Raw genomic sequence first — 142,637 nt, forward strand, 5'->3', positions numbered from 1 at the left:
GGGGGAGTCAATAACTGATGCCGAGCCTCGCCCCGTCACGGTCCGAGAGGACGAACGGCGGCTTGGCCGGACCATTGCACCCGACGCGGCAACAAGCGCGGTCACACTCCCGAGGACTCGCCCCCTCGGTTTCAAGAGGCGGCTGGACACGGCCCCTCGCCGGGGAGAGAGCGACCTTGGGGGACGATGGGGCCGACAACCGAAGCGCCCGCCGGACAATCCGGCAAAGAGCGGCCTCGCCCCGCCAAGCGCCGAGCGTGCACCTTAGAGAACGCCTGACGGCGCAGAGAAACTCCCGAGGGGAGGATCTTTGCCAAAGGCTCAATCTCGGAGGGACGCACTCCCCGCCACGACTCTCGGCCGACCTCAGGCCAACGTCGGGGACCAAGCGTCCAACGAGCGCCAACAGGTGACTCCCGCGGTCCCGGCGGTCAGCCCAACTAACGGGCTTGACATGGTCACGATGATTCAAAGCCTCCAAAACCAAATCATCGAGATGAGGGAATCAGGGAGGCAAAGGCCGTACAGAGGGATTGAGGAGTCATACTCTCCCTTCGCCGCTCAAATCCTCGCGCAGCCTTGCGTGGGGAACTTCAAACTGCCGTCCATCCCTCCCTATGATGGGCGAACGGACCCGAACTTCCACATCCAGCACTACGAGACGTGGATGACAATGCAAGGACAGTCGGATGCCACGCTCTGTCAAGCCTTCAGCCTGACCCTCACGGGGTCGGGATTTGAGTGGTTCCGATGTTTGAGACCGGGGAGCATCTCGTCCTTTCGGGCTTTGCGAGAGGCTTTCCTTGCGCGATTCGCCAGCCACTCTTGTGGCGCAAAAGAAATCAAAGACCCACCTCCTCTCCATCTGGCAAGGGAGAGACGAGACGTTGAGACAATACCTCGCTCGCTTCACCGAGGAATCTCACAAGGTCGAAGGGTTCGACGACAAGGATGCCATCACGGCAATCACCGAGGGAGTTCGCACAAGCGACTTCCTCAAGTCTATTGTTGGAAAAGTCCCGCGAGATATGGCGGAGCTAATGTCGAGAGCCCGCACGTATATGGGAATCGAGGACTATCTCGATGGCCGAGATGGCCGGAAGTCAGGGGGACAGGGTAGTCGCCGCCGTGACGACCAGGATGGAGTTCGTCCCGACCCTCGAAAGAAGAGGAACAAGGGAGGCCAGGCCCCTAACGGTCGCTCCCTCCCCGGGCTGAGACCACCACATGTCGATAGCTTCCGAAAGTTCTCGACATTTACCCCCCTGAATACTCTGCAAGAGCGGATCCTGGCTCTGCACCGTGACAAGCTAGGAAGTCCAACTCCTCTCATGAAAGATCCCGTGAAGAGGGATCGAAGCAAGTTCTGTGAATACCACCAAGATCACGGGCATCTGACGTCCGAATCTTACCAACTCAAGCGTTAGATCGAGGCCCTCATTCTAGATGAAAAGTTGAAAGAATATGTCCTAAGAACGATCGGGACGGCCGCGGCGCACGGAGAACGCCCGCGGCAAGAAAGGAAGGGTCCGGCGACGGTGACCGTCACGGACCGAGCGGCAATTGAAGAACCGGAGAGCTCACAACTGCATGTCGTGGGTTTGATCATGGGCGGCCCGGAGGTCTACGTATCAAACGTTGGTGAACCGAATGTTCGCCAAGCAAATTGGCAAAACTATGGAGGTCTACGTGGACGATATGCTCGTCAAAAGCCTCAAAGCCCGCGACCACGTTCGAGACCTGAGGGAGATGTTTACGATCCTGCGACGTTACAAGATGAAGCTCAACCCCAACAAGTGTGTTTTTGGGGTTGAGTCTGGGAAATTCCTGGGCTACATGGTTAGCCGCCGCGGGATCGACGCTAACCCTGAGAAGATTAGGGCGATCTTAGAGATGAGGTCGCCGCAAAAAGTGAAAGAAGTTCAAAGTTTGACGGGAAGGATCGCCGCCTTGACGCGATTCATTTCCAAGGCCACCGATAGGTGCCAACCGTTTTTCAAGGCACTGAAGAAGACCGATGGGTTTGTATGGACGGAGGAGTGCGAGGAAGCGTTCCGCGAAATGAAAGCATATTTCACCTACCCCCCGTTCCTCGCAAAACCAAAAGATAGTGAGACCTTGTATGTCTACCTCGCGGTTTCCGATAGGGCCGTGAGCGCAGTTCTCATATGCGAAGAAGACAAGGTGCAATGGCCGGTCTATTACATTAGCCAGGCTCTCCTCGACGCCGAGACCCGATACCCGGAAATCGAGAGATTGTCCCTCGCCCTCGTCACAAGCGCGAGAAAGCTCCGACCCTACTCCCAAGCGCACCCCATCGTGGTACGCACGGGACACCCCATCGAAAAGGCCTTGCAGAAAGGGACCTCCTCTCGAATGGCCATATGGTCCCAGGAGCTGGGCGAGTACGGGGTCGAGTTCCAACCGAGAACCGCCATCAAGGGCCAGGCCCTCGCCGACTTCATAGCCGAATTCACAAATGCACCCTCAACTGACGAGGGAGACAAAGGTAATGAGAACAAGGAAGACGAGGAGAACGACCGATAGAGAAAAACTGAGATACGCCCTGCGGTTCGAGTTCAAGGCTTCCAACAACGAGGCAGAGTACGAGGCACTGATCGTTGGCTTCGAGCTAGCGAACAAGCTAGGCGTCCAAAACCTACGCATCCACTGCGACTCGCAGCTGATTGTGAACCAGGTTAAGGGCGACTACGCCGCAAAAGAGCCAAACATGGTCGCGTACTTGTCCAAGACCCAAAGAATCTGGAGGCCCTGTCATGGTTCGAGATCGTCCAAGTTCCCCGAGAGGCGAACATCGACGCTGACGCCCTGGCACGCCTCGCGTCCGGGATAGACGAGGAGGGAGAAGGCAGCGTCCCGATTGAAGTATTGACTCGACCCTACGTCTCAAGAGGCGACGTGGGGTTAGTTGACGGGACTCCGCCCCCCTCATGGATGACACCGCTCGTGGAATTCCTTAAGCGAGGAGTCATCCCCGAAGACAAAGAAGAGGCCAAAAAGCTGAGAAGCTTGGCGCCGAAATACACAATGAGGGAAGATATCTTGTTCAAAAGAGGCTACTCCATGCCTCTCCTCCGTTGCTTAACCGAAGTCGAGGCGAGGAAAGCACTCCGCGAAGTGCACGAAGGGGTATGCGGAAACCATGCCGCCGGACAATCTTTGGCATTAAAGCTTCTGAGGCTCGGATATTTTTGGCCAACCCTGAAAAAGGACTCCCACGAGTGGGCCAAAAAATGCGACAAATGCCAAAGGTTCGCCCACATCCCGCGCCAAGCGCCGGCCCTGTTATGCCCGATCGTCGTGTCGCGACCCTTCGCGAAATGGGGAATCGACCTCATCGGCGAGCTACCCATGGCCCCGAGGCAATACAAGCATGCGATCGTGGCGATCGACTATTTCATGAAGTGGGTAGAGGCCGAACCACTGGCGAAGATCACCGAGGCGAACACGACGAGCTTCATCTGGAAGAATATTATCTGCCGCTTCGGGATCCCCGCGTCGATTGTGACCGACAACGGAAAGTAATTCGACAACACATGCCTCTGAGACATGTGCGAGCATTTGGGCATTAGCAAGACTTTCTCTTTTCCCCGCCATCCACAAGCCAACGGTCAAGTCGAGGGAGTCAACAAAACGATCAAAGAGAAATTGAAGAAGAAGCGGGAAGAAAGAAAGGGGGCTTAGGCCGATGAGCTTCCCATGGTCTTGTGGGCGTACCGAACCACCGTTCGAAACACGACGGGCGAAACCCCTTTCGCTCTCGCGTTCGGCGTCGAGGCCGTGGTACTTGTCGAGACCAAGCTGCCGGCCCTGCGCATCGAGGAGTATGAAGAAGCCACCAACGACAACGCAATCAGGCTCGAGCTGGACCTCATAGATGAGAAGAGGGCGGACGCACTCTCCCGCCTCTCCGCACAAAAGAGAAAGGTCAAGAAGTACTACAATTCCAAGGTCAAGCTGCGGAAGTTCGCCGTCAGAAGCCTCGTCCTTAGAAGCGTGTTTCAAAACACCAAACTGCAAGGGGCGGGAGTCCTGGGTCCCACCTGGGAGGGTCCATACCGCGTGCGCCAAGCCATCCAGAACGGCACGTACGAGCTCGAGAACCTGGAGGGACTCGTGTTCACGTACCCATGGAACGCGGAGCACCTGCGGCAATACTACCAATAGAGGAGCCGCTTCCCCGATGTTCAATTATTTCCGCTTTGTTTTTAATTTTAGCAACAAACAATGTTAAGTTTCAAGTAAGGCCAGTGGCTTGGGAATGTAATTTTTTAAACGATTTCTACGTGATAATTGAATTACATTTCATCTCAAAGCATTTGTCCTACGATGTTATAATTTCTAGTCTCCTCTACGAGTACCCAAGAAACTCGGGGGGCTAATGAGGATAACAGGAACATTTTTCGCGCGACGCACTCGCGCGACTCAGAGTCGGCGCCCGGCCGTGGCTGACCCAAGGCCGGCGCTCGACCACGGCCGACCCAGGGCCGGCCTTCGTCTCCATGGCCGACCCAGGGCCGGCCTTCGCCTCCATGGCCGACCCAGGGCCGGCCTTCGCCTCCATGGCCGATGTTACCGGTCCATCTCGGCCCGGTAGAGCAGCGACGGCTGCGATAGCGATCCCCCCAGGACTCCCCCGATGCAGGGTCGACCTCCGGCCTCATGAGCTAGGCCTCCAGCTCCTTGGCCGACCTCCGGCCTCATGAGCTCGGCCTCAAGCTCCATGGCCGACCTCCGGCCTCGTGAGCTCGGCCTCCAGCTCCATGGCCGACCTCCGACCTCATGAGCTCAGCCTCAGGCTCCATGGCCGACCTCCGGCCTCATGAGCTCGGCCTCCAGCTCCATGGCCGACCTCCGGCCTCATGAGCTCGGCCTCCAGCTCCATGGCCAACCTCCGAGCTCATCAGCTCGGCCTCAGGCTCCATGGCCGACCTCCGGCCTCATGAGCTCGGCCTCCAGCTCCATGGCCGACCTCCGAGCTCATCAGCTCGGCCTCCAGCTCCATGGCCGACCTCCGAGCTCATCAGCTCGGCCTCTAGCTCCATGGCCGACCTCCGGCCTCGCGAGCTCGACTATCCTCGGCCATTGGCCGGCCCTAGAGCCTGCCTCGGCAAATGGCCGGCTCAAATAGCCTCGGCCATTGGCCGGCCCTAGAGCCAGCCTCGGCCAATGGCCGGCTCAAATAGCCTCGGCCATTGGCCGACCCTAGACCCAGCCTCGGCCAATGGCCGGCTCAAATAGCCTCGGCCATTGGCCGACCCTGGAGCCAGCCTCGGCCATTGGCCGGCCCTAGAGCCAGCCTCGGCCAATGGCCGGCTCAAATAGCCTCGGCCATTGGCCGACCCTAGAGCCAGCCTCGGCCATTGGCCGGCCCTAGAGCCAGCCTCGGCCAATGGCCGGCTCAAAGTTCAGCCTCGGCCAATGGCCGAGCCAAGGCCATCCTCGGCCTAGGGGTTGCCCAAAATGCCCCTTGGTCGCCTATAAGTACCGGGATCCCTCCCCTGGTCCAGGTAATCCATTTCTTGAGTATTGAAACGCTGTCGAACTCGTACCTCGCTCGTTTCTCTCAAGTCTCGGCCCCTAAACACTTAAACCCTCTATAAACCACCTCAATCCTACTAATGTTGAGCGTCGGAGAGATAAACAGAGGCAACCCCTCTGTTTCCCCTTTGTAGTTCACACATTCTTTACTGCTTTGCAGGTACCGAGACGAAGTGAATTTCTACCACGGCTAAGGGACGACTTGAGATATCAAGTCCGACACGCTCGAGTCAAGACGAGACCACTTGGTCCGGCCTTGGGTCTGACCGTCTGTGACTCCTAAATCGTTGTCCGAAATACTGCGACAACAGCCGACCCAAAGCCGGCCTTCGCCTACATGGCCGACCCAGGGCCGGCCCTCGGCTCCATGGCCGACCCAGGGCCGGCCTTCGCCTCCATGGCCGACTCAGGGCCGGCCTTCGCCTCCATGGCCGACCCAGGGCCGGCCTTCGCCTCCATGGCCGACCCAGGGCTGGCCCTCGCCTCCATGGCTGACCCAGGGCCGGCCTTCGCCTCCATGGCCGACCCAGGGCCGGCCCTCGCCTCCATGGCCAACCCAGGGCCGGCCTTCGCCTCCATGGCCGACCTAGGGCCGGCCCTCGGCTCCATGGCCGCCCCCCCTCGGCTCCATGGCCGACCCAGGGCCGGCCTTCGCCTCCATGGCCGACCCAGGGCCGGCCTTCGCCTCCATGGCCGGCCCAGAGCCGGCCCTCGGCCAAGGGAGTGCCCAAAATGCCCCTTGGTCGCCTGTAAATACCAGGGTCCATCCCCTGGTCCAGTTAATCCGAATTTGAGTACTGAAACGTTGTCGAACTCGTACCTCGCTCGTTCCTCTTGAGTCTCGACCTCTAAACACCTAAACCCTCTATATCCACCTCAATCGTACTAATGTGGAGCGTCGGAGAGGTAAACAGAGGCAACCCTTTTGTTTCCCCTTTGTAGTTCACACCTCTCTGCTTGCTTTTCAGGTACTTGGACGAGATAGACACTACCGACAGCTAAGGGATGACTTGGGATACCAAGTCCGACACGCTAGAGCCCGAATTCGACCACTTGGTCCGGCCTTGGGTCGAACCGTTTGGGGCTCCTAAATCGTTGTCCGAAAAACTGCGACAACACTATTTCGACATGATAATTGAATTACATTTCACTTCAAAACCTTTATCCTATTGTATTATAATTTCTAGTCTCCTCTAGGAGTACACAAGAAACTCGGGGGCACTACTACAAATACAGTTTTCCGGTGCGGATGACTTTTGGGTGCGACTATTCGCACCTAAAAGTCGCACCAAAAAGACTTTCAGGTGCGAATAGTCGGACCCAAAAATCAATTAAGCGCTTAAAAATTTTCGCGAATTTTTTTGAATTTGGGTGCGACTAGTCGCACCCAAAAGTTTTAACACACTTTTGGGTGCGACTTAGTCGCACCTAATACTTTCTCCAAAGTATTAGGTGCGACTAAGTCGCACCTAAATGATCTAAAATTTATCCGCGGCCAAACTTCCCCCCTTTTTTTACAAATGTCATTAGGTGCGACTTTGTCGCACCCGAAATCACTGAGACAAGTCATTGGGTGCGACGTTGTCGCACCCAAAGGTGTCTTTGGGTGCGACAAAGTCGCACCTAAATTCAAAACTCTTTATAACCAGCAGCTCGACGGATTTTCATTTAAACACAAAAAAAAAACCTAAAACCTCTGCGATTTCTCTCTATCTCCCCGTCTCTCCTGCTCTCCCACCCCGTCGCCGCCACCACTCCGACCGCCACCACTACGCTCCTCCGACCGCCGCGCCATCGCCGTCGAGCCAAGCCGAGCTTCACTCTAAGACGCCTACTCCGACATCCCTGACGCCGGCGAACCACAGAACCTCCATTGTTGCCGCGTGGTCGAACCGAAGGCAAAGCTTCGCTATCCAATTATAGCTCTCATCTTATTCTAGGTATGTTTTCGCTGCTCACTTTTTGCAGAGAAGTGAATATCTAGGTTTTGTTCTGAACTTTTAGAATTGATGCTCAACTGGTTCTAGAAGCTCTCTATTGTTGTTGCTAATGCTATTGGACTTAAACTTGTGAGTCTGATTAACCTCTAGTATTTCGGTATCTCATTCTCTAGGTATTCAAAATCATTGAAAAATAAATGCAAGTTTAACTTTCAGTATTATGAATGGGTGGTTCAGTATTAGGACGAAATTAGAGAATTAAGGTTTATGTGAACTTGTATTTGGGGGTTTTGATTTTCTGGACGTGTTCGGATGTTCATGGATTGATTCATGCTTGGAATTGTGGTTGTTATTGGTTTTTGAACGAGTTTGGACGTGATTTGGTATTGGCTGTGAGACTTGGCCGTGTATGTTGTTTTTTTGGCTGTGTGTAACTGAGTTTTATGGATTTTGTTTGGCTGAGTTTGAGTTTCAGATTTGTGTCAGATTTCTGCATTGCGTAGTGAAGATAAATGATTCTATTCATGCCATTTTAGTTCTAAAAATATGCATGTTTCTTATCCTATGATTGATTGAGCTTGGTTAATGTTGATTATTACCTGTATTTGTGAATTTGAAGTCGTTTATTTGGAAATTTCTTGATTTTGGCCGAAATTGGAAAAATTAGGGTTTTGGATGTTTGATTTGGGGTTTTTCTTTTTGTTTCAGTTGGTTTGGCGAAACCCAGGCAGCGACGCCCACGAACTCCCCGTCGCAGCATCGTCGTGCCTCTCGCAGCCTCGCCGTGCTCAAGTCCCGCCTACAGGTTAGCCTCTCGAAGCCTTTTTAACTGTGTTTTTAATTAATTTAGATTAATTGTAATTAGTATAATTAGTCTAATTGTTAATTAGTTAGGTAATAAATAGTTTTTTATATGTATATATGTAATAATAATGTAGTTAGTTTGGTAAAATTGTTAATTATGTAATTGAAATTAATTTGATATAATTATAAAAATTGTTAATTATGTAATTGAAATTAATTTGATATAATTAGTAAAATTGGTAAAACTGTTAATTTAATTTAAATTAATTTGATATAATCCCTTATTAAAATTGTTAATCATGTAATTGAAATTAATTTGATATAATTAGTAAAATTTGTAAAATGTTTTATGTAGTTGAAATTAATTTAGTTAGTAATTTTTCATAATTTGATTTGTATTTTGATTAGTAGTTTAGTTTGATTAGTAGTTTAGTTTATAATTAGTTAGTTAGTTTGTATTTGATTTGTAATGAATTAGTTAATTAGTTTGTAATTAATTTATTAAACGAAATTTGTTCTAATTAATTTTAGGTTTTTTAGTTTAATACTTACATGTTTAGGTTGTTTAGTTTTGATTACTTTAGGTTAATTAAAAATGTCAAATTGAAATTGTAATTAGTTTAATAATATGTTTAAGTTGTTTAGTTTTAATTAGCAACAACTCTTAATATATAATCGACTTCATTCGTCTTCGTCACTTAGCAACAACTCTTAATATATAATCGACTTCATTCGTCTTCGTCACTTAGCAATAGGATGTCGACCGCTTCGGGTTCTGGTGGAGATTCGCCACAGAGACCAGATTCTCAAGGTCCGCCACAGGAACCTGATTCCCAAGGTCCTAAGAAATCAAGGGGACCAACAACCGGCTCGACGTCGGCGCGAGCAACACAGGGTGTACCGGGTGCGAAGGTGGTCAAGTGGGACCCAATAAACCAAACATTCTATCAAGAGGTAAGGAAAGAAAATAAAAAGGTTGGACTATTTAACAACCGCCTCGGTGCTTTGGTGAAAGCACATATCCCGCCTACGACTCGTGATTGGAGTGAAGTGACGCCACAGATGTTGGCTGCTATTTTGAGCGCACTTCATTCCGAGTTCAGATTTGTGTACACGGATCTTGACACCGGCGAGGATCTGCCTGCGGATTGCTTTCAGAATACGATTGATCAGGCTATCATTCGGAATGCCAAGATCAGGCGACGCAACCAGAAGTCCAAGCTATCAGAGAAGTTCAGATTGGAGTTTTGTGGGAGCACTGAAAACGCTAAGGCAGAAACACCACCGGGATATAAGAAAGAGGATTGGGAGGCGGTGGTAGACGAGTTCGCGACTGACGATTGGAAGGTACGTAATGTATGATTGTAATAAATCACAATATCTTTATCAGATTGAATAATGACAAAATTAATTATTTGCAGAAAAAATCTACTCGCAACAAGGAGAATTCGAAGAAGAAGAAGACGAGGTCGACTCAAGGATCTCTTTCTTTCTTGGCTCATCGTCATTTGAACGTAAGTTATTCTAATTTTGAAATACTTAAGTTGAAATAAATTCAGTACTTATATTTTCATAACAATTACAGAGTAAGGATGATGGGACTTTGGGCTCCGCGTTAACGACGTGGGAGCAAAAACACCATAATAGAAAAGGTGAATGGACGACAGATTGGGCGAGACGAGCACATGTAAGTCATATGTTATAATTAAGAGTACGTTACTTACATAATAATTAATTTTTAATAATTTTTTTATGTGTAAAGGCGCGGATAGTTACTCTACTGGCGAATCTTCAGCGACAAGCAGAAGAGCAAGGCGTAGTCTTTGACCAGGACGCCGCAGAGGAGCACGCGATGCTAGAAATTCTCGGGAACCGTCAAGATTGGTACGTTGGAATAGGTCCAACGGTCCCGAGAACATCTTGGGCTATTGCTCAGGCTCAGGACGAAAGCTCGTCGTCAGGCTCAGGCTCGTCGCGGCGCCGCGTTCCAGATCCAGTGGTTGGTGAGCTCCAAGCTCAGGTGGCGGCACAACAACTCGCTATGGCGGCACAACAACAGCAGATGGAGGAGATGCAGCGACAAATGTTCGCGTTCACGCAGCAGTTTTCGCCCTTGCCTCAGATGTCGTCCGGCACGATGCCACAGATGCCGCAGATGTCGCCCGGCACGATGCCACAGATGCCGCAGATGTCGCCCGGCATGATGCCACAGATGCCTCAGACGACGCCGCCGCCTCAGATGCATCCTATGCATCAGACAACGCCGCCATCAGTTTCAATGGCAGATGCTCAGACGACGCCGCCAGGTTCAGCAGATTACCAGCGAGAGCGTACGAGCGGCAGTGAGCGTACGAGCGGAAGTGGACGAGGAGGTAGCAGCAGTTCTGGAGGAAGATTTGGCGGAAGAGGGAGTAAAATGTTCAAGGATTGGTTTACAAACCGAGGAAAAGGAAAGGGAAAAGAATGAACATTTATTTTAATTATTTGTCGTACATTATATAATTATTGTAATCTAAAAACAAATGGTTAGTTTTTATTATGATTATAAATATTAATTAATGAATTTTCTAATTAATAAACTATTTAGTTATTTGATTACAATTATAGAATTCGTAATGAATTAATTTCTAATTAATAAATATTAAATAACAAATAAAAAAAAACTTAAAAATAGCTATCGGGTGCGACTAGTCGCACCCATAAATTTGGCGGGTAGGCCAACGGGTGCGACTAGTCGCACCCAAAGACTTGGCGCGAATGAATTTGGGTGCGACTAGTCGCACCCAATGACTTGGCGCGAATGAATTTGGGTGCGACTAGTCGCACCCGTTGGCCTACCCGCCAAATTTATGGGTGCGACTAGTCGCACCCAATGGCTTTCGCGCGGACTTTTTCGCACATTTTTTCTGACTTATGGGTGCGAATATGGGTGCGAATATCCGCACCTAAAAGTCGCACCTAAAAATCATGACCTTCGGGTGCGACTAGTCGCACCCATGACCTTTAGGTGCGAACTTTCGGGTGCGACTTTGTCGCACCTAAAGTCGCACCTAAAGGTATCAATGGGTGCGACTTTCGACCTTTGGGTGCGAAAAAAGTCGCACCCAATGCTGTTTTTTGTACTAGTGGGGGCTAATGAGGATAACAGGCACATTTTTGGCGTGACGCACTCGCGCGACTCCACGTCTTACGCGCCGAGAGGTAGCTGTTGTCGCTGATTTTCGGACAACGATTTAGGAGCCCAAAGTGGTTAGACCCAAGGTCAGACCAAGTGGTCTCACTTCGGCTCGAGCGTGTCGGACTTGGTATCCTAAGTCGTCCCTTAGCTGTGAATGTCCCTTGGGTTCGTAAGAGTACCTGAAAAGGAGTAAAGAACAGGTGAACTAGGAAGGGAAAACAGAGGGGATGCCTCTGTTTACCTCTCTGACGCTCAACATTAGTAGGATTGAGGTGGTGTATAGAGGTTTTAGAGGTGGTGAGAGGCCAAAGATGAGCGAAACGAGTTAAGTACGAGTTCGACAGCGTTTCGGGACTCAAAAATGGATTACCTCGACCGGGGGAGGGACTCCGGCATTTATAGGCGACCGAGGGGCATTTTGGGCATCCCTTTGGTCGAAGGCCGGCTCTGGGTCATCCATGGAGCTCGGAGGCTAGCTCTGGGTCGTCCATGGAGCCGGAGGCCTGCTCTGGGTCGTCCATGGAGCTCGGAGGCCGGCTCTGGGTCGTCCATGGAGCTCGGAGGCCGGCTCTTGGTCGTCCATGGAGCTCGGAGGCCGGCTCTGGGTCGTCCATGGAGCTCGGAGGCCGGCTCTGGGTCATCCATGGAGCTCGGAGGCCGGCTCTGGGTCGTCCATAGAGCTCGGAGGCCGGCTCTGGGTCGTCCATGGAGCTCGGAGGCCGGCTCTGGGTCGTCCATGGAGCCGGAGGCCGGCCCTGGGTCGGCCATGGAGCCGGAGGCCGAGCTCATGAGCTCGGAGGTCGGCCATGGAGCTGGAGGCCGAGCTCATGAGGCCGAAGCTCGGCCTTTGGATGAGGTCGAGCTCATGAGGCCGGAGGTCGGCCACGAGCTGGAGGCCGAGCTCATGAGCTCGGAGGTCGGCCATGGAGCTGGAGGCCGAGCCCATGAGGCCGGAGCTCGGCCTTTGGCCGAGGTCGAGCTCAAGAGGCCGGAGGTCGGCCATGGAGCTAGAGGCCGATCTCATGAGGCCGGAGGTCGGCCATGAGCTTGAGGCCGAGCTCATGAGGCCGGAGGTCGGCCATGGAGCTGGAGGCCGAGCTCATGAGGCCGGAGCTCGGCCATGAGCTGGAGGCCGAGCTCATGAGGCCGGAGCTCGGCCATGAGCTGGAGGCCGAGCTCATGAGGCCGGAGGACGGCCACTCGGCCATGAGCTGGAGGCCGAGCTCATGAGGTCGGAGGTCGGCCATGGAGCTGGAGGCCGATCTCATGAGGCCGGAGGTCGGCCATGAGCTGGAGGCCGAGCTCATGAGGTCGGAGGTCGGCCATGAGCTGGAGGCCGAGCTCATGAGGTCGGAGGTCGGCCATGAGCTGGAGGAGTCCCGGGGTGGTCGCTATCGCGGCCTTCGCTGCTCTACCGGGCCGAGATGGACCGGTAACATTAGCCCCCCGAGTTTCCGGTCGAGCGTACGTCGAGTGGAAACTCAAAATCTACGCTTTCATGTGAATGCGGGATGAACGCTCTCGGGTTTGTGAGCATGTCGTAGAAGGGCTTTCAACGCATCGCGGGGGACGGCCTCTGGTGCGTCACGAGGGACGGTCTTTGTGCGTCACGGGAGACGGCCTTTGTGCGTCACGAGGGACGGCTTTATGCGTGTCCTATGTTTTCGACATACTATCGTAGTCGACTCGCACGGTTTTGTCGGTGCGCGTCTTATTTTCTCGACTTACCAGCGAAGGCGTAATCGATTTGCGCGACTCGGGCCTCGGGGGGCCCTGGTGTCACGTTCGTGTGACCGGGTTTCCCGCGGACGCTGGCTAGACCAGATACGTCCGGTGGATGCAAGCCTTTGAAACCCATTTGTGACTCGCTGCCTTTCGGCTCACGAGCTGGGCGGCGAGCGCGGAGCCACATTTGCGTGGCGTGGTTTCACGTGGACGCTGGCTAGACCAGATACGCCCGGCGGACTCAAGCCTTTGAAACCCATTTGTAACTCGCTGCCTTTCGGCTCACGAGCTGGGCGGCGAGCGCGATGCCACATCTGCGTGGCGGGGTTTCCCGTGGACGCTGGCTAGACCAGATACGTCCGGCGGACGCAAGCCTTTGAAACCCATTTGTAACTTGCTGCCTTTCGGCTCACGAGCTAGGCGGCGAGCGCGATGCCACATTTGCGTGGCGGGGTTTCCCGTGGACGCTGGCTAGACCAGATACGCCCAACCGACGCAAGCCTTTGAAACCCATTTGTAACTCTCTGCCTTTCGGCTCACGAGCTGGGCGACGAGCGCGGTGCCACATTTGCGTGGCGAGGTTTCCCGTGGACGCTGGCTAGACCAGATATGCCCGGCGGACGCAAGCCTTTGAAACCCATTTGTAACTCGCTGCCTTTCGGCTCACGAGCTGGGCGGCGAGCGCAATGCCACATTTGCGTGGCGGGGTTTCTCGTTGACGCTGGCTAGACCAGATACGCCCAGCGGACGCAAGCCTTTGAAACCCATTTGTAACTAGCTGCCTTTCGGCTCACGAGCTGGGCGGCGAGCGCGATGCCACATTTGCGTGGCGGGGTTTCCCGTGGACGCTGGCTAGACCAGATACGTCCGGCGGACGCAGACCTTTGAAACCCATTTGTAACTCGCTGCCTTTCGGCTCACGAGCAAGACGGCGAGCGCGATGTCACATTTGCGTGGCGGGGTTTCCCGTGGACGCTGGCTAGACCAGATACGCCCGGCGGACGTAAGAATTTGAAACCCATTTGTAACTCGCTGCCTTTCGGCTCACGAGCTGGGCGGCGAGCGCGATGCCACATTTGCGTGGTAGGGTTTCCCGTGGACGCTGGCTAGACCAGATACGCCCGGCGGACGCAAGCCTTTGAAACCCATTTGTAACTCGCTGCCTTTCGGCTCACGAGCTGGGCGACGAGCGCGGTGCCACATTTGCGTGGCGGGGTTTCCCGTGGACGCTGGCTAGACCAGATACGCCCGGCGGACGCAAGCCTTTGAAACCCATTTTGTAACTCGCTGCCTTTCGGCTCACGAGCTGGGCGGCGAGCGCGATGCCACATTTGCGTGGCGGGGTTTCCCGTGGACGCTGGCTAGACCAGATACGCCCAGCGGACGCAAGCCTTTGAAACCCATTTGTAACTAGCTGCCTTTCGGCTCACGAGCTGGGCAGCGAGCGCGATGCCACATTTGCGCGGCGGGGTTTCCCGTGGACGCTGGCTAGACCAGATACGTCCGGCGGACGCAGGCCTTTGAAACCCATTTGTAACTCGCTGCCTTTCGGCTCATGAGCTGGACGGCGAGCGCGATGCCACATTTGCGTGGCGGGGTTTCCCGTGGACGCTGGCTAGACCAGATACGCCCGGCGGACGTAAGACTTTGAAACCCATTTGTAACTCGCTGCCTTTCGGCTCACGAGCTGGGCGGCGAGCGCGATGCCACATTTGCGTGGCAGGGTTTCCCGTGGACGCTGGCTAGACCAGATACGCCCGGCGGACGCAAGCCTTTGAAACCCATTTGTAACTCGCAGCCTTTCGGCTCACGAGCTGGGCGACGAGCGCGGTGCCACATTTGTGTGACGGGGTTTCCCGTGGACGCTGGCTAGACCAGATACGCCCGGCGGACGCAAGCCTTTGAAACCCATTTGTAACTCGCTGCCTTTCGTATCACGAGCTGGGCGGAGAGCGCGATGCCACATTTGCGTGGCGGGGTTTCCCGTGGACGCTGGCTAGACCAGATACGCTTGGCGGACGCAAGCCTTTGAAACCCATTTGTAACTCGCGGCCTTTCGGCTCACGAGCTGGGCGGCGAGCGCGAACTCGGGACTCAACTCGAGGACTCATGTAGAGCCTGCATGAGGAGTATCAGTCGACTCGTGGACTCGAACTCGACTCGAGGAATGAACTCATCTCGAGGAGACATGTAGAGTCAGCACGAGGAGTATCAGTCGACTCGTGGACTCGAACTCGACTCGAGGAATGAACTCATCTCGAGGAGACATGTAGAGTCGGCACGAGGAGTATCAGTCGACTCGTGGACTCGGGACTCAACTCGAGGACTCATGTAGAGCCTGCACGAGGAGTTACGTGAAGAGTCGGCACGAGGAGTATCAGTCGACTCGTGGACTCGAACTCGACTCAAGGAATGAACTCATCTCGAGGAGACATGTAGAGTCGATACGAGGAGTATCAGTCGACTCGTGGACTCGGGACTCAACTCGAGGACTCATGTAGAGCCTGCACGAGGAGTTACGTGAAGAGTCGGCACGAGGAGTATCAGTCGACTCGTGGACTCGGGACTCAAATCGAGGACTCATGTAGAGCCTGCACGAGGAGTTACGTGAAGAGTCAGCACGAGGAGTATCAGTCGACTCGTGGACTCGAACTCGACTCGAGGAATGAACTCATCTCGAGGAGACATGTAGAGTCGGCACGAGGAGTATCAGTCGACTCGTGGACTCGGGACTCAACTCGAGGACTCATGTAGAGCATGAACGAGGAGTTACGTGAAGAGTCTCTCTTTGGGATCTCCGGCCTAACCATCGGCCCCTTGAGACTTTGTTATGCTTCTATTTTTATTTGTTTTTTTTTTAGTTGTTTAGTTGACTGGGCATTGATCCCTGTTAGCCCCCCGAGTTTCTTGCGTTTGTGAGACGAAGGCCAAGAAACTCTAGTGTTGGAGGTGTACAGTAGAGTGTGTTGACATGTGTAGAATAATCCTTTATTGCAGTAAGGAGTCGTTACAGTTATGGCACATTGGCCTTCTTTGGAAAAAGAAAATTACACGTTTGAAATAAAATGACAATAAGTTCAAGCGTAAATTCAATGACGAAAGTTGTGTCGGTCGTGGCCGTGAGTGCTAGGCGCGTGTTAGACAGTGCTCATCATCTCATCTTCTTTGTGCTAGAGGATTCTCCCTTTTGACAAGTCGGTTGCTCGGTCGGGGTCACCTTGCTAGTAAATGTGATGAACTCTTTGAGATGTCCACCTCGGACTAGAGAATCAATTCGCTTCCTAAGTTTGTAGCATTCGCATTGCTTGCTTGTGTCCCTCGTCGCGGGGTCCGTCTTTAATGGGGCCGGCGAGCCTAGCTTCTCCCTGTGTAAGCTCAGGATCCGGTCGGGCGTCGCGTTGAGTGGGACGAAGGATTGCTTCGGGGTCGGAGAAGGATGGTCATTAGGGACTCGGCCATTTCTACGCCTCTTCCTTCGTGAGCCGAGACCGGTGGCCGGTGCCTAAGTGTGGCGGCGCGTTTCTTGTTGGATGCGCGGTCGGCAACGTTGGGTGGTTGATGTCCCAAGACGACTTCTCTCTCGATCCCGCATTGGGCGTTTAGTTTTCCTCTCACGTCGCTCCCGTGAGATTCCCTTCGGGAATTGATGCGATCTCTCAAGTCTCCATTGGCCGTCCCTATTACTTTGGGCGAGGATACGCCGTTCGAGTGACGTCCTCGACAAACGTCGCGGCCATTGACGTCGTCATCTCCTCGGGGATTTTGGACGCGGATGATGAGCTTGGAGCGTCCCTTTCGGGACCTAAAGGTCGAGCGTCCCTGAGTATTACTCGACACTTGATGCCTTGACGTGGTCGCCCGAGGGTGTCCCCTCGAGGGCGCGTGCGCGTGTTCGTTAGAGAGTTGACGTAGTGCGGTCGCCCGAGGGTGTCCCCTTGGAAGCGTGCACGTGCGTCCCCTTTCGTGAATAGCCTGGTGGAGATTGGTCTCATTGGTTCTCGACTTCGCCACGTAATCGGGGTCTTTCTCGTCATGGTTGACGTCGTCGATGTCGTTGTAGTCGAGGAGGTCGGCGATGAGCGCGCCGGTGACGCCGAGGCGGTCTAGGAGCTCGGCGAGCCTTCGAGCCGTGTCCTCTCGGACTGCGGCCTCGGGGTCATTCGCCGGGTCTCGGGGCTGGATCTCATTATCATGAGGTTGCCCTTCGAGACGGCGCGCAGAGCTTTGGAGGTTGTGCCCCGAGCTAGTCGCTCGGGCGCCCACGGAGGTGGCGGGGACACGACTCATCTCTCGAGAGTCGTAGAAGTAGCAGGAAAGAGGAATGGAAGGGAGAGCATCGCCAAGGTCGGGCGGTCCCCTCCTTCTAGCGCCAAAATATTGTCGCTGATTTTCGGACAACGATTTAGGAGCCCAAAGTGGTTAGACCCAAGGCCAGACCAAGTGGTCTCACTTCGGCTCGAGCGTGTCGGACTTGGTATCCCAAGTCGTCCCTTAGCTGTGAATGTCCCTTGGGTTCGTAAGAGTACCTGAAAAGGAGTAAAGAACAGGTGAACTAGGAAGGGAAAACAGAGGGGATGCCTCTGTTTACCTCTTCGACGCTCAACATTAGTAGGATTGAGGTAGTATATAGAGGTTTTAGAGGTGGTGAGAGGCCAAAGATGAGCGAAACGAGTGAAGTACGAGTTCGACAGTGTTTCGGGACTCAAAAATGGATTACCTCGACCGGGGGAGGGACTCCGGCATTTATAGGCGACCGAGGTGCATTTTGGGCATCCCTTTGGTCGAAGGCCGGCTCTGGGTCGTCCATGGAGCTCGGAGGCCGGCTCTGGGTCGTCCATGGAGCTCGGAGGCCGGCTCTGGGTCGTCCATGGAGCTCGGAGGTCGGCTCTGGGTCGTCCATGGAGCTCAGAGGCTGGCTCTGGGTCGTCCATGGAGCCGAAGGCCGGCTCTGGGTCCTCCATGGAGCTCGGAGGCCGGCTCTGGGTCGTCCATGGAGCCGGAGGCCGGCTCTGGGTCGTCCATGGAGCTCGGAGGCCGGCTCTGGGTCGTCCATGGAGCTCGGAGGCCGGCTCTGGGTTGTCCATGGAGCTCGGAGGCCGGCTCTGGGTCGTCCATGGAGCCGGAGGCCGTCTCAGGGTCGTCCATGGAGCCGGAGGCCGGCCCTGGGTCGGCCATGGAGCCGGAGGCCGAGCTCATGAGCTCGGAGGTCGGCCATGGAGCTGGAGGCCGAGCTCATGAGGCCGGAGCTCGGCCTTTGGCCGAGGTCGAGCTCAAGAGGCCGGAGGTCGGCCACGAGCTGGAGGCCGAGCTCATGACCGGAGGTCGGCCATGGAGCTGGAGGCCGATCTCATGAGGCCGGAGGTCGGCCATGAGCTTGAGGCCGGAGGTCGGCCATGGAGCTGGAGGCCGAGCTCATGAGGCCGGAGCTCGGCCATGAGCTGGAGGCCGAGCTCATGAGGCCGGAGCTCGGCCATGAGCTGGAGGCCAAGCTCATGAGGCCGGAGCTCGGCCACTCGGCCATGAGCTGGAGGCCGAGCTCATGAGGCCGGAGGTTGGCGATGGAGCTGGAGGCCGATCTCATGAGGCCGGAGGTCGGCCATGAGCTGGAGGCCGAGCTCATGAGGTCGGAGGTCGGCCATGAGCTGGAGGAGTCCCGGGGTGGTCGCTATCGCGGCCGTCGCTGCTCTACCGGGTCGAGATGGACCGGGAACAGTAGCGAAACGTCAACAAATCAGATCCGCTTACCGGACCTCCGACCCTCGCGCGACGCTCTCGCACGATTCGATGCCCCACGTACCGATAGGTAGCTGGGCGTCGGCCGATCACGTCTGCGCACCGGACCGTCGATCCCGGTAGTCAAAACCCAAAACGTGACACGCGTACCGATAGGTACCACGCTCACTGGGAACTACGTTTACAACAAACCCATCCCGGTGCATAATGCGCACGCCGATAGGTAGCGTTCCCACCGGAGGATGGGCGCGGCGGCCGCCCAGCTCGCATACGCCGATAGGCAGCGAGTCATGAATGGATGGCAGAGAGTCGCACCCGCCGGATGAAACTGGTCTAGCCAGCGTCTGCAAGAAACTTCGCCGTCAGATGTGGCAGTAAGCCGTGCAAACCAGTTACGCTTGATATAGTAAGCCGGATTTGTAAGACACGCAGTAAGTCGGTAGCCTCTCCATCAAGCGGGCGGTTCGTCTATTGGGCGGCCTCCGCAGGGACTTGGGGACGCAAGTCGTCGACCTGCGGCTCGTCGTCTAGAGGGGTGAACATGGCGTTGAAGAAGGAAAAGGTGGTCCCCCAAGACGCGTTCTCCTTCGCGGTCGCGTCTCGAACCCGTATGGCCGCTTCGTAACGAGCGACCTCCAACGCCAAGTCCCAATCGTCCTCCAGGTCCGTCTTGGATCGCACAGCATCATCTTTCTCCTAGGTGAGAGTCTGCACCTCCGCCAGCAGAGAATCCCACTCCCTCTCGACCTTAACCCGAGAGATCTCGCTCGCCGATAGTCGAGCGTGGACGATATTCAACTCCTCGTCTCGGCTCGAGAGTACGGCCTGGAGTTTCTTCATCTCCCCTAGGAAGGTGTCGGCCTCTTGCTCCGCCTTCTCCCGAGACGCCTGCTCGACCGCGCGAAGCGACCTCTCGGCCGCCGACTCCTCGCGAGCTCGCTTCAACTCCTCCTCGAGTGCTTGGAACTCCTAAGCGGTCCAAACCCCCGTTAGAGCGGCGGCATGGTCGGCCGCCGCGTTCTCCATGTCCTTCTGCATGATCTGCATTCGCCGCAGCAAGTCCCGGAGAATGCGGTTGCTCCGCTCCTGACGCGCCAGCATCTGCAAAAAAGGAGCGGTGTACTCACGACCAAAACAAGCATAGTGGTCACACGTAAGTCAAGCGAGAGGGTCATACCTTTTGAGCATCGCTAACTCCGTGCTGGAAGTGCTCAAGGTCGCTCGTCGTCAGTAGACCCTTGAAATCCCGCAGGGAGGTTTCAAGGATCCCTCGAGAACACTGGTCCGTCAGCTCCGCCGCCTCCGCGAGGAGCATCGAGTCCATGCTATCCGGCGCCGCCGACGTATGGGCACGCTTGTGGCTGGAGGGCGAGCCGAAGGAGGTCGACGACGACGGTCGCTTGTTTGAGGAGATCGCCTCGTTCCTCACCCACGTTGGTGATCCCCCGCGACGAGCCTCGGCTCGGGAACGAGCCGCGACCGCAACTTCGACGGTAGGTTCCGCCCTCAGTACTCGCGCGCACGGCCGTTGTCGAGCCATGGTATCTGCAACGGATGAAAGACGACAACCAGTTAGAACGCAACCATAAGCATAAACAACGAAAAGCCGCGATAAGAATAAAAGTGCATGTATGATTAGTACCCCCTGCATCGGGGAAAGTAGCGGTAGAACCCCCGGCTTAGGATTCGGGACCCTCAGTGGCCTCCGCGCCGGAGGTAGGACATCGAGGACCCTCGCCCTCGGGTACGAACCACCCGGTCCTCGCCATTAGGTCCGGTGACTCAAACAATGACCCCTGCCGCCTCGAGTCCGGGATTGCCTTGATCACAGCCATGAGTTCGGAATCCTCGGCATCTCCAACAGAGGGAAAGTCGGTCGCAGGCCCAAACGATAGAGGTGTTGGAATCGATCTAGGGTTTGAGAAAATAATTAACGCTTCGTTAAGCGGCGGAATTTTAAAAATTTTCTTTTACAAGTAAAACAGTTTTTACTAACCTAGACAAGTGCAAGTACATGTAATTAAAAACCAATATGAGTTATGAAGTTCACCAACCTTTCTTGAAGCTTGAACCTTGTAGAAGCTTTTGGAAAGTTGCAACGCTCGTCTCCCCTCGCAGCACGTCTCTCTTTCTTTCCTCGGCACCTCGAGCAACCACGAAAGTTTCTATCACTAAATCACTCGAAAAGAAGGAATCAGTGAGTGGGCACTTTTAAACACTACGACTTAAGAACGAGTCTCGAAGTCGCAGAGCTAAACACTAGGTCGAGTGAGGACCTAGGTGCCAAGACAAGAAATAATCGAAAATAAACTAGACAGAGAGAGAGGATTTTCGGCCAAAGTTCTAGAGAGAGAGTCTCTCAAATCTCTTAAACTTGGATGAATGAAATGTGAGGAAATGAGGCTCCTATTTATAGGAGAGGTCTCACCTTCAATAAGGTAGTTTCCTCTTCTATAGAATATCACATATTCATGAGCAATTTCCTCTTTTTTCCCTTTGAGACACTCGGCCAACTCAAGGCTTCTAGAAGCCTTGATTTGTTTCCAATTTTGTTCAAGGCCTTGCCTTGTCTCTCACTTGGCCGATTCCCACTTTCTTCTTGGAGGAAATTTGTTTCCTCTTTTTCTTTTGGCAAGTATCTAAATACATTTATGCACAAAATAAACTCTCCTATTTCTCTATTAGGGTAGGCGCCCAAGTCTCTCTAGAAGGAGCTTCTAGAAGCTTCTTCATTTGTTCATGACAACATGAGAAAGGCCCATTAAGAATTTTCAATAAAATTCTCATGAAATGAAATTAATTCACAAGGCCCAGTTAATCATATTATGGCCGAGTGACATTAAGTCATCAAATGAACTTGTCAAAATTTATTGACATCCATTTCATCTTTATGTCTCAAAAGACAAAAATACCCTTTCGACAATTTTCGTTCTTGTTTTGACTTAGCTTCCAGTTTAACTATTCCTATCGATGTGATTCGTGACAGTGACCTCATGGACCCAAATGAACAAAGCTTGAGCTAAACACTTGGACTCAAAAGTTCACAAACCTTTTCCAAGTTTAGCTTAATGTCAACTGACTCCACTAAAGAGCTGACACTGAAAATCTCTCGGTTCAAATGAATTTATTTTCTACTCAAGAATTCGACCTAATTATGATGAGCGGATCCACTGAATATTATCTATGTTTACCCTTCATGAATGTCATCAGCTAGTCGGGATTTACTAAATTACCATTTTACCCTTCTAGCTGTTATTTCCTCAACTCCTTTGTCGCTTGTGAATAAGTTAGAAACAATGTATTGACGAGGAGCTAACAAGTCACATTGTTTCATCCAAAAGAGTCAGGACTCAATTTGGACACTGGCTAGTTCATTTATTCACACTCCAAGGAACAAAGCATGAGGTGACATACATTGCATTTCAGCAATCTTGTACATGAATTCCATATCTATGAGAACTTCACAAAGTTACTCATGACAGACTCACAACTTAGTACTTCACCAATAGGCCTTGTTCGGAATCACATAGTGAGTCCGAACTTTGACTTTCTCAAATGAGAATACTAAGGTGTGAAATGCCATGTCTCATTTCAGGATTAAGGTAAGCATGACGCAATTCATACATAGTGACTTCGAGACATAAGAAGTTAAATGGTTTGTTCTTATATTGTCTCTAGAAGTGCACTGGTCAATTCAGTACCTTCGGAAGATACCTAGAAGAACTATAGAGTCCCCAACTCTCAATGCCTCATAACCAGACATCATAGATTCTTCTAACAATCATACTGAGGTCAATAGTCCTTTGACCCTAAGATTGCGAATATATCTTTTAAGCAAACTACGAAGAGTTTGTTCATGCAAATCTACATTTGTCTCTTCGTAAGTTGTTTAGTTTGTTTATGGACTAAAAGACTATGGTTTTATCATAAAGCTTCAGACAAGGAAGATTGAATGAACGTTTCAACTTTTTATTAATGAATAAGCAATTACAAGCAAGAGTCTTCGTAAGACTATATGACATCAAATGTACATAAATAGACACTACTACTCTTCTTGTGGGCACCATTGACAACAAGAGGTGCCGCCCAGAAAGCCGACTCGGACACCCACACCCAAGGGTACCGATGCTTCGAGGTAACCTTGGTAACGATGGAGATGCGCTTCCGAGTGAACGCCGAGTAGAAGCCCGGTTTCCCCGGGACTCCGCGAATGACCACGAGGTCTTGAATATCGTCTGCGGTGACCGCCCTTTTCTTTGCTCGATAGAGCATCATATGGCATGCAGCGATTACCCGATAGAAGGACGGAGACATATGTGACGCGTGCACCCCCAACCGAATCAATAGCTCTTGGATCACTGGCTGGAAGGGTAACCGTAGCCCTCCGTGAAGACTCGCCTCGTGAATGGCGGCATGTCCCTTCCGGGGGCGAGTCGGGAGATCATCGGGCAGCGGTCGCAGGATCGACACTGAATCCGGGATGCCATAACGCCTCCTCAAGCTCGTAAAACTAGCAATCGAGAGCGAAATCGGAATGTCAACACCCGAGCAATCGAGGCCGCCACGTATTGCCGACTCTCCGATCGGGAAGGATAGGGCCCGCGTTTCCTCCCGCGCGGTTTAGGAAGGCATCGCCACAGGTGTGGCGTGGTGGCACGACGAGTCGCTCGAGCGCTCGACGATTGAGGCGTCACGGTCGCCTGGTCGAATCGGTCGGCTCCCCTCGGCCCCAGCATGGCCGCCTGGGTGCGCGCCTGACTGCCGGCCGACCGAGCCACCTTCTTCGGGCTGGCCCAGGCCCTGACCGGCCTTGCTCCCTCCTACGCGTGCGTCCAGTCCGAGGACCCAGCCCATCTCCTGGCTGGTTGGCTCCTCCACGCGCGGGCCCGACCCGGGCGATCCCTCGCCTTCAACGCGCGCCTCTGGCCCATCAGCCCGGCCCGGCCCCTGGCCGGCTAGGCCTTCGGCCCATGAGTCCCGCCCAGGCATCCCAGCACTCGCCACGTGTGTGCCCAGCCCGGCGGCCCGGCCCGGCTCCTCGAGCGCACCCAACCCGGCGGACCGGCCCGGCTCCTGGCCGGTAGGGCTCTCCTCGCGCGCGCCCAGCCCGGCGGCCCAGCCAGAATCCTGGCCGGTGGGGCTCCCCCTCGCCGGCACATCTAGCGGCCGCCCAGACGGCCCCGCCCAGTCGAATGGGGGCTTCCTCGGCGTTGGGGTCGACCCAGATCACGCCGCCCCTGGACAGGGCACCTCCCCCAGCGTCGTCATCCTCCGGCGCGCCTCCTTCGGCGCCGATCACGTCAGGCGCGGCCCCCTCCAGCACGTGCGCGCCGCCCAGACCTCCTGTGGGTGGCTGGGCTTCGTCCCCCGGCCCGGGTGGGCCCTCACCGACGCCACCGGTGCCGCCCTGAACCGAGGTGTCTCCCCTGGCGCTCTCTTCGCCCCCGGCTCCCACCTGTCGGCGTTGGCCGTCTCCGGCACGCGCGCCCTCTTCCTCGCCGGCTAGCCACGCTTCGACCAAAGAGAGATCTTCTCCGGTCATCTCTATGGTGATTGGATTCGACGAATTAAATGTGTCAGGAGTTGTTGAAGGGGACGAAAATTAGGACCCAGAATTTCCCAAATCTACGTGTTGGTTCCCGAGCAAATGAAACAAGTCATCCTCAATGGTCCCACGACCCGATAGGCTGTCGGTAGGGTCCATGGGCGCAGATGACGAGGCAAAAAGTAACCGGGTGAAAAGAAAAAATAATAATTAAAGGGGTTCGAGCCAAACCTTTTCACGATGGGCTACTCCGGTGGGCCAACGACGGCGAGAATCTTGAGTTTACCGCACGAGTCTCACTCGGCAGTAAACTCGGGGGGCTAATGTTATCGGCCCGACCCCGATTGTGGCCGAACGAAGGCGAAACGACGTCAAACGCGTCTCGGTAGCTTGCCCCAGCCATTGGCCGGCCCAAACATCTTCGGCCATTGCCCGGCCCGAGGGCCAGCCTCAGCCAGTGGCCGAGCCAAGCTACCCCCGGCCATTGGCCAGCCCTAGGGCCAGCCTCGGCCAATGGACGACCCAAATTGCTTCGGCCGTTGGCCGACCCTAGGGCCAGCCTCGGCCGATGGCCGAGCCAAACTACCCCCGGCCATTAGCCGGCCCTAGGGCCAGCCTCGGCCAATGGCCGGCCCAAATAGCTTCGGCCATTGGCCGGCCCAAGGGCCAGCCTCGACCAATGGCCAAGCCAAGCTATCCCCGGCGATTGGCCGGCCCTAGGGCCAGCCTTAGCCATTTGCCGGCCCAAGGGCCAGCCTCGGCCAATGGCCGAGCCAAGCTATCCCCGGGCATTAGCCGGCCCTAGGGCCAGCCTTGGCCAATGGCCGGCCCAAATAGCTTCGGCCATTGGCCGGCCCAAGGGCCAGCATCGGCCAATGGCCGAGCCAAGCTATCCTCGGCCATTGGCCGGCCCTAGGGCCAGCTATTGTCGCAGTTTTTCGGACAACGATTTAGGAGTCGCAGACGGTTAGACCCAAGGCCGGACCAAGTGGTCTCGTCTTGACTCGAGCGTGTCGGACTTGGTGTCCCAAGTCGTCCCTTAGCTATGAATGTCCCTTGAGTTCGTCAGAGTACCTGAAAAGGAGTAGAGAATACGTGAACTACAAAGGGGAAACAGGGGGGGTGCCCCTGTTTACCTCTCCGACGCTCAACATTAGTGGGATTGAGGTGGAGTATAGAGGTTTTAGGGGTGTTTAGAGGCCAAAGCTTGAGAGAAACGAGCGAGGTACGAGTTCGGCAGCGTTTCAGTGCTCAAGGATGGATTACCTGGACCAAGGGGGGTGCCTTGGTATTTATAGGCGACCAAGGGGCATTTTGGGCATCCCCTTGGCCGAAGGCCGCCTCTGACCTGGCCATGGCCGGCTCTGACTCGGCCGTGGAGGCCATGGCCGGCTCTGACTCGGCCTTGGAGCTGGGAGGCCGGCTCTGGGCAAGGCCGACACTGGAGGAAGGCCGGCTCTAGGCAAGGCCGGCTCTGGAGCAAGGCCGGCGCTGGAGGAAGGCCAGCTCTAGGCAAGGCCGGCTCTGGAGCAAGGCCGGCGCTGGAGGAAGGCCGGCTCTAGGCAAGGCCGTCTCTGGAGCAAGGCCGGCGCTGGAGGAAGGCCGGCTCTAGGCAAGGCCGGCTCTGGAGCAAGGCCGGCTCTGGAGGAAGGCCGGCTCTGGAGGAACGCCGACTCTGGAGCAAGGCTGGCTCTAGAGCAAGGTTGGGTCGGCCATTGGCCGGCTGAAGGGTTGGGCCGGCCAATGGCCGAGTGGGCATGTCGGGTCGGCCATTGGCCGACTGAAGCTTTGCCTCGGCCAATGGCCGAGTGAACTGGGCCGGCCATTGGCCGACTGAAGCTTTGCCTCGGCCAATGGCCGAGTGAACTGGGCCGGCCATTGGCCGACTGAAGCTTTGCCTCGGCCAATGGCCGAGTGAACTGGGCCGGCCATTGGCCAGCTGAAGCTTTGCCTCGGCCAATGGCCGAGTGAGACCCTTGGGCCGGCCATGGGCCGGCTGAGCATATGGCCGGCCATTGGCCGGCTGGAACTTGGGCCGGCCATTGGTTTGGGCCGGCCAAGGGCTGAGGCAAGGCTCCGTCGTCAAAGGCCTCGCGCCGGCCGCACGGGTCGAAGCGATGTCTTTTTCCTCGTCGGTCCGAGACGGGCCGACAATATTAGCCCCCCGAGTTTCCGGTCGAGCGCAGATCGAGTGGAAACTCAAAATCTACGCTTTTATACGGATGCAGGACGAACGCTCTCGGGTTTTCGGGTTGATCGTGTGCGGCTTATTTTCTCGATCTACCCGTGAGGGCATGATCGATTAGCAGGGCTTTATTGTATGTGGCCTATTTTCTCGACTTGCCAACGAAGGCGCGATCGTTTTGCACGTCTTTGTTGTGTTTTGCGCGTCTTGTTTTCTCGATTTGCCAACGAAGGCATGATCGATTTGCGCGTCTTTGTTGTATTGTGCGCGTCTTATGTCCTCGATTTGCCACCGAAGGCGTAATCGATTTGCATGTATGGCGAGGTAGGCGGTGAGCGCGATGCCACATTTGTGTGGCGAGGTTTCCCGTGGACGCTGGCTAGACCAGATACGCCCTGCAGACGCAAGCCTTGAACCCATTTGTAACTCGTTGCCTATCGGCCGACGAGCTGGGCGGCGAGCGCGATGCCACATTTGTGTGGCGAGGTTTTCCGTGGACGCTGGCTAGACCAGATACGCCCTGCGGACGCAAGCCTTGAACCCATTTGTAACTCGTTGCCTATCGGCCGACGAGCTGGGCGGCGAGCGCGATGCCACATTTGTGTGGCGAGGTTTCCCGTGGACGCTGGCTTGACCAGATACGCCCTGGCGGACGCAAGCCTTGAACCCATTTGTAACTCGTTGCCTATCGGCCGACGAGCTGGGCGGCGAGCGCGATGCCACATTTGTGTGGCGAGATTTCCCGTGGACGCTGGCTAGACCAGATACGCCCTACGGACGCAAGCCTTGAACCCATTTGTAACTCGTTGCCTATCGGCCGACGAGCTGGGCGGCGAGCGTGATGCCACATTCGTGTGGCGAGGTTTCCCATGGACGCTGGCTTGACCAGATACGCCCTGGCGGACGCAAGCCTTGAACCCATTTGTAACTCGTTGCCTATCGGCCGACGAGCTGGGCGGCGAGCGCGATGCCACATTTGTGTGGCGAGGTTTCCCGTGGACGCTGGCTTGACCAGATACGCCCTGGCGGACGCAAGCCTTGAACCCATTTGTAACTCGTTGCCTATCGGCCGACGAGCTGGGCGGCGAGCGCGATGCCACATTTGTGTGGCGAGGTTTTCCGTGGACGCTGGCTTGACCAGATACGCCCTGGCGGACGCAAGCCTTGAACCCATTTGTAACTCGTTGCCTATCGGCCGACGAGCTGGGCGGCGAGCGCGAACTCAAGACTCAACTCGAGGGCTCATGTAGAGCCTGCACGAGGAATAGTTAGTTGACTTGTGGACATGGGACTCAACTCGAGGGCTCTTGTTGAGCCTGCACGAGGAGTGGTTAGTTGGCTTGTGGACTCGGGCTCAACTCGAGGACTCTCGCAGAGCCTGCACGAGGAGTTTCGCGAAGAGTCGGCGCGAGGAGCATCGGTCGACTCGCGGACTCGGAGTCTTGACTCGAGGAATGAATCCATCTCGAGGAGACATGTGAAGAGTCGGCACGAGGAGTATTAGTCGACTCGTGGACTTAAACTCGACTCGAGGAATGAACTCGTCTCGAGGAGATATGTGAAGAGTCGGCATGAGGAGTATTAGTCGACTCGTGGACTCAAACTCGACTCGAGGAATGAACTCGTCTCGAGGAGATATGTGAAGAGTCGGCACGAGGAGTATTAGTCGACTCGTGGACTCAAACTCGACTCGAGGAATGAACTCGTCTCGAGGAGATATGTGAAGAGTCGGCACGAGGAGTATTAGTCGACTCGTGGACTCAAACTCAACTCGAGGAATGAACTCGTCTCGAGGAGATCTGTGATGAGTCGGCACGAGGAGTATTAGTCGACTCGTGGACTCAAACCCAACTCGAAGAACAAGCTCGTCTCGAGGAAATATGTGACGGTTGTCTCTCTTTGGGACCTCCGGCCTAACCACAGGCCCCTTGGGACTTTATTATGCTTTTATCTATTTTTTGTTTTTGAGAGAGTTAGCCCAAGACGGTTGGGCGAACTGATGAACCGAATCCAAAGACGTTTGGACGAAACGACGAAGTCACTCCAGCTCGTCTAGACGAAGTGCCGAGCTCGACCAGGCGAGGCAACGAACTCAACCAGACGAGGTGACGAGCTCGACCAGACGAGCTTGGCCAGGCGAAATCAACCAGGCGAATTGACGAGCTCGGCCAGGCGAGGCGAGCTGACGAGCTTGGCCAGGGCGAGGTGAGCTGACGTGCTCGGCCAGGCGAGGCGAGCTGATGAGCTCGGCCAGGGCGAGGTGAGCTGATGAGCTCGGCCAGTCGAGGCGAACAGATGAGCTCGGCCGGACGAGGCGAGCTGACGAGCTCAGCCGAGCGAGGCGAGCTGATGAGCTCGGCCAGGGCGAGGTGAGCTTATGAGCTCGGCCAGGTGGGGTGAGCTGACGAGCTCGGCCAAGGCAAGGCGACGAGCTGGCGAGCTCGGCCAGGCGAGGCGAGCTGATGAGCTCGGCCAGGCGAGGCGAGCTGACGAGCTCGGCCAGGGCGAGGCGAGCTGCTGAGCTCGGCCAGGCGGGGCGAGCTGATGAGCTCGGCCAAGGCAAGGCGACGAGCTGGCGAGCTCGGCCAGGCGAGGCGAGCTGATGAGCTCGGCCAGGCGAGGCGAGCTGATGAGCTCGACCAGGGCGAGGCGAGCTGACGAGCTCGAAATCCCGAAAATTCGTAAGGATCGGCACGAGGAGTATTGGTCGACTCGCGGACTCGAACTCGACTCGAGGACTCACGTAGAGCCTGCACGAGGAGTTTCGTGAAGAGTCGTTGCGAGGAGTATCGATCGACTCGCGGACTCGAAGCTCGACTCGAGGACTCACGTAGAGCCTGCACGAGGAGTTTCGTAAAGAGTCGTCGCGAGGAGTATCGATCGACTCGCGGACTCGAAGCTCGACTCGAGGAATGAATTCATCCCGAGGAGACATGTGACGAGTCGGCACGAGGAGTATTGGTCGACTCGTGGACTCGAACTCGACTCGAGGGCTCACGTAGAGCCTGCACGAGGAGTTGCGTAAGGAGTCGGCATGAGGAGCATTAGTCGACTCGTGGACTCGAAGCTCGACTCGAGGGATGAACTCATCTCGAGGAGTCATGTGAAGAGTTGGCACGAGGAGTATCAGTCGACTCGTGGACTCGAACTCGACTCGAGGACTCACGTAGAGCCTGCACGAGGAGTTTCGTGAAGAGTCGGCGCGAGGAGCATCGGTCGACTCGCGGACTCATAGCTCGACTCGAGTAATGAATTCATCTCGAGGAGTTACGTGAGAAGTCTTTCTTTGGGACCTCCGGCCTAACCATCGGCCCCTCGAGACTTTATTCTTATATATATATATATATATATATATATATATATATATATATATATTTTTAGTTGTTGTTGAGTTGTTTTTATTGATCATTGATCCCTGTTAGCCCCCCGAGTTTCTTGCGTTTGTGAGACGAAGGCCAAGAAACTCTTGCGTTAGAGGTATACAATAGTATGCGCTACATTTTTTCATGTGTGAAATAACTCTTTATTGCAATAAGGGGGTCGTTACAGTTTGTCATGGCACTTGGCCTTCTTTGAAAAAAGGAATTTACATTTTCGAAATGAAAGTGACCACGAAGCCGATCGAGTTCGGGCGTGAATTTAAGGGTTGAAGCAACGATACTCATGGCTTGCTAGCAGACGCGACGAATTCCTTGAAATCCCCACCTCGAATTAGGGAATCAATTCGCTTCTTAAGCTGCTTGCATTCGATCGTCACGTGCCCATGATCTTTGTGGTATTCGCAGAACCGACTTCGATCTCGCTTCGCGGGGTCCTTTGTGAGTGGAGCGGGGCTTCCCAGCTCATCGCGGCGTAAGCGCAGGATCCGGTCGGGCGTTGTGTTGAGCGGGACGAAGGATCGCTTCAGGGTTGGAGAAGGGTGGTCGTTAGGGCTTTGACCCTTCCGGCGCCTTTTCCTTCGAGGCTCGAGACCAACGGCCGGCATCATAAGCGTGGCTGCGCGTTCTTGGTCGAGTGCTCGATCAATGTTGGGTGGTTGCTGCCCCAAGACGATCGCGGTCTCACGTTGAGCGTCGAGTTTCTCTCTCAAGTCGAACTCGGGATCCTCTCTTTGAGAGTTGAGGCGGTCTCTCAAGTCTCCGGAGGCCGTCCCTATCACCCTTGTTAAGGGCGCACCATTCAGGCGACGCCTTTGGCGGGGGCCGAGACCACCGACGTTGTCACCTTCACAAGGGTTTTGGACGCGGACGGTGAGCTTGGAGCGTCCCTTTCGGGACCTCGAGACCGAGCGTCCTCGGGTACTGTGCGAGCTTCGACGCCTTGACGTGGTTGCCCGAGGGTGTCCCCTCAAGGGCGCGTGCGCGTGCTCCTCAGAAAGTCGACGTTTCGACGCGGCCGCCCGAGGGTGTCCCCTTGGAGGCGTGCGCGTGTGTCCACTTTCGTGAATAGCGCGGTCGAGGTTGGTCTCGTGGTTGATGTCATCGACATTGTTGGAGTCGAGGAGGTCGGCGATGAGCGCGCCGGTGACGCCGGGGCGGTCTAGGAGTTCGGCGAGCCTTCGAGCCGTGTCCTCTCGGACTGCGGCCTCGGGGTCATTTGCTGGGTCTCGGGGCTGGCTCTCATTATCATGAGGTTGCCCTTCGAGACGATGCACGGAGCTTTGGAGGTCGCGCCTCGAGCTAGTCGCTCGGGCGCCCACGGAGGTGGCGGGGCTACGACTCATCTCTCGAGAGTCGTAGAAGTGAGAAGAAGACTGGTAGAGGGGATGTGTTGCCAAGGTCGAGAGATCCCCTCCTTCTAGCGCCAAAATGTTGTCGCAGTTTTTCGGACAACGATTTAGGAGTCGTAGACGGTTAGACCCAAGGCCGGACCAAGTGGTCTCGTCTTGACTCGAGCGTGTCGGACTTGGTGTCCCAAGTCGTCCCTTAGCTATGAATGTCCCTTGAGTTCGTCAGAGTACCTGAAAAGGAGTAGAGAATACGTGAACTACAAAGGGGAAACAGGGGGGTGCCCCTGTTTACCTCTCCGACGCTCAACATTAGTGGGATTGAGGTGGAGTATAGAGATTTTAGGGGTGTTTAGAGGCCAAAGCTTGAGAGAAACGAGCGAGGTACGAGTTCGGCAGCGTTTCAGTGCTCAAGGATGGATTACCTGGACCAAGGGGGGTGCCTTGGTATTTATAGGCGACCAAGGGGCATTTTGGGCATCCCCTTGGCCGAAGGCCGCCTCTGACCCGGCCATGGCCGGCTCTGACTCGGCCGTGGAGGCCATGGCCGGCTCTGACTCGGCCGTGGAGGCCATGGCCGACTCTGACTCGGCCATGGCCGGCTCTGACTCGGCCTTGGAGCTGGGAGGCCAGCTCTGGGCAAGGCCGGCACTGGAGGAAGGCCGGCTCTAGGCAAGGCCGGCTCTGGAGCAAGGCCGGCGCTGGAGGAAGGCCGGCTCTAGGCAAGGCCGGCTCTGGAGCAAGGCCGGCGCTGGAGGAAGGCCGGCTCTAGGCAAGGCCGGCTCTGGAGCAAGGCCGGCGCTGGAGAAAGGCCGGATCTCGGCAAGGCCGGCTCTGGAGCAAGGCCGGCTCTGGAGGAAGGCCGGCTCTGGAGGAACGCCGACTCTGGAGCAAGGCCGGCTCTAGAGCAAGGTTGGGTCGGCCATTGGCCGGCTGAAGGGTTGGGCCGGCCAATGGCCGAGTGGGCATGTCGGGTCGGCCATTGGCCGACTGAAGCTTTGCCTCGGCCAATGGCCGAGTGAACTGGGCCGGCCATTGGCCGACTGAAGCTTTGCCTCGGCCAATGGCCGACTGAAGCTTTGCCTCGGCCAATGGCCGAGTGAACTGGGCCGGCCATTGGCCGGCTGAAGCTTTGCCTCGGCCAATGGCCGAGTGAGACCCTTGGGCCGGCCATGGGCCGGCTGAGCATATGGCCGGCCATTGGCCGGCTGGAACTTGGGCCGGCCAAGGGCTGAGGCAAGGCTCCGTCGTCAAAGGCCTCGCGCCGGCCGCACGGGTCGAAGCGATGTCTTTTTCCTCGTCGGTCCGAGACGGGCCGACAACACCAGCCTCGGCCAATGGCCGAGCCAAGGCTATCCTCGGCCAAGGGGTTGCTCAAAACACCCCTTGGTCGCCTATAAATACCGGGGTCCTTCCCTTGGTTCAGGTAATCCGAATTTGAGTACTGAAATGCTGTCGAACTCGTACCTCGCTCGTTTCTCTCAAGTCTCGGCCTCTAAACACCTAAACCCTCTACAATCTACCTCAACCCTACTAATGTTGAGCGTCGGAGAGGTAAACAGAGGCAACCCTCTGTTTCCCCTTTGTAGTTCACGCGCTCTTTGCTGCTTTTCAGGTATCGAGACGAGGTGAGCTTCATCTACAGCTAAGGGACGACTTGGGATACCAAGTCCGACACGCTCGAGCCGAAGTGAGACCACTTGGTCTGGCCTTTGGTCTAACCACTTTGGGCTCTTAAATAGTTGTCCGAAAATGAGCGACAACAGACGTCAAGCTAGGCAACAAGCGGTCTGACAGTTTATGAACTGTCGCATGAAGGCTGGGACTCCCGTTAGTGATCATATGATGCTGATCATTAGCTATCTAAACAAAATGGAGATCCTTGGATCTGAGATTGATAGGGAGACTAAAATAGATATGATCTTGGAAACTCTCCCTGAAACTTTTGATACCTTCAAACTGAATTACTCCATGAACAAGCTAGAGTACACTGTTACCGAGCTCATGATGGAACTTCAAACCGATGAGGCACTCACTAAGAAAAAGAGGGCTCTAGGAGAGGTACATGCTACTGCCTCCACCTCTGGATCTAAGAAGAGACCTCACAAGGCCGAGAAGAAGAACCAACCTAAGGTTCAAGCGAAGAAGAAGGCGCCAAATGCTCCGAAGGTGGAGAAGTCTAATGACAAATGCCACCACTGCAATGAGCCTGGTCACTGGCGTAGGAACTGTCCTGCCTACCTCAAAACCAAAGTAAAAGGTATTATACTTATTATTGAACCTTGTTTAGTAGCTGATAATGTATCATCGTGGATTATTGACTCCGCTGCTACTAACCATATTTGTTGTTCCTTAACTCGTTTTAGGAAAAGTAAAAGCTTAGAGGATGGCGACTTCTGCTTCAAGTGGGGTGATGGGAGCGTGGTGTCTACGAAGGCTGTGGGATCCGTGACGCTATCTTTTGAAGATCGCGCTTTAAATTTGAATAATATTTATTATGTTCCTTCCTTTGGGAAAAACCTAATATCTGTTGCTCAACTTTTAGAGCAAGATTATTATTTAAATTTTATAAAGAATGGAATTCGTATTTCTTTTTCTAATTCTTTTGTCACTGATGCATGTATGAAGAATGGTCTTTTTTACATTTATCCCACTCAACCTTCACTTTTAGACAACGAAATAGATAATGATCTAATTAGGGAGCCAAAGAGGATCAAACTTTCTGAATCCTCCGATCTAACAAAATCAACATATCTATGGCACTTAAGACTTGGTCATATCAGTCTAGATAGGATTAAGAGACTTGTGAGGGACGGTCCACTCCAAGCCTTTGCAATAGGTTCACTACCTACTTGTGAATCCTGCATAGAAGGAAAAATGACTAAGCGACCTTTCTCTAACAAGGGTCGAAGAGCCACTGAGTTGCTGGAACTAGTACATTCTGATGTATGTGGTCCGCTCAGCCAACAGGCACGTGGAGGATACGAATACTTCGTTACCTTCACCGATGATTACTCGCGATATGGTTTTGTCTATTTTCTCAAACACAAATCCGAGACTTTTAACGTATATAACTCAAAAACAAAAACAACAAACAAAAACAAAAGTGTAGCAAAATCTCAAGGGGCCGATGGTCAGGCCGGAGGTCCCAAAGAGAAACACACCCTGTACATATCTCCTCGACTCGAGTTCACTCCTCGAGTCGAGTACCGAGTCCACGAGTCGACTAGCTACTCCTCGTGCTGACTTTGCATTTCTCCTCGAGTTGAGTTCACTCCTCGAGTCGAGTACCGAGTCCACGAGTCGACTAGCTACTCCTCGTGCTGACTCTGCATTTCTCCTCGAGTTAAGTTCACTCCTCGAGTCGAGTACCGAGTCCACGAGTCGACTAGCTACTCCTCGTGCTGACTCTACATTTCTCCTCGAGTTGAGTTCACTCCTCGAGTCGAGTACCGAGTCCACGAGTCGACTAGCTACTCCTCGTGCTGACTCTGCATTTCTCCTCGAGTTGAGTTCACTCCTCGAGTCGAGTACCGAGTCCACGAGTCGACTAGCTACTCCTCGTGCTGACTCTGCATTTCTCCTCGAGTTGAGTTCACTCCTCGAGTCAAGTACCGAGTCCACGAGTCTTTTTGCTACTCCTCGTGCTGACTCTGCATTTCTCCTAGAGTTGAGTTCACTCCTCGAGTGGAGTACCGAGTCCACGAGTCGACTAGCTACTCCTCGTGCTGACTCTGCATTTCTCGTCGAGTTGAGTTCACTCCTCGAGTCGAGTACCGAGTCCACGAGTCGACTAGCTACTCCTCGTGCTGACTCTGCATTTCTCCTCGAGTTGAGTTCACTCCTCGAGTCGAGTACCGAGTCCACGAGTCGACTAGCTACTCCTCGTGCTGACTCTGCATTTCTCCTCGAGGTGAGTTCACTCCTCGAGTCGAGTACCGAGTCCACGAGTCAACTAGCTACTCCTCGTGCTGACTCTGCATTTCTCCTCGAGTTGAGTTCACTCCTCGAGTCGAGTACCGAGTCCACGAGTCGACTAGCTACTCCTCGTGCTGACTCTGCATTTCTCCTCGAGTTGAGTTCACTGTTCGAGTCAAGTACCGAGTCCACAAGTCTTTTTGCTACTCCTCGTGCTGACTCTGCATTTCTCCTAGAGTTGAGTTCACTCCTCGAGTCAAGTACCGAGTCCACGAGTCTTCTAGCCACTCCTCGTGCTGACTCTGCATTTCTCCTCGAGTTGAGTTCACTCCTCGAGTCAAGTACCGAGTCCACGAGTCTTTTTGCTACTCCTCGTGCTGACTCTGCATTTCTCCTAGAGTTGAGTTCACTCCTCGAGTGGAGTACCGAGTCCACGAGTCGACTAGCTACTCCTTGTGCTGACTCTGCATTTCTCCTCGAGTTGAGTTCACTCCTCGAGTCGAGTACCGAGTCCACGAGTCGACTAGCTACTCCTCGTGCTGACTCTGCATTTCTCCTCGAGTTGAGTTCACTCCTCGAGTCGAGTACCGAGTCCACGAGTCGACTAGCTACTCCTCGTGCTGACTCTGTATTTCTCCTCGAGTTGAGTTCACTCCTCGAGTCGAGTACCGAGTCCACGAGTCAACTAGCTACTCCTCGTGCTGACTCTGCATTTCTCCTCGAGTTGAGTTCACTCCTCGAGTCGAGTACCGAGTCCATGAGTCGACTAGCTACTCCTCGTGCTGACTCTGCATTTCTCCTCGAGTTGAGTTCACTGTTCGAGTCAAGTACCGAGTCCACGAGTCTTTTTGCTACTCCTCGTGCTGACTCTGCATTTCTCCTAGAGTTGAGTTCACTACTCGAGTCAAGTACCGAGTCCACGAGTCTTATAGCCACTCCTCGTGCTGACTCTGCATTTCTCCTCGAGTTGAGTTCACTCCTCGAGTCGAGTACCGAGTCCACGAGTCTTCTAGCTACTCCTCGTGCTGACTCTGCATTTCTCCTCGAGTTGAGTTCACTCCTCGAGTCGAGTACCGAGTCCACGAGTCGACTAGCTACTCCTCGTGCTGACTCTGCATTTCTCCTCGAGTTGAGTTCACTCCTCGAGTCGAGTACCGAGTCCACGAGTCGACTAGCTACTCCTCGTGCTGACTCTGCATTTCTCCTCGAGGTGAGTTCACTCCTCGAGTCGAGTACCGAGTCCACGAGTCAACTAGCTACTCCTCGTGCTGACTCTGCATTTCTCCTCGAGTTGAGTTCACTCCTCGAGTCGAGTACTGAGTCCACGAGTCGACTAGCTACTCCTCGTGCTGACTCTGCATTTCTCCTCGAGTTGAGTTCACTGTTCGAGTCAAGTACCGAGTCCACAAGTCTTTTTGCTACTCCTCGTGCTGACTCTGCATTTCTCCTAGAGTTGAGTTCACTCCTCGAGTCAAGTACCGAGTCCACGAGTCTTCTAGCCACTCCTCGTGCTGACTCTGCATTTCTCCTCGAGTTGAGTTCACTCCTCGAGTCAAGTACCGAGTCCATGAGTCGACTAGCTACTCCTCGTGCTGACTCTGCATTTCTCCTCGAGTTGAGTTCACTGTTCGAGTCAAGTACCGAGTCCACGAGTCTTTTTGCTACTCCTCGTGCTGACTCTGCATTTCTCCTAGAGTTGAGTTCACTACTCGAGTCAAGTACCGAGTCCACGAGTCTTATAGCCACTCCTCGTGCTGACTCTGCATTTCTCCTCGAGTTGAGTTCACTCCTCGAGTCGAGTACCGAGTCCACGAGTCGACTAGCTACTCCTCGTGCTGACTCTGCATTTCTCCTCGAGTTGAGTTCACTCCTCGAGTCGAGTACCGAGTCCACGAGTCGACTAGCTACTCCTCGTGCTGACTCTGCATTTCTCCTCGAGGTGAGTTCACTCCTCGAGTCGAGTACCGAGTCCACGAGTCAACTAGCTACTCCTCGTGCTGACTCTGCATTTCTCCTCGAGTTGAGTTCACTCCTCGAGTCGAGTACCGAGTCCACGAGTCGACTAGCTACTCCTCGTGCTGACTCTGCATTTCTCCTCGAGTTGAGTTCACTGTTCGAGTCAAGTACCGAGTCCACAAGTCTTTTTGCTACTCCTCGTGCTGACTCTGCATTTCTCCTAGAGTTGAGTTCACTCCTCGAGTCAAGTACCGAGTCCACGAGTCTTCTAGCCACTCCTCGTGCTGACTCTGCATTTCTCCTCGAGTTGAGTTCACTCCTCGAGTCAAGTACCGAGTCCACGAGTCTTTTTGCTACTCCTCGTGCTGACTCTGCATTTCTCCTAGAGTTGAGTTCACTCCTCGAGTGGAGTACCGAGTCCACGAGTCGACTAGCTACTCCTTGTGCTGACTCTGCATTTCTCCTCGAGTTGAGTTCACTCCTCGAGTCGAGTACCGAGTCCACGAGTCGACTAGCTACTCCTCGTGCTGACTCTGCATTTCTCCTCGAGTTGAGTTCACTCCTCGAGTCGAGTACCGAGTCCACGAGTCGACTAGCTACTCCTCGTGCTGACTCTGTATTTCTCCTCGAGTTAAGTTCACTCCTCGAGTCGAGTACCGAGTCCACGAGTCAACTAGCTACTCCTCGTGCTGACTCTGCATTTCTCCTCGAGTTGAGTTCACTCCTCGAGTCGAGTACCGAGTCCATGAGTCGACTAGCTACTCCTCGTGCTGACTCTGCATTTCTCCTCGAGTTGAGTTCACTGTTCGAGTCAAGTACCGAGTCCACGAGTCTTTTTGCTACTCCTCGTGCTGACTCTGCATTTCTCCTAGAGTTGAGTTCACTCCTCGAGTCAAGTACCGAGTCCACGAGTCTTCTAGCCACTCCTCGTGCTGACTCTGCATTTCTCCTCGAGTTGAGTTCACTCCTCGAGTCAAGTACCGAGTCCACGAGTCTTCTAGCTACTCCTCGTGCTGACTCTGCATTTCTCCTCGAGTTGAGTTCACTCCTCGAGTCGAGTACCGAGTCCACGAGTCTTCTAGCTACTCCTCGTGCTGACTCTGCATTTCTCCTCGAGTTGAGTTCACTCCTCGAGTCAAGTACCGAGTCCACGAGTCGACTGATACTCCTCATGCCGACTCTACATATCTCCTCGAGATGAGTTCGTTCCTCGAGTCGAGTTCGAGTCCACGAGTCGACTGCTACTCCTCGTGCCGACTCTTCACGTAACTCCTCGTGCAGGCTCTACATGAGTCCTCGAGTTGAGTCCCGAGTCCACGAGTCGACTTATACTCCTCGTGCCAACTCTACATATCTCCTCGAGATGAGTTCATTCCTCGAGTCGAGTTCGAGTCCACGAGTCGACTGATACTACTCGTGCCGACTCTTCACGTAACTCCTCGTGCAGGCTCTACATGAGTCCTCGAGTTGAGTCCCGAGTCCACGAGTCGACTGATACTCCTTGTGCCAACTCTACATATCTCCTCGAGATGAGTTCATTCCTCGAGTCGAGTTCAAGTCCACGAGTCGACTGATACTCCTCGTGCCGACTCTTCACGTAACTCCTCGTGCAGGCTCTACATGAGTCCTCGAGTTGAGTCCCGAGTCCACGAGTCGACTGATACTCCTCACGCCAACTCTACATATCTCCTCGAGATGAGTTCATTCCTCGAGTCGAGTTCGAGTCCACGAGTCGACTGATACTCCTCGTGCCGACTCTTCACGTAACTCCTCGTGCAGGCTCTACATGAGTCCTCGAGTTGAGTCCCGAGTCCACGAGTCGACTGATAATCCTCGTGCCAACTCTACATATCTCCTCGAGATGAGTTCATTCCTCGAGTCGAGTTCGAGTCCACGAGTCGACTGATACTCCTCGTGCCGACTCTTCACGTAACTCCTCGTGCAGGCTCTACATGAGTCCTCGAGTTGAGTCCCGAGTCCACGAGTCGACTGATACTCCTTGTGCCAACTCTACATATCTCCTCGAGATGAGTTTATTCCTCGAGTCGAGTTCGAGTCCACGAGTCGATTGATACTCCTCGTGCCGACTCTTCACGTAACTCCTCGTGCAGGCTCTACATGAGTCCTCGAGTTGAGTCCCGAGTCCACGAGTCGACTGATACTCCTCGCGCCAACTCTACATATCTCCTCGAGATAAGTTCATTCCTCGAGTCGAGTTCGAGTCCACGAGTCGACTGATACTCCTCGTGTCGACTCTTCACGTAACTCCTCGTGCGGGCTCTACATGAGTCCTCGAGTTGAGTCCCGAGTTCACAAGTCGACTGATACTCCTCGTGCAGGCTCTACATGAGTCCTCGAGTTGAGTCCCGAGTCCGCGCTCGCCGCCCAGCTCGTGAGCCTAAAGGCAGCGAGTTTCAAATAGGTTTCAAAGGCTTGCGTCCGCCGGACGTATCTGGTCTAGCCAGCGTCCACGGGAAACCTCGCCACGCAAATGTGGCCCCGCGCTCGCCGCCCAGCTCGTGAACCGAAAGGCGGCGAGTTTCAAATGGGTTTCAAAGGCTTGCATCCACCGGACGTATCTGGTCTAGCCAGCGTCCACGGGAAACCACGCCACGCAAATGTGGCTCCGCGCTCGCCGCCCAGCTCGTGAGCCGAAAGGCAGCGAGTTTCAAATGGGTTTCAAAGGCTTGCGTCCGCCGGACGTATCTGGTCTAGCTAGCGTCCACGGGAAACCTCGCCACGCAAATATGGCTCCGCGCTCGCCGCCCAACTCGTGAGCCGAAAGGCATCTAGTTTCAAATGGGTTTCAAAGGCTTGCGTCCGCCGGGCGTATCTGGTCTAGCCAGCGTCCACGGGAAACCTCTCCACGCAAATGTGGCTCCGCGCTCGCCGCCTAGCTCGTGAGCCGAAAGGCAGCGAGTTTCAAATGGGTTTCAAAGGCTTGCGTCCGCCGGGTGTATCTGGTCTAGCCAGCGTCCACGGGAAACCTCGCCACGCAAATGTGGCTCCGCGCTCGCCGCCCAGCTCGTGAGCCGAAAGGCAGCGAGTTTCAAATGGGTTTCAAATGCTTGCGTCCGCCGGACGTATCTTGTCTAGCCAGCGTCCACGGGAAACCTCGCCACGCAAATGTTGTTCCGCGCTCGCCGCCCAGCTCGTGAGCCGAAAGGCAGCGAGTTTCAAATGGGTTTCTAAGGCTTGCGTCTGCCGGACGTATCTGGTCTAGCCAGCGTCCACGGGAAACATGTCCACACAAATGTGGCGCCGCGCTCGCCGCCCAGCTCGTGTGCCGACAGGCAGCGAGTTACGAATGGGTTTCAAAGGCTTGCGTCCGCCGGACGTACCCGGTCTAGCCAGCGTCCGCGGTGTTGTCAATGGTGCCCACAAGAAGAGTAGTAGTGTCTATTTATGTACATTTGATGTCATATAGTCTTACGAAGACTCTTGCTTGTAATTGCTTATTCATTAATAAAAAGTTGAAACGTTCATTCAATCTTCCTTGTCTGAAGCTTTATGATAAAACCCTGGTCTTTTAGTCCATATACAAACCTAACAACTTACGAAGAGACAAATGTAGATTTGCATGAACAAACTCTTCGTAGTTTGCTTAAAACGATATATTCGCAATCTTAGGGTCAAAGGACTATTGACCTCAGTATGATTGTTAGAAGAATCTATGATGTCTGGTTATGAGGCATTGAGAGTTGGGGACTCTATAGTTCTTCTAGGTATCTTCTAGGTATGACCAGTGCACTTCTAGAGACAATATAAGAACAAACCATTTAACCTCTTATGTCTCGAAGTCACTATGTATGAATTGCATCATGCTTACCTTAATCCTGAAATGAGACATGCCATTTCACACCTTAGTATTCTCATTTGAGAAAGTCAGAGTTCGGACTCACTATGTCATTCCGAACAGGGCCTATTGGTGAAATACTAAGTTGTGAGTATGTCATGAGTAACTTTGTGAAGTTCTCATAGATATGGAATTCATGTACAAGATTGCTGAAATGCAATGCATGTCACCTCATGCTTTGTTCCTTGGAGTGTGAATAAATGAACTGGCCAGTGTCCAAATTGAGTCCTGACTCTTTTGGATGAAACAATGTGACTTGTTAGCTCCTCGTCAATACATTGTTTCTAACTTATTCACAAGCGACAAAGGAGTTGAGGAAATAACAGCTAGAAGGGTAAAATGGTAATTTAGTAAATCCCGACTAGCTGATGACATTCATGAAGGGTAGCATAGATAATATTCAGTGGATCCGCTCATCATAATTAGGTCGAATTCTTGAGTAGAAAATAAATTCATTTGAACCGAGAGATTTTCAGTGTCAGCTCTTTAGTGGAGTCAGTTGGCATTAAGCTAAACTTGGAAAAGGTTTGTGAACTTTTGAGTCCAAGTGTTTAGCTCAAGCTTTGTTCATTTGGGTCCATGAGGTCACTGTCACGAATCACATCGATAGGAATAGTTAAACTGGAAGCTAAGTCAAAACAAGAACGAAAATAGTTAAAAGGGTATTTTTGTCTTTTGAGACAAAGGATGAAATGAATGTCAATAAATTTTTTGACAAGTTCATTTGATGACTTAATGTCACTCGGCCATGACTTGATCATTGGGCCTTGTGAATTAATTTCATTTCATAAGAATTTTATTGAAAATTCTTAATGGGCCTTTTTCATGTTGTCATGAACAAATGGAAAAGCTTCTAGAAGGCCTTTCTAAAGCATAATAGGCGCCCACTACCCAAAGAGAAAGAGAGTTCCTTTTGTGCATTAATGTATGAAGATACTTGCCAAAAGAAAAAGAGGAAACAAATTTCCTATTCAAGGCAATGGGAATTTCGACCAAGACAAATAAAGGCTTGGAAAATAAGAGGAAACTACTTCTTTCCAAGGCCAACCCTTCTCCTATAAATAGGACCCTCATTCCCCTCATTTTATTCATTCCACATAAGTTAGAGATTGAGAGCTTCTCTCTCTAGACCTTGTGGTGGCCGAAATCCTCTCTCTCTCTCTTTCTATTTTATTTTCGATTTTTCTTGTTTTGGCACCTAGGTCCTCACTCGACCTAGTGTTTAGCTCTGCGACTTCGAGACTCGTTCTCAAGTCGTAGCGTTTAAAAGTGCCCACTCACTGATTCCTTCTTTTCGAGTGATTTAGTGATAGAAACTTTCGTGGTTGCTCGAGGTGCCGAGGAAAGAAAGAGAGACGTGCTGCGAGGGGAGACGAGCGTTGCAAACTTTCCGAAAGCTTCTCCAAAGTTCAAGCTTCAAGAAAGGTTAGTAAATTCTTAGCTCATATTGGTTTTTAATTACATGTACTTGCACTTGTCTAGGTTAGTAAAAACTGTTTTACTTGTAAAAGAAAATTTTTAAAATTCCGCCGCTCACCGAAGCGTTAATTATTTTCTTAAACCCTAGATCGATTCTAACAAATGGTATCAGAGCTATGGTCAAAGATTAGCATGTACATGTTTTTAAAATTATGAGCTTGAAAATCGTTTTCGAAAGTTTACTAATTTTGTGACAAGTTAGAATTGTAATCTTAGATTTTTTTTAATTTAATGCTCTTGTCTTTAAATTAAAAAGCATGTTGATTTTCTATGAGTTTGGGATGTTTTTAAAACACATTAGAATCAGTTCTAAAAGTTTTTAATTTTTATATTGAAAAACGTGTTTTAAAGGTTTGAGAAATTTCGAGTAAAATTTTGTGACTAGTTTTGATATCTTGCTAGTTTCTTATTTTTACTTGAATCGTTTTATGCATGTTGTTATTTCTTTTATTCTATGTTATTACCTTGCTAATAAAACACATATAAAAGCTTTAAACAACATCTTAAAACGTTCCGTTACACTTGATTCTTTTTCGCACCTAAAAAGGACCAAAGTTTTAATTTATTTCTTTTTCTTTGAGCTGGAGTAAACCCGCATTAAAAGTGGCATAACTCTCTGCTCAGAAATCTAAATTTAATGATTCTTGAATCAAATTAAAGCTCTGTCTGTCCTCTGTCCAATTCCACCGGTTTCGGCTCAAAAGGACATCGGAGCCGCCAGATATGGCGATTTTACTCCGAGGTGCGCGGCTGTCTGAAACTCCAGTTTTTTAGAAATCCGGATTTTCAAACCCCACTACCATGAGTTATAGAACTCTAATGAGAAAACTTTCTTGACCAAAAATGTTTTTCATATGATTATAAACATGATGTGTAAGATTAAAAGTTTTGATTTTTGAAAGATTAATTGAAATTAAATTTTTACAAAACTAGTTTGAATTTTGAGAATCCGTTTTCACTTTCAAACTTGAAAAATACTTTGTCATCCAAATCAAATAAATTTTCAAAATGTTTTCAAAACTATATCTATATCACATATGTTCAAAATCTATATGCTCTTGAAAATTTGAGTGGGAGGTCTCCTTGTAGACAAGCCGAAAAATAAAAAGATGTGTAATCTCAAACTTTCAAGTGTTCGAGTGAGTTGAAGTTCACACTTCCCTCACGCACTTTCCCGAAATAGAAAATAGGAAAAGATCGAGTATGTACCTTGTGCCTTTATGCACTAATACTGCTCTGAACATGTCGATCTAGGATTCTCTTCTAGTTGTCCGCTCTGTCGCTCTCTAACTAGGAAATTTGTTTCCGAAGTTAAAAGAGTCGATGAACCAACTCCAAAAACTAAGTGGGAGGGTTATATTCGTTGTTTGTAACCCGCGATCCCCAACACTAGTGAAAGATGCAATAACGTGGGACTAAGAGCCGCTCTTGCGACCCTCACTTAAATGTGAGTACTCCAAGGCGTTATTGCTTCGATCATTGCTCAATGAGCTACGTCCGAGAGTGATGCAATGATGACAAGGCCTCCCCTTGGGGGATTGTTTTTCAAAGCTGATCTTTTGGACTAAGTGGTTGGTTGCACACTTAGGCTCAATCCCTAGTATCCTCCCTTGAGGCTCTGCGAAAGGATGTGAGTGATCAAACCAATTTAAAAGGTGGCTAGTCAAAATAGATGTATTGACATCTTGGCTTAGCATTAATGATGTGTCATTTACTTATAAATGGAGATTTTTTGCGGCATTCTCTTGAGGGAGTAAATTATCGTTTGGTTTATAACACCTTTGGATTTTACAAAAGTCTTAATAAAACTTAAATCCTAAACCAAAGACTAATCATAAACTTGTTTCAACTTTTATAGGCAATATGTCTCTCAACCCTCTCTCTACAATTCTTTCCTCGAATAAACTCGAAGGCGACAATTACGTCGACTGGAAACGTAACCTCGACATAGTCCTTACTGTCGACAAGCACAAATGGGTTCTCACCACCCCCTGTCCTCAAACGAATGAAGATTCGACGCAAGAGGAGAAAGACGTCCTGGCGGCCTGGCTTCGATCCGATGAGATTGCGAGATGCTATATTTTGGCATCGATGAACAATGTGTTGCAACAACAACATCGTGATTACGAAACTGTCACCGATATGCTCTACAATCTCCATGAGATGTTTGGAGGGCAAGGACGTCAAGCTAGGCAACAAGCGGTCCGACAATTCATGAACTGTCGTATGAAGGCTGGAACTCCCGTTAGAGATCATATGATGCTGATCATTAGCTATCTCAACGAAATGGAGATTCTTGGATCTGAGATTGATGGGGAGACTAAAATAGATATGATCTTGGAAACTCTCCCCGAAACCTTTGATACCTTCAAGTTGAATTATTCCATGAACAAGCTGGAGTACACTGTTACCGAGCTCATGAAGGAACTTCAAACCGCTGAGGCACTCACTAAGAAAAAGAGGGCTCAAAGAGAAGTACATGCTACTGCCTCCACCTCTGGATCTAAGAAGAGACCTCGCAACGCCGAGAAGAAGAACCAACCTAAGGTTCACACGAAGAAGAAGGCGCCAAAGGCTCCGAAGGTGGACAAGTCTAACGACAAGTGCCACCACTGCAACGAGCCTGGTCACTGGCGTAGGAACTGTCCTGCCTACCTCAAAACCAAAGCAAAAGGTATTGTACTTGTTACTGAAGCCTGTTTAGTAGCTGATAATGTATCATCGTGGATTATTGACTCCGCTGCTACTAACCATATTTGCTGCTCCTTGACTGGTTTTAGGAAAAGCAAAAGCTTAGAGGATGGCGACTTCTGCTTCAAGTGGGGTGATGAGAGCGTGGTGTCTGCGAAGGCTGTGGGATCTGTGACGCTATCTTTTGAAGATCGAACTTTAAATTTGAATAATGTTTATTATGTTCCTTCCTTTGGGAAAAACCTAGTATCTGTTGCTCAACTTTTCGAGCAAGATTATTATTTAAAGTTTATTAAGAATGGAATTCGTATTTCGTTTCCTGATAATTCTTTTGTCACTGATGCATGTATGAAGAATGCTCTTTTCTACATCTATCCCACTCAACCTTCTCTTTTAGACACCGAAATAGATAACGATCTAATTAGGGAGCCAAAGAGGATCAAACTTTCTGAATCCTCCGATCTAACAAAATCAACATACCTCTGGCACTTAAGACTTGGTCATATCAGTCTAGATAGGATTAAGAGACTTGTGAGGGATGGTCCACTCCAAGCCTCTGCAATAGGCTCACTACCTACTTGCGAATCCTGCATAGAAGGAAAAATGACTAAGCGACCTTTCTCCGATAAGGGTCGAAGAGCCACTGAGTTGCTGGAACTAATACATTCTGATGTATGTGGTCCGCTCAACCAACACGCACGTGGAGGATACGAATACTTCGTTACCTTCACTGATGATTACTCAAGATATGGGTTTGTCTATTTGCTTAAACACAAATCCGAGACCTTTAACGTATTTAAGGTCTTTAGGGCTTTAGTGGAAAAGCAAACTGGCAAAGTGATCAAAACCCTTCGATCTGATCGAGGTGGTGAGTATATGTCTGGAGAGTTCGATGACTTTCTTAAAGAAGAAGGTATCGCTTCTCAGCTTACCGCACCTGGCACACCTCAACAAAACGGAGTGTCAGAGAGAAGAAACCGAACTCTTATGGAGATGGTTAGATCGATGATGAGTTACTCATCACTCCCGCTTTCCTTTTGGGGATATGCCCTCGAAACAGCCGCCTACATTCTGAACCAAGTTCCGTCTAAAACGGTTCCTGGTACTCCTTATGAGAGATGGACTGGCCGTAAAGTGAATCTTGGCCGCATCCGAATTTGGGGTTGCCCTGCACACGTGCTGAGGCAAAAGACTAGCAAGTTGGCTAGTAGGTCAGAATTGTGCCTGTTTGTAGGATATCCGAAGGAAACCAAAGGTTTTACTTTCTATAGTCCCGAGGACGATAAGACTTTCGTTAGCACGAATGCTCGTTTCCTCGAGAAGGACTTTATGAAAGATGCGAAACCTAGAAGCAAAATTGTGCTTGAAGAAAAGTTGGGTGAGGAAGCTTCTACCTCATCTGTAAGAACTGTTCTTACCCCAACTGAAACACAACCTAACTCATCAGAATCTCGTCAAGTAGTACTTAGACGTAGTGGGAGGGCTACTCAAAAGCCTGACAGGTACATGTCTTATGGAGACTCTCTTGTAGCCGTCTCCGACATGGATGACCCTGTTTCCTATAGCCAAGCGATGGCTTGTTCTGAATCAAACCTTTGGCTTGACGCCATGAAAGTTGAAATGCACTCGATGTATGTAAACAAAGTCTGGAAACTTGTAGACCTTCCTGAAGGGATTAAACCCGTAGGGTGTAAGTGGATATACAAGAAGAAAAGGGGTCCTGATGGGAACGTCGAGACGTTCAAAGCACGACTTGTGGCAAAGGGTTATACCCAACAAGAAGGGATTGACTATGAAGAAACCTTCTCGCCAGTCGCGATGCTTAAATCCATCCGCATACTCCTATCCATAGCTGCAGCTCTCGACTATGAGATCTGGCAAATGGATGTCAAGACAGCCTTTCTGAATGGCAATCTTGACGAGCGCATTTACATGGCTCAACCAGACGGTTTCGTGGATAAAGGTCAAGAGACCAAGGTTTGTGAGTTGCTTAAATCCATTTATGGACTAAAGCAAGCATCTAGATCGTGGAATATTAGATTCGATGAAACTGTAAAGAGCTTCGGCTTTGAACAGTCAATAGATGAGCCTTGTGTTTACAAGTTAATACACGAAGGCAAAGTTGTGTTTCTGGTACTATATGTCGATGATATACTACTCATTGGTAATGACGTGGGTAAGTTATCTGAGGTTAAGGTCTGGCTAGCAAAGCAATTCGATATGAAGGATCTAGGAGAAGCCGCGTACATTCTGGGAATCCAAATCTTTCGAGATAGGAAAAACCGGACCCTGTCGCTCTCTCAAGCATCTTATATTGATAAGGTGATGGATCGCTTCTCGATGCAAGACTGCAAGAGGGGTCAAACACCCTTTAGGCATGGAGTTTCACTCTCTAAGGACCAGTCTCCCAAGACTGCACAAGAGATTGAAGACATGAGGAAAATTCCTTACGCCTCTGCCGTAGGAAGCCTCATGTATACCATGCTTTGCACTAGACCTGACATCTGTTTCGCCGTTGGCGTAGTTAACCGTTTCCAATCCAACCCTGGACCCGAGCACTGGATTGCTGTTAAGCATGTTCTTAAGTATCTTCGAAGAACTAGGAACTTGATGCTTACATACTCAGGTACTGACCTGACTATGACGGGATATACCGACTCCGATTTTCAAGCGGATAAGGATTCCAGGAAATCCACTTCGGGATCTGTGTTCATCCTTAATGGTGGAGCTGTTGTGTGGAGAAGTATTAAGCAATCTTGCATTGCTGACTCCACAATGGAAGCAGAATATGTGGCTGCTTGTGAAGCATCCAAAGAGGCTGTATGGCTTAGAAAATTCCTTAAGTATTTGGAAGTTGTTCCAAACGTCGACAAGCCCATGACCCTTTATTGTGATAATAGTGGGGCTGTCGCTAACTCAAAGGAACCTAGAAGCCATAAGCGCTCTAAACATATTGAGAGGAAATACCATTTGATTCGAGAGATCGCGCAACGCGGAGACGTGGAGGTGAAGTAGATCTCTGGCAGATCCATTCACCAAGGCCCTAGCGAACATGGTCTTCGACCAACTTCTAGAGGGATTAGGCATGTAGGACTACTCACATCTTCTTTGAGTCAAGTGGGAGTTTGTTGTCAATGGTGCCCACAAGAAGAGTAGTAGTGTCTATTTATGTACATTTGATGTCATATAGTCTTACGAAGACTCTTGCTTGTAATTGCTTATTCATTAATAAAAAGTTGAAACGTTCATTCAATCTTCCTTGTCTGAAGCTTTATGATAAAACCCTGGTCTTTTAGTCCATAAACAAACCTAACAACTTACGAAGAGACAAATGTAGATTTGCATGAACAAACTCTTCGTAGTTTGCTTAAAACGATATATTCGCAATCTTAGGGTCAAAGGACTATTGACCTCAGTATGATTGTTAGAAGAATCTATGATGTCTGGTTATGAGGCATTGAGAGTTGGGGACTCTATAGTTCTTCTAGGTATCTTCCGAAGGTACTGAATTGACCAGTGCACTTCTAGAGACAATATAAGAACAAACCATTTAACCTCTTATGTCTCGAAGTCACTATGTATGAATTGCATCATGCTTACCTTAATCCTGAAATGAGACATGCCATTTCACACCTTAGTATTCTCATTTGAGAAAGTCAGAGTTCGGACTCACTATGTCATTCCGAACAGGGCCTATTGGTGAAATACTAAGTTGTGAGTATGTCATGAGTAACTTTGTGAAGTTCTCATAGATATGGAATTCATGTACAAGATTGCTGAAATGCAATGTATGTCACCTCATGCTTTGTTCCTTGGAGTGTGAATAAATGAACTGGCCAGTGTCCAAATTGAGTCCTGACTCTTTTGGATGAAACAATGTGACTTGTTAGCTCCTCGTCAATACATTGTTTCTAACTTATTCACAAGCGACAAAGGAGTTGAGGAAATAACAGGTAGAAGGGTAAAATGGTAATTTAGTAAATCCCGACTAGCTGATGACATTCATGAAGGGTAGCATAGATAATATTCAGTGGATCCGCTCATCATAATTAGGTCGAATTCTTGAGTAGAAAATAAATTCATTTGAACCGAGAGATTTTCAGTGTCAGCTCTTTAGTGGAGTCAGTTGGCATTAAGCTAAACTTGGAAAAGGTTTGTGAACTTTTGAGTCCAAGTGTTTAGCTCAAGCTTTGTTCATTTGGGTCCATGAGGTCACTGTCACGAATCACATCGATAGGAATAGTTAAACTGGAAGCTAAGTCAAAACAAGAACGAAAATAGTTAAAAGGGTATTTTTGTCTTTTGAGACAAAGGATGAAATGAATGTCAATAAATTTTTTGACAAGTTCATTTGATGACTTAATGTCACTCGGCCATGACTTGATCATTGGGCCTTGTGAATTAATTTCATTTCATAAGAATTTTATTGAAAATTCTTAATGGGCCTTTTTCATGTTGTCATGAACAAATGGAAAAGCTTCTAGAAGGCCTTTCTAAAGCATAATAGGCGCCCACTACCCAAAGAGAAAGAGAGTTCCTTTTGTGCATTAATGTATGAAGATACTTGCCAAAAGAAAAAGAGGAAACAAATTTCCTATTCAAGGCAATGGGAATTTCGACCAAGACAAATAAAGGCTTGGAAAATAAGAGGAAACTACTTCTTTCCAAGGCCAACCCTTCTCCTATAAATAGGACCCTCATTCCCCTCATTTTATTCATTCCACATAAGTTAGAGATTGAGAGCTTCTCTCTCTAGACCTTGTGGTGGCCGAAATCCTCTCTCTCTCTCTTTCTATTTTATTTTCGATTTTTCTTGTTTTGGCACCTAGGTCCTCACTCGACCTAGTGTTTAGCTCTGCGACTTCGAGACTCGTTCTCAAGTCGTAGCGTTTAAAAGTGCCCACTCACTGATTCCTTCTTTTCGAGTGATTTAGTGATAGAAACTTTCGTGGTTGCTCGAGGTGCCGAGGAAAGAAAGAGAGACGTGCTGCGAGGGGAGACGAGCGTTGCAAACTTTCCGAAAGCTTCTCCAAAGTTCAAGCTTCAAGAAAGGTTAGTAAATTCTTAGCTCATATTGGTTTTTAATTACATGTACTTGCACTTGTCTAGGTTAGTAAAAACTGTTTTACTTGTAAAAGAAAATTTTTAAAATTCCGCCGCTTACCGAAGCGTTAATTATTTTCTTAAACCCTAGATCGATTCCAACACGTGGAAAGCCCGGTCACACAAACGTGACACCAACGCCCCCCGAGGCCCAAGCCGTGCAAATCGATCACGCCTTCACTGGTAGGTCGAGAAAATAAGTCACGCACAATAAAGTCGTGCTAATCGATCACGCCTTCATTGGTAGGTCAAGAAAATAAGCCACGCACGATCAACCCGTAACAAAAGCCGTCCCTCGCGGCGCACCAAAGGCGGTCCCCCGCGACGCATCGAAAGCCCTTCTACGGCATGCTCGCAAACCCTAGAGCGTTCATCCCGCATCCGCACGGAAGCGTAGATTTTGAGTTTCCACTCGACCTGCGCTCGACCGAAAACTCGGGGGGCTAATGTTACCGGTCTGTCTCGGCCCGGTAGAGCAGCGACGGTCGCGATAGCGATCCCCCCGGGACTCCCCCGACCCATGGCCGACCTCCGAGCTCATGAGCTCGGCCTCCAGCTCCATGGCCGACCTCCGGTCTCATGAGCTCGGCCTCCAACTCCTTGGCCGACCTCGGCCTGATTAGCTCGGCCTCAGCCCGGCCTCCTCAGCTCGGCCTCATCTCGACCTCAGCTCGTCCTCCTTAGCTCGGCCTCAGCTCGACCTCAGCTCGGCCTCAGCTCGGCCTCCTTAGCTCGGCCTCAGCTCGGCCTCCTTAGCTCGGCCTCAGCCCGGCCTCCTTAGCTCGGCCTCAGCTCGACCTCAGCTCGGCCTCAGCCCGGCCTCCTCAGCTCGGCCTCAGCTCGACCTCAGCTCGGCCTGACGAGCTCGGCCTCAGCCCGGCCTCCTTAGCTCGGCCTCAGCTCGACCTCAGCTCGGCCTCCTTAGCTCGGCCTCAGCTCGGCCTCCGCGTCTCCAAGGCCGCCTCAGAGCCGGCCCTCGTCTCCAAGGCCGACCCAGAGTCGGCCATTGCCTCCAAGGCCGACCCAGAGCCGGCCAGTGCCTCCAAGGCCGACCCAGAGTCGGCCAGTGCCTCCAAGGCCGACCCAGAGCCGGCCATTGCCTCCAAGGCCGACCCAGAGTCGGCCATTGCCTCCAAGGCCGACCCAGAGCCGGCCATTGCCTCCAAGGCCGACCCAGAGCCGGCCATTGCCTCCAAGGCCGACCCAGAGCCGGCCATTGCCTCCAAGGCCGACCCAGAGCCGGCCATTGTCTCCAAGGCCGACCCAGAGTCGGCCCTCGGCCAAGGGGATGCCCAAAATACCCCTTGGTCGCTTATAAATATTGGGGTCCCTCCCCAGGTCCAGGTAATCCATTCTTGAGTACTGAAACGATGTCGAACTCGTACCTCGCTCGTTTCTCTCAAGTCTCGGCCTCTAAACACTTAAACCCTCTATATCCACCTCAATCCTACTAATGTTGAGCGTCGAAGAGGTAAACAGAGGCACCCCCACTGTTTCCCCTTTGTAGTTCACACCTCTTTCTACTTGCTTTTCAGGTGCCTGGACGAGATTAACACCACCAACAGCTAAGGGACGACTTGGGATACCAAGCCCGACACGCTCGAGCCGAAGTGAGACCACTTGGTCTGGCCTTGGGTCTAACCACTTTGGGCTCCTAAATAGTTGTCCGAAAAACAGCGACAACATGGCCAACGATTCCTATTAAAATGGTAGTTAGTGAGCATAGTTATGAAGGTACATGTACTGTGATTGTTCACTAATCTGAGATGGTTCTCATTTTCACCAGAGTGAAACGGACTGTGACTATTAGTCGAATTACCTTGGAATATAAAAACTGGGTCTTTTAAATCTTTAGTATTTTTCCCCGTGCTTATAGTCCCGAGGACGATAAGACTTTCGTTAGCACGAATGCTCGTTTCCTTGAGGAGGATTTTATGAAAGATGCAAAACCTAGAAGCAAAATTGTGCTTGAAGAAAAGTTGGGTGAGGAAGCTTCTACCTCATCTGTAAGAACTGTTCTTACCCCAACTGAAACACAACCTAACTCTTCAGAATCTCATCAAATAGTACACCATTGACAACAATTCCGTGTTCGAATTACAACTCTGAATCCAAGATTTTCTATTCGAATCTGTGATTTTGATGACTATCAACTGTCGATTTTTATTCATTTACCTCATTATGTGTTCTTCACGATTAAGAGACTGTTGTTTATTTTTAGTTTTTAAATAAATTACATATATGGCACGAAAGGATAAAGATGATCAGTGTTTACAAATAAATATTATCGCCAACGTCAATGAAAAGTCAATAAAAATTCAATAAAAAGAAGATTTGTGGCACTGTTGTCTATTTTAGGGTATAATTTCGTCATTTTAGTTAAACAAATGATATGAACTCGACATTTTTGAAAACCAAAGGTTAAACTCGACATTTCACTTAAACACAAGGTATATATGTGTCAATTTCCCAATAAACAACATACATTAACGTATAATGCTTTAACTTGTTAAGAAGTTGGAAAATAAAAGTTTTATAAAAAAAATGTCACATTCGCGCAAGACAGAATACAAGTTCGAAATGATATTCAAAAGTTCAAAATTATAAGATATTAAGTTTAAAATATTTGAAATGTTTACAACTATTACAAAGTTAAAAGTTCGAAATATTTGATATTAATACTAAAATCTTCGATGTTACGGATCGAAACTTTGAAGTTTTTTCTGAAAAAAAATTGACAAACACAAATTTGTGGATTCCAAAAAATAAACTATTTTCTTATAAAATTAAAACGTGTAAGTGATTGAAACTTACTCATTTTTCTTTTCTCAAGTGCCCAGCAAAACAGGAGGCCCGATAAGTTCAAACTTGAGTTTTGAGGACGATAGAGACAAAACAATGACGTGTGGCGAAGAATGGTGTACAACGATGGATGGCATGGGTTCGACCTGACGCTGTTCGTGAGTGAATGGTGTGGATCTCTTATTTTCGTGCGTGAAGAAGTACGAAGAAGAGCGTAAAGTAGAAAAGGAGAAAAGAGAAATAAAAAAATTAATTTAATTTTAGGGTAATTTGGACAATTCAAAAGTCCAAAATGTTTGAATTTTTTAAAGAAATCAAAATGCGGCTTGATTTTCAAATTTAATGGTGCATTGAGCTTGAGTTTTTCGAGTTCCCCCTTTTCAACTCTCTTCCATTATTTAGAATGTGGAATTGCGCCGTAAGTGGTGATGTGTCAGAGTGGTAGTGGTGAGGTGAATATGGGAGTGGGGGGAGGGCATTTAAGAGAATTTAGAGATGTGCGACGAAATCATTTGCTGTGTCTTTGTCTCATTCGTATTATTATTTAATACGATTAGTCTGTCTGTGTAATAAAGGGGGAGGAGAGTCGTCGTCGTCGACAGCAGCATCATCATCATCATCTCTGTATCATCATCGCCAAAAGATGGGTTCGAGCGTTGAAGAGGAAGATGGAGAGGGAAGAGGAAGTATGTGGGAGTTGGATCAGAAGCTGGATCAGCCGATGGAGGAGGAAGCTTCCACGCTCAGAAACATGTACAGAGAGAAGGTAAAGGTGATTGAGTTTAATTGATATGTGAATCAGCGAGATTGAGTTGTCTGTGTGGTGGTGGGTAGAAATTCTCTGTGCTTGTGCTGCTCCGGTTGGCGTTCCAGAGCCTGGGGGTGGTGTTCGGGGATTTGGGGACATCACCGCTGTACGTGTTCTACAACACGTTCCCCAACGAGGTGAGAGATCCGGAGGACGTGATTGGGGCTCTCTCTCTCATCATTTACTCTCTCACTCTCATCCCTCTCCTCAAGTACGTGCTCGTGGTCTGCAAGGCCAACGACAACGGCCAAGGTACAACCACAAGAATTCCTCCCTCTTTCTCCCACCAAGGATTGTGATTGTGATTATGATTGTGATTGTGTATACATTACATACAACAAACAAAGGCGGCACTCTGGCCCTGTATGCCCTGCTGTGCCGCCACGCTGGCGTCAAAATCATTCCGAACCAACACCGCACGGACGAGGAGCTGACGACGTACAGCCGGTCGACACTGCGGGAGCACTCGTACGCGGCCAACGTCAAGCAGTGGCTGGAGGCCCACAAGACATCCCTTCTCCTTCTCGTCCTCGTCGGCACTTGCATGGTCATCGGCGACGGCATCCTCACCCCTGCCATCTCCGGTACTACTCACATCACACTCAGCTTTACTGTTCCTCTCATCACTCATTCCCGTTCCGTTGCAGTCTTGTCGGCCGTCGGAGGGATTAAAGTGAGGGGACCCAGCATGAACCCGGACATCGTCATTCTCGTGGCAGCCCTCATACTCGTCGGCCTCTTCAGCATGCAACACTACGGCACCGACAGAGTGGGCTGGCTCTTTGCTCCAATCGTCTTTCTCTGGTTTCTGCTCATCGGCGGCATCGGCTTGTACAATATCTGGAAATACGACCACTCTGTTCTCAAAGCCTTCTCCCCTCTCTACATCTATCGCTACTTCAAACGCAACGGAAAAAGCGGATGGACTTCCCTCGGCGGCGTCATGCTCAGCATTACCGGTCAGCCCCTTTTCTTTTATTTATTTGAAAGGACCAACACTTCTTTTGCTTCTTTATTCACTCTCCCATCCTGTTTCAGGGACAGAGGCTCTCTTTGCGGACCTCTCCCATTTCCCAGTCTTAGCTGTTCAGATTGCTTTCATCGTCGTTGTGTTCCCCTGCCTTCTCTTAGCCTACACTGGACAAGCTGCATACCTTATGCATCACCATGAGCACGTAGTTGATGCCTTTTATTACTCTATTCCAGGTTGGCACTCTTAAGTCTCACACACTCTCTAATTATTTACGTTCAGATACATCATAGCTGATTGTGTGAATCGTTGCAGTGACCATATACTGGCCTGTATTTCTGGTGGCCACCGCGGCCGCTGTGGTAGCAAGTCAGGCGACGATATCGGCAACGTTTTCAATAATAAAGCAGGCACTCGCACACGGGTGTTTCCCAAGAGTCAAAGTTGTGCACACGTCCAAGAACTTTCTTGGCCAGATTTACGTTCCCGACATCAATTGGATCCTCATGGTTCTCTGCATCGCTGTCACCGCCGGCTTCAAAAACCAAAACCAAATAGGAAATGCGTACGGTAAAAGGCTGACACCTCTTCTTCTTCTTCTTCTTCTTCTTCTTCTTTTTCTTCTTCTTCTTCTTCTTCTTCTTCTTCTTCTTCTTCTTCTTCTTCTTCTTTCCGATAACTGTTCTTGAGAAAGAAGATTTTATTATTTCATGCTATAACAGGTACAGCGGTTGTGATAGTAATGCTGGTCACCACTCTGCTTATGACGCTAATCATGATCCTGGTTTGGCGTTGTCACTGGCTCCTTGTGGTGCTCTTCACCGGTCTGTCGTTACTCGTCGAAGGCACTTACTTCTCGGCCGTTCTTTTCAAAGTGGATCAGGGGGGGTGGGTCCCGCTCGTCATTGCAGCGGCCTTCCTTCTCATCATGTACGTCTGGCACTACGGCACCGTGAAGCGCTACGAATTCGAGATGCACAGCAAAGTCTCGATGGCCTGGATCCTTGGGCTCGGTCCCAGTCTGGGCCTCGTTCGGGTCCCCGGTATAGGCCTCGTTTACACCGAACTGGCCAGTGGAGTTCCGCACATATTCTCCCATTTCATAACCAACTTACCGGCCATCCACTCGGTCGTCGTGTTTGTGTGTGTCAAGTATCTCCCCGTGTACACGGTTCCGGAGGAAGAGAGGTTCCTCGTCAAACGAATCGGGCCCAAGAACTTCCACATGTTCCGGTGTGTGGCCAGGTACGGGTACCGAGACCTCCACAAAAAGGATTACGACTTCGAGAAGAAACTGTTCGATAGTCTTTTCGTGTTTGTGAGGTTGGAGGCGATGATGGAAAGTTGCTCGGACTCGGACGAATACAGTGTTTATGGGCAACAAACACGCGGCATGAACAGCAACGGCAACACAGCTTCGAGCGTAGACATGACGATGTCGTCGGTGGATTCAATCGTGCCAGCTGGCAAGTCGGCGTCAGAGATACAAGCGAATGGGAACACAGTGGGGTCGTCCGGTCAGGCAACAGAGGTGGATGAGATAGAGTTTCTGGGCAGTTGCAGAGACGCAGGGGTGGTTCACATTATGGGGAACACAATTATACGGGCGAGGAGAGACTCCAGGTTCTATAAGAAGATAGCCGTTGATTACGTTTATGCTTTTCTCCGCAAGGTATGCAGAGAGAACAGTGTCATCTTCAACGTCCCTCATGAGAGCCTACTCAATGTTGGTCAAATTTTCTCTGTATGAATGTTCTCTCTCTCTTGTTCAACGCAACGTGCAGAATAAATCTTAGACCCCTCATTTGTTGTAATCTTGCCATAGGGTTGTATTTCAACACCCTTTTGCACCAAAAAACCCATACGTCTTTTGCTGAATTGTCTTTGTATATGTACATAATTTTTTTTCCCACTGACAAAGGTTTGTTTAATAATAAATAATAGTTACATGTAATGCGGTTCCGGTCAGCAATTTATTGCTACCTTTTACAACTCCACTAGGATGAACTTATTTCTTCATTACTATAATTCCATCCGTTGACTTATTCTGGAGCCTCTTCGAAAAACAGAAGGACAAAAACATAAATATATTGTGTGGTCGCATCTTATAACCATGCATTTAAAGGACTGTCATGGAAAGAAAAGTTAAAAAGGGGGATTAAACATAGAAAACCTGACCAACATTCAAAAGACTTTCATGAGGCACATTTAACATGGAACTGGTATCCCTGCAAACTTTCTTAAGGAAAGCAAATGCGTAATCAACAGCTATCTTCTTCAAGAAATTGGAGTCCCTCCTTGCTCTGATCACAGTATTCCCCAGAATGTGCACTACTCCCGTGTCTCGACAGCTACTCAAGAATTCCAGCTCATCACCCCCCCGATTGGAATACACGATCGTCTCACTTGCTCGCTGCTGCGAAGAATGCGAAGCGACTTGGACAATCGACTCAACCGACGAAACTGAAGAACCCATGGTGTACCGAGATGTGCTATTACAATTGTTGTCGCTCGTCATCTGCTGATCAGCCACGCTATAGTCATCCGAATCGGAGCACCCCTCCATTAGTGAATCAAGCCGACAAAATGTAGTGAGTGTGTCAAAGAGCTTCTTCTCGAAATCATAGTCCTTTTTGTGAAGATCTTTGTAGCCATATCTCGCAACACACCGGAATATGTGGAATTCCTTTGGCCCGATTCGTTTCATGAGGAACCTTTCTTCCTCTGGCACCGTATATACAGGCAGGTACTTGACACACACAAAAATTACAACGGAATGGATCGCAGGAAGATTAGTAATGAAGTGAGAGAAAATTCGAGGCACTCCATTAGCTAGGTCTGTGTACACAAGACCAATTCCAGGTACACGCACAAGGCCAAGACTCGGGCCAAGACCCAGAATCCATGCCATTGAAACCTTACTGTGCATTTCAATCTCGTAGCGTTTCAATGTACCGTAGTGCCAGATATACATGATGGAGAAGAAGAGTGCAGAGATGACGAGTGGGACCCACCCACCCTGATTGACCTTCAGTACCACTGCCGAGAAATAGGTCAGCTCGACCACCAATGACAACACACTGAAGATGAGGACGAGAATCCAGTGGCACCTCCAAACTAGTATCATCACTAAAATCATCAGCAATGTTGTCACCAACATTACAATCATCACTGCCGTCCCTGTTATATTCATCCGCGTTGAACTGATCAGATCTTTTCACAATAACTAATAATACTAACTAATAATTTGTGAGTGAGTGCTTACCGGAGGCATTTCCAATCTGGTTTTGATTTTTGAACCCGGCAGTGACGGCAATGCAAAGAATCATCAAAATCCAATTAACATCTGGGATGTAGATCTGGTTGATGAAGTTTTTGGATGTGTGTACGACTTTGACTCTCGGGAAACAGCCAAGTGCAAGGGCCTGCTTGATCAACGTAAAGGTGGCCGAAATAGTGGCCTGGCTGGCAACCACCGCCGCTGCCGTTGCAATCACAAACACCGGCCAATATATGCAATCTGCACAACAAGAAAGTCTTCGTGAGCCAACAACATCACCGTGACTCATTGTATCTATCTTGGCAGCGAACCTGGAATAGAATGATAAAAGGCACCAACTACGTGATCCGTATGCTTCATCAGATACGCCGCTTGACCAGAATACGCCAAAAGAAGGCAAGGAAACACAACAGCCGTAAATGCAATTTGTATTGATAGAACCGGGAAATGAGACAAGTCTGCAAAAAGTGCCTCTGTTCCTGTACTAGTTCGCGTCATTAGTCAGAATTCGTAAAATTGGAAGAGAGGAAAACGAATTACTGACAAATTTACCAGTTATACTGAGCATTATGCCTCCAAGAGATGTCCAACCTGCTTTTTTTCCTTTTCTGAAATAGCGGTATATATACACAGGCGAAAAGGCTTTTAAAACGCCGCTGTCATATTTCCAAATGTTGTATATGCCAATCCCTCCAATTAGAATAAACCACATGAGAACGATCGGTGCAAAAAGCCACCCAACTTTATCTATGCCGTGATACTGAACACTAAACAAAACTGCTATTATAAGAACCGCAACAAGCACAACTACATCTGCATCACATAAATAGAGCAACTCTACACAAATTAAAAATCGACAACTTGAAGCAAATTTAATACACGAATCGTATTAAGGGTGAAAGAAGATACCGTTACTTATCCGGGTGTGACCAACATTGATTCCTCCAACAGCTGATAAAACTGCAAAAAAGACGATATCATAAAGTGTATCGAATTCTTATTATATAGAACAAAGCGCCTCCTTCACAAGGTAATACCATAGTGGTAATGAAGAGTCATTTGATTAAATGTGTAACCAAAGCTGCTTCTAGAAAATTTATCATTCTCAGTGTTTGTCAGCTGTCATCCTATTCATCATTTTAAGGGCTTCAGAGGCGGATGCGTAGGCATGTAGAATTCCGCGGAAAAGGTGGGCGAATTACAAAAAAGAATTATTGATGACTTCTACAACTGGACTTAGCCTATGGAGTAATCTTCTTGTAGTCAACATGACAAGGGATGAGTTGGAAGAGTAAGAGGTGACTATGAAACTTGGCCCTATATTTTACATTGGGCTCTCTCTTATCATGTAAAAATAAAAGCTTTTTGGTGAGAAAAGTGGCAAAAATGGAACAGACTGTGAGCTCTCATGGGTTCGTTTATGATTTGCTTGGTTCTTCTTAAGAATAACAAGACCCACTAATATAGTTCATGTCCCGCCTTGCGCTGTCTTAATCCGCAGCTGTTCATCTCCCCGGTTTGTTATCTGGCTGACCAGGCTACAGACTGCTCTGGTGTAATATATGTTTTGAGCGTGTCTTTATAAGCATTTATTTTATTTATAATAAAAGTAGCTCCTTTAAGAGCAAAGAGCATGTCATGTGTCGGCACCAAGGAAATGCAGAACAGAATAGGAATGAGTACCTGAGATAGCTGGAGTAAGAATGCCATCCCCGATAACCATGCAAGAGCCGATAAGGACAAGAACAAGCATGGTGTTCTTCATAAATGCATGGCGCTCTAACAATCTCTTGGTTGAGGCAGCAAAAGATTGATCGGAAAATATAGAGCGACTATAAGTAGTTAGCTCCTCATCGGTGCGGTCTTGATTCGGAATAGTCCTCAAGTTGGCATGCCGACACAGCAACGAATATATAGCAAATGTTCCACCTGGCAATGCATTTCATTTATTAAAATGATAATGATGATTAAGATGATGATGATGATGTACCTTGCCCATTGTCGCTTGCTCTGCACACGATCAGGACATACTTGAGCAGAGGAATGAGAGTGAGCGAATATATGATCAGCGACAAAGCTCCCATTAAATCTTGTTTTTCAACTTTCCCATCCGGGAAGGTGTTGTAAAAAACATACAAAGGCGATGTGCCTAAATCTCCATACACCACTCCAAGACTCTGGAATGCGAGTTGCAAAACCATTGCAGCCGAGAACTTCTGATAAACAAAAAATAAATAATATGAATTCTAGTAAAGATTAAGGCGTAATGAATGACTGGAGTCCTAAAATACCTTTTCTTTGTACATATTTCTGAGCCTGGAAGCCTCTTGGTCCATGGGCTCATCAATCTTGTGAGTCATACTCCACACATTCCCATCTTCATCACACCGCTGCTCACTGCTCATACTTCCCACCCCCACTACTAACACAAGGACTTAACACTCATGATTTCTAATTATTTTCATTTTATTTAGTCGTCATATGTTTAACTCCATAATTATTTTTCTTTTTCCCTACCCAGCTCTATTGAGTAACTTTTACACTTATACACGATTTACTTGGTGTCTAACTCAGTCTATAATAATAATTTCTTCAAACTTTCACAATTCAAATAGTTACTCCTAACTTTCTGAACAAATACTTGCTTGATTCATGAACAGTCTGAAAAATAACGAACTAGACAATAATCCTTGCTACAAAAGGATTTTATCACTTAAAATGCTACATAAAATATGCTTGCCATAATTGATAGGGCTACCATGTGTAGCCTAAGCACGTTATTTATTAATACCTTGCAATAATTACGTGAGTTGGTATTAATTAAGCTGAATAATTCAAGTGGGGATGCATAAAGAGTTGACATAAAACTTAGAGAAGAAGTCTTGAACTATGAGGAAATGATCATTGAGTTGTTGAAATAATCAAACATGCAAAAGGCAAAATGTCTTCGAAAAAGCTGTGTTGGTAATTTGAAGAGTGAAGAACATACACAAGCATAGATGGTGGTGATTCGAAGCAGTGCGGATTGAACAAAGAGACCAGATTCTATATTGCGATGCGGGGACAGAGATCACTTTTCGCCACGGACGACGGCAGACGGAGATCTAGAGGCGACGAGATTAAGTAAAATTCTGGGCATAAGGACTTCAGAGGAATATATTTTATATTGGGATTGCTAAATAGCAACGATTTAATAAATATTAGATAAATAGTTATTTTCATATATTTACATATATAAATTTTGTATAACTAGTCACCTTTATATATAATTATATATAAGTTCACGTCATTATTAATGATTATTTATGTAAGATTTATCAAACATTGACTATTTAGCAATGTTAAATGTTTAAATTGCCTATTTTTCTAATCTGTTTTATATTTATGTCTTTTTTTCATAACGCATTTTTCATTTTTTATCTCGCATTTTCGTTGTAATTTTCTTTTCTTTTTTTAAGATAAAACTCTCATTTTTCTCATATGTGACTCCTTCCATTAAGATTTCTCAGTTACCATTTACTATTTACAAGATTCGTCTTACCATTATCGTTATGTACCGGGACTTCAACTTTGGAGGTAAACCATTTACCGGAGGTGAAATCGAGGGATATTCAGACAAAAAAAAAATTGGTATAAGCATAAAACCGCTTATCGTAGAGGAAATCGACAAAGAATATAGGAAACCGATGGATATTCAGACAAATCATTTACAAAAATAAACATATTTTTCATATTTTGCAAAACTAAACATATTTTTCATAGTTCATCATACTTCAAACTCAAACAAAAATAAAGTTCAACATAAAATACCATAAGTAGAAGATAAATTTATTACAATGCATACGACAAAATATAAAACACACTAATTAGTAATTATAGGTGGAGTGTCTCGTCAATCGTGAATGTCCTTCATGTTCAGGAATCAATGGTGACTTGACTTGTTTATGAATGAAGAATCGGTTGACGGCTTTGGTCAACCTCTTCTTGACCACGTGGTGCAATCTTCTTGGATCGGAGGACCCCGAAGATCCACCGAGACTTCTGTCTATTTCTTCGTCAGAGTCCCCTAAACTTTTTCGGAGGTGGGCTCGTATCGACTCACCCAAACTCTCACGTTGCTTCTTCTTTTGAGAGTTACTGTAGAGTAACTCTCGCATTTTCTTATGTACTTCATGAGAAACCTTGACGCACATCTTCACGCTTTTTGTCATGTCCACCACCGCCTATGATGTACCAGCAAAATTCGTATTTGCTTGCATTCGGCCGTCCTTCGACGGGCTTGCAATACTTTCATGCCGACTCGGACACCATACTTCATCATCATAATCATCAATTCGTCATCATATTCATTTCAAATCAACATATTCATCATCATAATCATTGATTCATCATCATCTTCATCTCAAATCAACATATTCATCATCAATTCATCATCATATTCATCAATTAAAACACAAAATTAAGAAGAAAAAAACCCCCAATTCCGAGTGACTTATCTGGCGGGTACCTCGGAAAGTTGACAAATTGTGTTTGCGACGATCGAAATCCGACATGTAGCATGACGAATGTGAAAAGAAACTGAGAAACTGAGCCGATGTGCTCTTAGAGAAATGAAAGCCGTGAGCCTAGGGTTTCATCAAAATGAAGATCGGGAAGCTAGGCTTTTTCCGAAAATTAAACCAAATTACGCTTTTATTCAACTTAATCCGGTCCAAAGGAATCCGGTCCGGTTCGACCAGGTTCCCACCAGTTTCTAGGAATAAAAACGGTTTGGGTCTCTACCCTTCCGGTCCTCTCCGGTTCGCCGGTTCTCATCCAGTTCCCGGTCGGTTCTACCTTTGGAGTCAAAATGATTACCTTATCAATGGAGAGGATATTTTGAAGCAAAAACGTTATTGCCTTAATCAGATTCCAAAAGGGAGTGACTATTATGTTACCATCATTATTTCAGCTCCATTTAGTGGTTTTTAATGGCTTGAAACTGAAAGGTTACTATTATTGTGTGTTTGAATTATTTTAATGGTTTTAAATGGTTTTTAATTCTGATTGTATTTAATGGTTGTTAGTGGTTATTAATGTGTGACTTTTGGTTTTCATACCATGAATGGTTGTTTCATGCTTTTAAATACTTCTTCATTTTAATGAGAAAAAAATCCAGATTTTGATAAAAAAAATGAGAGTCTTCTCTTGAGTTCTATATGAATTTTTATCGAACTTATCAATCGGTCTTTTGCATCCGATCGTGGCGTCATTCAATCTCCGACTTATCAAACAAGCTTTCACCATCGCTTGTGGCGTCATCATTATTCCAAGGTTCGCGTCTCTATAGGCGTTGGGTCGCGGAGTCATCAAACTTGTGGAGAAAACGATCCTTCCGCCGGAAATCGTGTTCCTTGCAACAAGTATCGCGTTAAATATCATACAAATCAAGGGTTTAATAACATTGTCATAATAAGAAAATAAACAAGCCATTATTGTATAAAACATGATTATTTGTTTACAAACAATTGATGATGATATAAAATGAGCAATTAAGTCAATATCTCAATCGTTTATTCTCTTTTTTAAAAATAGTCCATGTTTTATTTTATTAAAAAAATAATTCATTAGCTCGCAGTAAGTTAAATTAACTAAACAAAGAAGAATTATTTAGTTAATTTAATTTACTGCAAATTGATGTATTATTTATTTAATAAAATGAAACTTGAGCTAAAATCTTAAGAAAGAGTAAATACAATGATTAGTTGTAATAAAATTTTGAAATTATACCATATGTTTAACTAAAATGACGAAATTATACCCTGAAATAAACAACAATGTCACGAATATTATTTTTTATTGACTTTTCATTGACTATAATATTTATATATAAACATCAATTATCTTTATTCATTCGCGCCATATATGTAATTTATTTAAAAACTAAAAATAAACAACAGTCTCTTAATCGTGAAGAACATAGAAAGAGGCAAAATGGTAAATATCGATAGTTGATAGTAATCAAAATCGCATATTCGAACAGAGGATCCAGGATTTAGAGTTACAATTCGAACACGGAATGAAATCATTTCTTAGGAGGTATGAGTTTTATTATTTAATTTCAATTTAAGGTTATTTTTATTTCAAAATTAAGAATTTGGAAGTTAGAGTACTGATTTAGATTTGATTCGGTTTTTCTTATATAAGAGTTAATATCAATGAAAGAGAGATTTGTGACGCTGTTATTCATTTCAGGGTATAATTTCGTCATTTTAGTTAAATAGAGGGTATGAACTCGATATTTTTGAAAACCGAAGGTTAAACTCGACATTTCACTAAAACACAAGATATAAATGTGTTATTTTTCCAAAAAAAAAAATGAAGGGCGCGTGGAGGGAGAGAATTGGATGATGGGGGCTTCAACGACTTCACCAACTCTCGTTCTGTCTTTCGAGCAAAAAAAAATAAAAATAAAAAATCTCTTTGCCATGTCACACCCCCGAATCCGTATTACACTCACACACTCTCTCTCTCCCCTACAAATATATGCTTACACAAATGAATATCATATTCGTTAAAAAAAATTGAATATCATATTAATCAGCCTTGATTTGAAAAGAAAAAGAAAAAAGAAAATCTCTCTCTATATATATATGTAAATATTATTCAATTGTGCTGAGTTGCGTTGAGTTGTGTGTCCCTTTCTTTCTCGTACTATCTCTCGCACTTTCTCTCTCTTCTCCCACCAAGCTTACATTCGCTTCCATGATGCCCTAGCGCACGCCAGTCTTGAAACCCTCGTTCTCTCTTTATCTCCCCTTCTCTGTAATTTACTTTGCAGAATCCTTGATCTCTGATTGCCCACCATCTTCTTGTCTGACTCTCAGGTACGCGATTTCTCTTCTCCGATACCCATTTTCGCTTTTCCGATTATTCACTCTTTCAAGCCTTTCATTTCGTGATGTGCAATTCGCGAGTCAAGGCCTTCGCATTGCATGTTTAGATGGAATCATAGAATTTCCGAATTTGGTGACCTAGCCTCACATTGCATGAACCTCCCAATTTCTTATTTGGGAATGTAACGAACTAGGGTTCTCAATACTCTTTACACTCACATATAAGTTTCTCTGGAATCCATCCACCCTCGCTAGAATGTGTTAATTTGTGATATGAAAGATAGGTTAGTCACTGAATGCGCTTACCGAATCACTTCATTAATGGAATATGTTCAGAGTCTCGTGTCATCATGAGTTTTACGTGCAGGCGTAGCATATCATTGTATTGTTTGTGATGATTTGTGTGAGAGTAAGAAGGGAGTGATGAAAGAGAATAAAATGATTAACAGAAATTGGGTTATGAAGCGCAAGCGTAGAAAGCCTCCACATCTCGCTGCCACCACTTCCACTTCCACTCAATTTAACTCATTCAAGAAAAAAGGCAACGACGGAGTCAGTTTCTTCTCTTACTTTCGCCTTCTTTTGGTTTTTTCTTTTGTCGTTTTTCCTTTTCATTTTAACAAGCTTCCGTTATTTTATTTATATTTCATACGAAAGAGTTTTTTTAAATAAATAATTCTTAAAGATGATAAAATGCCGTCTGATCCGTGCTCTGTCGTTTTTTTTTTGGAAAAAAATGCAATTTTTCATATTTGCTAAACTTTGTTCTTCCGTTACTAACACGTTGGTTCATTTGTAAACTGCAAAACTAAAATTTATTGAGTGCTCGAACATGATTATGCATTTAACTTGTAAAATCTTTCCACAATTAGTTTGAGTCAGCTGCAATGTAAGTTATCATTCATTATGACCTCTGTCCACTCTGTGATTAAGAATAACCAAGTACTTCCTTTTTAACGTTTTATTTTTATTGCTCAGCATTACTTCGAGTGTATGGTATGTGACATTGGTGGCAACTTGTTATGTTGCGATGGCTGTCCTCGCACGTACCACCTTCAATGTCTTGATCCACCTCTAAAGGTATATTTAGTTATTATTATTATTCTTCTAAAAAATATTATTGTTTTTATTATTAGTTTTATGATATTCCTCTTTTCGGTGTTTCCGTTTTCGGGTTTGGCTTTTGGGTTGCGGGGTGGCTTGGCAGTTTCAGCGTTTGCTCCATCCTTTAGCCTTTCTCGTTGACATGCTTTGTAATCTTGTTACGGTTTTGCCCTTTTTTTATATAAAGACCCGTCTTTTTTTTTTTTTAAATTATTAGTTCTATAATAGTAACTCTGTTAACCCCAAAGGGTTGGTCTAGTGCCTTCAATGTCTCGATCCACCTCTAAAGATATTTTGTTAGGATTATTCTTATTCTTTTAAATATATTATTGTTATAATTATTAGTTTTATAATAATAATTCTATTAACCCCAAGGGGCTGGTCTAGTGGTAAGGGCGGTTCGTGGGACCTTGTCAAGCCCCGGTTCAATTTCCCCTAGTCGCAACAACTGGGGCGACTGAAGTAGTCTCTCGGTTGATAATTCCAGGGCGACGTGGTTTTTAGTCGGGTCTAACCCGAAGCCCACGGTTATAAAAAAAAGTAATTCTATTTATTGGCAGTTGCTATATTCCGTTACAAAAAATATTCTTAATGTACTGAGTTTCCATTTTAACCCTATTAAATATTTTATTGCCCTTTTTAATGATAGCGTACCCCAAACGGGAAGTGGAAATGTCCAAGCTGTCAGCGGGGCGAGCCTGCTAGTAATATAGATACGATTTCGAAGCGAGCAAGGACAAAGGTGGTTTCTACCAAATCTAGAAGCGGAATCAAGTTGTCTGAAACAGATAATATATCGCAGATATTTGGTAATACCATTGTTGCTAATAAAAGATCTGTAATGCAAGGAGAATCCATGTTAGTAAAGTTCACCAAGTTGAAAGCAGCATCCTATGGAGTCGGTGATGCTGCGTCGGAGGGTATTCTATCATCATCAGTGCAGGATGAGGATGAAAAAATGTCGGAAACGCTCTCAACAAATTCTGAAGATGATAGGCCAAGCTCGCCGTCAAAGGCGGATTCTGAAGCTGCGCCTGTGGATGAAGATTCTTCTCCTGATACAAAGCCCAGTGTGCCTGGTGACAATTTACCCGAAGAAAATCCCATTGTCCTTGCGATAAGCGCCACAGATGAGGCATCTAAGAAAAGGAAACATAAAGCTAAGAGTGATAAAAATCAAAAGAAGCTCAGGACTGGAAAAGGGAAAAGTATCATCAGTGTACCTAAGCAGCATCGTTCTGGAGCAAACACTGCAAGTCCCGCCACCAGTAAATCACGAAGAAAGCAAAAGTCAGTTAACTCTCGGGTCTTATTGTCTTCATCCAAGGAAACTATAAGAATTAAAAATTCTGCTATCCAGGGTAAAGACAAGGTACAAATCAGTTTCTAATATCATATAATGCTATTAAGTGGATTGCATTGGAATTTTTCTTTTAGATTTAGACTTCGTAATACTGGTGGTACATCAAGATCTGCCGATCAACAAACACAATTTTACTTGGGCCTTGGCATAACATTCTTGTTTTGAATATCTAATTGGTGTTGTATTTCTTACCTGTTTAGGAATTACTTTGATTAGATGATTGATCAGCCGGTGAGTGCATTAGTGTAGACATACCAGAATAAATCTGCCTTCTCTTTCTATAACCCTTATTATCACTAAAGAGTATATGATATCATAGCTCAACTGCAATATAGATAAATGCCCTCTCACTCATTTGTATTGTACAGAATCTTGCTGACAATGCGAAAGACCAACTGAGTGATGTTGATAAAGCAGGAAGTCAAGCAGTTGAAGCTCCAATGAACGAACGTGATACACATGAACTTCTGCAGGTAATCATAATGAATAACAGTGATTTTCCCTTAAAAAATAACACTGCCTTGGGGACGATTAGTGCTTACAGATATTATGTTTCTACTGCATAACAACATCACAGGTTGATCGGATTCTGGGATGTCGAATCCAATGTCATAACAATGACTCTTTGCATCATTTACCTCCGCTGGCTGTTGAACATCAGTCTGACGATTTGCTGGAGGCTGAAAACCAAAACAAAGGGCCCGAGAATCCCATCTCTGACCATGAGTTAGACATGGGAGCATCAGAAATTCTTCCAGAAGGTACTGTAAACAGAATAGAGGGTGTCAATATGGATGAAAGCACAAAGGATGATACTAGATCGGAGAAAATGCTCGTGTACAAAAGATCTATTACTAAAGAAGGTAATAGACGTAGTGGAGTCGATTTATCGAAGATAGGTTGTAAGAGTAATGAATCCGCTACAGCTTCCTCAAAAGTTCATGATGAATTTGCTGCGAATGCCGAGAAGAATGAAGAAGCAATTGAAAAACTGGCCATAGATGAGAGTACGATTCCTAAACTGGAAATTTGTGAAAATGGGGATGCTCCACAAAGCGTCTCCGATGAAAGTAAAGACCAAAACGCTGTTGATGTAGAAATGGGAAGCTGCAATGGCAGTGGCAGAATAATTCTCCAGCCCACTTTGGCTAAACCTGCAAATGTTGATGGAGAGGATGTTATGTATGAGTTTTTAGTTAAATGGGTTGGAAAATCTAATATCCATAATTCTTGGATTTCTGAGTCCCAGCTGAAAGTCTTGGCTAAAAGAAAACTTGAAAACTACAAGGGGAAATACGGAACGTCGGTTATAAACATATGCGAGGAGAGATGGAAGCAACCACAGAAGATAATTGCTCTTCTCTCATCCGGTGGCAGTGACAAAGCGTTCGTAAAATGGACCGGACTTCCGTATGATGAGTGCACCTGGGAAAGTTTGGAGGAGCCTGTTCTGAAGAGATCTTCGCATCTGATTGATTTGTTTCATCAATTTGAGCGTCAAACGTTAGAGAGAGAGAAACTGCCAAAGGGGAAGGTTGAGCGTCAACAAAATGAGGTCACTACTCTTACAGAGCAGCCGACGGAGCTGAAAGGGGGTTCTCTGTTTCCCCATCAACTTGAAGCTCTGAATTGGCTGCGCAAGTGCTGGTGTAAATCTAAGAATGTGATTCTAGCTGATGAGATGGGTCTCGGGAAGACAGTGTCTGCTTGTGCTTTCCTCTCTTCGCTCTACTCAGAGTTCAAAGCTTCTCTGCCTTGTCTCGTCTTGGTTCCTTTGTCTACAATGCCGAACTGGCTTGCCGAGTTTGCATTATGGGCTCCGGAATTGAATGTCGTTGATTATCATGGTTGTGCAAAAGCAAGAGCCATGATTCGTCAATATGAATGGCACGCTAGCGCTTTGAAGAACTCGAACAGCAGAACAGCTGGGTATAAATTTAATGTACTTTTGACCACGTATGAGATGATCCTTGCTGACTCGTCGCATCTACGTGGAGTTGCTTGGGAAGTTCTTATAGTTGATGAAGGGCATCGCCTCAAGAATTCGGGAAGTAAGCTTTTTAGTCTACTCAATTCGTTCTCATTCCAGCACCGCGTGCTTTTGACTGGCACTCCTCTGCAGAACAATATCGGTGAGATGTACAACTTGCTCAATTTCTTGCAGCCATCGTCGTTCCCTTCCCTGTCTTCATTTGAGGAGAACTTCAATGATTTGACAACCACGGAGAAAGTGGAAGAATTGAAGAAGCTCGTTGCTCCACATATGCTCCGCAGGCTTAAAAAAGATGCCATGCAGAATATACCCCCGAAGACCGAAAGAATGGTTCCTGTTGAGCTCTCGTCCATCCAGGCTGAATACTATCGGGCAATGCTGACCAAGAATTACCATGTTTTGCGAAATATTGGGAAAGGGGTTCCGCAGCAATCTATGCTTAACATTGTGATGCAACTAAGAAAAGTCTGCAATCATCCTTATCTTATACCAGGCACAGAACCGGATTCCGGTTCGGCAGAATTCCTTCACGAAATGCGAATAAAGGCCTCCGCTAAGTTAACCCTCTTGCATTCTATGCTAAAGATTTTACATAAAGAAGGTCACAGAGTGCTCATCTTTTCCCAGATGACTAAACTGCTGGACATTCTTGAGGATTACTTGAATGTCGAATTTGGACCTAAAACATTTGAGAGAGTGGATGGTTCTGTCTGTGTGGCTGATCGTCAAACTGCAATTTCACGTTTCAATCAGGATAAAAGTCGGTTTGTTTTTCTATTATCAACTCGCTCGTGTGGTCTCGGAATAAACTTGGCAACTGCTGACACGGTTATCATATATGATTCTGATTTTAACCCTCATGCCGATATCCAAGCAATGAATCGAGCACATCGGATTGGGCAGTCAAAAAGACTTCTTGTGTACCGGCTTGTAGTACGTGCAAGTGTTGAAGAACGCATATTGCAGCTTGCAAAGAAGAAACTTATGCTTGACCAACTTTTTGTTAATAAGTCTGGATCCCAAAAAGAAGTGGAAGACATCTTAAAATGGGGCACGGAAGAACTTTTTAATGATTCTCCGAGCACTGATGGAAAAGATAGCTGTGAGACTAATAGTAACAAAGAAGAGGCAGTGGTGGATATTGAACACAAGCACAGGAAAAGGGTTGGCGGGTTGGGGGATGTGTATCAGGATAAATGTACAGATGGCAGCAGCAGGGTTTTGTGGGATGATAATGCGATTTTGAAGTTACTCGATCGCTCAATTCTACAGTCCGCATCAGTTGATATTGCCGAAGCTGACATCGAAACCGATATGCTTGGTTCAGTTAAGGTGGTGGATTCAGTCCTAACTCATACTACTTCTTCTCTCTTTTTTTTTTTTCTTTTTTTTTTTTTTTTTTCTTTTTCATGACTCTTTTCTTCATGGATAAAATACATTTGTTTCCTAAAAATAATATTGGTATCATCCATAAAATACATTTGTTTCTAAACTCTTTTCTTACAATGAAGAAAGACGTGGCTAATTTGTACTTTGTTCCGTTTTAACTTCTCCCATACGTCTATATCAGGCGCTTGAGTGGAATGATGAATCGCCTCTGGAGCAAGGAGCTGAATCTCCTGCTATTGCTGATGAGATATCTGCCCAAGGTTCTGATAAAAAAGAGGATAATGCTACTACTGTCACTGAAGAAAATGAGTGGGACAGACTATTGCGCGTGAGGTAGTTAAGATTTCTTGTGTTTTTTCTTCTTATAATTGATATTGAATTTACAAGGTTAGATCCTGAAGTCTAACTTGATTGCGCATGCACAACTTTCAATTGCAGCAAGTTTTTGAATTTGATTGCATTAGGAATTGACTAGATGTTTGATAAGAGCCTAGATATGTACTCTTTAGGGAAAGTATGCTATGCATAGTGTTGACTTTGAGAGGACTTCTAAACTTTTAAAAGAAAGAACGGGACTATATTAAGAACCACGGCAAGGGCGGAAAAGAGTACAAAGAACCCAAAACAAAACAAAGCTAAAACCCCGGAAAAAAGGGGACTTCTAAACTTATGCGTAGTATTTAAAAAATTCAGTATATTGGGAAAATTTTGTAACATACTGGGGTCCATTTGAAAATACTCACCAAGTAATTTAAACTTTCACACATTGAAGTGGATAATTTTCTAATTTTTTGAAATAGTAGTCAAAAGTGGGTATTGTTTCTAAGTTTATGGCGGTAGTACGCATTTTACATATTTGTTGGACTTGGATTACAAGGTGGCAGAAATATCAAAGTGAGGAGGAAGCAGTTCTTGGTCGTGGGAAGCGCCAAAGGAAAGCCATTTCATATAGGGAGGCTTACGCTCCACACCCTGCTGAAATGCTGAGCGAGGTCATCCTCTTTCATCTCATTTTATTTTTATTTTTGCTTTGTTGGTGATGATCCGTGATGCCCGTTTATCCTTTTTTAACTCGATTGTTCTTTTACTGCAGAGTGGAAGCAATGCAGAACGAGAACCAGAGCCCGAGCCTCAGCATGAATATACAGCTGCTGGGCGAGCACTGAAAGAAAAATAGTATGTGTCAAGTCAGATTGTTAGCTTGCTGAACAGCCCAGTAATTATGACAAGAAAACACTTTATGATTCTTACTATTGATCCTGTTTTGTTTTTTTTCTCAGTGGTAAGCTTCGTGCTAGACAGAAAGAACGACTTTCTTGGAGAAATGCAGTTGAGGAATCTGCTCCTACTGAAAGATTGGCTCTTGAGTCAGCCCCTCAAATCCCACCAGGCAATGGCGGCGATCAAGCCGAGAAGCCATTGATAATTGACTTGGAGGATAAAAACTTTGATGAGCCGAAGAGGAAGGATGGGTCGCCGTTGAGGCTTGGGAGGGTAGTATTATCAAAGGGCAGCCCTCTTGATTATCCTTCTGCAGACATGTTCCTTCCTAGCCACCAACATAACCATATGAACACGCAGTTCCCAAATAACTTGTTGCCTGTTCTCGGACTTTGTGCTCCCAATGCCAATCAGCAGCCGGATTCATCTCATAAGAAAGCCTCTTCTCGGTCTAATGGCAGGCAGGTTCGGACAGGACTTGGGCCAGACTTTCCCTTCAGCCTGCCTCCTCACTCTGCCACTTTTACCGACACAGAGGTCAATGCTGATAGAATTGCAAATAGAATAAAATTCTCGGATAATGTTTCTCAGCAGCATCTTAAGAGTGGCATTCAAGATGGTTGTCGTAACCTGGTACTCTTTGCCTTTATATGTTTTAAGTTTTCTACTGTGGCACTGGCACTTAACCCTGCAATATTACTAACCAAACCATCCAAAGAAATAGTTCTAATTGTTCTAATTACTTCTTTCTTTATTTTCAGGAAAAAATGCCGATGCCGTTTGATGAGAAACTATTGCCGAGGTTCCAACTTCCATCTAAGAGCAGGACAGCTTCATATCTCGACTTTTTACCTAGCTTGAGTCTGGGCAGCAGAGAGGAAACTGCAAATAGCTTGTTTCAAGAAGATCTTCCTACAATGCCGTTGATGCCAAATATGAAATTTCTATCAGAAGAAGTGCCGAGATATAATCAGCAAGAGAGAGAGACGGTGGCGCCAACATTGGGTTTGGGACATATGCCAAATCTGTTTTCTTCATTCCCTGAAAACCATCGGAAGGTACTGGAGAACATAATGATGAGGACTGGTTCCGGCCCAAGCAGCTCAATGAAGAAGAAATTAAAACCAAACGGGTGGTCAGAAGACGAGCTTGATTTCTTGTGGATTGGTGTTCGTCGGCATGGAAGGGGTAATTGGGAGGCAATGCTGAGAGACCCGAGGTTAAAGTTCTCCAAGTATAAATCTTCAGAAGATTTGTCAGCCAGATGGGAGGAAGAACAAGTAAAAATCATGGACGGGTTGAGTTTTTCTGCACCAAAATCAAGCAAGTCAACGAAGTCTGGGAAATCCCCAATGTTTGCAGGGATATCAGATGGGATGATGGCAAGGGCACTGCAAGGGAGTAGATTCGTGACGCCGCCCAAGTTCCAATCCCACCTCACAGACATGAAACTTGGTTTCCCACATTTTGAAGCACCCTATACATCTGCTGATCCTTATCCTCCACCCCCAACTTGGCTTCATGAGAAATATAGAGCAAATGATTGTGATAGGCCTGGAACATCATCGAATGCACAGATAGAGAAGCCGTTTTTGCTGAATTCTCAGGGTGCCACTTGCTCGGGTGCGATTGAGCACGAAATGAAGCAGCGGAGGGAAGAGGAGCAGAAGCAGAAGCAGTATGGGAAGCTGCCGAGTCTTCTGGATCGGTCGCTGAAACTTCTGAGAGAGTCGACAGCCAACTTGGGAAGTAGCAGTGGAGAATCAGACAAGCTTCCCCATTGGCTGCGCGAAGCTGTGACAGCAAAGAAGGAGAATGAGGTGGCGGCAACAGAGCTGCCTCCGGCAGTTTCAGCGATCGCTCGGTCGGTGCGTGTGTTGTACGGCCGTGACAACCCCACCTTCCCGCCCTTTTTGATACCCCCCCCTCCTCCTCCTCTCCCACAGGATCCCAGGCTGCGCACTCTCTCTCTCTCTCTCAAGAGGAAACGCAAACGCAAATTGAGGGACGACGACCTCAACATGCCACCTCCACCTCCGCCTCCGCCTCTGACCCCTTCCCCCGATGTCCTCGAGCTCGTGGCGCCACCCGCAGATCCATCTCCGGAAGCCCTTGACACTCGCCCCAATCCATCCTCGGGGCCCAATCTCGAGGAGCTATCCTCCGAGGGAACGCTCTCCGATCATCCTGTGGGGGATGAGGAATCATAGTCTCTTATTGGCGACTATAAATTAATTTTGATAAGGAAACTAAACAAGGAAAGGAAAAGAAATTGTTTTTAGTGGTGCTGTAAACTCATTCGCCAATGTGCTCCAATTTTTGTAGGTGGTTGTCAAGTGAGTGGTTTGATGGCTTAGCCAGTATTTACTTAGGATTCTATTAGAACAAGTCGTGTAAAGTTTGTATTTTAGACTGTAGAGTAAAGGAAAAAAGTTGTGTCGAATCAAAAACAGGAGTGATTGGTATATAGCTACTTAAAGGTAAAGAAACAACACAAGGAGCGTTTCGTACATTTAATCATAAAAAAAACAGAAGGAACTATAGTAGCAACACTTTTTATTTGTAGTGAAAATCAACTTGAAGATGGTAGGACGTAGGTGGCAGTGCGAATGCATTCTCTGTTCCGTTTCAGTGCCCGTTCTATGTGGGCAACGGACAACAACGCTTGTCTGGAAAATGGTGTATGATATAAGGAAACAGATATATACTTTGTGTTTTAGTGGAATGTCAAGTTTAACTTTTGGTTTTCAAAAATGTCGACTTCATCTCATCTGCTTAACTAAAATGACGATATTATACTCTGAAGTAGACAACAGTTCACAAATCTTTTTTTTCTCAAATTTTTATTAATTTTTCATTGAAGCTAATTATAATATTTATATGTAAGCACCAATTATCTTTAATCATTCGCAACATATATGTATTTATTTAAAAATTAAAAAATAAATAACAGTCTCTTAGTCGTGAAGAACACAAAAAGAAGCAAAAGTGTAAAAATCGACAGTTGATCGTTATCAAATCACAGATTCGAATAGAGAATCCAAGATTTAGAGTTGCAATTCGAACACAGAATGAAGTCATCTCTAGAGAGATGTGAGCTTTATTATTTAATTTCAATTTAAGGCTATTTTTATTTTAGAATTGAAAATTTGGAAGTTAGGGTACTGTTTTGGATTTGATTCGGCTTTTCTTATATAAGAGTTAATATAAATGAAAGAGAGATTTGTGACACTACCTAAGAGATTGGATAAAGATTGAGTTCCTACAATACCGGCTTGAAAGGTGGAATATGTTGTAGCTGGACCCTCGGGACGAATTTAGAGAGCTCAATGTTACAGATTTTTTCGATGGTAAAATCTACCATCAAAGGGATCGCGATGGAAGGCCTCAAGTAGGCCCTCGAAGTGGTTGAGTGGGTTTGCCGAAAATTAGTGATTTTATTAGGTGCTTATGGCTTTATTTTAATTATCTATTGCTATGTTTAATTGAAGTGTTTTATATTTTGGCCCATTAGAAAATGCCAAGTGAAGTTAGACCTATCTATGAATAGGTCTCTTTTATTGATGAAAATGATTTTTTCCGTCAATCAACTTAAACTCTTATTAGGTTTTTATGAAAGACTAATTTCTGTCGAGTAGTGTTCACCAGAACTGTTCATCGTAGCAGAGTCAAGAAAACGACTTCCATCACAAGATTCCAATCCCGAGCTGTATCACTCAAGTTTGGAAAGAAACAATTGCGATGAGTCCTCCAAGTCAGAGTAGGCGAGAACAAAATCCTAAATGAAAGACTAATTTCCCTTTGTTCTTCCAATGTCGAGTGATAGACTCGAAAGTTTGTAAATCATTCAACAGCCGAGACAGTCCATAATTCAACTTATTCAGAATATAGTTGGATGTGAAGTGTATGAAATCGCTCGAAATGTAGTTCAGAATTATTCCCACCTGAGTAACCTCATCCATCTGTCCCCCATAGAGTTAAGCTTTGATAAAGTAGTTAGTCATTTTCATGACATGATCCCTTACCGGAGTTCCCACTATTATCCTAGTGCTTGTGCACTTACGAGTGAGTTCAATGCGGGCTTGCTCGCTCTGCATCCCACACATTTCTTGCAATGAGTCAAGGATCTCCACATCAGTCTCATTTTCTTCCATCTTCGTTTGCAACGCATTAGATATGCTTGCGAACATGTAAGCCACGGCCTTAGGCTTTCACCCACTTGCCATAATCCTCCTTTAAGGTTCTAGAGGCATTAGCACCAGGATAGGGAGGTCTATCTTCAGTGAGAATAAAGCGGATGCTTTCAATCACCATCACAATATTCAGGTTTCGACTTCCACTTAGGAAAGTTGTCACTAGTGAAGACGTCTTTTGACAACAAGGTCATAATATGGTTTGACATGATTACTGATGTTGGAATTGATCTAGGGTTAAGAAAAGATTTAACGCTTCGAGCAAGCGGCAGAATTAAAAAAATTTCTTTTAAACAAGTAAAACGTTTTTACTAACCTAGACAAAGAGCAAGTACATGTTAATTTAAAACTATTAAAAGCATTCATATGTTTACTAACCTTTGAGAAGCTTGAACGTTGAGAAGCCTTAGTGTTGTCGCAGTTTTTCGGACAACGATTTAGGAGTCGCAGACGGTTAGACCCAAGGCCGGACCAAGTGGTCTCGTCTTGACTCGAGCGTGTCGGGCTTGGTATCCCAAGCCGTCCCTTAGCTGTAGGTGGTCTCTATCTCGTCCAAAGACCTGAAACGTGAACAAAAAGGTGTGAACTACAAAGGGGAAACAGAGGGGTTGCCTCTGTTTACCTCTCCGACGCTCAACATTAGTGGGACAACGATTTAGGAGTCGCAGACGGTTAGACCCAAGGCCGGACCAAGTGGTCTCGTCTTGACTTGAGCGTGTCGGGCTTGGTATCCCAAGCCATCCCTTAGCTGTAGGTGGTCTCTATCTCGTCCAAGCACCTAAAACGTGAACAAAAAGGTGTGAACTACAAAGGGGAAACAGAGGGGTTGCCTCTGTTTACCTCTCCGACGCTCAACATTAGTGGGATTGAGGTGGTTCGTAGAGGGTTTAGTGTTTAGAGGCCGAGACTTGAGAGAAACGAGCGAGGTACGAGTTCGACAGCGTTTCAGTACTCAAATTCGGATTACCTGGACTAGGGGAGCGGCCCCTCTATTTATAGGCGACCAAGGGGTGTTATGGGCAACCCCTTGGCCGAGAATTGCCTTGGCCCGGCCATTGGCCGAGACTGGCCCTTGGGCCGGCCAATGGCCGAGGCTATTTGGGCCGGCCATTGGCCGAGGCTGGCCCTAGGGCCGGCCAATGGCCGGGAGCATCTTGAGTCGGCCATTGGTCGAGGCTGGCCTCTGGGCCGGCCAATGGCTTAGGTTGTTTGGGCCGGCCATTGGCCGAGGCTGGCCCTAGGGCCGGCCAATGGCCGGGAGTAGATTGAGTCGGCCATTGGCCGAGACTGGCCCTTGGGCCGGCCAATGGCCGAGGCTATTTGGGCCGGCCATTGGCCGAGGCTGGCCCTAGGGCCGGCCAATGGCCGGGAGTAGATCGAGTCGGCCATTGGCCGAGGTTGGCCTCTGGGCCGGCCAATGGCCGAGGCTGTTTGGGCCGGCCATTGGCCGAGGCTGGCCCTAGGGCCGGCCAATGGCCGGGGCGAGCTGCCGAGGCGTGTTCGACGTCGCTTCGCCTCCGTTCGGCCACTATCGGGGTCGGGCCGATAACATTAGCCCCCCGAGTTTACGGCCGAGTGAAACTCGTGCGGCAAACTCAAGAGTCTTGCAGTCATCGGCCCACCGGAGCAACCCGTCGCGATAAGGTTTAGTCCTGACTCCTTTAATTATTATTATTTTTTTCTCCGGTCACTTTTGCCTTGTCTCGTTATACGCGTCAATGGACCCTATCAACCACCTGTCGGGGAGTGGGTCCATTGATGACGACCTCTTCTCTTTGCTCGAGAATCAAGATGCGAATTTAGACGAATTGTGGGCGCAACTTTCATCTCCATCGGTTACCAACATCGTGCCGCCTTCACGCCCTTTGAGCCACCACGTGACAGAGATGGCCGGGGGAGACTTTCACACGGTCGAAGCATGGCTGGCCGACGGGGAGGAGTACACGTGCATTGGGGACGGCCCCGGCCGCCAGGGGAACGCCGGCCCAGGAGCGCTGGGCGTCGGGGAGCGCTGGGCCGACCAGCGCGGGGGCGCGCTTGGCGAACTGGGCCCGGGAGAAGATGCGTCGGCCCCTGTCGGCGCCGTCTGTTCTGGGAGCGTCGCCGGAGGAGCCCCAGGCGGCGCTGGGGACGCGCGCGGCCTGGGTGAAGTCGCGCTCGGCGAGGCGGGCCTGGGCGATGGTGCGCCGGTCTTCGGCGGCGCTGTCTGCGCTGGAGGCACCGCCGGGGGAGATCCAAGCAGCGCAGGAGGAGCGCTCGCCCCGGGAGGGGCCGCGCCGGCCGAGTCGGGCGTCAGGAGCGTCGCGCCGGCCCTGGGCGGCGACGCTGGACCTATTTGGCAGGCGGGCGGCGACGATGGAGGCCTGGGCAACTCCGGCCCGGCCTTTCCCGAGGATGGGCGCGCTGGTGGAGGCCGACTGGAGGCGGGCGGCGCCAATGAAGGGCCGCCGGAGGTGGGCGGCGCTGCTGGAGGGCCGCCGGAGGTGGGCGGCGCTGCTGGAGGGCCGCCGGAGGTGGGCGGCGCTGCTGGAGGGAGCGCAGGCGCCGGTGACGAGGAGGGCCGGCCGGACAGCGCCGGCCGGGGGGCGGCGGCCGAGGCATTGGTCGCCCTAGCCCTAGGAGCCGGCGGGCTAGGGCTGCAAGGGGGGAGCCCACCTAGCGGGCCGGGCCGCTCTGCCGGGCCAGGTGCGCGCGCCACTGGGCTGAGCGAGACTCCCAGGGGCCCAGGTGACTTGGGCGCTCAAGAGGGCTGCCTCCCTGGGCCGGGCGCTGGTGGGGCCGGCCCAATGGCCTTGGGCGCACAACGCGGGGGCCCGGACGCGCGAGGGGGCCTCCTACCTGGGCCGGAGGCTGGTGGAGCCGGCCCGACGGCCTTGGGCATCCTCCAAGGGAGCCCGGGCGAGACGGGCCTCGCCGAGGGAAGCTTGCCGGGTTCGAGGCCGTGCGCCGATGACGGGTCCATTGCCGGGCCGACCTTTGGGAAGACAAGGCTCGCCGAGACGGGCGCCCATGTCACGGTCCCGCCGGCCGGCCTGGGCGATCGCCACGAAGGATCTGTCGGGCCGGGGACCGCTTCCGGCATCGGGTGCTCGAGCGAGTCGTCGGACCGTCGTGTCACACCCGCTGCGATGTCTTCTTTAACAGCGCGGGAGGAGGCACGAGCCCTAGCCTTTCCGACCGGGGGATCGGCAATACGTGGCGGCCTGGATTGCTCGGGAGTCGACACTCCGAGCTCGCTCTCGATCGCTAGTTTTACGAGCTTGAGGAGGCGATACGGCATCCCGGACTCCGTGACGATCTTGCGACCGTTGCCCGACGATCTTCCGACTCGCCCCCGAAAAGGACATGCCGCCATTCATGAGGCGAGCCTTCGCGGAGGGTTACAGTTACCCTTCCAGCCGGTGATCCAAGAGTTACTGATTCGGTTGGGGGTGCACGCGTCGCAAATGTCTCCGACCTTCTATCGGGTAGTCGCTGCGTGCCACATGATGCTTTATCGGGCCAAGAGAAGGGCGGTCACCGCGGACGACATCCAAGATCTCGTGCTCGTTCGCGGGGTTCCGGGGAAACCAGGCTTCTACACGGCGTTCACTCGGAAGCGCATCTCTGTCGTCACCAAAGTCACCTCGAAGCACCGGTACCCTTGGGTGTGGGTGTCCGAGTCAGCCTTTGGGATCGCGCCTCTCTTCTTCGGCGCCGCGGCCGACTTCCCACCCGTGGGCGATATCGAGGGCTCCGAGCTCGTCGCGGTGATTAGGGCGATCCCGGAATCAAGGCGGCAAGGAACACTCTTCGAGTCCCCAGACCTAATGGCGAGGACCGGGTGGTTCGTGCCTAGCGATGACGTTCCTTCGCCCCCCGGCCTCGACGCGGGGGCCACGGAGGATCCCGAGACCGAGGAGGGGGGTGCGTCAGCCCCTTCCCCCGACGCGGGGGGTACTGGCCGCGCATATACTTTCGCGTTACCGCGCTATCGTTGTTTTCCATTATTTACGCTTATTGTTATGCTTTAACTGACAGACGCTCTTTTCTTCTCTACAGGTATCATGGCTCGACGTCATTGACCACGCACACAAATGCCGAGAGCAACGCCCACAGACGATGCCACGACCGTGGCCCGCCCTCCAGCTGAGGCCCGTCGCGGGGGGTCGCCATCGCGGGCGAGGAACGAAGCGATCTCCTCCAACAAGCGACCATCATCGTCGGCTTCTCTTGGGTCACCGTCCGGCCACAAACGCGCTCACACATCGACGGTGTCAGATAGCTTGGACTCTATGCTCCTAGCGGAGGCGGCAGAGTTGAGGGATCAGTGCTCCCGAGGGATCCTTGAAACCTCCTTGCGGGATTTCAAGGGTCTGCTGACAACGAGCGACCTTGAGCACTTCCAGAACGGGATCGGCGACGCCCGAAAGGTATAACTCGTTTGCTTGTGTTATGTATGACTGTCATGCTCATTGTGATTATCCGCGTTTCATTTGTTTGCAGATGCTCGCGCGTCAAGAGTGGAGCGATCGCATTCTCCGAGATATGCTACGACGCATGCAAATCATGGAGAAGGAGAAGACGAGCATGGCGGCCGCGCATGCTGCCGCCCTAGCGGGGGCTCGCACCACCCAAGAGTTTGAGGCGCTCGAGGGGGAGCTGGAGCGAGCTCGCGGGGAATCGGCCGCCGAGAAAGCACTTCGCGAGAAGGCGGAGCAAGCGGCTGACACCTTTCTGGGGGAGACGAAGAAACTCCAGGCGGCGCTCTCGAGCCGGGATGCGGAGTTGAGCATCGTCCACGCTCGGCTATCGGCGAGCGAGATCGCCCGGGTTAAGGTCGAGAGGGAGAGGGATACTCTTCGGACGGAGATGCAGACCCTCGCCGAGGAGAAGGAAGACGCCGTGCGATCCAAGACTGACTTGGAGGACGACTGGGACTTGGCGTTGGAGGCGGCTCGTTACGAGGCGGCCAGGCGAGTTCGGGAAGCGACCGCGAAGGAGAATGCGTCTCGCGGGACCACGTTCTCCTTCTTCAACACCATGTTCCCTCCTTACGACGACGAGCTGCCGGAGGACGACCCGCATCCACGAATCCCCGCCGAGGCCGCGCAGTCGACGACCCATCAGCCGGACGGAGAAACCGCTGGCGGGTTCGGCGCTTCTTGCCCCGAAGAAGATGAGGAGCAGATCGATTTCGGCTCGGAGTAGCCAACTTTTCTTTAGTTTTTCGCGCAATTGTTTAGCGCTTACGTATCGTTTGCTTTCGGATTCTCATTTGTTCGGCATGCATCGTACTTTCTTTGTTTTTCTCGCCGGTTTGATTGTGTGACATTGTCTTGCTCTGACTGAAGTTTTTACCTTCGTTATGCGTCTTATTTTCTTGATCTATCATGCTCAGTATATCGGTTCGCGCAACTTGAATAGTGCGTGTCTTACGAGCCCGGCTTACTATGCTTAGCGTAACCGGTTGGCACGGCTTACTGCCGCATTTGGCAGCGAAGTTTCCCGCGGACGCTGGCTAGATCAGTTTCATCCGGCGGGTGCGATTTTCGGCCATCCGTTCGTGACTCATTGCCTATCGGCGTATGCGAGTCGGGTGGCCGTCACGCTCATCTTCCGGCGAGTACGCTACCTATCGGCGTGCGTATCGGGACGAGTTCGCAGTTCCCAGTGAGCGTGGTACTTGTTGGTACGCGTGTCACGTTTTGGGTTTTGACTACCGGGATCGACAATCCGGTGCGCAGACGTGATCCATCGATGCCTTGCTGCCTATTGGTGTGCAAGGTGCATCGTCGCGCGAGAGGGTCGCAGCAAAAGACGTGCAAGGCTGGAGGTCCGGTGCGCGGATCCAACTTGTCGACGTTTCGCTATCTCTCGGCGTACGGCCTCAACCCGTGCGAGAGCGTCGCACGAGGAGGGTACGAAGTCGGAGGTCCGGTGCGCGGATCCGATTTATGGGTGTTTTGTTACCGCTTGGTGCGTGAAAAGTGGTGTAGGCGGGCTTGTTACCCTCACCTTATCCTCCTTAGCCCCCCGAGTTTCTTGGGTGCTCGTAGAGGAGGCTAGAAACTAAGATACAATGTTTTGAAGTGAAATGTAATTCATTAAATTATTGAAATGGTTCAAAAATTACATCCCAGGCCGTTGGCCAAACTTGAAATTTTAAATTGTCTTTGCTAGAATCGAAAATTACATGAAAACAACAAAGCGAAAAATGGACGAATGAACGTCTACTGGTAATATTGCCGAAGGTGCTCCGCGTTCCACGGGTGTGTGAACACGAGTCCCTCCATGTTCTCGAGTTCGTATGTGCCGTTGTGGATGGCTCGGCGTACACGGTACGGGCCTTCCCATGTGGGGCCTAGAACTCCCGCACCTTGTACCTTGGTGTTTTGGAACACCCTTCGAAGAACGAGGCTTCCGTCGGAGAACTTCCGCAGCTTGATCTTTGAGCTGTAGTACTTCTCGACTTTCCTCTTTTGCGCAGCAAGTCGGGTGAGTGCGTCCACCCTCCTTTCGTCTATGAGGTCTAGCTCGAACCTGATTGCGTCGTCGTTGGCGGCTTTTTCGTACTCCTCAATGCGCAAGGTTGGTAGCTTGGTCTCGACGGGTACCACGGCCTCGACGCCGAATGCGAGAGCGAAAGGGGTTTCGCCGGTCGCATTTCGAGCGGTGGCGCGGTACGCCCATAAGACCATGGGGAGCTCGTCGGCCCAAGCCCTCTTTCTTTCCTCCAGCTTCTTCTTCAAGTTCTCTTTGATTGTTTTGTTAACCGCCTCGACTTGACCGTTGGCTTGAGGATGGCGAGGAGAGGAGAAAGTCTTGCTAATGCCCAGTTGTTCGCACATTTCTCGGAGGCGCGCGTTGTCGAATTGTTTCCCGTTGTCGGTTACAATTGACGCGGGGATCCCGAAGCGGCAGATGATGCTTTTCCAAATGAAGCTCGTCGTGTTCGCCTCAGTGATCTTTGCCAGCGGCTCGGCCTCTACCCACTTTGTGAAGTAATCGACGGCCACGATCGCGTGTTTGTATTGTCTCGGGGCCGTAGGTAGCTCACCGATGAGGTCGATTCCCCACTTCGCGAAAGGTCGCGGCACGATGATTGGGCACAATGGGGCCGGTGCTTGACGCGGGATGTGGGCGAACCTTTGGCACTTATCACACTTTTTGGCCCACTCGTGGGAGTCCTTTTTCAAGGTCGGCCAAAAGTATCCAAGTCTCAGTAGCTTCAATGCCAACGATTGCCCAGTGGCGTGGTTTCTGCACACCCCTTCGTGCACTTCGCAGAGCGCTCTCCTCGCCTCGACTTCGGTTAGGCAGCGGAGAAGGGGCATAGAGTAGCCTCTCTTGAACAGGTTATCCTCCCTCATTGTGTACTTCGGCGCCAAGCTTCTCAGCTTTCTGGCCTCTTCTTTGTCTTCGGGGACGACTCCTCGCCTAAGGAACTCCACGAGCGGAGTCATCCACGAGGGAGGCGGAGTCTCGTCAACTACCCCCACGTCACCTCTCGAGACGTAGGGTCGGGTCAGTACCTCGATAGGGACGCTGCCTTCGCCATCCTCGTCTATCCCAGATGCGAGGCGGGCCAGGGCGTCAGCGTCAATGTTCGCTTCCCGGGGAACCTGGACGATCTCGAACCACGACAGGGCCTCTAGGTTCTTTTGGGCCTTGGACAAGTATGCGATCATGTGTGGCTCCTTTGTGGCGTAGTCGCCCTTAACCTGGTTCACAATCAGTTGCGAATCGCAATGGATGCGCAGGTTTTGGGCGCCTAACTTGTTCGCTAGCTCCAAGCCAACGATCAGAGCCTCGTACTCTGCCTCGTTGTTGGAAGCCTTGAACTCGAACCGCAGGGCGTATCTCAGCTTTTCCCTATCGGGATTTGTGAGCACAACGCCGACGCCAGCCCCCCCGGCGTTTGACGCGCCATCCACGTGCAAGTCCCAGACCGGCCCTATCGGGTCGTTGGTTCTCTTCTTTGACGACTCGCTGTGGTCGTCCTCCTTGTCTTTCGTGCTCTTACCATTCTCGTCGCCATCGTTGGTTGGGGGCGTGCTTGTGAACTCGGCGATGAAGTCGGCGAGGGCCTGACCCTTAATGGCGGTTCTCAGTTGGAACTCGATCCCGTACTCGCCCAGCTCTTGGGACCATATCGCCATTCGAGAGGAGGTCCCTTTTTGAAGGGCCTTCTCGATGGGATGTCCCGAGCGGACCACAATGGGGTGCGCTTGGAAGTAGGGCCGGAGCTTTCTCGCGCTCATGACGAGGGCGAGGGACAGTCTCTCGATTTCCGGGTATCGGGTTTCGGCGTCGAGGAGCGCCTTGCTAACGTAGTAGACCGGCCATTGTACCTTGTCCTCTTCGCGTATGAGGACCGCGCTCACGGCCCTATCGGAAACCGCGAGGTAGAGGTATAAGGTTTCGCCATTCTTCGGCTTCGCGAGGAACGGGGGGGAGGTGAAATAGGCTTTCATACTGCGGAATGCTTCCTCGCACTCCTCCGTCCACACGAACCCGTCGGTCTTCTTTAGTGCCTTGAAGAACGGTTGGCACCTATCAGTGGCTTTGGAAACGAATCGCGTCAGGGCGGCGATTCTTCCCGTCAAGCTTTGAACTTCTTTGACTTTTTGTGGCGACCTCATCTCTAGGATCGCCTTAATCTTCTCAGGATTGGCCTCGATCCCGCGGCGGCTCACCATGTAGCCCAGAAACTTTCCAGACTCGACCCCGAAAGCGCACTTGTTGGGGTTGAGCTTCATTTTGTAGCGTCGCAGGATCGTGAACATTTCTCTAAGGTCTCGAACGTGGTCGTGGGCTTTGAGACTTTTGACAAGCATGTCGTCCACGTAGACCTCCATAGTTTTGCCAATTTGATTGGCGAACATGCGGTTTACCAACCTTTGATACGTCGCTCCCGCGTTTTTGAGGCCAAAGGGCATGACCTTGTAACAGTAAAGTCCGCGGTTCGTAACAAAGGTGGTTTTGATCTGATCCGGCTCGTGCATGCGGATCTGGTTGTAGCCTGAATAGGCGTCCATGAAGCTCAGCAACTCGTGGCCCGCCGTGGCGTCCACGAGCTGCTCGATCCTCGGGAGAGGGAAGCTGTCTTTCGGGCAGGCCTTGTTGAGATCCTTGTAGTCGATACAGATCTGCCACTTCCCGTTTGGCTTCTTGACCACCACCACATTGGACACCCACTTGGGGTGCTCCGCCTCCCTGATGAAGTCGGCGGCGAGAAGTTTGTCAACTTCTTCACCAATGGCTTGGTACCTCTCCCCGCTGAACGCCCGTCGCGGTTGGACGCGCTCGGCCACTCTCTTGTCGTCGTTGAGACGATGAACCATTATTTCGGGGTCAATTCCCGGCATGTCGGCGTGTGTCCACGCAAAGACATCTTTGTGCTCTCGGAGGAAAGTGGCGAGCTCGATTCGGGTCTCAGACGGGAGTTGGGCGCCTACCTTGACTACTTGGTCAGGCTTGGCGTCGTCCAACACGACGGGAACGAGGTCGTCCGGCGTCTCCACTTTTCGACGCTCGACATCGTCTCTTTGGTCTAGCTCTCCGAAGGTGCCTCCCTCCTCTAAGTTGCACGGGAATTTGTCCCCGAGTTGGAAGATGGTGCTCACCATCTTTCCTTTCCCTTTTCCATCCACGCCCTGGATGTAGCACATCCTTGCCATGGATTGGTCTCCCAACATCACGGCGATCCCTTTCTCGGTCGGGAACTTCATCATCAGGTGGTACGTGGACGTTATGGCTTTCAACCGATTGAGAGTCGGGCGGCCGACGATGATGTTGTAAGCCGAGGGTTGATCCACCACAAGGAACGACACGATGTGGGTAACCTCGAGCCCCCCCGGCGTACCGAAGGTAACCGGGAGGTCGATAGTTTCCTCCGTCATGACCCTCTCCCCGGAGAAGCCGAAGAGCGGGGTTGAGATCGGGGTCGGTCTCATCCCGGATAGCTTCATCCTGTCCAACGCCGACTTGAAGATTATGTCGGTGGAGCTTCCATTGTCGATCAGGATTCTCCGGACGAGGTTGTTGGCGACCGGGGCAGAGACGACTATCGCGTCGTTGTGTGGATGGAGCACTCGCGCCGCTTCTTGTCCGGTGAAGAACATGGATTCGAAGGGGGCCGGAGGAGGGGCCTCGTACGTATGGTTGATGTAATGCGCTATTTTCCCTTGGGAAACTTCGCGCACGTACTTCTTCCTCTGCGTGGCCGAGTCTCCGAACTCCGGGCCGCCCAAAATCGCGCCCATGACGTGAAGTTGTGAGCTCTCCGGTTCTTCGTTTGTCGCGCGGTCCGTGACGGTCACCGTCGCCGGACCTTTCTTTCCTTGCCGCGGGCGGCCTCCGTGCGCCGCGGCCGTCCCGATAGTTCTAAGGACGTATTCTTTCAGCTTCCCATCTTGAATCAGGGCCTCAATCTAACGCTTGACTTGATAGCATTCACAGTAATTGCTTTGATCCCTCTTGGCGGGATCCTTCGTGAGAGGGGTTGGACTCCCCAACTTGTCACGGTGCAGAGCTAGGATTCGCTCCGGCGAAGTGTTCAGAGGAGTGAATGGCGAGAACTTTCGGAAGCTATCGACATGTGGCGGCCTCGGCCCGGGGAGGGAACGGCCGTTAGGGGCCTGGCTTCCCTTATTCCTCCTCTTTTGGGGGTCGGGACGATCTTCGTCTCGATCGTCGCGGCGGCGACTCCCCTGTCCTCCTGACTTTCGGCCATCTCGGCCATCGAGATAGTCCTCGACTCCCATGTATGTGCGGGCTCTTGTCATTAGCTCCGCCATGTCACGCGGGACTTGGCCAACAATAGACTTGAGGAAGTCACTCGTGCGTACTCCCTCAGTGATTGCCGTGATGGCGTCCCTGTCGTCGAATCCTTCGACCTTGTGAGACTCCTCGGTGAAGCGAGCAAGGTATTGTCTCAACGTCTCGTCTCTTCCTTGTCGGATAGAGAGGAGGTGGGTCTTCGGTTTCTTTTGCGCCACAAGGGTGGCGAATCGGGCGAGGAACGCCTCTCGTAAGGCCCGGAAAGACGGGATGCTTCCCGGCCTCAAACTTCGGAACCATTCAAACCCCGACCCTGTGAGGGTCAGGCTGAAGGCTTGGCAGAGGGTGGCGTCCGTCTGCCCTTGCATCGTCATCCACGTCTCATAATGTTGGACGTGGAAGTGGGGGTCCGTACGTCCATCGTAGGGGGGAATGGACAGTAACTTGAAGTTTCCCACGCATGGTTGCGCGAGGACTTGTGCGGCGAAGGGAGAGTATGATTCCTCGATCCCTCCGTACGGCCTCTGCCTCCCTGACTCCCTCATTTCGATGATTTGATTTTGGAGGCTTTGAATCATCGTGACTATGTCAAGCCCGTTAGCGGGGCCGACCGTCGGGGCCACGGGAGTCACTGGTTGGCGTTCGTTGGACGCTTGGTCCACGACATTGGCTTGAGGCCGGCCGAGAGTTGCCGCGGGGAGCGCGTCCCTTCGAGAATTTAGCCTTTGGCGGAGATCCTCCCCTCGGGAGTTTCTCTGCGCCGTCAAGCGCTCTCTAAGGTCCACGCTTGGTGCGGGGCGAGGCGAGGTCGCCCTTGGTCGGACCGTCCGGCGGGCGCTTCGGCTATCGGCCCCATCATCAACCAGAGTCGTTCTCTCCTCGGCGAGGGGCCGTGTCCGGCCGCCTCTTGAAACCGAGGGGGCGAGTCCCCGGGAATGTGACCGTGCCTGCTGCCACGCTAGGTGCGACGGCCCGGCCAAAGCATTGTTAGACCTCTCGGGCCGTAAAGGGGCAAGGCTGGGCGTTGCCTCATTGGTCCTCGACTCCCCCACATACTCGGGGTCGGAGTCGTCTTGGGCGGACCTATCTTCAATGTCATAGCCGAGGAGGTCGGCTATGAGCGTACCGTCGACGCCGGGGCGGTCAAGGAGCTCCGCAAGCCGCCGGGCCGTGTCCTCTCGGAGCTCGGCCTCGGGGTCAATCATCGGGTCTTGGGGCTGGCTCTCGCTATCGCGAGGTTGCCCTTCAAGACGATGTGCGAGGCGTCGAAGACCGTACCTCGAGCTCGTCGCTCGGGTACCCGCAGAGGTGGTGGGAATGTGACTCATCTCTCGAGAGTCGTGAGAACAAAGGGAGAAGACTGGTAGAGGGAATACGTCATCAAGGTCGAGAGATCCCCTCCTTCTAGCGCCAAAATGTTGTCGCAGTTTTTCGTACAACGATTTAGGAGTCGCAGACGGTTAGACCCAAGGCCGGACCAAGTGGTCTCGTCTTGACTCGAGCGTGTCGGGCTTGGTATCCCAAGCCGTCCCTTAGCTGTAGGTGGTGTTGGAATCGATCTAGGGTTTGAGAAAATAATTAACGCTTCGGTAAGCGGCGGAATTTTAAAAATTTTCTTTTACAAGTAAAACAGTTTTTACTAACCTAGACAAGTGCAAATACATGTAATTAAAAACCAATATGAGCTAAGAGTTTACTAACCTTTCTTGAAGCTTGAACTTTGAAGAAGCTTTTGGAAAGTTCGCAATGCTCGTCTCCCCTCGCAGCACGTCTCTCTTTCTTTCCTCGGCACCTCGAGCAACCACGAAAGTTTCTATCACTAAATCACTCGAAAAGAAGGAATCAGTGAGTAGGCACTTTTAAACACTACGACTTAAGAACGAGTCTCGAAGTCGCAGAGCTAAACACTAGGTCGAGTGAGGACCTAGGTGCCAAAACAAGAAAAATCGATAATAAACTAGAAAGAGAGAGAGAGAGGAGTTCGGCCAACAATGTCTAGAGAGAGAGTCTCTCAATCTCTAAGTTATGTTGAATGAGTAAAATGAAGGGAATGAGGGTCCTATTTATAGGAGAGGGGTTGGCCTTGGAAAGAAGTAGTTTCCTCTTATTTTCCAAGCCTTTATGAGCAATCTTTATTACCCATACCTATCAATGTAGGCGCCCATCTCATACAATCCACAAGGGATTAGTTTCCTCTTTTGTTTCCCTTCTTGGTTGCCTTGGCCGATTCTCCTTGTTTCCTCATAGAGGAAATTTGTTTCCTCTTTTTCTTTTGGCAAGTATCTTGATACATTTATGCACAAAATATTCTCTTTCTCTTGGGTATTTTGGGCGCCCATCTCTCATCTAGAAGGAGCTTCTAGAAGCTTCTTCATTTGTTCATGACAACATGAGAAAAGCCCATTAAGAATTTTCAATAAAATTCTTATGAAATGAAATTAATCCACAAGGCCCAATAAACAAGTTATGGCCGAGTGACATTAAGTCATCAAATGAACTTGTCAAAAAATTAATTGACATTCATTTCATCCTTTGTCTCAAAAGACAAAAATACCCTTTTAACTATTTTCGTTCTTGTTTTGACTTAGCTTCCAGTTTAACTATTCCTATCGATGTGCTTCGTGACAGTGACCTCATGGACCCAAATGAACAAAGCTTGAGCTAAACACTTGGACTCAAAAGTTCACAAACCTTTTCCAAGTTTAGCTTAATGCCAACTGACTCCACTAAAGAGCTGACACTGAAAATCTCTCGGTTCAAATGAATTTATTTTCTACTCAAGAATTCGACCTAATTATGATGAGCGGATCCACTGAATATTATCTATGTTTACCCTTCATGAATGTCATCAGCTAGTCGGGATTTACTAAATTACCATTTTACCCTTCTAGCTGTTATTTCCTCAACTCCTTTGTCGCTTGTGAATAAGTTAGAAACAATGTATTGACGAGGAGCTAACAAGTCACATTGTTTCATCCAAAAGAGTCAGGACTCAATTTGGACACTGGCCAGTTCATTTATTCACACTCCAAGGAACAAAGCATGAGGTGACATACATTGCATTTCAGCAATCTTGTACATGAATTCCATATCTATGAGAACTTCACAAAGTTACTCATGACAGACTCACAACTTAGTACTTCACCAATAGGCCTTGTTCGGAATCACATAGTGAGTCCGAACTTTGACTTTCTCAAATGAGAATACTAAGGTGTGAAATGGCATGTCTCATTTCAGGATTAAGGTAAGCATGATGCAATTCATACATAGTGACTTCGAGACATAAGAGGTTAAATGGTTTGTTCTTATATTGTCTCTAGAAGTGCACTGGTCAATTCAGTACCTTCGGAAGATACCTAGAAGAACTATAGAGTCCCCAACTCTCTATGCCTCATAACCAGACATCATAGATTCTTCTAACAATCATACTGAGGTCAATAGTCCTTTGACCCTTAGATTGCGAATATATCGTTTTAAGCAAACTACGAAGAGTTTGTTCATGCAAATCTACATTTGTCTCTTCGTAAGTTGTTAAGTTTGTTTATGGACTAAAAGACTAAGGTTTTATCATAAAGCTTCAAACAAAGAAAGAATGAATGAACGTTTCAACTTTATTAATGAATAGATAGGCAATTACAAGCAAGAGTCTTCGTAAGACTATATGACATCAAATGTACATAAATAGACACTACTACTCTTCTTGTGGGCACCATTGACAACAGGTGGTCTCTATCTCGTCCAAGCACCTGAAACGTGAACAAAAAGGTGTGAACTACAAAGGGGAAACAGAGGGGTTGCCTCTGTTAACCTCTCCGACGCTCAACGTTAGTGGGATTGAGGTGGTTCGTAGAGGGTTTAGTGTTTAGAGGCCGAGACTTGAGAGAAACGAGCGAGGTACGAGTTCGACAGCGTTTCAGTACTCAAATTCGGATTACCTGGACTAGGGGAGCGGCCCCTCTATTTATAGGCGACCAAGGGGCGTTATGGGCAACCCCTTGGCCGAGATTTGCCTTGGCCCGGCCATTGGCCGAGACTGGCCCTTGGGCCGGCCAATGGTCGAGGCTATTTGGGCCGGCCATTGGCCGAGGCTGGCCCTAGGGCCGGCCAATGGCCGGGAGCATCTTGAGTCGGCCATTGGCCGAGGCTGGCCTCTGGGCCGGCGAATGGCCGAGGCTGTTTGGGCCGGCCAATGGCCGGGAGTAGATCGAGTCAGCCATTGGCCGAGGTTGGCCTCTGGGCCGGCCAATGGCCGAGGCTGTTTGGGCCGGCCATTGGCCGAGGCTGGCCCTAGGGCCGGCCAATGGCCGGGGCGAGCTGCCGAGGCGTGTTCGACGTCGCTTCGCCTCCGTTCGGCCGCTATCGGGGTCGGGCCGATAACACTTAGGAAGGTTGAAATGTTCGTCTCCCCTCGCAGCACGTCTCTCTTCTTTCCTCAGGAACTCGAGCAACCACGAAAGTTTCTATCACAATAGTCACTCGAGAAAGAAAAGAGTTAGTGTGTGGGCACTTTTAAACACGACGACTCTTGAACAAGTCTAAGAGTCGAAGAGCTAAAACACTAGGTCAAATGTGGACCTAGGTGCCAAAACAAAAACGAAAAGAACTTAGAGAGAGAGAGAGAGGAGTTGGCGGCCACAAGGTCTAGAGAGAGAAGCTCTCAATCTCTAACTTATGTGGGATGAATGAAATGAGAGGAATGAGGGTCCTATTTATAGGAGAAGGGTTGGCCTTGGAAAGAAGTAGTTTCCTCTTTTTTGTTTTTCCAAGCATTCATGAGCAATCCTTTATTTCCCATTCATTCCTCATTCACACGGCCAAGACTTGCTTCTAGAAGCCTTGAAATTTGTTTCCTCTTTTTCTTTTGGCAAGTATCTTCATACATTAATGCACAAAATAATCTCTCTTTTTTCTTTGGGTTGGGCGGCCAAGACATCTGGAATGGGCTTCTAGATGCTTCTTCATTTGTTCATGACAACATAAGAAAATGCCAATTAAGAATTTTCAAGTAAAGTTCTATGAAATGAAATTAATCCACAAGGCCTATGGCCGAGTGATAATATGTCACAATATGACAATGTCAAAAAATTTATTGACATTCATTTCATCATATGTCCAAAAAGACAAAAATACCCTTTTGGCAATTTTCGTAAAACTTGTCTCGTTCTTGTTTTGACTTAGCTTCTAGTTTAACTATTCCTACTTGATGTGATTTGTGATAGTGACCTCATGGATCCAAATGAACAAAGCTTGAGCTAAATACTTGGACTCAAAAGTTCACAAACTTTTTCCATGTTTAGCTTAATGTCAACTGACTCTACTAAAGAGTTGACACTGAAAATCTCTCAGTTCAAATGAATTTATTTTCTACTCAAGAATTCAACCTAACTGTAATGAGTGGATCCACTGAATATTATCAATGTTTACCCTTCATGAATATCATCAGCTAGTCGGGATTTACAAAATTACCATTTTACCCTTGTAGCTGTTATTTCCTCAACTCCTTTGTCGCTTGTGAATAAGTTAGAAACAATGTATTGACAAGGAGCTAACAAGTCACATTGTTTCATCCAAAAGAGTCAAGACTCAATTTGGACACTGGCCAGTTCATTTATTCACATTCCAAGGAACAAAGCATGAGGTGATATACATTGCATTTTAGGAATCTTGTACATGAATTCCATATCTATGAGATCTTCACAAAGTTACTCATGAAATCTTCATAACTTAGTACTTCACCAATAGGTTCTGTTAAGAATCACATAGTGAATCTGAACTCTGACTTTCTCAAATGAGAATACATAAGCTATGAAATGGCATGTCTCATTTCAGGATTGAGGTAAGCATGATGCAATTCATACGTAGTGACTTCGAGACATAAGAGGTTAAATGGTTTGTTCTTATCTTATGTCTAGAAGTGCACTGGTCAATTCAGTACATTCAGAAGATACCTAGAAGAACTATAGAGTCTCCAACTCTCAATGTCCCATAACCAGACATCATAGATTCTCCTAACAATCGTATTGAGATCAATAGTCCTTTGATCCTTAGATTGTGAATATATAGTTTTAAGCAAACCATGAAGAGTTTGTTCATGCAAATCGACATTTGTCTCTTCATGTGTTGTTAGGTTTGTTTATAGACTAAAGACTAAGGTTTTATCATAAAGCTTAAGACAAGGAAGAATGAACGAACGTTTCAACTTTTATTAATAAATAAGCAATTAAAAGCAAGAGTCTTCGTGAGACTTTATTACATCAAATGTACATAAGTAAAGACTACAAACTGAACAAACGACATGCTCACTGGTCTGAATTCTTAGAGCCGTTTTCATATGTCATTCGGTACAAAATAGGTAAGGAGAATGTGGTTGCCGATGCCCTTTCTCGGAGGTATGTTCTGATCTCAACCCTTGATGCTAAACTGCTTGGTTTTGAACATATCAAACAACTTTATAATGATGATCTTGATTTTGGTGAAAATTATCGGTTGTGTGAAAAATCTGGAATTGGGAAGTTCTTTAGGCAGGATGATTATCTTTTCAAGGAAAATAGGTTGTGTGTTGCCAATTGTTAATTGCAAGATCTACTAACTAGGGAATCCCCTGGTGGAGGGCTGATGGGGCATTTTGGGGTAGCTAAGACTTTAGGAATCTTGCATGAACATTTCTTCTAGCCCCTCATGAAAAGAGACGTCGAAAGGATAGTTGGTCGGTGCATCACTTGTAGGCAAGCCAAATCTAGAGTACAACCAAACGGTCTTTATACACCCTTACCCATTCCTAGTTCTCCATGGATAGACATTTCAATGGATTTTGTGTTAGGATTACCTAGGAGCAAGAGAAGGGAGGACTCCATTTTTGTCGTTGTAGATCGGTTCTGTAAGATGGCTCATTTTATTCCTTGTCACAAAACTGATGATGCCTCTAATGTTGCTGAATTGTTCTTTCGAGAAATGGTACGTCTACATGGGATGCCTAGGACAATAGTTTCTGATAGGGATGCAAAGTTCTTGAGTTACTTTTGGAAGACCTTGTGGGGAAAGTTAGGAACAAAACTGTTGTTTTCTACAACCTGTCACCCCCAAACCGATGGCCAAACTGAGGTAGTCAATCGAACTTTATCAACCTTATTGAGGGTTGTGATTAGGAAACACATTAAGTCTTGGGAAGAGTGCATACCACATGTTGAGTTTGCATACAATCGTTCACTTCATTCAGCGACTATGTTATCACCTTTTGAACTTGTCTATGGTTTTAATCCTTTAACTCCTTTGGATTTATCACCTTTACCTAGTTCTGAAACATTGAATTTAGATGGCGAAAAGAAAGCAGAATTCGTGAAGCAACTTCATGAACGACCTCGACAAAACATTGAGCGGCGGACGGAACAATACATGAAGCAAGCTAAAAAGGGACGCCGTAAATTGATTTTTGAACCTGGAGATTGGGTTTGGTTGCACATACGGAAAGAGAAATTTCCAGCCCAACGAAGTTCTAAGCTGCTCCCACGAGGAGATGGACCATTCCAAGTGCTTGATCGGATCAATGACAATGCCTACAAACTAGATCTTCCCAGTGAGTACAATGTGAGCGCAACGTTTAATGTATCTGACTTGAGTCCTTTTGATGCAGATTCTGATTTGAGGACAAATCCTTTTAAAGAGGGGGGGGGGGGGGGGGGGGGGGGGGGGGGGGGGAGTGATGCGGACATCAAGGAGGAACAAACAAAGGGACCAATCACAAGGGCAAGGGCAAAGCGAATGAATATGAACAACCTTGTTTTACAAGTTGCGCAAGAAGTGGAGAGCAAGCACACCCAATGAAATAAAGGAGAGCTTATTCACATCATTCAAGCTGTTATTAAATAAGACTCATTTTAGTTATTATTGTTTGAGTTATTTATTTGTTATTTTCGTAGCAAAAAACAATGGGTTAAGTTGGAGTCTTTTTAAAGTGTTTTTGGGCTTGATTTATGTTAAATGAAGCCCATATGTGTTAGGTATTAAGTTAGCCTTTTAATTTGAATGGTATTACTAAATAATGTCTTCTAGGCCCATTTAAGCTAGGGCAACAAGGAACTCCAAATTTGCTTTGTATTTTCCTTATTTAAGGAGGTTTCATGAATGAGAAAGGCAGACTACGTTTCTGATAAAAAAGTGGGAGAATTCTCTTTGTTTCTTGAAGAAACTACTTAACTTATCAAGGTATTCCTTGTGGCGTTCATCCCTGACTTATCAAGCGAACTTACACATTCGTTTGTGGCGTCCTCATTATTCCAAGGTTCGCATCTCTCTAGGCGCTGGGTCGCGGAGTCATCGAACTTGAGATCCTAGTTTGCGAAGGCACAAACATTGGTTCCGGGTCACCGTCACATTGTTGGCGTGGTTCGTATCACTCCCATTTGACTCAAAGAAGATGTGTGTAGTCCTTCATGCCTAATCCCTCTCGATGTTGGCCGAAGACCTTGTTCACTAGGGCCTTGGTGAATGGATCCGCCAGGTTGTCCACCGTTGAGATCTTCTTCACTTCCACGTCTCCGCGCTGCACGATCTCTCGAATCAAATGGTATTTCCTCTCAATATGTTTAGAGCGCTTATGGCTTAAAGGTTCCTTTGAGTTAGCGACAACCCCACTATTATCACAATAAATGGTCATAGGCTCGTCGACGTTTGGAATGACTTCCAAATACTTAGAAATTTTCTAAGCCATATAAACTCTTTGTATGCCTCACAAGCAGCCACATATTCTGCTTCCATTGTGGAGTCAGCAATGCAAGATTGCTTAATACTCCTCCACACAATAGCTCCACCATTAAAGATGAACACAGATCCCGAAGTGGATTATCTGGAATCCTTATCTGCTTGAAAATCGGTGTTAGTATATCCCGTCATAGTCAGGTCAGTACCTGAATATCTGAGCATCAAGTTCCTAGTTCTTCGAAGATACTTAAGAACATGCTTAACAGCAATCCAGTGCTTGGGTCAAGGGTTGGATTGGAAACGGCTTACTACGCCAACGGCGAAACAGATGTCAGGTCTAGTGCAAAGCATAGTATACATGAGGCTTCCTACGGCAGAGGCGTAAGGAATTTTTCTCATGTCTTCGGTCTCTTGTGCAGTCTTGGGAGACTGGTCCTTGGAGAGTGAGACTCTATGCCTAAAGGGTTGTTGTCAATGGTGCCCACAAGAAGAGTTGTAGTCTTTATTTTGTACATTTGATGTAATAAAGTCTCATGAAGACTCTTGCTTGTAATTGCTTATTCATTAATAAAAAGTTGAAACGTTCATTCATTCTTCCTTGTCTGTTTGAAGCTTTATGATAAAACATTAGTCTTTAGTCCATAAACAAACCTAACAACTTACGAAGAGACAAATGTAGATTTGCATGAACAAACTCTTCGTAGTTTGCTTAAAACGATACATTCTCAATCTAAGGGTCAAAGGACTATTGACCTCAGTATGATTGTTAGAAAAATCTATAATGTCTGGTTATGAGGCATTGAGAGTTGGAGACTCTATAGTTCTTCTAGGTATCTCGATGCAAGACTCCAAGAAGGGCCAAACACCCTTTAGGCATGGAGTCTCACTCTCTAAGGACCAGTTGTTGGAATCGATCTAGGGTTTGAGAAAATAATTAACGCTTCGGTAAGCGGCGGAATTTTAAAAATTTTCTTTTACAAGTAAAACAGTTTTTACTAACCTAGACAAGTGCAAGTACATGTAATTAAAAACCAATATGAGCTAGAAGTTTACTAACCTTTCTTGAAGCTTGAACTTTGAAGAAGCTTTTGGAAAGTTTGCAACGCTCGTCTCCCCTCGCAGCACGTCTCTCTTTCTTTCCTCGGCACCTCGAGCAACCACGAAAGTTTCTATCACTAAATCACTCGAAAAGAAGGAATCAGTGAGTGGGCACTTTTAAACACTACGACTTAAGAACGAGTCTCGAAGTCGCAGAGCTAAACACTAGGTCGAGTGAGGACCTAGGTGCCAAGACAAGAAAAAATCGAAAATAAACTAGAGAGAGAGAGAGAGGATTTTCGGCCAAGTTCTAGAGAGAGAGTCTCTCAATCTCTTAAACTTAGGATGAATGAAATGTGAGGAATGAGGCTCCTATTTATAGGAGGAGGATTACCTTCAAAAGGTAGTTTCCTCTTTTCCTATTGACTTGCACGTCCAACATGCCTCATGAAGGCTTAGGATTTGTTTCCTCATTTGATTTCCTCTTAGTTGGCCGAAAATGCACTTTCCTTCGTAAGGAAATTTGTTTCCCCTTTTTCTTTTGGCAAGTATCTTCATACATCAATGCACAAAAGAAACTCTCTTTCCCACTATGGCATGAACGAAATTCAGCCTTATTTTCCTTGGGTTGGACGAAATTTGAGCTTCTAGAAGGAGCTTCTAGATGTTTCTTCATTTGTTCATGACAACATAAGAAAAGCCCATTAAGAATTTTCAAGTAAAATTCTATGAAATGAAATTAATCCTCAAGGCCCAATTACACTAATATGGCTGAGTAATATTTATTTCATTTGTCATCATATGACAATGTCAAAAAAATTTATTGACATTCTTTTCGTCCTATGTCCAAAAAGACAAAAATACCCTTTTGACAATTTTCGTAAAACTGTCTCGTTCTTGTTTTGACTTAGCTTCCAGTTTAACTACTCCTATCGATGTGATTCGTGACAGTGACCTCATAGACCCAAATGAACAAAGCTTGAGCTAAACACTTGGACTCAAAAGTTCACAAACCTTTTCCAAGTTTAGCTTAATGCCAACTGACTCCACTAAAGAGCTGACACTGAAAATCTCTCGGTTCAAATGAATTTGTTTTCTACTCAAGAATTCGACCTAATTATGATGAGCGGATCCACTGAATATTATCTATGTTTACCCTTCATGAATGTCATCAGCTAGTCGGGATTTACTAAATTACCATTTTACCCTTCTAGCTGTTATTTCCTCAACTCCTTTGTCGCTTGTGAATAAGTTAGAAACAGTGTATTGACGAGGAGCTAACAAGTCACATTGTTTCATCCAAAAGAGTCAGGACTCAATTTGGACACTGGCCAGTTCATTTATTCACACTCCAAGGAACAAAGCATGAGGTGACATACATTGCATTTCAGCAATCTTGTACATGAATTCCATATCTATGAGAACTTCACAAAGTTACTCATGACAGACTCACAACTTAGTACTTCACCAATAGGCCTTGTTCGGAATCACATAGTGAGTCCGAACTTTGACTTTCTCAAATGAGAATACTAAGGTGTGAAATGGCATGTCTCATTTCAGGATTAAGGTAAGCATGATGCAATTCATACATAGTGACTTCGAGACATAAGAGGTTAAATGGTTTATTCTTATATTGTCTCTAGAAGTGCACTGGTCAATTCAGTACCTTCGGAAGATACCTAGAAGAACTATAGAGTCCCCAACTCTCAATGCCTCATAACCAGACATCATAGATTCTTCTAACAATCATACTGAGGTCAATAGTCCTTTGACCCTAAGATTGCGAATATATCGTTTTAAGCAAACTACGAAGAGTTTGTTCATGCAAATCTACATTTGTCTCTTCGTAAGTTGTTAAGTTTGTTTACGGACTAAAAGACTAAGGTTTTATCATAAAGCTTCAAACAAAGAAAGAATGAATGAATGTTTCAACTTTATTAATGAATAAGCAATTACAAGCAAGAGTATTCGTAAGACTATATGACATCAAATGTACATAAATACACACTAATACTCTTCTTGTGGGCACCATTGACAACACCAGTCTCCCAAGACTGCACAAGAGATTGAAGACATGAGGAAAATTCCTTACGCCTCTGCCGTAGGAAGCCTCATGTATACTATGCTTTGCACTAGACCTGACATCTGTTTCGCCGTTGGCGTAGTAAGCCGTTTCCAATCCAACCCTTGACCCAAGCACTGGATTGCTGTTAAGCATGTTCTTAAGTATCTTCGAAGAACTAGGAACTTGATGCTTACATACTCAGGTACTGACCTGACTGTGACGGGATATACCGACTCCGATTTTCAAGCGGATAACGATTCCAGGAAATCCACTTCAGGATCTGTATTCATCCTTAATGGTGGAGCTGTTGTGTGGAGGAGTATTAAGCAATCTTGCATTGCTGACTCTACAATGGAAGCAGAATATGTGGCTGCTTGTGAAGCATCCAAAGAGGCTGTATGGCTTAGAAAATTCCTTAAGTATTTGGAAGTTGTTCCAAACGTCGACGAGCCCATGACCCTTTATTGTGATAATAGTGGGGATGTCGCTAACTCAAAGGAACCTCGAAGCCATAAGCGCTCTCAACATATTGAGAGGAAATACCATTTGATTCGAGAGATCGTGCAGCGCAGAGACGTTGAAGTGAAGAAGATCTCAATGGTGGACAACCTAGCAGATCCATTCACAAAGGCCCTAGTGAACAAGGTCTTCGACCAATATCGAGAGGGATTAGGCATGAAGGATCTTCTTTGATTCAAGTGGGAGTTTGTTGTCAATGGTGCCCACAAGAAGAGTTGTAGTCTTTATTTTGTACATTTGATGTAATAAAGTCTCATGAAGACTCTTGCTTGTAATTGCTTATTCATTAATAAAAAGTTGAAACGTTCATTCATTCCTCTTTGTCTGTTTGAAGCTTTATGATAAAACATTAGTCTTTAGTCCATAAACAAACCTAACAACTTACGAAGAGACAAATGTAGATTTGCATGAACAAACTCTTTTAGATGAAACAATGTGACTTGTTAGCTCCTCGTCAATACATTGTTTCTAACTTATTCACAAGCGACAAAGGAGTTGAGGAAATAACAGCTAGAAGGGTAAACTGGTAATTTTGTAAATCCCGACTAGCTGATGATATTAATGAAGGGTAAACACTGATAATATTCTGTGGATCCACTCATTACAATTAGGTTGAATTCTTGAGTAGAAAATAAATTCAGTTGAACCGAGAGATTTTCAGTGTCAACTCTTTAGTGGAGTTAATTGGCATTAAGCTAAACTTGGAAAATGTTTGTGAACTTTTGAGTCCAAGTATTTAGCTCAAGCTTTGTTCATTTGGATCCATGAGGTCACTGTCACGAATCACATTGAGTAGGTATAGTTGAACTAGAAGCTAAGTCAAAACAAGAACGAGACAAGTTTTACGAAAATTGTCAAAAGGGTATTTTTGTCTTTTGAGACATAGGATGAAATGAATGTCAATAAATTTTGACATGGTCATTGGATGACATGCATCACTCGGCCAATATTAGTTTTATTGGGCCTTGTGGATTAATTTCATTTCATAAGAATTTTATTGAAAATTCTTAATGGGCCTTTTTCATGTTGTCATGATCAAATGGAAAAGCTTCTAGAAGGCCTTTCTAGAATTGTTATAGGCGCCCACTACCCAAGAGAAAGAGAGAATATTTTGTGCATAAATGTATCAAGATACTTGCAAAAGAAAAAGAGGAAACAAATTTCCTTAATACATAAAAGGAAACAAATCCAAGGGCTTTCTAGAGAGTGAGACTCCATGCCTAAAGGGTGTTTGGCCCTTCTTGGAGTCTTGCATCGAGAAGCGATCCATCACCTTATCAATATAAGATGCTTGAGAGAGCGACGGAGTCTGGTTCTTCCTATCTCGAAAGATTTGGATCCCCAGAATGTACGCGGCTTCTCCTAGATCCTTCATATCTAATTGCTCTGCCAGCCAGACCTTAACCTCAGATAACTTACCCACATCATTACCTATGAGTAATATATCATCAACATATAGCACCAGAAACACAACTTTACCTTCGTGTATTGTAAACACACGGCTCATCTATTGACTTCTCAATGCCGAAGCTCTTCACAGTTTCATCGAATCTAATATTCCATGACCTAGATGCTTGCTTTAATCCATAAATGGACTTAAGAAACTCCCAAACCTTGGTCTCTTGACCTTCTTCCACGAAACCGTCTGGTTGAGCCATATAAATGCCCTCGTCGATCCATGCAATTCATCTAGCATATCATCTAAACGAGGAATAGGATGTCGATACTTTACCGTGATGTTGTTGATGGCTCGACAATCAACACACATTCTCCATGTCCCATCCTTCTTCGGCACTAGAATCACCGGAACAGCACACAGACTCATGCTTTCTCTCACATGTCCCTTCTCCATTAGCTCGCTGACTTGCCGCTCAAGTTCCTTAGTCTCCTCCGGATTACTTCTATAGGCTGGTCGATTTGGGATTGTGGAGCCACGGACAAAGTCGATTTGATGTTCGATCCCTCGAATAGGAGGTAAACCAGGAGGTACCTCTTCCGGAAACACATCTACAAATTCCTGCAAAAGAGAGAAAACGTTACTCGGCAAAGATCCGGCAAGATCATCAGTACATAAAAAGCCTCCTTGTACATGAGTACTATAAGGGGCTGATGGGTGAATAATGCTCTCTTGATCTCACTTTTTTTTGCCATGAGACTAACTTTTTCACTCATGTCTCTCTCTTTCTTTTCAAATTCCTTTTTTTCATCTTTTTCTCTTTCTTTTTCTTTTTCTCTTTCTTTTTTTTTTTCTTTTTCTTTTTCTCTTTTTGTTTCCAATTTCAATTGATCAGCAAGAACTTGATTGGGACTTAATGGTACAAGTGTAACAGGTTGCTCTTTAAGAGTAAAAGAGTACCGATTGGTGAAACCATCATGTGAGACCCTCCTATCAAATTGCCATGGCCTCCCCAAAAGCATGTGACAAGCTTCCATCGGCACCACATCACAAAGCACCCGATCTTCATACTTGCCAATCGAAAATGCCTCAAGAACTCGTTTTGTCACCTTGATGTTTCCACTATCATCAAGCCATTGAAGACGGTAGGGTCGTGGATGCTTCAAGGTAGGCAGCGCCAATTTCTCGACAAGATCAATGCTCACGACATTCGTGCAACTTCCTCCATCAATAATCACACTACACACCTTCTGGTTCACGAAGCATCGAGTATGAAACAAATTCTCGCGCTGATTATTTTCTTCTTTTTTCACTTGTGCACTAAGAGCTCTCCTCGTGACTAATAGTTCTCCATCGACTGGGTATTCACCATCGTTGCAATCCTCAAGCGGTGGCATGTCCTCATCTACTTTCATCTTCCTCATCCTCCGACTCAAGCTGACCTTGTGCGTTTATCACCATAACCCTCTTGTTTGGGCACTCGCTGGCTATATGTCCTGACCCTCTATATTTGAAACACTTTATATCACGTGTTTTAGTAGAATTAGCCTCTTTGTTACCTTGTGTAGCCCCTGGTTGTTGTTTGACATTTTTTGAAGTATCAAATTTAGGCTTGTTTGTTTGAAATTCATCTCGTCTAGAGGCTGCCCTCCACGGATTTGTTGAAAACATACTTGTCCCTCTCCTAGCCATGTTCCTCCGCTTTAGTTGCTGCTCCGCTTTGATGGCTTGGTGCACCATATCGGTCAACTCCACGTGATGTTGCATCTCCACGACATCCGCTATCTCACGATTTAGTCCATGCAAGAATCTGGCCATCATTGCTTCTCTGTCCTCCACCACGTTTGCTCTTATCATTGCCACCTCCATCTCCTTGAAATACTCATCTACACTCTTTATTCCTTGAGTTAGACGCTGCAATTTATTGTACAACCCCCGATGGTAATAACTTGGAATGAATCGCCTCCTCATGATGGCTTTCATCTCCTCCCATGTCTCCACCGTGCGCTCTCCATTTCTCCTCCTTTCTTTCAACAACTGATCCCACCATATTATGGCATAATCAGTGAACTCAATCGCTGCGAGCTTCACTTTCTTCATCTCCGAGTAGTTATGACACTCGAACACAATCTCTATCTTTTGCTCCCACTCCAAATAGACTTCAGGTTCATTTCTCCCCTGAAAAGATGGTATGGTCACCTTTATACTCCCCAAATCATCATCCCTTCCAGGCCTTCCCCTCTTAGCTTCTCTATTCCCATTACCACGCCCAAACCTGCCCCGGTTGTGTTGACGCTCTTCTACACCATCTTCAGCAGCCTCGTCTTCAACACCTTCCGATACATCACCCTCTTCTTCAGCTCTTTGTGCTCGTCTATTGGGAACATTTGGTGCATGATTTGCTGCCATCCCTTCTATTCCATCAATCCTCGCATTTAGTTGCTCAAACTTCTCCGTCATCAACGCCACGAATGCCTCCATTTGAAGATTTCGATTAAGTGGTGGTTGTACGTATCTCCCACGATCAGATTCGTTTCCTGACATTTAAAATATATATTTTTTTTATAAAAAAAAACGTATCTGCTAGAGGACCTCACAAACACTCGCTCACGTGTTTCTCTCAATAATGTATCCGCTCAACACTCGTGTTTAGAATAAAATGGCTTTTACCCTCAAATAATCTCACACTCTTGCCTTTTTCCACTCTAGTGTTTTCTTTTGTTCTTAATCAGACTAAGTAAACAACAAGTGTTTCGAGTAGCAATTCAAGGTGTGAAACAACTTAACAAACCACGAGACTCAAAAGCAAAGGATAAAATATGAGATAAACAACCCAAACTAAGTATACTAAAATGGTCAATTACCAATTCTTGAATCAGACCATAAACAAAAGTACTACAAAGATAGATCTTTCTTCATTTGGCTTTTATTTTTTATTATTATTTTTTTTGGTTTTTTTTTTTTCCTTTTTTTTAAATTATAATGATAAGAAAACAAAGAAAACTGTAAGTTGTGCGAAAAAAAAATGGGGAAAACCTACTTTTTTTGTGTTCTTTTTTTGTTTTGTTTTTTTTTTTTCCCTTTTTTTTGCCTTTTTTTTAAATTATAATGATAAGAAAACAAAGAAAACTGAAAGTTGTGCAAAAAAAAAAAGAGGAAAACCTACTTTTTTTGTGTTCTTTTTTTTTTTTTTTTTTGCTTTAAATGACACAAACGAAATTAAAATAAAAGATAGACAAACTTTTCCTTAGAACCCAAGCTCTGATACCAAATGATATGATCCTTACCAATAAATGTGATAAGATCCAATAACAAAGATTGGAAAAAGACCCCAAGATCTGCAAAGGACTAGAATGTTGAGACTTGACCCAATATCTAAAGAGATAAGAACCAAGCCTACAAAATATATGACGCAACACCAAGATATTCAAGATGAACATTTAAGAATCAAGATGATAAGTCAAGTTGCTGAACGCCACAAGAAAACTTGATAAGTTCAAAAAGTCTTTTCAAGAACAAGAAAGACACAAACTCACATATATTTCATTAAAAGGGGATTGTATCTGATTACATTCTTCTAAACACTTATTTATAGCCTTGGAGAGGCTTTACAATCAGCCAAAAACATTTTGCTCCAACAGCTCTAAAAACAACATTTAAGACACTAGTAATAAAAGCTGAAATCTAAATGCAAATAACTCTCAGCCCTTACAACTTTGAAACTGAAAGTCTTTGACATAAAAACACACTGTTACCGGTCCATTCCGGCCCGGTACGACAACGACAACATATGGCGGCTTCCTCGAGTCTTTCCCGGCGCACGGCCACCTCAGAGCCGGCCATGGCCCCCACGGCCAAGTCAGAGCCGGCCATGGCCGAGTCAGAGCCATCCATGGCCGGGTCAGAGCCGGCCATGGCCCCCACGGCCGAGTCAGAGCCGGCCATGGCCTCCATGGCCGAGTCAGAGCCATCCATGGCCGGGTCAGAGCCGGCCATGGCCCCCACGGCCGAGTCAGAGCCGGCCATGGCCGAATCAGAGCCATCCATGGCTGGGTCAGAGCCGGCCATGGCCCCCACGGCCGAGTCAGAGCCGGCCATGGCCGAGTCAGAGCCGGTCAGAGCCGGCCATGGCCTCCACGGCCGAGTCAGAGTCGGCCATGGCCGAGTCAGAGCCGTCCATGGCCGGGTCAGAGGCAGCCCTCGGCCAAGGGGTTGTTCATGACGCTCCTTGGTCGCCTATAAATATAGGGGTCTCTCCCCTAGTCCAGGTAATCCGAAATTTGAGTACTGACACGCTGCCGAACCCGTACCTCGCTCGTTTCTCTAAACTCTCGACCCCTAAACACTAAACCCTCTACAAACCACCTCAATCCTACTAATGTTGAGCGTCGGAGAGGTAAACAGGGGCAACCCCCCTGTTTTCCCTTTGTAGTTCACACCTTTCTTGCTTGCTTTTCAGGTGCCTGGACGAGACAGATACAACAGACAGCTAAGGGACGACTTGGGATACCAAGTCCGACACGCTTGAGTCGAGACGAGACCACTTGGTCTGGCCTTGGGTCTGACCGTCTGCGACTCCTAAATAGTTGTCCGAAAAACTGCGACAACATTTTGGCGCTAGAAGGAGGGGACCACCGACCTTGGCACTGTTGTGAATGGTGCCCACAAGAAGAGTAGTAGTGTCTGTTTATGTACATTTGATGTCATATAGTCTTACGAAGACTCTTGCTTGTAATTGCTTATTCATTAATAATAAAGTTGAAATGTTCATTCATTCTTTCTTTGTTTGGAGCTTTATGATAAAACCTTAGTCTTTTAGTCCGTAAACAAACTAACAACTTACGAAGAGACAAATGTAGATTTGCATGAACAAACTCTTCGTAGTTTCCTTAAAACGATATATTCGCAATCTAAGGGTCAAAGGACTATTGACCTCAGTATGATTGTTAGAAGAATCTATGATGTCTGGTTATGAGGCATTGAGAGTTGGAGACTCTATAGTTCTTCTAGGTATCTTCCGAAGGTACTGAATTGACCAGTGCACTTCTAGAGACAAGATAAGAACAAACCATTTAACCTCTTATGTCTCGAAGTCACTACGTATGAATTGCATCACGGTTACCTTAATCCTGAAATGAGACATGCCATTTCACAACTTAGTATTCTCATTTGAGAAAGTCAGAGTTCGGACTCACTATGTGATTCCGAACAGGGCCTATTGGTGAAGTACTAAGTTGTGAGAATGTCATGAGTAACTTTGTGAAGTTCTCATAGATATGGAATTCATGTACAAGATTGCTGAAATGCAATGTATGTCACCTCATGCTTTGTTCCTTGGAGTGTGAATAAATGAACTGGCCAGTGTCCAAATTGAGTCCTGACTCTTTTGGATGAAACAATGTGACTTGTTAGCTCCTCGTCAATACATTGTTTCTAACTTATTCACAAGCGACAAAGGAGTTGAGGAAATAACAGCTAGAAGGGTAAAATGGTAATTTAGTAAATCCCGACTAGCTGATGACATTCATGAAGGGTAGCATAGATAATATTCAGTGGATCCGCTCATTATAATTAGGTGAATTCTTGAGTAGAAAATAAATTCATTTGAACCGAGAGATTTTCAGTGTCAACTCTTTAGTGGAGTCAGTTGGCATTAAGCTAAACTTGGAAAAGGTTTGTGAACTTTTGAGTCCAAGTGTTTAGCTCAAGCTTTGTTCATCTGGGTCCATGAGGTCACTGTCACGAATCACATCGATAGGAACAGTTAAACTGGAAGCTAAGTCAAAACGAGAACGAAAATTGTCAAAAGGGTATTCTTGTCTTTTGAGACATAGGATAAAATGGATGTCAATAAATTTTGACAAGTTCATTTGATGACTTAATGTCACTCGGCCATAATATGATTAATTGGGCCTTGTGGATAAATTTCATTTCATAAGAATTTTATTGAAAATTCTTAATGGGCCTTTCTCATGTTGTCATGAACAAATGAAGAAGCTTCTAGAAGCTCCTTCTAGAGATGAAATGGGCGCCCAACCCTAAGATAAAAAGAGAGATTATTTTGTGCATAAATGTATCAAGATACTTGCCAAAAGAAAAAGAGGAAACAAATTTCCTATGCATGCCATAAGGAAATTCGGCCAACTAAGCCAAAGAGGGAGAAGATAAATGAGGAAACAAATCCATGTGGCATAGGTAATGCCTTGCACGCCCAAAGTGAAAAAGGGAAACAAGGGATTTGTTCATGAATATGTGATATTCAATATAGAAGAGGAAACTACCTTATTGAAGGTAAAGCCTCTCCTATAAATAGGAGCCTCATTCCTCTCATTTTAGACATTCCACATAAGTTAGAGATTGAGAGCTTCTCTCTCTAGAACTTGTGGTTGCCGCCCCTCTTCTCTCTCTCTCTAGTTTATTTTCGATTTTTCTTGTTTTGGCACCTAGGTCCTCACTCGACCTAGTGTTTAGTTCTGCGACTTCAAGACTCGTTCTTAAGTCGTAGTGTTTAAAAGTGCCCACTCACTAATTCCTTTATTTCGAGTGATTTAGTGATAGAAACTTTCGTGGTTGCTCGAGGTGCCGAGGAAAGAAAGAGAGACGTGCTGCGAGGGGAGACGAGCGTTGCAACTTTCTCAGAGCTTGTCAAAGATCAAGCTTCAAGAAAGGTTACTAAACTTCTTAGCTCATATTAGTTTTTAATTACATGTACTTGCACTTTGTCTAGGTTAGTAAAAAAAAACTGTTTTTACTTGTAAAAGAAAATTTTTAAAATTCCGCAGCTTGCCGAAGCGTTAATTATTTTCTTAAACCCTAGATCGGTTCCAATAGGCACGCTCTCCCTTCCATTCCACATTTTCACTACTCCTACGACTCTCGAGAGATGAGTCACTTACCCACTACCTCCGCGGGTACACGAGCGACGAGCTCGAGGTACGGTCTCCGACTCCTCGCACACCGTCTTGAAGGGCAACCTCGCGATAGCGAGAGCCAGCCCCAAGACCCGGTGAACGACCCCGAGGCCGAGCTCCGAGAGGACACGACCCGGCGGCTCGCGGAGCTCCTTGACCATCCCGGCGTTGACGGCTCCCTCATCGCCAATCTCCTCGGCTACGACGTCGAGGATCGATCCACTCAGGACGACTCCGACCCCGAATACGTGGGGGAGTCAAGGACCAACGAGGCCACCCCTAGCCTCGCTCAGGCACGACCCGAGAGGGCCAATGGTTTGTTGGCCGATCCTTTGCACCCGGCGCGACGACAGGCACGGTCACAGTCCCGGGGACTCGCCCCCTCGGTTTCAAGAGGAGGCCGGACATGGCCCCTCGCCGAGGAGAGAGCGACTCTGGTTGACGATGGGGCCGATAGCCGAAGCACTCGCCGGACGGCCCGACCAAGGGCGACCTCGCCTCGTCACGCACCTAGCGCGGACCTTAGAGAGCACTTGACGGCGCAAAGAAACTCCCGAGGGGAGGATCTCCGCCAAAGGCTCATTTCTCGGCGGGACGCGCTGTCCGCCGCTACTCTCGGCCGACCTCAGGCCAATGTCGTGGACCAACCGTCCAACGAACGCCGACCGGTGACCCCCGTGGCCCCGACAGTCGGCCCTGCCAACGGGCTTGATATGGTCACGATGATTCAGAGCCTCCAAAACCAAATCATGGAGATGAGGGAATCGGGGAGGCAGAGATCATATGGAGGGATCGAGGAATCATACTCTCCCTTCGCCGCACAAATCCTCGCGCAGCCTTGCGTGGGGAACTTCAAATTGCCGTCCATCCCTCCCTATGATGGACGGACTGACCCGAACTTCCACATCCAACATTACGAGACGTGGATGACAATGCAAGGACAGACGGACGCCACCCTCTGTCAGGCCTTCAGCCTGACCCTCACAGGGTCAGGATTTGAGTGGTTCCGAAGCCTAAGGCCGGGAAGCATCTCGTCTTTCCGGGCCTTGCGAGAGGTTTTCCTTGCTCGATTTGCCACCCTCGTGGCGCAAAAGAAGTCAAAGACCCACCTCCTCTCCATCCGACAAGGGAGAGACGAGACACTGAGACAATACCTCGCCCGCTTCACCGAGGAGTCTCACAAAGTCGAAGGGTTCGACGATAAGGACGCCATCACGGCGATCACCGAGGGAGTTCGCACGAGCGACTTCCTCAAGTCCATTGTTGGGCAAGTCCCGCGAGACATGGCGGAGTTGATGACGAGAGCCCGCGCGTATATGGGAATCGAAGACTATCTCGATGGCCGAGACGGCCGGAAGTCAGGAGGGCAAGGTAGTCGCAGCCGCGACGACCACGACGAGATCGTCCCGACCCTCAGAGGAAGAGGAGCAAGGGAGGCCGGGCTCCTAACGGTCGCCCCCTCTCCGGTCCAAGATCGTCACACGTTGATAGCTTCCGAGCATTATCGACGTACACCCCTCTGAACACCCCGCAAGAGCGGATCCTAGCTCTGCACCGCGACAAGCTAGGAAGTCCGGCTCCTCTTGCGAAGGATCCCGCGAAGAGGGATCGAAACAAGTTCTGTGAGTACCACCAGGATCACGGGCATCGGACGTCCGAGTGTTATCATCTCAGACGTCAGATCGAGGCCCTGATTCAAGACGGGAAATTAAAAGAGTATGTCCTGAGAACGGTCGGGACGGCCGCGGTGCACGGAGAGCGCCCACGGCAAGAAAAGAAGGGTCCGGCGACGGCGACCGTCACAGACCAAATGGCGAACCGAGGACCAGGGAACTCACAATTGCACATCGTGGGCTCAATCATGGGCGGCCCGGAGTTCGGAGACTCGAGCACGCAAAGGAAGAAATACGTGCGCGAAGTTTCCCAAGGGAAAATAGCGCACTACATCAACCACACGTACGAGGCTCCTCCTCCAGCCCCGTTCGAGTCCATGTTCTTCACCGGCCAAGAGGCAGCGCGCGTGCTCCATCCGCACAATGACGCGATAGTCGTCTCCGCACCGATCGCCAACAACCTCGTCCGAAGGATCCTAATCGATAATGGAAGCTCCGCCGACTTAATCTTCAAATCGGCGCTAGACAGGATGAAGCTGTCCGGAGTGGGACCGACCCCGGTCTCGACTCCGCTCTTCGGCTTCTCCGGGGAGAGGGTCATGACGGAGGGAACCATCGACCTCCCGGTCACCTTCGGAACACCGGGGGGGCTCGAGGTCACCCGCATCGTGTCCTTCCTAGTTGTGGACCAGCCCTCGGCATACAACATCATCGTCGGCCGCCCGACTCTCAACCGGCTGAAGGCCATAACGTCCACCTATCACCTGATGATGAAGTTCCCGACTGAGAAGGGGATTGCCGTCATGTTGGGAGACCAGTCAATGGCGAGGATGTGCTACATCCAAGGCGTGGACAGGAAAGGGAAGGAAAAGATGGTGAGCGCCATCCTTTAGCTCGGTCAAGCTGCAGAAGCTGGCACTGCGGTGGAGGCCCGCTCCCTTTTCTCATTATGTCATTTTATTTCCGATTTTAAGACAATTTCAAATTTCAATAAGGCCAATGGCCTGGGAATGTAATTTTTGACTATTTCTACATGGTAATTAGTCTCCTCTACGAGTACACGAGAAACTCGGGGGGCTAATGGGAAACAATGCTCAACGAAACTAGAGCTCGCTCGCTCAACAAAAAAAAAAACAACTCAAAAGCAAAAACAAAAATATAACAAAGTCTCAAGGGGCCGATGGTTAGGCCGGAGGTCCCAAGGAAAGACTTATCACGTAACTCCTCGTGCAGGCTCTACATGAGTCCTCGAGTTGAGTCCGAGTCCACGAGTTGACTAATACTCCTCGTGCCGATTCTTCGCGTAACTACTCGTGCAGACTCCACATGAGTCCTCGAGTTGAGTAACGGATCCGCGCTCGCCGACCAGCTCGTGAGCCGAAAGGCAGCAAGTTTCAAATGGGTTTCAAAGGCTCACGCCCGCCGGACGTATCTGGTCTAGCCAGCGTCCACGAAAAACCCGGTCACACAAACGTGACACCAAGGCCCCCCCCCCCCCGAGGCCAAAGTCGTGCTAATCGATCACGCCTTCATTGGTGGGTCGAGAAAATAAGCCACGCACAATAAAGTCGTGCTAATCGATCACGCCTTCATTGGTGGGTCGAGAAAATAAGACGCGCACAATAAAGTCGCGCTAATCGATCACGCTTTCATTGGTAAGTCGAGAAAATAAGACGGGCATAATAAAGTCGTGCTAATCGATCACGCCTTCATTGGTGGGTCGAGAAAATAAGACACGCACAATAAAGTCGTGCTAATCGATCACGCCTTCATTGGTAGGTCGAGAAAATAAGACACGCACAATAAATTCGCGCTAATCGATCACGCCTTCATTGGTAAGTCGAGAAAATAAGACGCGCACAATAAAGTCGCGCTAATCGATCACGCCTTCATTGGTAAGTCGAGAAAATAAGACGCGCACAATAAAGTCGTGCTAATCGATCACGCCTTCATTGGTAAGTCGAGAAAATAAGACGCGCACAATAAAGTCGCGCTAATCGATCACGCCTTCATTGGTAAGTCGAGAAAATAAGACGCGCACAATAAAGTCGCGCTAATCGATCACGCCTTCATTGGTAGGTCGAGAAAATAAGACACGCACAATAAAGTCGTCCTAATCGATCACGCCTTCATTGGTGGGTCGAGAAAATAAGACACGCACAATAAAGTCGTGCTAATCGATCACGCCTTCATTGGTAGGTCGAGAAAATAAGACACGCACAACAAAGTCGTGCTAATCGATCACGCCTTCAATGGTAGGTCGAGAAAATAAGCCGCGCACAACAAAGACGTGCAAATCGATTACGCCTTCGTTGGTAGGTCGAGAAAATAAGCCACGCACGATCGACTCGGAACAATAAATCGTCCCTCGCGACGCACAAAGGCCGTCACTCGCGACGCGCAAAGGCCGTTCCCCGTGACGCGAACCCGAGAGCGTTCATCCCGCATCCGCATAAAAGCGTAGATTTTGAGTTTCCACTCGACCTACGCTCGACCGAAAACTCGGGGGGCTAATGTTACCGGTCCATTCCGGCCCGGTACGACAACGACAACATATGGCGGCTTCCCCGAGTCTTTCCCGGTGCACGGCCACCTCAGAGCCGGCCATGGCCCCCACGGCCGAGTCAGAGCCGGCCATGGCCTCCATGGCCGAGTCAGAGCCGGCCATGGTTGAGTCAGAGCCGGCCATGGCCTCCATGGCCGAGTCAGAGCCGGCCATGGCTGTGTCAGAGCCGGCCATGGCCCATGGCCGAGTCAGAGCCATCCATGGCCGGGTCAGAGCCGGCCATGGCCCCCACGGCCGAGTCAGAGCCGGCCATGGCCGAGTCAGAGCCGGCCATGGCCTCCATGGCCGAGTCAGAGCCATCCATGGCCGGGTCAGAGCCGGTCATGGCCCCCACGGCCGAGTCAGAGCCGGCCATGGCCGAGTCAGAGCCGGCCATGGCCTCCACGGCCGAGTCAGAGCCGGCCATGGCCGAGTCAGAGCCATCCATGGCCGGGTCAGAGCCGGCCATGGCCCCCACGGCCGAGTCAGAGCCGGCTATGGTCGAGTCAGAGCCGGCCATGGCCTCCACGGCCGAGTCAGAGCTGGCCATGGCCGAGTCAGAGCCGTCCATGGCCGGGTCAGAGGCAGCCCTCGGCCAAGGGGTTGTTCATGACGCTCCTTGGTCACCTATAAATATAGGGGTCTCTCCCCTAGTCCAGGTAATCCAAAATTTGAGTACTGAAACGCTGCCGAACCCGTACCTCGCTCGTTTCTCTCAAGTCTCGACCCCTAAACACTAAACCCTCTACAAAGCACCTCAATCCTACTAATGTTGAGCGTCGGAGAGGTAAACAGGGGCAACCCCCCTGTTTTCCCTTTGTAGTTCACACCTTTCTTGCTTGCTTTTCAGGTGCCTGGACGAGACAGATACCACAGACAGCTAAGGGACGACTTGGGATACCAAGTCCGACACGCTCGAGTCGAGACGAGACCACTTGGTCTGGCCTTGGGTCTGACCGTCTGCGACTCCTAAATAGTTGTCCGAAAAACTGCGACAACACACACAAAACAACACACTAAATGGGTATAAACACCCCAAATTCGTCCACTATTCTGAGTGGTTACAAAAGTAACTCCCAAAAGAGTGAACAGCCTTATTTAATGTTAAAAATGTGGATCCAATGCCTAAAAACGACCTAGGCATTCTGATTAGTCTTGTAGAACCTTAATCATTGTAATTAGGCTCTCTTTCTTTAGATTTGCCTCAACTTTGGGCCCAAATGAGCTAACTTGTTGAATCAGCCCATTTAGAGCCTCTTTGAATTGTTTGGCCTTAAACCTTGTGAGAGGTCCACTAGGCAAACTTAATGGACCACTTGAAAGTTTTCTTTTAGTCATCTCAGGTCCACTTGTATCCATTTGAGCTCCTTGATCACTTGCATCCACTTTAGCTCCTCGATTCTCATCATTCCTGCAGAGGCTGCCAGTCGACGAACCACCCGCCAGACGGAGAGGCCACCGACGGGTCAGGCGTCCCTCCGCTCGAGATTGATGAGGAGCAGATCGACTTTGGTTCGGAGTAGTTGGTTTTGTTTTGATTTCCCGCCCATTTGTTTAGCGCTTGTCTTATTTTCCTTACGGATATTTGTCGTATTCTCTTTTCCTTTCGTTGGGTTGTTTCCGCATCATTGTTTGTTTCTGTTAAAACTTTTCCCGGTTTATTATGCGCCTTATTTTCTCGATTTACTATGCTTAGCGTAATCGATTCGCGTAATCCGGCTAATGCGTGTCTTACGACCCCCGGTTTACTATGTCTAGCTGATGAGGACATGCCCCAAAAGGAGCCGCAAGCAAAATACCAAGTGCCGGAAGGACCCGTGACGAGGGCTCGAGCGAGGAGATTCAAGGAGGAGCTTAACAATCTGATCATCAAGCTCCAAGATGAAGAAGGGGACAAGCTCGCAAAGGAGAGGATTCAAGGAAGCCAAGAAACACCAATGAAGAATGTTATTTGGGCTGAATTGAATTAGACGGACTATTCCTATTTTGCTATTTCAGTTTGTGTTATTTGGGCCAAGACATGTTATTTAAAAAGCCCATATGTGTTTGTATTGGGCTGGTCCTTTGTTTTATGTTTATTAGTACTTAAATAAAGCTAAATGGGCTTATTAGGTTATGGGGCCCATGGAGCTACGAATTTGTCCTTTGTAAACTGTATAAATTAAGCCTTTAGGCTGAATGGAAGACACACAATTTGGATTTTCGAGTTAAACACTTTCTGTGAGGATTTCATTCTCTCTTTGGTTCGTTTAGAACTACTCGGGTTTCTTACAAAGCGGTGCGTGTAAGAGTTCGAGACCGACTCATCAGACGGCTATTCGCATCCGTCCGTGGCGTCATTCGATCGACCTTCGTTCCTAAATTGTAGACGATCCGTCGCTGTGCTATTGGGGTATCGGGTCTCGGAGCTTAGTCGGCCGAGGTTCGTATCAAGTGGTATCAGAGCTAGTCTCTACTTTTAGGTCTGCTTATGCTTTGTTTCGTTTTCTTTGTTTTTCCTTCGTTCATCTTTGTGTTGTGTTCATTCCGTACGTACGTAATTGTTGTGTTGAGTCTGTGTTTGTTATCTTCGTGTTAGGTCTGTGTTCCTTGTGGGTTAGGTCTGTGTTCCTTGTGGGTTAGGTCTGTGTTCTTGAGCGTCAAAAAAAAAAAGAAAAAAAAGAAAGAAAAGATCCGAAAAAAAAGAAAAAGAATCCGTGGAGATCATAATATTTCTTGTTAATTACCAGAGACTATTTTTAGGAAGTCAATTTTATTCAGTTTCCGATTTTTTTTTTGGCACCTAATTTCGGAAGTATCTTTATTTCCTAGTTTCCCTGATTTGCTTTTATTTTCTTTAATTCCAGAATCATTTCCTTATCTCTTACCGTTTTTATTTTTTTATGTTTTTATTTTTTTTATTTTTCACATTTAAATCCGGTTAGTATTTATCTCCAGGATATCAAAAAAAAAAAAAAAAAAAAAAGAAAGATCCGAAAAAAAAATTATTTTTGACCTCAAGAAATTTTATTTCGCTGATAGAGTCCCTGTGTGTTTTGGAGCGTTTTAAGGTACCCTACATCCTATCGAAATTTTTCGCCCATTTGTCAACATTTTGGGCTGATTGTCGCACCTTGGGAGGATTGTTTTTAGGACTCATTTAAGACCCCTGGTCATAACTTTCCCTGGTGTCGTCTTTCTTGTTTGTGTCGTCTTTCTTGTTTGTTCAAAAAAAGTATTTTTGAGCTCAAGAAATTTTATTTTCCTGATAGATTCCTTGTGTGTTTTGGAGCGTTTTTAGGTATCCTACATCCTATCGAAATTTTTTTGTCGCCATTTGTCATTTTGGGCTGATTGTCGCACCTTGGGGGGGGGGGGGGGGGGGGGGGGGGGGATTGTTTTTTGGGACTTATATAAGACCTGGTCATAACTTTCCGTGGTGTCGTCTTTCGTGTTTGTGTCATTTGGGGTGTCGTTTTTATTGTTCGTGTCGTTTGGGTGTCGTTTGTTTCGTTTTGGTGTATTGTTTTCGAATTCCTTTCATCACCTTCCTGGTCTCTGAGTAGTTCGGTACGAGCCTATAGAGAGTTTGAGTGAGTGGTAAAAGGCAGAGAGAGTATAACTATCGCCATTATCAAACACGAGCGCTGAGTGATATTATTTGAGTGTAAACACGTGAGGGAGAGTTTGGTGAGGTTTTCTTTTGTCACTAACAATTTCTTGCAGCAACCATGTCTAACAACGGCGACGCAGATGAGGGAATTCCAGACCGGAGGCTGATGATGCAAGCCATGATAGGAGAAATGCGGAGGATGATGAGGGAAGAGTTGGAGCCGCTACGAGAACGTGTTGAGAGAGTGGAGGAAGGCCAACAAGCTCCCAACAGAGGAAGACGAAGACAGCCTAGGGAGGAGACAGAAGATGAGATGGAGAATGATTTTGAAGAGGAGGATTATAGGAGAGGAGGACGAAACGAGAGAATGTTCGAAAGAAGACATGGAGGAAGGGACAGAGAAGACGGAGGAATTGGTGGCATCAAGCAGAAGATTCCAACATTCCAAGGGAAAAGTGACCCGGACGCCTACTTTGAATGGGAGACCAAAGCCCAGTTTGTGTTCAATTGCTACAACTACACCGAACGCAAGAAGGTAATACTTGCTGCCGCTGAATTCACTGATTATGCTATTGTTTGGTGGGATCAGCTGGTGACGAGTAGGCAACGGGATGGAGAGGAGCCCATAGAGACTTGGGATGAGATGAAGGCCATCATGAGGAAGAGATTCGTGCCTCGCCACTATTACCGAGAGCTCTACCAGAAGCTTCAGCGCCTACGACAAGGCACTCGCAGTGTTGAGGAGTACTACCGGGAAATGGAGGTTGCCATGATCCGAGCAAATATCGAGGAAGATCGCGAGTCTACCATGGCCAGATTTATCAACGGGCTGAACCCTGACATAGCGGACAAGGTGGAGTTGCAGCATTATGTCGAGATGGAGGATTTGGTTCACTTGGCCGTCAAGATTGAGAAGCAGCTCAAGACGAGGGGTAGCATGCGGGGAAACCGATTCTCAGAACAACCTGCATGGAAGAAGACCTTCAACCGAGACGAGAAGAGCAGTTTCAAACCACGAGGGGACGTAGCCAAGTCAAGCACTTCCACGGCCCCAACCACATCTAATCCTGGTCCCAGTGCTCAAAAGAAACCGGAGACGTCATTTCAGCGAAATCGTGATATCAAGTGCTTCAAGTGCCAGGGAGTAGGTCACTTCGCGAATCAATGCCCGAATAAGAGGAGCATGACGATTCTTCCGACCGGAGAGATGATTACCGACGATGAAGAGGAAGACCAAGAGGGTACCGGAGAAGAGTCAGACGAGGAAATTGAGGCACCAGCAGAGCTCGTGTTGGTCTCTCGACGAACTATGAACGCGCAGGTTGTACGAGATGATGAGGAGCAGCGTGAAAACATCTTTCACACCAGGTGCCATATTGGTGAGAAGGTGTTCAGTGTTATCGTCGATGGAGGGAGTTGTACGAACATAGCCAGCGTTGCTGTAGTGAAGAAGCTTGGACTTTCCACGACAAACCACCCTCGTCCTTACAAGCTTCAGTGGTTTAATGATGGTGAAGAGGTACGTGTCTACAAACAAGTCCTTATCAGTTTCCGGATTGGCAGCTATGAGGACTCGGTGCTATGTGACATGGCACCAATGGACGCGGGGCATATACTTTTGGGGCGGCCGTGGCAATTCGACCGGAGGGTGACTCATGACGGCTACACCAACAAGTACTCCCTCAGGCACAAGAATCGTACCATCACCCTTGCACCCCTTACTCCAAAGCAAGTTCATGAAGATCAACTGAGGATGCAACAAGAAAGGGAAAGGTTTAGGACCCTAGAGAAGAGAAAAGAACCAAGGGATGAGGTAAAAACAAAGAGAAAAAAAGAGAGTCCCAGAGAGAAAACCCGAGAGGGAAGTGGGGAGTGAAAAAAAAGATGGGGTCATGAAAAACAAAATCGGTGAGAGAAAACAAAACAACTTCTTTGCGGGAAAGAGTGATGTGAGGAAAGCCTTCTTTGCCAAACAGCCGATGATTTTACTTGTGTACAAGGAGGCTGCCTTATTCACTGACCAACATGGCGAGGTTCTACCTACTGCCATTGTTTCTCTTTTGCAGGAGTTCAAGGACGTTGTTGTTCGAGATATGCCAACAGGACTACCACCGATTCGGGGGATTGAGCACCAGATTGACCTTGTACCCGGAGCCTCGCTTCCAAACAGACCGGCCTACCGAACCAACCCTGAGGAAACGAAGGAGTTGCAACGGCAAGTCGAGGAACTTTTGTCAAAGGGGTACATTAGAGAGAGCATGAGCCCTTGCGCCGTACCAGTTCTATTGGTTCCAAAGAAGGATGGGTCCCAGCGGATGTGCGTGGATTGCCGAGCCATCAACAACATCACGGTCAGGTATCGATTTCCCATTCCTAGATTGGATGATATGCTAGACGAATTACATGGTGCGTGTGTTTTCTCTAAAATTGATTTAAAGAGTGGGTACCACCAAATTAGAATGAAAGAGGGGGATGAATGGAAAACCGCTTTTAAAACTAAACTTGGGTTGTATGAATGGTTAGTGATGCCTTTTGGTTTGACTAATGCACCTAGCACATTTATGCGACTTATGAATCATGTTTTGCGTTCGTTCATTGGTAAATTTGTGGTGGTATACTTTGATGATATTTTGATTTATAGCAAGACCCTGGATGATCATGTCTTACACTTGCGTGAGGTTTTTATTGTACTCAAACGTGAACACCTTTTGCACCGATCACGTTGTTTTCTTGGGTTTTGTTGTAAGTTCAAAACGAGTGCAGGTAGATGAGGAAAAGGTGAAGGCTATTCAGGAGTGGCCGACGCCGACAAATGCAGCACAAGTACGAAGTTTTCATGGCTTAGCGAGCTTTTATAGGCGCTTTGTCAGAGATTTTAGCACGATCGCTGCCCCGCTCACGGAGGTGATGAAGAAAAATGTGGCGTTCGCATGGGGGCAAGCACAAGAGGAGGCGTTCACCGAAATCAAAGGGAAATTAGTCAACCCTCCTTGTCTCGCATTACCTAACTTCGATAAACCATTCGAGGTCGAGTGTGATGCATCCGGCGTGGGAATCGGAGCAGTTCTCATGCAAGATCGACGGCCGATTGCGTATTTTAGCGAAAAATTGAGTGGGGCCACCCTTAATTACCCCACTTACGACAAGGAGATGTACGCATTGATTCGAGCTTTAGAGACTTGGCAGCACTACCTTTTGCCAAGAGAGTTCGTGGTCCACACCGACCATGAGTCACTGAAGTACTTGAAGGGACAACAAAAGCTCAACAAACGGCATGCGCAATGGATGGAGTTCATCGAGCCGTTTCCATATGTCATCAAGTACAAACAAGGTAAGGAGAATGTGGTAGCCGATGCCCTTTCTCGAAGGTATGTCTTACTTTCCACTTTAGATGCTAAACTGCTTGGTTTTGAACATATCAAAGAGTTGTATCCAGAAGACCGAGAGTTTAGTGAGATATTTACGAAGTGTGAAAAGATAGCATCGGGAGATTACTTTAGGCATGATGGATTTTTGTTCAGATTGGGTAGACTTTGTGTGCCTAGTTGTTCTCTTCGGGAGTTGCTAGTTAGGGAAGCTCGTGGTGGGGGCCTGATGGGACATTTTGGGATAGCTAAAACTCTAGGAGTGATCCAAGAGCACTTTTATTGGCCTCGCATGAAGCGTGATGTAGAGAGGATTTGTGGTAATTGTGTCACCTGTAGGAAAGCTAAGTCGAAAGTTCAATCACACGGTATGTATACACCTTTGCCTATTCCTAGCTCACCTTGGGTAGATATATCTATGGATTTTGTGTTAGGCTTGCCTAGGACTAAGCGAGGTCGTGATTCTATTTTTGTAGTGGTTGATAGGTTCTCAAAGATGGCACATTTTATCCCTTGTCACAAAACCGATGATGCTTCTAATGTTGCAGATTTGTTCTTTCGGGAGATTGTTAGGTTGCATGGCATGCCTAGGACGATTGTCTCGGATAGGGATACCAAATTCTTAAGCTACTTTTGGAAGACCTTATGGGCTAAGTTGGGTACTAGGTTGTTGTTTTCGACTACTTGTCACCCCCAAACTGATGGTCAGACCGAAGTAGTTAATAGGACCTTGTCGACCTTGTTGAGAGCAATAATTAAGAAGAATATCAAAACTTGGGAAGATTGTTTACCACATGTTGAGTTTGCTTATAACCGTGCTATTCATTCATCTACTAAATTCTCACCCTTTGAGATTGTCTATGGTTTTAACCCACTAACGCCGTTGGATTTATCTCCTATTCCTATGTCTGAGCATGTGAATTTAGATGGTGAACAGAAAGCAAAGCTTGTTAAGCAGCTTCACGAGAGGGCACGACTCAACATTGAGCGCAGGACGGAGCAGTATGCGCAGCAAGCCAACAAGGGCCGCAAGAGAGTGATTTTCGAACCTGGTGATTGGGTCTGGTTACATATGCGCAAGGAGCGTTTTCCAGAGCAACGCAAGTCCAAACTACAGCCGCGTGGCGATGGACCTTTTCAAGTTATTCGCAGGATCAACGATAATGCCTACAAATTGGATCTTCCAGGTGAGTATAATGTTAGTGCTACATTCAATGTGACTGACTTGTCTCCTTTTGATGCAGATCATGATTTGAGGGCAAATCCTTTTCAAGACGAGGGGAATGATGAGGACATGCCCCAAAAGGAGCCGCAAGCAAAATACCAAGTGCCGGAAGGACCCGTGACGAGAGCTCGAGCGAGGAGATTCAAGGAGGAGCTTAACAATCTGATCATCAAGCTCCAAGATGAGGAAGGGGACGAGCTCGCAAAGGAGAGGATTCAAGGAAGCCAAGAAACACCAATGAAGAACGTTATTTGGGCTGAATTGAATTAGTCGGACTATTACTATTTTTCTATTTTCAGTTTATGATATTTGGGCCAAGACATGTTATTTAAAAGCCCGAATGGTTTGTATTGGGCTGGTCCTTGTTTTTATGTTTATTATTGCTTAAATAAGGCTAAATGGGCTGATTAGGTTATGGGGCCCATGAAGCTACGAATTTGAGCTATGTAAACTCTATAAATTAAGCCTTTAGGCTGAATGGAAAGACACACAATTTGAATTTCGAGTTAAACACTTCCTGTGAGGATTTCATTCTCTCTTTGGTTCGTTTAGAACTATTCGAGTCTCTTACAAAGCGGTGCGTGTAGGAGTTCGAGCCCGACTCATCAGACGGCCATTCACATCCGTCCGTGGCGTCATTCGATCCACCATCGTTCCTAAATTGTAGACGATCCGTCGCTGTGCTATTGGGGTATCGGGTCTCGGAGCTTAGTCGGCCGAGGTTCGTATCAAAGGGCGCAGTTTTCTCGCGCTCATGACGAGGGCGAGGGACAATCTCTCGATTTCCGGGTATCGAGTCTCGGCGTTGAGGAGTGCCTTGCTAACGTAATAAACCGACCATTGGACCTTGTTTATCTCGCGTACTAGAACCGCGCTCACGGCCCTATTGGAAACCGCGAGGTAGACATACAAGGTCTCGCCGTCTTTCGGCTTTGCAAGGAACGGAGGGGAGCTGAAGTAGGCCTTCATTTCACGGAATGCCTCCTCTCACTCCTTCGTCCACACGAACCCGTCGGTTTTTTTTAATGCTTTAAAGAATGGCTGGCACCTGTCGGTGGCCTTGGAAACGAATCGCGTCAGGGCGGCGATTCTTCCCGTCAAACTCTGCACTTCTTTAACTCTTTGCGGCAACCTCATATCCAAGATCGCCTTGATTTTCTCGGGATTAGCTTCGATCCCACGGCGGCTCACCATGCAGCCCAGGAACTTTCCAGACTCAACCCCGAAAGCGCACTTGTTGGGATTGAGCTTCATCTTGTAACGCCGCAGGATTGCGAACATCTCCTTGAGGTCTCGAACGTGGTCGTGGGCTTTGAGACTTTTGACTAACATGTCGTCCACGTAGACCTCCATTGTCTTGCCAATTTGGTTGGCGAACATTCGATTTACCAACCTTTGATACGCCGCACCCGCGTTTTTTAGGCCAAAAGGCATGACCTTGTAGCAGTAGAGTCCACGGTTCGTAACGAAGGTGGTCTTGATCTGATCCGGTTCGTGCATGCGGATCTGATTGTATCCCGAATAGGCGTCCATGAAGCTTAGCAGTTCATGGCCCGCTGTGGCATCCAAGAGTTGCTCGATTCTTGGGAGAGGAAAGCTGTCCTTCGGGCAGGCCTTGTTGAGATCTTTGTAATCGATGCAGATCCGCCACTTCCCGTTTGGCTTCTTTACCATGACGACATTGGACACCCACTTGGGGTGTTCCGCCTCCCTAATGAAGTTGGCGGCGACAAGCTTGTCGACTTCTTCACCTATGGCCTGGTATCTCTCTCCGCTGAAAGCCCGTCTCGGTTGGACGCGTTCGGTCACCCTTTTGTCGTCATTGAGGCGGTGGACCATTATCTCGGGGTCGATTCCCGGCATGTCGGCGTGTGTCCACGCGAAGACGTCTTGGAACTCACGGAGGAAGGCTACACGTTGGAGTTGGATCTCGGACGGGAGCTGGGGGCCTACCTTGACTACTTGGTCAGGCTTGGCATCGTCCAGCACGACGGGAACGACATCGTCCTTTTGGTCCGATTCCTCGAAGGTGCCTCCTTCCTCGATCTTGCACGGGAATTTGTCTCCGAGTTGGAAGACGGTGCTCACCATCTTCCCCTTCCCATTTCCATCCACACCTTGGATGTAGCACATTCTTGCCATTGATTGGTCTCCCAACATTATGGCGATTCCCTTCTCGGTTGGGAATTTCATCATCAGGTGGTAGGTGGAAGTTATGGCCTTCAGCCGATGGAGAGTCGGACGTCATATGATGATGTTGTACGTTGACAGCTGGTCCACAATCAGGAATGACTCGATGTGGGTGACCTCGATCCCCCAGGTGTCCCGAAGGAAACCGGGAGGTCGATGGTGCCCTCCGTCATGACCCTCTCCCCGGAGAAGCCGCAGAGTGGGGTCGAGATCGGGGTCGGTCTCAGTCCGGTCAGCTTCATCCTATCCAAAGCCGATTTGAAGATGATGTCGGCAGAGCTGCCGTTGTCGATTAGGATCCTTCGGACAAGATTGTTAGCGACCGGGGCCGAGACGACTATCGCGTCATTGTGCGGGTGGAGCACCCGCACCGCCTCCTGGTTGGTGAAGAACATGGACTCGAACGGGGTCGGAGGCGGAGCCTCATACGTGTGGTTGATATGGTGTGCTATTTTCCTTTGGGAAACTTCCCGCACATACTTCTTTCTTTGTGTGGTCGAGTCCCTGAACTCTGGTCCGCCCATGATTGAGCCCACAACGTGCATTTGCGAGCTCTCCGGTTCTTCGTTCATCGTCCGATCAGTGACGGTTACCATCGCCGGACCTTTCCTTTCCTGCTGCGGGCGTTCTTTGCTTGCCGCGGCCGTCCCGATCGTTTTGAGGACGTATTCCTTCAGCTTCCCGTCTTGGATAAGGGCTTCGATCTGACGTTTGAGCTGGTAGCATTCGGACGTCAAGTGTCTGTGGTCTTGGTGGTATTCACAGAATTTACTTCGATCCCGCTTCGCGGGATCCTTCGTGAGAGGAGCGGGGCTTCCTAGCTTGTCGCGGTGCAGAGCCAGGATCCGCTCTTGCGGAATGTTCAGAGGGGTGAATGCCGAAAATTTCCGGAAGCTATCGACATGCGAGGGTCTTGGCCCAGGGAGGGAGCGACCGTTAGGGGCCTGGCCTCCCTTGTTCCTCCTCTTTCGAGGGTCGGGACGATCCCCATCCTGATCATTGCGACGGCGACTGCCCTAGCCCCCTGCCTTCCGGCTATCTCGGCCATCTAGGTAGTCCTCGATCCCCATGTAAGTGCGGGCTCTCGACATCAGCTCTGCTATGTCTCGTGGGACCTTTCCAACAATAGACTTGAGGAAGTCGCTTGTGCGAGCCCCCTCTGTGATCGCCGTGATGGCATCCTTGTCGTCGAATCCTTCGACCTTGTTGGATTCTTCGGTGAAGCGAGCTAGGTACTGCCTCAAGGTCTCGTCTCTTCCCAGCCGGATAGACAAGAGGTAGGTTTTCGACTTCTTTTGTGCCACGAGATTGGCGAACCGAGCAAGGAAGGCCTCTCGCAAAGCCCGGAAGGATGGGATGCTCCCCGGTCTTAGGCTCCGGAACCATTCGAATCCTGACCCAGTGAGGGTCAGGCTAAAGGCTTGACACAAGGAGGCGTCCGACTGTCCCTGCATCATCATCTGTCTCGTAATGCTGGATGTGGAAGTTCGGGTCCGTCCGTCGTACGGAGGGATGGATGGTAGTTTGAAATTCCCCACGCATGGCTGCGTGAGGATCTGCGCGGCGAAGGTAGAGTACGACTCCTCGATCCCTCCATAGGGCCTCTGCCTTCTTGACTCCCTCATCTCGACGATCTGATTTTGGAGGCTTTGGATCATCGTCACCATGTCAAGCACGTTTGCTGGGCTGACTGCCGGGGCTGCGGGAGTCACCTGTTGATGCTCATTGGACGCTTGATCCTCGGCGTTGGCCTGAGGTCGGCCAAGAGTGGTGGCGGGGAGTACATCCCTTCGGGAGTTGAGCCTTTGGCGGAGATCCTCCCCTCGAGACTTTCTCTGCGCCGTCAGACGCTCCCTTAGGTCTCCGCTTGGCGCTTGGCGAGGCGAAGTTGCCCTTTGCCGGATCGTCCGACGGGCGCTTCGGTTGTCGGCCCCATCGTCCCCGAGGGCGGTCCTCTCCCCGGCGAGGGGCCGTGTCCGGCCGCCTCTTGAAACCAAGGGGGCAAACCCCCGAGAGTGGGACCGTTCATATTGTAGCGCCGTATGGGACGGTCCGGCCGGAGCGTCATTTGTCCTCTTGGACCGGGATTGGACGAGGCTGGGTATTGCCTCTTCGGTCCTTGACTCCCCCTCATAGTCGGGGTCGGAGTCGCCTTGGGCGGTGTTATCTTCGACATCATAGCCGAGAAGGTCCGCGATAAGCGTGCCATCGACGTTGGTGCGGTCTAGGAGCTCGGCGAGCCTTCGAGCCGTGTCCTCTCGGAGCGCGGCCTCGGGGTCATTTGCTGGGTCTTAGGGCTGGCTCTCGTTTTGACGAGGCTTCCCTCCTAGACGATGCGCAAGGTTTCTGAGGCCGTATCTCAAGCCCGTCATCTGAGTGCCTGCAGAAGTAGTAGGAATTTGACTCATCTTTCGAGAGTCGTGAAGATTTCAAGAAAAGGTCTTGGAAGGGAGAGCGTCCACAAGGTCGGGAGGTCCCCTCCTTCTAGCGCCGAAATGTTGTCGCTCGTTTTCAGACAACTATTTAGGAGCCTAAAGCGGTTAGACCCAAGGCCGGACCAAGTGATCTCGCTTTGGCTCGAGCGTGTCGGACTTGGTATCCCAAGTCATTCCTTAGTTGTCGATGATGCTTGCCTCGTCTTAAAACTTGAAAAGCAGGAAAGAGTATGTGAACTACAAAGGGGAAATAGAGGGGGTACCTCTGTTTACCTCTCCGACGCTTAACATTAGTAGGATTGAGGTGGGTAAAAGAGGTTAGGTGTTTAGAGAATCGAAGCTTGAGAGAAATGAGTGAGTTACGAGTTCAGCAGCGTTTCGGTACTCAATTTCGGATTACTTGTCTCGAGGGGTCGAGCCTCATATTTATAGGCGATCAAGGGACGTTTTGAAGGCCCCTTGGCCCAGTGACACTCCGACAAACGTCAAACAACAACCAGGGGCTACACAAGGTAACAAAGAGGCTAATTCTACTAAAACACGTGATATAAAGTGTTTCAAATGTAGAGGTTCAGGACATATAGCCAGCGAGTGCCCAAACAAGAGGGTTATGGTGATAAACGCACAAGGGCAGCTTGAGTCGGAGGATGAGGAAGATGAAGTAGATGAGGACATTCCACCGCTTGAGGATTGCAGCGATGGTGAATACCCAGTCGATGGAGAACTATTAGTGGCGAGGAGAGCTCTTAGTGCACAAGTGAAGAAAGAAGAAAATAATCAGCGCGAGAATTTGTTTCATACTCGATGCTTCGTGAACCAGAAGGTGTGTAGTGTGATTATTGATGGAGGGAGTTGCACGAATGTCGCGAGCATTGAACTTGTCGAGAAATTGGCGCTGCCTACCTTGAAGCATCCACGACCCTACCGTCTTCAATGGCTTAATGATAGTGGAAACATCAAGGTGACAAAACAAGTTCTTGTGGCATTTTCGATTGGCAAGTATGAAGATCAGGTTCTTTGTGATGTGGTACCGATGGAAGCTTGTCACATGCTTTTGGGGAGGCCATGGCAATTTGATAGGAGGGTCTCACATGATGGTTTCACCAATCGGTACTCTTTTACTCTTAAAGAGCAACCTGTTACACTTGTACCATTAAGTCCCAATCAAGTTCTTGCTGATCAATTGAAATTACAAACAAAAAGAGAAAAAGAAAAAGAAAAAGAAAAAGAAAAAGAAAAAGAAAGAGAAAGGGAAAAAGAAAAAGAAAGAGAAAAAGATGAAAAAAAGGAATTTGAAAAGAAAGAGAGAAACATGAGTGAAAAAGTTAGTCTCATGGCAAAAAAAAGTGAGATCAAGAGGGCATTATTCACCCATCAGCCCCTTATAGTACTCATGTACAAGGAGGCCTTTTTATGTACTGATGATCTTGCCGGATCTCTGCCGAGCAACGTTTTCTCTCTTTTGCAGGATTTGTAGATGTGTTTCCGGAAGAGGTACCTCCTGGTTTACCTCCTATTCGAGGGATCGAACATCAAATCGACTTTGTTCCTGGCTCCACAATTCCAAATCGACCAGCCTATAGAAGTAATCCGGAGGAGACTAAGGAACTTGAGCGGCAAGTCAGCGAGCTAGTGGAGAAGGGACATGTGAGAGAAAGCATGAGTCCGTGTGCTGTTCCGGTGATTCTAGTGCCGAAGAAGGATGGGACATGGAGAATGTGTGTTGATTGTCGAGCCATCAACAACATCACGGTAAAGTATCGACATCCTATTCCTCGTTTAGATGATATGCTGGATGAATTGCATGGATCGTGTGTGTTTTCTAAAATTGATCTTAAGAGTGGATATCATCAGATTAGAATGAAAGAAGGAGATGAGTGGAAAACTGCATTTAAGACAAAATATGGATTGTATGAATGGTTAGTTATGCCTTTTGGGTTAACCAATGCCCCGAGTACATTCATGAGACTTATGAACCATGTTTTACGTACTTTCCTTGGACATTTTGTTGTTGTCTACTTTGATGATATTCTGATTTATAGTAAAAACCTTGAGGATCATGTTGCACATCTAAAATTGGTTTTAGAAGTTTTGAGGAAAGAAAGCTTATTTGGAAATCTTAAGAAATGTACATTTTGCACGGATAAGCTTGTGTTTCTTGGTTTTGTTGTAAGTGCTAAAGGGATTGAAGTTGATGAGGAAAAGGTGAAGGCAATTCACGATTGGCCAACGCCTACTTCGGTAAGTCAGGTAAGAAGTTTTCATGGTTTGGCTAGTTTTTATCGACGATTTGTTCGAGACTTTAGTAGCCTTGCAGCGCCGCTAACCGAAGTCATCAAGAAGAACATCCCATTTAAATGGGGAGCTGAGCAAGAAAAGGCATTCAGACTGATCAAGAAAAAATTAACTAATGCTCCTTTGCTTATTTTGCCTAACTTCACTAAAACGTTTGAAATTGAGTGTGATGCTTCAGGTTTAGGAATTGGTGGAGTTTTGATGCAAGAAGGAAGACCAATTGCGTATTTTAGTGAAAAGTTGAGTGGGGCAGCCCTGAACTATCCTACTTATGATAAGGAATTATATGCATTGGTGAGGACTTTGGAAAATTGGCAGCACTATCTTTGGCCTAAAGAATTTGTGATACATACGGATCATGAGTCGTTGAAGCATTTGAAGGGCCAACACAAATTGAATAGACGACATGCGAAATGGGTGGAGTTCATTGAAACATTTCCGTATGTGATCAAATATAAGCAAGGTAAGGAGAATGTTGTGGCAGATGCATTATCTCGCAGGTACGTTCTACTCTCTACTCTAGATTCTAAGTTGCTTGGATTTGAGTACATTAAGGAATTGTATGCTTCTGATTCTGATTTTGGGGCAGCCTTTGAATGTTGTTCTAATGGGGCGAATGGCAAATTTTTTATTCATGATGGTTTTCTATTTCGTGAAAATAAATTATGCATTCCTCATTCTTCATTACGTGAACTACTTGTTAGAGAAGCACATTCTGGTGGTTTGATGGGTCATTTTGGGGTAGCTAAGACATTGGGTATGTTGCATGAACATTTCTATTGGCCCCATATGAAACGAGATGTTGAAAAGATTTGTGAGCGATGCATAACTTGTAAACAGGCGAAGTCTAAACAATAACCACATGGTTTGTATACACCACTTCCGATTCCTAGTGCACCTTGGGTTGATATTTCAATGGACTTCGTTTTGGGATTACCAAGGACTAAGAGGGGGAGAGATTCTGTTTTTGTGGTCGTTGATCGATTTTCTAAAATGGCACATTTTATTGCATGTCACAAAACTGATAACGCATCAAACATTGCTGACCTGTTTTTCAAAGAGATTGTTAGGTTGCATGGCATGCCTCGCACAATTGTTTCTGATAGAGATGCGAGATTCTTGAGCTATTTTTGGAAAACGTTGTGGGGAAAGCTGGGAACAAAACTATTGTTTTCTACTACTTGTCATCCACAAACCGATGGGCAAACTGAAGTGGTAAATAGATCATTATCCACTTTGTTGCGTTCTATCATTCAAAAGAACCTGAAAGCTTGGGAAGATTGTTTGCCACATGTTGAATTTGCATATAATCGTAGTGTTCACTCTGCAACTAAGTTCTCTCCTTTTGAAATTGTTTATGGTTTTAATCCAATAACACCTTTGGATTTGATTCCTTTACCTATTGGTGAGCAAGTTAACTTGGATGGGAAAAAGAAGGCAGATCTTGTGAAACAGATTCATGAGAAGACAAGGCAAAACATAGAGCGACGGACTGAGCAATACGCAAAGAATGCCAACAAGAGCCGCAAGAAAGTGATTTTTGAGCCAGGGGACTGGGTTTGGTTGCACATGAGAAAGGAGCGATTCCCTGAGCAAAGGCGTTCCAAATTACTTCCAAGGGGTGACGGACCATTCCAGGTTTTGGAGCGCATCAATGACAATGCCTACAAGCTTGACTTATCTGGTGAGTATGGTGTTAGTGCAAGCTTTAATGTTTCTGATCTATCATATTTTGATGTAGGTGATGATTTGAGGACAAATCGCTGTCAAGAGGGGGAGAATGATGAGAATCGAGGAGCTAAAGTGGATGCAAGTGATCAAGGAGTTCAAATGGATACAAGTGGACCTGAGATGACTAAAAGAAAACTTTCAAGTGATCCATTAAGTTTGCCTAGTGGGCCTCTCACAAGGTTTAAGGCCAAACAATTCAAAGAGGCTCTAAATGGGCTGATTCAACAAGTTAGCTCATTTGGGCCCAAAGTTGAGGCAAATCTAAAGCAAGGGAGCCTAATTAGAATGATTAAGGTTCTACAAGAGTAATCAGAATGCCTAGGTCGTTTTTAGGCATTGGATCCACATTTCTAACAATAAATAAGGCTGTTCACTCTTTTGGGAGTTACTTTTGTAACCACTCAGAATAGTTGGACGAATTTGGGGTGTTTATACCCATTTAGTGTGTTGTTTTGTGTGTTTTTATGTCAAAACTTTCAGTTTCAATGTTATAAGGGCTGAGAGTTATTTGCATTTTGATTTCAGCTTTTATTACTAGTGTCTTAAATGTTGTTTTTAGAGCTGTTGGAGCAAAACGTTTTTGGCTGATTGTAAAGCCTCTCCAAGGCTATAAATAAGTGTTTAGGAGAATGTAATCAGGACAATTCCCCTTTGAATGAAATATATGTGAGTTTGTGTCTTTCTTGTTCTTGAAAAGACTTTTTGAACTTATCAAGTTTTCTTGTGGCGTTCAGCAACTTGACTTATCATCTTGATTCTTAAGTGATCATCTTGAGTATCTTGGTGTGGCGTCATATATATTGTAGGCTTGGTTCTTATCTCTCTAGATATTGGGTCAAGTCTCAACATTCTAGTCCTTTGCAGATCTTGGGGTCTTTTTCCAATCATTGTTATTGGGTCTTATCACATTTGTTGGTAAGGATCATATCACCTCTTTTTCTTAGTGAGTCCCTCAACGGTGTGAAGCTCCTTCATAAGCTCGGTAAAAGTGTACTGTAGCTTGTTCATACAGTAATTCAGCTTGAAGGTATCAAAAGACTCGGGGAGAGTTTCCAAGATCATGTCTATTATAGTCTCCCCATCAATCTCAGATCCAAGGATCTCCATTTCGTTTAGATAGCTAACGATCAGCATCATATGATCTCTAACGGGAGTTCCAGCCTTCATGCGACAGTTCATAAACTGTCGGACCGCTTGTTACCTAGCTTGACGTCCTTGCCCTCCAAACATCTCATGGAGATTGTAGAGCACATCGGCGGCAGTCTCGATGTCACGATGTTGTTGTTGCAACACATTGTTTATTGATGCTAAAATATAGCACCTCGCAATCTCATCGGATCGGAGCCAGGCCGCCAGGGCGTCTTTTTTCTCTTGTGTCGAATCATCACTCGTTTGAGGACCGGAGGTGGTGAGAAGCCATTTGTGCTTGTCGACAGTAAGGACTATGTCGAGTTTATGTTTCCAATCGACGTAATTTTTGCCTTCGAGTTTATTCGAGGAAAGAATGATTGAGAGAGGGTTGAGAGACATTTTGCCTATAAGAGTTGAAACAAGTTTATGATTAGTCTTTGGTTTAAGATTTAAGTTTTTAACATTTGATAAAATCTAAAGGTGTTATAAACAAAATGATAATCTACTCCCTCAAGAGAAGGACGCAAAAAATCTCCATTTATAAGTAAATAACACATCATTAATGCTTAGCCAAGATGTCAATACACCTATTTGTTGGAATTGATCTAGGGTTTAAGAAAAAGATTAAACGCTTCGGGAAGCGGCGGAATTTTAAAAAATTTCTTTACAAGTAAAAACAGTTTTTACTAACCTAGACAAAGAGCAAGTACATGTAATTAAAAACTAATATGAGCTAGAAGTTTACTAACATTTCTTGAAGCTTGAACTTTGAAGAAGCTTTTGGAAAGTTTGCAACGCTCGTCTCCCCTCGCAGCACGTCTCTCTTTCTTTCCTCGGCACCTCGAGCAACCACGAAAGTTTCTATCACTAAATCACTCGAAAAGAAGGAATCAGTGAGTGGGCACTTTTAAACACTACGACTTAAGAACGAGTCTCGAAGTCGCAGAGCTAAACACTAGGTCGAGTGAGGACCTAGGTGCCAAGACAAGAGAGAGGATTTTCGGCCAAAGTTCTAGAGAGAGAGTCTCTCAATCTCTAACTTATGTTGAATGAATAGAATGAGAGGAATGAGGGTCCTATTTATAGGAGAAGGGTTGGCCTTGGAAAGAAGTAGTTTCCTCTTATTTTCCAAGCCTTTATGAGCAATCTTTTATTACCATTCCTATCAACATAGGCGTCCACCTCATGCACATCCACAAGGGATTAGTTTCCTCTTTTATTTCATGCCTTTGACTTTCTCTTGGCTTGTTTTGGCCGAATTTCCTTATGGCAAGCATAGGAAATTTGTTTCCTCTTTTTTTTTTGGCAAGTATCTTGATACATTTATGCACAAAATATTTTCTCTTTCCTTGGTTATTATGGGCGCCTATTCTCATCTAGAAGGAGCTTCTAGAAGCTTCTTCATTTGTTCATGACAACATGAGAAAAGCCCATTAAGAATTTTGAATAAAATTCTTATGAAATGAAATTAATTCACAAGGCCCAATAATCAAGTTATGGCCGAGTGACATTAAGTCATCAAATGAACTTGTCAAAAAATTTATTGACATTCATTTCATCATATGTCTCAAAAGACAAAAATACCCTTTTGACTATTTTCGTTCTTGTTTTGACTTAGCTTCCAGTTTAACTATTCCTATCGATGTGATTCGTGACAGTGACCTCATGGACCCAAATGAACAAAGCTTGAGCTAAACACTTGGACTCAAAAGTTCACAAACCTTTTCCAAGTTTAGCTTAATGCCAACTGACTCCACTAAAGAGCTGACACTGAAAATCTCTCGGTTCAAATGAATTTGTTTTCTACTCAAGAATTCGACCTAATTATGATGAGCGGATCCACTGAATATTATCTATGTTTACTCTTCATGAATGTCATAAGCTAGTCGGGATTTACTAAATTACCATTTTACCCTTCTAGCTGTTATTTCCTCAACTCCTTTGTCGCTTGTGAATAAGTTAGAAACAATGTATTGACGAGGAGGTAACAAGTCACATTGTTTCATCCAAAAGAGTCAGGACTCAATTTGGACACTGGCCAGTTCATTTATTCACACTCCAAGGAACAAAGCATGAGGTGACATACATTGCATTTCAGCAATCTTGTACATGAATTCCATATCTATAAGAACTTCACAAAGTTACTCATATCTATAAGAACTTCACAAAGTTACTCATGACAGACTCACAACTTAGTACTTCACCAATAGGCCTTGTTCGGAATCACATAGTGAGTCCGAACATTGACTTTCTCAAATGAGAATACTAAGGTGTGAAATGGCATGTCTCATTTCAGGATTAAGGTAAGCATGATGTGTTGGAATCAATCTAGGGTTTAAGAAAAAGATTAAACGCTTCGGGAAGCGGCGGAATTTTAAAAATACTTCTTTTCAAGTAAAACAGTTTTTACTAACCTAGACAAAGAAGCAAGTACATGTAATTAAAAATCAATATGAGCTAAGAGTTTACTAACCTTTCTTGAAGCTTGAACTTTGAAGAAGCTTTTGGAAAGTTCGCAACGCTCGTCTCCCCTCGCAGCACGTCTCTCTTTCTTTCCTCGGCACCTCGAGCAACCACGAAAGTTTCTATCACTAAATCACTCGAAAAGAAGGAATCAGTGAGTGGGCACTTTTAAACACTACGACTTAAGAACAAGTCTTGAAGTCGCAGAGCTAAACACTAGGTCGAGTGAGGACCTAGGTGCCAAGACAAGAAAAAATCGAAAATAAACTAGAGAGAGAGAGAGAGGATTTTCGGCCAAAGTTCTAGAGAGAGAGTCTCTCAAATCTCTTAAACTTGTATGGGATGAAATGTGAGGAATGGGGCTCCTATTTATAGGAGAGGTTTTACCTTCAATAAGGTACTTTCCTCTTCTATAGAATATCACATATTCATGAGCAAAAATCCCTTATTTCCCATTCCATGTTGGGCGCCCAAGGCTGCCTCCTAGAGGCTTGGATTTGTTTCCTTTTTTGTTCCTTGCCTTGCCCATTACTCTCTTGGCCGATTCCCCTATGCATCTCATATGCAAATTTGTTTCCTCTTTTTCTTTTGGCAAGTATCTTGATACATTTATGCACAAAATAATCTCTCTTTCCTCTTGGGTATTATGGGCGCCTATTCTCATCTAAAAGGAGCTTCTAGAAGCTTCTTCATTTGTTCATGACAACATGAGAAAAGCCCATTAAGAATTTTCAATAAAATTCTTATGAAACGAAATTAATTCACAAGGCCCAATAATCAAGTTATGGCCGAGTGACATTAAGTCATCAAATGAACTTGTCAAAAAATTTATTGACATTCATTTCATCATATGTCTCAAAAGACAAAAATACCCTTTTGACTATTTTCGTTCTTGTTTTGACTTAGCTTCCAGTTTAACTATTCCTATCGATGTGATTCGTGACAGTGACCTCATGGACCCAAATGAACAAAGCTTGAGCTAAAAACTTGGACTCAAAAGTTCACAAACCTTTTCCAAGTTTAGCTTAATGCCAACTGACTCCACTAAAGAGCTGGCACTGAAAATCTCTCGGTTCAAATGAATTTGTTTTCTACTCAAGAATTCGACCTAATTATGATGAGCGGATCCACTGAATATTATCTATGTTTACCGTTCATGAATGTCATCAGCTAGTTGGGATTTACTAAATTACCATTTTACCCTTCTAGCTGTTATTTCCTCAACTCCTTTGTCGCTTGTGAATAAGTTAGAAACAATGTATTGACGAGGAGCTAACAAGTCACATTGTTTCATCCAAAAGAGTCAGGACTCAATTTGGACACTGGCCAGTTCATTTATTCAACCTCCAAGGAACAAAGCATGAGGTGACATACATTGCATTTCAGCAATCTTGTACATGAATTCCATATCTATGAGAACTTCACAAAGTTACTCATGACAGACTCACAACTTAGTACTTCACCAATAGGCCTTGTTCGGAATCACATAGTGAGTCCGAACATTGACTTTCTCAAATGAGAATACTAAGGTGTGAAATGGCATGTCTCATTTCAGGATTAAGGTAAGCATGATGTGTTGGAATCAATCTAGGGTTTAAGAAAAAGATTAAACGCTTCGGGAAGCGGCGAAATTTTAAAAATACTTCTTTTCAAGTAAAACAGTTTTTACTAACCTAGACAAAGAAGCAAGTACATGTAATTAAAAATCAATATGAGCTAAGAGTTTACTAACCTTTCTTGAAGCTTGAACTTTGAAGAAGCTTTTGGAAAGTTCGCAACGCTCGTCTCCCCTCGCAGCACGTCTCTCTTTCTTTCCTCGGCACCTCGAGCAACCACGAAAGTTTCTATCACTAAATCACTCGAAAAGAAGGAATCAGTGAGTGGGCACTTTTAAACACTACGACTTAAGAACAAGTCTTGAAGTCGCAGAGCTAAACACTAGGTCGAGTGAGGACCTAGGTGCCAAGACAAGAAAAAATCGAAAATAAACTAGAGAGAGAGAGAGAGGATTTTCGGCCAAAGTTCTAGAGAGAGAGTCTCTCAAATCTCTTAAACTTGTATGGGATGAAATGTGAGGAATGGGGCTCCTATTTATAGGAGAGGTTTTACCTTCAATAAGGTACTTTCCTCTTCTATAGAATATCACATATTCATGAGCAAAAATCCCTTATTTCCCATTCCATGTTGGGCGCCCAAGGCTGCCTCCTAGAGGCTTGGATTTGTTTCCTTTTTTGTTCCTTGCCTTGCCCATTACTCTCTTGGCCGATTCCCCTATGCATCTCATATGCAAATTTGTTTCCTCTTTTTCTTTTGGCAAGTATCTTGATACATTTATGCACAAAATAATCTCTCTTTCCTCTTGGGTATTATGGGCGCCTATTCTCATCTAAAAGGAGCTTCTAGAAGCTTCTTCATTTGTTCATGACAACATGAGAAAAGCCCATTAAGAATTTTCAATAAAATTCTTATGAAACGAAATTAATTCACAAGGCCCAATAATCAAGTTATGGCCGAGTGACATTAAGTCATCAAATGAACTTGTCAAAAAATTTATTGACATTCATTTCATCATATGTCTCAAAAGACAAAAATACCCTTTTGACTATTTTCGTTCTTGTTTTGACTTAGCTTCCAGTTTAACTATTCCTATCGATGTGATTCGTGACAGTGACCTCATGGACCCAAATGAACAAAGCTTGAGCTAAAAACTTGGACTCAAAAGTTCACAAACCTTTTCCAAGTTTAGCTTAATGCCAACTGACTCCACTAAAGAGCTGGCACTGAAAATCTCTCGGTTCAAATGAATTTGTTTTCTACTCAAGAATTCGACCTAATTATGATGAGCGGATCCACTGAATATTATCTATGTTTACCGTTCATGAATGTCATCAGCTAGTTGGGATTTACTAAATTACCATTTTACCCTTCTAGCTGTTATTTCCTCAACTCCTTTGTCGCTTGTGAATAAGTTAGAAACAATGTATTGACGAGGAGCTAACAAGTCACATTGTTTCATCCAAAAGAGTCAGGACTCAATTTGGACACTGGCCAGTTCATTTATTCAACCTCCAAGGAACAAAGCATGAGGTGACATACATTGCATTTCAGCAATCTTGTACATGAATTCCATATCTATGAGAACTTCACAAAGTTACTCATGACAGACTCACAACTTAGTACTTCACCAATAGGCCTCGTTCGGAATCACATAGTGAGTCCGAACTTTGACTTTCCCAAATGAGAATACTAAGGTGTGAAATAGCATGTCTCATTTCAGGATTAAGGTAAGCATGATGCAATTCATACATAGTGACTTCGAGACATAAGAGGTTAAATGGTTTGTTCTTATATTGTCTCTAGAAGTGCACTGGTCAATTCAGTACCTTCGGAAGATACCTAGAAGAACTATAGAGTCCCCAACTCTCAATGCCTCATAACCAGACATCATAGATTCTTCTAACAATCATACTGAGGTCAATAGTCCTTTGACCCTAAGATTGCGAATATATCGTTTTAAGCAAACTACGAAGAGTTTGTTCATGCAAATCTACATTTGTCTCTTCGTAAGTTGTTTAGTTTGTTTATGGACTAAAAGACTAAGGTTTTATCATAAAGCTTCAGACAAGGAAGATTGAATGAACGTTTCAACTTTTTATTAAAGAATAAGCAATTACAAGCAAGAGTCTTCGTAAGACTATATTACATCAAATGTACACAAATAGACACTACTACTCTTCTTGTGGGCACCATTGACAACATGATGCAATTCATACATAGTGACTTCGAGACATAAGAGGTTAAATGGTTTGTTCTTATATTGTCTCTAGAAGTGCACTGGTCAATTCAGTACCTTCGGAAGATACCTAGAAGAACTATAGAGTCCCCAACTCTCAATGCCTCATAACCAGACATCATATATTCTTCTAACAATCATACTGAGGTAAATAGTCCTTTGACCCTAAGATTGCGAATATATCGTTTTAAGCAAACTACGAAGAGTTTGTTCATGCAAATCTACATTTGTCTCTTCGTAAGTTGTTAAGTTTGTTTATGGACTAAAAGACTAAGGTTTTATCATAAAGCTTCAAACAAAGAAAGAATGAATGAACGTTTCAACTTTATTAATGAATGAATAGGCAATTACAAGCAAGAGTCTTCGTAAGACTATATGACATCAAATGTACATAAATAGACACTACTACTCTTCTTGTGGGCACCATTGACAACAAACTCCCACTTGACTCAAAGAAGATGTGAGTAGTCCTACATGCCTAATCCCTCTCGAAGTTGGTCGAAGACCATGTTCGCTAGGGCCTTGGTGAATGGATCTGCCAAAGATCTACTTCACCTCCACGTCTCCGCGTTGCGCGATCTCTCGAATCAAATGGTATTTCCTCTCAATGTGCTTAGAGCGCTTATGGCTTCTAGGTTCCTTTGAGTAAGCGACAGCCCCACTATTATCACAATAAAGGGTCATGGGCTCGTCAACGTTTGGAACAACTTCCAAATACTTAAGGAATTTTCTAAGCCATACAGCCTCTTTGGATGCTTCACAAGCAGCCACATATTCTGCTTCCATTGTGGAGTCAGCAATGCAAGATTGCTTAATACTCCTCCACACAACAGCTCCACCATTAAGGATGAACACAGATCCCGAAGTGGATTTCCTGGAATCCTTATCCGCTTGAAAATCGGAGTCGGTATATCCCGTCATAGTCAGGTCAGTACTTGAGTATGTAAGCATCAAGTTCCTAGTTCTTCAAAGATACTTAAGAACATGCTTAATAGCAATCCAGTGCTCGGGTCCAGGGTTCGATTGGAAACGGCTAACTACGCCAACGGCGAAACGGATGTACGGTCTAGTGCAAAGCATAGCATACATGAGGCTTCCTACGGCAGAGGCGTAAGGAATTTTCCACATGTCTTCAATCTCTTGTGCAGTCTTGGGAGACTGGTCCTTAGAGAGTGAAACTCCATGCCTAAAGGGTGTTTGACCCTTCTTGGAGTCTTGCATCGAGAAGCGATCCATCACCTTATCAATATAAGATGCTTGAGAGAGTGACAGGTTCTGGTTTCTCCTATCTCGAAAGATTTGGATCCCCAGAATGTACGCGGCTTCTCCTAGATCCTTCATATCGATTGCTTTTCCAGCCAGACCTTAACCTCAGATAACTTACCCACGTCATTACCAATGAGTAGTATTTCATCGACATATAGTACCAGAAACACAACTTTGCCTTCGTGTATTAACTTGTAAACACAAGGCTCATCTATTGACTGTTCAAAACCGAAGCTCTTTACAGTTTCATCGAATCTAATATTCCATGACCTAGATGCTTGCTTTAGTCCATAAATGGATTTAAGCAACTCACAAACCTTTGTCTCTTGACCTTTATCCACGAAAACGTCTGGTTGAGCCATGTAAATGCGCTCGTCAAGATTGCCATTCAGAAAGGCTGTCTTGACATCCATTTGCCAGATCTCATAGTCGAGAGCTGCAGCTATGGATAGGAGTATGCGGATGGATTTAAGCATCGCGACTGGCGAGAAGGTTTCTTCATAGTCAATCCCTTCTTGTTGGGTATAACCCTTCGCCACAAGTCGTGCTTTGAACGTCTCGACGTTCCCATCAGGACCCCTTTTCTTCTTGTATATCCACTTACACCCTACGGGTTTAATCCCTTCAGGAAGGTCTACAAGTTTCCAGACATTGTTGACATACATCGAGTGCATTTCAACTTTCATGGCGTCAAGCCAAAGGTTTGATTCAGAACAAGCCATCGCCTGGCTATAGGAAATAGGGTCATCCATGTCGGAGACGGCTACAAGAGAGTCTCCATAAGACACGTACCTGTCAGGGTTTTGAACAGCCCTCCCACTACGTCTAAGTACTACTTGACGAGATTCTGATGAGTTAGGTTGTGTTTCAGTTGGGGTAAGAACAGTTCTTACAGATGAGGTAGAAGCTTCCTCACCCAACTTTTCTTCAAGCACAATTTTGCTTCTAGGTTTCGCATCCTTCATAAAGTCCTCCTCAAGGAAACGAGCATTCGTGCTAACGAAAGTCTTATCGTCCTCGGGACTATAGAAAGTAAAACCTTTGGTTTCCTTCGGATATCCTACAAACAGGCACAATTCTGACCAACTAGCCAACTTGCTAGTCTTTTGCCTCAGCACGTGTGCAAGGCAACCCCAAATTCGGATGCGGCCAAGATTCACTTTACGGCCAGTCCATCGTTCATAAGGAGTACCAGGAACCGTTTTAGACGGAACTTGGTTCAGAATGTAAGCAGCTGTTTCGAGGGCATATCCCCAAAAGGAAAGCGGGAGTGATGAGTAACTCATCATCGATCTAACCATCTCCATAAGAGTTCGGTTTCTTCTCTCTGACACTCCGTTTTGTTGAGGTGTGCCAGGTGCGGTAAGCTGAGAAGCGATACCTTCTTCTTTAAGAAAGTCATCGAACTCTCCAGACATATACTCACCACCTCGATCAGATCGAAGGGTTTTGATCACTTTGCCAGTTTGCTTTTCCACTAAAGCCCTAAAGACCTTAAATACGTTAAAGGTCTCGGATTTATGTTTAAGCAAATAGACAAACCCATATCTTGAGTAATCATCAGTGAAGGTAACGAAGTATTCGTATCCTCCACGTGCCTGTTGGTTGAGCGGACCACATACATCAGAATGTATTAGTTCCAGCAACTCAGTGGCTCTTCGACCCTTATCGGAGAAAGGTCGCTTAGTCATTTTTCCTTCTATACAAGATTCACAAGTAGGTAGTGAACCTATTGCAGAGGCTTGGAGTGGACCATCCCTCACAAGTCTCTTAATCCTATCTAGACTGATATGACCAAGTCTTAAGTGCCAGAGGTATGTTGATTTTGTTAGATCGGAGGATTCAGAAAGTTTAATCCTCTTTGGCTCCCTTATTAGATCATTATCTATTTCGGTGTCTAAAAGAGAAGGTTTAGTGGGATAGATGTAGAAAAGAGCATTCTTCATACATGCATCAGTGACAAAAGAATTATCAGGAAACGAAATACGAATTCCATTCTTAATGAACTTTAAACAATAATCTTGCTCACGAAGACGAGCAACGGATATTAAGTTCTTCCCAAAGGTAGGAACAAAATAAACATTATTCAAGTTTAAAGTGCGGTCTTCAAAAGACAGCGTCACGGATCCCACAGCCTTTGCAGACACCAGGCTCCCATCACCCCATTTGAAACAGAACTCGCCTTCCTCTAAGCTTTTGGTTTTCTTGAAACCATTCAAGGAACAACAAATATGGTTAGTAGCAGCGGAGTCAAGAATCCACGTTGATACATTATCAGCTACTAAGCATGCTTCGGTAACTAGTACAATACTATGTTCCTTTGCTTTGAGATAGGCAGGACAGTTCTTTTTATCGGCTTTGTAAGGTCTGTTCTTAGTTCCAGAGGCGGAGGCTTTTTGCTCAGTAGCATGTGCCTCTCCTTGATTCCTCTTTCTCTTAGTGAGACCTATAGCAGTGTGAAGTCCCTTCATAAGCTTGGTAACAATGTACTCTAGCTTGTTTATGAAGTAGTTCATCTTGGAGGTATCAAGAGATGCGGGGAGAGTTTCTAAGATCATATTAATGATATTCTTCCCATCAATCTCAGATCCTAGGATTTCCATTTTTAATCAGATGACTAAAGATCAATATCATAAAGTCTCCAACAGGAGTCCTAGCCTTCATGCGACAGTTCATAAACTGTCGGACTGCTTTTTGCCTTGCTTGACGCCTTTGCCCTCCAAACATCTCATGGAGATTGGTGAGCATGTCGGCGGAAGTCTCGATGTCACGATGTTGCTCTTTCAGCACATTGTTCATAGATGCCAAGATATAGCACCTCACAATCTCATCGGATCGAAGCCAGGCTGCTAAGGCGTCATTGTCCTCTTTAGTTGAATCATCATTCGTCAGAGGAGGACACGGGGTGGTGAGTACCCATTTGTGCTTGTTAACGGTAGGTATTATGTCGAGGTTACGTTTCGAATTTACGTAGTTTTCGTTTTCGAGTTTGATCGAGGAAAGAAAGATTGAGAGATGTTTGAGAGACATATTTCCTATATAAGTTGAAACAAGTTTATGATTAGTCTTTGGTTTAGGATTTAAGTTTTATTAAGACTTTTATAAAATCCAAAGGTGCTATAAACCAAACGATAATTTACTCCCTCAAGAGAAGGCCGCAAAAAATCTCCTTTTATAAGTAAATGACACATCATTAATGCTTAGCCAAGATGTCAATACATCAGCTTTGACTAGCCACCTTGTAAATTGGTTTGATCACTCACATCCTTTCGCAGAGCCTCAAGGGAGGATTACTAGGGATTGAGCCTAAGTGTGTAACCAACCACTTAGTCCAAAAGATCAGCTTTGAAAAACAATCCCCCAAGGGGAGGCCTTGTCATCATTGCATCACTCTCGGACGTAGCTCATTGAGCAATGATCGAAGCAATAACGCCTTGGAGTATTCACATTTAAGTGAGGGTCGCAAGAGCGGCTCTTAGTCCCACGTTATTGCATCTTTCATTAGTGTTGGGGATCGTGGGTTACAAACAACGAATATAACCCTCCCACTTAGTTTTTGAAGTTGGTTCATCGACTCTTATAAGTTCGGAAACAGATTTCCTAGTTAGAGAGCGACAGAGCGGACAACTAGAAGAGAATCCTAGATCGACATGTTCAGAGCAGTATTAGTGCATAAAGGCACAAGGTACATACTCGATCTTTTCCTATTTTCTATTTCGGGAAAGTGCGTGAGGGAAGTGTGAACTTCAACTCACTCGAACACTTGAAAGTTTGAGATTACACATCTTTTTATTTTTCGGCTTGTCTACAAGGAGACCTCCCACTCAAATTTTCAAGAGCATATAGATTTTGAACATATGTGATATAGATATAGTTTTGAAAACATTTTGAAAATTTATTTGATTTGGATGACAAAAAATTTTCAAGTTTGAAAGTGAAAACGGTTTTTCAAAATTCAAACTAGTTTTGTAAAAATTCAATTTCAATTAAACTTTCAAAAATCAAAACATTTTAATCTTACACATCATGTTTATAATCATATGAAAAACATTTTTTGCTCAAGAAAATTTTCTCATTAGAGTTCTATAACTCATGGTAGTGGGGTTTGAAAATCCGGATTTCTAAAAAAAAACTGGAGTTTCAGACAGCCGCGCACCTCGGAGTAAAATCGCCATATCTAGCGGCTCCGATGTCCTTTTGAGCCGAAACCGGTGGCATTGGACAGAGGACAGACAGAGCTTTAATTTGAGTGAAGAATCATTAAATTTAGATTTCTGAGCACAGAGTTATGACACTTTTAATGTGGGTTTACTCCAGCTCGAAGAAAAAGAAATAAATTAAAGCTTGGTCCTTTTTAGGTGCGAAAAAGAATCAAGTGTAACAGAACGTTTTAAGATGTTGTTTAAAGCTTTTATTTGTGTTTTATTAGCAGGGTAATAACATAGAATCAAAGAAATAACAACAAGCATAAAACGATTCAAGTAAAAAAAAGAAACTAGCAAGATATCAAGTTAGTCACAAAATTTTACTCGAAATTTCTCAAACCTTTAAAACACGTTTTTCAATATAAAAAATTAAAAACTTTTAGAACTGATTCTAATGTGTTTTAAAAACATCCCAAACTCATAGAAAATCAACATGCTTTTTAATTTAAAGACAAGAACATTAAATTAAAAAAAATCTAAGATTACAATTCTAACTTGTCACAAAATTAGAAAACTTTCGAAAACGATTTTCAAGCTCATAATTTTAAAAACATGTACATGCTAATCTTTGACCATGGCTCTGATACCATTTGTTGGAATTGATCTAGGGTTTAAGAAAAAGATTAAACGCTTCGGGAAGCGGCGGAATTTTAAAAAATTTCTTTACAAGTAAAAACAGTTTTTACTAACCTAGACAAAGAGCAAGTACATGTAATTAAAAACTAATATGAGCTAGAAGTTTACTAACCTTTCTTGAAGCTTGAACTTTGAAGAAGCTATTGGAAAGTTTGCAACGCTCGTCTCCCCTCGCAGCACGTCTCTCTTTCTTTCCTCGGCACCTCGAGCAACCACGAAAGTTTCTATCACTAAATCACTCGAAAAGAAGGAATCAGTGAGTGGGCACTTTTAAACACTACGACTTAAGAACGAGTCTCGAAGTCGCAGAGCTAAACACTAGGTGGAGTGAGGACCTAGGTGCCAAGACAAGAAAAAATCGAA

The 142,637-nt window shown here is 47.3% G+C and overlaps 4 protein-coding genes and 2 pseudogenes across 9 annotated transcripts; 4 read left to right on the top strand and 2 right to left on the bottom strand.

The window, feature by feature from the left end:
- Positions 1-53,672: 53,672 nt before the first annotated feature.
- LOC149384615 (potassium transporter 11-like) lies at positions 53,673-56,935 on the top strand. Of its 2 annotated transcripts, XM_089627141.1 has the most exons (7): positions 53,677-53,969; positions 54,038-54,263; positions 54,359-54,595; positions 54,659-54,970; positions 55,050-55,217; positions 55,297-55,551; positions 55,704-56,935. In XM_089627141.1, exons 1-7 carry the CDS (start codon positions 53,847-53,849, stop codon positions 56,729-56,731), a joined length of 2,349 nt encoding a protein of 782 aa, XP_089483267.1. In that variant the 5' UTR covers positions 53,677-53,846; the 3' UTR covers positions 56,732-56,935. The 2 variants fall into 2 exon arrangements, with proteins under 2 accessions (XP_089483266.1, XP_089483267.1); XM_089627140.1 differs by having other exon boundaries at positions 53,673-53,969; positions 54,359-54,970.
- Positions 56,936-57,053: 118 nt separating this feature from the next.
- On the bottom strand, positions 57,054-61,407 carry LOC149384616 (potassium transporter 10-like). Of its 2 annotated transcripts, none has more exons than XM_089627142.1 (9): positions 61,251-61,407; positions 60,553-60,680; positions 60,252-60,477; positions 59,945-60,190; positions 59,171-59,221; positions 58,814-59,074; positions 58,573-58,740; positions 58,247-58,501; positions 57,054-58,161 (listed from the first exon to the last, which is right to left on the bottom strand). In XM_089627142.1, exons 2-9 carry the CDS (start codon positions 60,664-60,666, stop codon positions 57,140-57,142), a joined length of 2,343 nt encoding a protein of 780 aa, XP_089483268.1. In that variant the 5' UTR covers positions 60,667-60,680; positions 61,251-61,407; the 3' UTR covers positions 57,054-57,139. The 2 variants fall into 2 exon arrangements, with proteins under 2 accessions (XP_089483268.1, XP_089483269.1); XM_089627143.1 differs by having other exon boundaries at positions 60,553-60,683.
- Positions 61,408-64,893: 3,486 nt separating this feature from the next.
- On the top strand, positions 64,894-74,758 carry CHR4 (chromatin remodeling 4). Of its 4 annotated transcripts, none has more exons than XM_089626851.1 (11): positions 64,894-65,127; positions 65,504-65,688; positions 66,115-66,216; positions 66,890-67,612; positions 67,972-68,076; positions 68,181-70,928; positions 71,167-71,318; positions 71,863-71,977; positions 72,079-72,161; positions 72,266-72,839; positions 72,968-74,758. In XM_089626851.1, exons 2-11 carry the CDS (start codon positions 65,560-65,562, stop codon positions 74,414-74,416), a joined length of 6,180 nt encoding a protein of 2,059 aa, XP_089482977.1. In that variant the 5' UTR covers positions 64,894-65,127; positions 65,504-65,559; the 3' UTR covers positions 74,417-74,758. The 4 variants fall into 4 exon arrangements, with proteins under 4 accessions (XP_089482977.1, XP_089482978.1, XP_089482979.1 ...); XM_089626852.1 differs by having other exon boundaries at positions 65,586-65,688; XM_089626853.1 differs by lacking the exon at positions 65,504-65,688.
- Positions 74,759-76,409: 1,651 nt separating this feature from the next.
- Positions 76,410-103,095, bottom strand: LOC149384618 (uncharacterized; annotated as a pseudogene).
- Positions 103,096-115,710: 12,615 nt separating this feature from the next.
- On the top strand, positions 115,711-120,570 carry LOC149384619 (uncharacterized; annotated as a pseudogene).
- Positions 120,571-127,180: 6,610 nt separating this feature from the next.
- On the top strand, positions 127,181-129,089 carry LOC149384620 (uncharacterized). The gene is made up of 2 exons (XM_089627339.1): positions 127,181-127,512; positions 128,464-129,089. The coding sequence occupies exons 1-2, from the start codon at positions 127,251-127,253 to the stop codon at positions 129,087-129,089; spliced, it is 888 nt and encodes a 295-aa protein (XP_089483465.1). The 5' UTR covers positions 127,181-127,250.
- The last annotated feature ends 13,548 nt before the right edge of the window (positions 129,090-142,637 follow it).

Source organism: Urtica dioica, chromosome 9 (assembly GCF_054948205.1).
Source record: "Urtica dioica subsp. dioica isolate 48M chromosome 9, U.dioica_male_clone48M_v1_H2, whole genome shotgun sequence".
NCBI lineage: Eukaryota > Viridiplantae > Streptophyta > Magnoliopsida > Rosales > Urticaceae > Urtica > Urtica dioica.

Excerpts from the sequence above, each read along its gene's own strand:
- LOC149384615 (XM_089627140.1), top strand. The coding sequence starts at position 53,847 with ATGGGTTCGAGCGTTGAAGAGGAAGATGGAGAGGGAAGAGGAAGTATG. Across the intron at positions 54,264-54,358 it reads GGCCAACGACAACGGCCAAG|GCGGCACTCTGGCCCTGTAT; the intron begins GTACAACCACAA and ends CAACAAACAAAG. Across the intron at positions 54,971-55,049 it reads CGTCATGCTCAGCATTACCG|GGACAGAGGCTCTCTTTGCG; the intron begins GTCAGCCCCTTT and ends ATCCTGTTTCAG.
- LOC149384616 (XM_089627142.1), bottom strand. The coding sequence starts at position 60,666 with ATGAGCAGTGAGCAGCGGTGTGATGAAGATGGGAATGTGTGGAGTATG. Across the intron at positions 58,502-58,572 it reads CTTTTATCATTCTATTCCAG|ATTGCATATATTGGCCGGTG; the intron begins GTTCGCTGCCAA and ends CTTGTTGTGCAG. Across the intron at positions 58,162-58,246 it reads CCAGATTGGAAATGCCTCCG|GGACGGCAGTGATGATTGTA; the intron begins GTAAGCACTCAC and ends TGAATATAACAG.
- CHR4 (XM_089626851.1), top strand. The coding sequence starts at position 65,560 with ATGAAAGAGAATAAAATGATTAACAGAAATTGGGTTATGAAGCGCAAG. Across the intron at positions 72,162-72,265 it reads CGAGCACTGAAAGAAAAATA|TGGTAAGCTTCGTGCTAGAC; the intron begins GTATGTGTCAAG and ends TTTTTTTCTCAG. Across the intron at positions 72,840-72,967 it reads AAGATGGTTGTCGTAACCTG|GAAAAAATGCCGATGCCGTT; the intron begins GTACTCTTTGCC and ends CTTTATTTTCAG.
- LOC149384620 (XM_089627339.1), top strand. The coding sequence starts at position 127,251 with ATGCAAGAAGGAAGACCAATTGCGTATTTTAGTGAAAAGTTGAGTGGG. Across the intron at positions 127,513-128,463 it reads TGTGATCAAATATAAGCAAG|TTAACTTGGATGGGAAAAAG; the intron begins GTAAGGAGAATG and ends TTGGTGAGCAAG.